The 128,453-nt window shown below is 41.8% G+C and overlaps 2 protein-coding genes across 3 annotated transcripts; both read left to right on the plus strand.

Annotated features, from left to right (window-relative positions):
- The first annotated feature begins 237 nt into the window (after positions 1 to 237).
- RETREG1 (reticulophagy regulator 1) lies at positions 238 to 66,102 on the plus strand. Of its 2 annotated transcripts, XM_071555033.1 has the most exons (9): positions 238 to 619; positions 15,818 to 15,924; positions 17,636 to 17,666; positions 52,568 to 52,694; positions 54,562 to 54,646; positions 55,770 to 55,907; positions 57,688 to 57,752; positions 58,893 to 59,019; positions 61,952 to 66,102. In XM_071555033.1, exons 1-9 carry the CDS (start codon positions 384 to 386, stop codon positions 62,461 to 62,463), a joined length of 1,428 nt encoding a protein of 475 aa, XP_071411134.1. In that variant the 5' UTR covers positions 238 to 383; the 3' UTR covers positions 62,464 to 66,102. The 2 variants fall into 2 exon arrangements, with proteins under 2 accessions (XP_071411134.1, XP_071411135.1); XM_071555034.1 differs by lacking the exons at positions 238 to 619; positions 15,818 to 15,924; positions 17,636 to 17,666 and adding an exon at positions 42,223 to 42,434.
- Positions 66,103 to 68,273: 2,171 nt separating this feature from the next.
- Positions 68,274 to 77,758, plus strand: ZNF622 (zinc finger protein 622). Its single transcript, XM_071555035.1, has 7 exons — positions 68,274 to 68,491; positions 70,758 to 71,366; positions 73,761 to 74,021; positions 74,741 to 74,903; positions 75,718 to 75,830; positions 76,726 to 76,869; positions 77,447 to 77,758. The coding sequence occupies exons 2-7, from the start codon at positions 70,760 to 70,762 to the stop codon at positions 77,572 to 77,574; spliced, it is 1,416 nt and encodes a 471-aa protein (XP_071411136.1). The 5' UTR covers positions 68,274 to 68,491; positions 70,758 to 70,759; the 3' UTR covers positions 77,575 to 77,758.
- The last annotated feature ends 50,695 nt before the right edge of the window (positions 77,759 to 128,453 follow it).

A 128,453-nucleotide genomic window follows, 5' to 3' on the forward strand; every position in this document is an offset into this window, starting at 1 on the left:
GGCACAGAGACAGCGCACAGGCACAGCACACAGGGACAGCACACAGGGACAGGGACAGCACACAGGGACAGGGACAGCACACAGGCACAGCACACAGGGACAGAGACAGCACACAGGCACAGCTCCCGCCGGGCACAGCGCTCGCCCCGCCGCGGCACCTGCGCGGGTCCCGCCCTCGGCCCCGCCCGGCCCCACTCCAGCCCCAGCTCCAGCTCCAGCCCAGGCCTCGGCCTCGGCTCCAGCTCCGCCGCGGCACCTGCGCACGTCCCGCCCCCGGCCCGCCCCCGCCTGCCCGGCCCGGCCCGGCCCCGCTCCAGCCCCAGCCTTGGCTCCGGCTCCAGCTCCGCCCGGCCGAGCCGCAGCCCGGCGGCCGTCCCCGAACCATGGCGAGCGCGGAGGTACCCGCGGAGCCCCGAGAGCCGGAGGGCTCGGAGCAGCGGGGCGCGGCGGCGGCCGAGGGGGATGCGGAGCCCTCGGATGTGTCAGGCGGGGCCGGGGCGGCGGCGGCGGTGCTGGGGGAGACGGGGCTGGCGCTGGGCTGCTGCATCGCGGCGGCGCTGAGCTGGGAGCGGCCCCTGCGCAGCCTGGGCGGCTTCGTCTGCGCCAACCTGTTCTTCTGGTGAGCCAGCCGGGGTGGGCCGGGGTGGGCGCCGGGACCGGGGTCTGGACCGCCACCGGGATGGGAAAGCTCCTGCCCGGCTGGGAGGAGCGCTGCCCCTCTGCCCCTGTCCGAGCGCCCTCCCCGGGGAGCTGCCCCTCTGCCCCTGTCCGAGCGCCCTCCCCGGGGAGCTGCCCCTCTGCCCCTGTCCCAGCGCCCTCCCCGGGGAGCTGCCCCTCTGCCCCTGTCCCAGCGCCCTCCCCGGGGAGCTGCCCCTCTGCCCCTGTCCCAGCGCCCTCCCCGGGGAGCTGCCCCTCTGCCCCTGTCCCAGCGCCCTCCCCGGGGAGCTGCCCCTCTGCCCCTGTCCCAGCGCCCTCCCCGGGGAGCTGCCCCTCTGCCCCTGTCCCAGCGCCCTCCCCGGGGAGCTGCCCCTCTGCCCCTGTCCCAGCGCCCTCCCCGGGGAGCTGCCCCTCTGCCCCTGTCCCAGCGCCCTCCCCGGGGAGCTGCCCCAGGCCCCGCTCCTCCACGGCAAGGAAGGTCCTGCTTTCCGCTTCACCTGCGCCACGGCATTCCCTGCCCCCGGCCCTCCGGGGCTGGCCATGGCCGTGGCTGGATGTATCTGCTTGGTCGGCTCTCGCCCTCGTGTCCGCCCCAGCCCCACGCTCAGCCCCTCTGCCCCCGTTTCCCACCGCGGGGTGTGTGATGGAGAGGAGGTGGCTCGGAGCGGAGCTGCACACCCCGCCCAGGACTTGCCTTCCCCGCAGCCCAGAGCAGTCGTGGGCCCGCATTTCTCTGCGGAGTTCCGAAGCCTCCTGAATTAGGCCCTGAGCCCATGGGTAGAGCTGCGCTGCTGACCGGGACCAGTCCCTCAGAGTTCGTGTTGGGCGTCCCTGCTTTTCCAAGGTGGTGGCCTAGTTAGTGGAGGCTTTGTGGAGTGGGGACAGCGGGAATGTTACTGCAGTGCACCAGTGCTCTTTCTTGCCCAAGCTTTTTCCAGTCAGATAGTTTTATTGAATAAACCCCAGAAATTAACACAGCGATGTGTTCATTGCTGTGTTTATCACGACTCTTCGATTTATTTCTGTAGGAAAAACCTTGTCTTTCTGTGTGAAACCTCTTCATGTCTTTCCTCTGATCTTAACTTTTATGGATGACTACATTTTTCGTTTTCTGATCTAAAATGTTGCTAGTGTAGAGAGATTTATGAATTAGGGCTCTAATAATACCCCAATAATTAGGGTCTAATAATACTGCAGAAACTCTTAAGACTGAATAGTGTTTCCTGTGGCCAGAACTGCCTCCTTTCGTCTTTAGTAAGAGGCAAACAAGGAAGGTGTATTGGCTGCAAACGCTACTCTAGTTCTCCATAACCCTAACAAGCATGATTTTTAAACATGAGATCGAAGTCATACGAGAACTTTCTGAAGGTTTGGGTTTCTGCCCAAGAAAACCCCTGTGCAAGTGTATGTGATGTCTAATTTAGATTGACTTTTAGTGTCCATCTTGCTCTTGGGTAACTGTGGTAAATCCTTTCATTGAGGAAGTTACATGGGTTTGCTCTCATTTTCTGTGTACTTGAGAGATCACCTTCCAGCAGTTTGGAGGAGTACTAATGCTTTCTGTTTCTTTGCAACTTGGCTCTGATAAAATTTTCAGGGACCATGCCTAGCAGAATACATTTCCACATCTCAAGGAATAGTAGCTGCTGGGCAACCCATTTGCTGTTCTTTTGTCCAACTTTGATCGTAACCAACGTATATAGTGCCTGCATTATGTAATGCCTATAGAAAGTTTCCTTTGGTAGTTTTACTGACAACTTTTGTGACCAGGATTTGAAGTTATTTTTATCGAAATTATCACTTTACTTTCTTAGTCTCAAGATGAGTCAGAATAGCAGAAGTCAGGGCAAGGATTGCTATCGTAGAGCCGAGGAGTTTTTCAGAGGTGCATACGAACTAGGAAATGCAGGAGCAGGAATGATGACCAGTAAACTTCTGTGGTCTCAGACTGGAGAACATCAGGAGAGATCTCTTAGCAAGCATATGAAATCTGACCCTTTGAAAGTGAAACAGGCATTTAAATCTGGTGTCACATTTCTCTGCTGTAGTGTTGGTGCCGTGAGTGTTTGCAGCACGGTGTGTTTGTAGCTTTCCCTTTCCTTGTTTGAGGTCCAGCTCCTCAGCCTGGTTTGTCATGACTCGGACAGTCGCTGCTGCATCTGGACTGGGAACAAGCTCTGTTGCTGCCGCCTGTGAAGTGTCTCCTGGCAGGGCTTTGTGGCCAGACCTTAGGTAGAAGGGACTTTTTCCTAGTTGCTGCTTCATGTGCCTCATCTTTTCTCAGCATGTGCCTGCAAGTATCCTTATCCCCATGCAGAAGGAGTTTCACTCCCAGTCTGTAGGGCCTCTAATCTCAGGATTTCTCAAAGCTGAGAAGTCTCTATTGCTGCTGGGAGACTTCTCGCACTGTAGCAGCAACAGTGTTGGTGAAAGAGGGAGGAGAGGGGGAGATTTGATTTTACTGTTTTTCTAAATGTTGGAAAAATAATGATAGTTCCTTCCCCTCCACACACTTAATTCTGTTGTGACTGTGTTATCCTCCCCGTTAGTTTAGTTCTTGTATGTAGGCCATTCAAAACACTTCATGTGTGAACTGTTGCAGTAGGAGCTGCTGAGAGTGAACTGTTTCTCTGCTGTCATAAAGTCTTTTTTAATTTATTTGATTTAACCTCTTTCATGATAGAAATCTCTTTATTTTTGATGTTTGCTACTAAAACAATGTTCTTACAAGTACAAGGAATTTACTAACGTAATTTCATTATGATTGCCTTATTTTTTTAATATTCCTAACAAATTATCATGGATTCCTTAAGAGAATCCTACTCTTAAGTCTCTCTTAAGAGAGTAGTGAAAGTAGAAACAAGTCTGGTTATTGAAAAAGCATTTTACAGTCGCCACTCCATTATTTGTTCACAATGAACAGCTTTAAGCCTCCTGCCCCAAATTAACCTGACTGAAAATCTTTCAAATGAACAAGGGTTAAATATATACTATTTTGCACGTAATCATCTGAAATTTAATATAGATTCTTCTACTGTGTATAGTTTGCAAACTGAAGTCAAAATAATGCAGGGAAATAGGGCTAGGTTTTTTCCCTTGTTTTAAACACATTATACTGGAAAAGTGAGTGATGGGCCTAAAAGCAGAGAAACTGCTGGTGCCAGAAGTTCAGTCCAGGTGCTCCAAGTGTTTGACTGGTGACTGGTAACTTTCAATCTTGGGTTTAATCTTAGGCAAATATTAACATTCAGTCCTATTTTTTAAGATCATATTCTAGCCTAAGTATTACTTTGTGTGTGCAAGGGATAGAGGGGATAGTGGCAGTTTTCTGTTCTCCCAACCTGTACTCTTAAATGTTTTCATGAGGTCCAGCACACAAGTTTGTTTATAGCAGTTCTGTGCAGGTCTATGTCTTTTGCAGTTTGCAGATATTTATTTCAAATATGTGTTCTCTGTTTGCAGATATATGTTTCAAATGTAGGACATTAATGTCTGCAAAGTCATCCTATCCCACCAGTTGCATCTGTTCACCAGCTGCCCAAATTACTGATTTCCATAGGGTTTCTTGGGAACAGAGGCAGCAGAAAGACTCAAGATGTAATAGATCTTGCATTACCCTGTTTGCTGTTCTCTTCATTAGTCCAAATCCAGTTTTGTCTTTGAGGATGTTTGTGTGCTTTCTGACACAGAAATTTGATGTGTTACTGCAGGTCAGTTTTTAGCAGTGTTACATGGTGTTATTGTACTGGGTGAACAAATCAACTGAATGGGTGTGTAAAGTACAAGTGTCATTCCTTGAATTAGACAGATATGCAAGCCAAATTTATCATTAAAAATAGTGTGTTTTCTCGGCATCTGTGCTCACATATTTTGTTGTTAACCTAATGAATATTGACAGGAGTCTGAACATGAGCCAGCAGTGTGCCCAGGTGGCCAAGAAGGCCAATGGGATCCTGTCCTGTATCAAAAAGTGGCCAGCAGGCCCAGGGCAGTGACCCTTCCCCTGTACTCTGCATTGGTGAGGCCACACCTTGAGTGTTGTGTTCAGTTCTGGGCCCCTCAGTTCAGAAAGGATATTGAGGTGCTGGAGCGGGTCCAGAGAAGAGCAACAAGGCTGGTGAAGGGACTGGAGCACAAGTGCTGTGGGGAGAGGCTGAGGGAGCTGGGGGTGTTCAGCCTGGAGAAGAGGAGGCTCAGAGGTGACCTCATCACTGTCTAGAACTACCTGAAGGGAAGTTCTGGCCAGGTGGGGGCTGGTCTCTTCTCCCAGGTGACCAGCAGTAGGACAAGGGGGCACAGGGTTAAGCTCTGCCAGGGGAGATTTAGGTTGGATATCAGAAAGAAATTCTTTACAGACACAGTGGTCAGGCATTGGAATGGGCTGCCCAGAGAGATGGTGGATTCCCCATCCCTGGAGGTTTTTAAGACGAGACTCGATGGGGCACTGAGTGCCATGATCAAAGTGAGGTTGGATCAAGGGTTGGACTCGATGATCTCAGAGGTCTCTTCCAACCCAGCTGATTCTATGATTCTATTGTATGAGAGAATCAATTAGTCAAGACAGCAAACAGTGTTTCATATATCTGAACTGACCATGTGCATTTCATCAGGTAAAGACAGGGGTAGGACGTTTTTTCCAGATAGAAAATCTAATTGTTATGGAAGTGTTAGTAACAAAAACACATTCAGAGTTTAGAGTCTTGGTGTGTTTTGTTTTTGTAAGAGGTGTTACTAAAGTGTTTTTGGTTTGGTTTGGTTTGGGTTTTTTTAAAGTATCTAGTTCACTTTAAGATTTGTTACTAAGTTGTTTCTTACTTGAAATCTCTGCTTGGCAATTACAATGTTAACCATGAAGAGATCTTAGAGTACTTTTTGTTCATTTCCTTACTCTTTCAGTGTAACAAAACAGTACTAAACTATCATTTCTTTCAGGCATTTGCACACAACCTGTAGATGCTGCGACTACTGTATCTTAATGGACAGCCTGCCTGTAAAAGTTTCTGCCCCTTTTGAGAGCAGTCTGCATACACAGCATATACTTGCATCTGGATTTTTATTCCTTGTTACAAGAAAGAATCTGACCTATAAGACATGCAGCAGCCATGTTTTATAGCTGCTCATAACTCTCTATGTATGTTGGTACAGTGATGTCACTGTGTTTTACTCTGAATGTTTGAGAAAGTGGACTGTAACTTACGCCCACTATTAGTGTTGACTGTGGGTACCAGTGGAAATGTGGTCCTTGGGGAACTGCTCACACAGGACATGTTGGTGACAAAATGTTACCTTGTTCTTGGTCTTACCTGTATTAGGTGGTCTTCTTATGCTAGAGATGTTATTCCTAGAAAACTGGTGTAGTGATTAGTGTTTTTCAGTACTGCTTGGGGGCTCTAAAGTTGATTGTGGGTTTCCTCCAGCAGTGTCTGTGGTTCCTTCCTTAGGGATGACTCACTTAGTCATACAAGGATCGTGTCTCTTTCATCCATCCAAGCCACTCTTCATTACCAGGATGCCACCAGGTGTCATTAGGCGGTCCCGGGGTGTAAAGGAGAGCACTCCGGACTCCCAATCCCAAGGACCTGAGTTCGAGTCTCAGTGGGGACCATCCCCTGGCAGTTCAAGCCTCCCTGCCATCCCATCCCGTCACATCTCGGATGCTCAGCAGGGTCAGCCCCGGTTAGTTCCGGGTGCTGTGACAGTCCCGAGGACTTCACTGGCACTGTCCAAGCTCGCTCGGCCATGGCAGATGAACCTCAGGACTGAAATGGTGGGGCCAGTTCTGTGCATGCTGAGCCTCACCTGAAATCCACTGTGCAGGCTGGAAGGGCACGTGGGGAGAGCCCTGCCCAAATCTGCATTCACTGTCTGGCCATACGTACCAGATGTCATTAGTAAGAAATTCACAGAGACTCTGTATAGATTGTATTGGCTGTCTACATTCAGTTTTTAATTTCACTTTTCTCCATGTTTTTGATGAGTCCAGTTACTGAAATTACAAGTTGCAAATAAGTGGTTTACTCCCTGTTGCTTTAATTCAGGCCCACAGTAATTCAACTGTTTCAAAATCCCATTTTGTTTCCCTCTCAGACATGCACTTTCCCCAAACCACACTCAAATCTGAGAACATACGAGCAAAATTAATACAGAAAGAATTCACTCTGCTGAAATTCAATTCCTTAAGAAGAAAATATATTGGTTCAAAATACTGGCTTCCACTTAGAATATATATGGGAAATTCATCAGTGGTGGTGGACAGGAAGGAGATCACCAAACTATATTAAGTGAGAATTGGAATAAAAGAAATCTGTGAAATCCAAACAGAAAGAAGAAGCAAACTGGAGTAAGATGGGGTATTGACATTTTAAGGTCAGTTTGTACTGTGCTAGTCTTCAGAGCACTGTATTAAGTTTGTAAGGTCTGCCAAGTCAGGAGAACACATACATGTTTCTGTGACAAAATGGTTCTTTCCTTATAGCAACCATGTGGTTTTTAATGTGGGAAATTTTGATCTTTGGCTCTTTCTTACAGGAAATCTTAGAGCTACATTTTTAGTTGTTTTGGGGTTACTTTCAAGAGTTTATATCTCTCATCCCTTGAGTGAGGGTAGTAGAATAGGTTTTGTATTGACAGATTTCTTTTGTAATGATAATACATTTGTTATCAGAAAAGAGAAGAAAAAAATTCTGGCACAGGCAGTTTTGAAATTTACTGTGCATTCACATGAGTGTGTTTCTCACTTGGTTGCAAGTTTTTTCTTCTAGTCTGATAGTCATAACTTGTTTTAATTTGCTGCCTTTTACCAAGGCTTTGTAACTTACTGGTATTAAGATTATTTTATTACATCCAGCTACAGTTCAGTAAATTGCTGATATTTCTTCAAGCTTAAAAAATGTTTGTGGTTTGTTGGGGTTTTTTCTTCCTAGAGGGTGATATTCCTAAATAGTCTTCCTCAGCTAAACCTAAAATTGCAGTGTGAGTTGCAATATAATTTTAGAGTCTACTTGTTTTAACTCAGGCAGTTTTAAGTTTATGTTCACTTTTCCAATACAAATTATTAAGACTTTTCAAGGCCTTGGAGGCAGGAAACTGGAATAAAAAGTTAAATTAATTTAATTTAGTTAGAAAAAAAATTAAAAGCCATTAAGAGCTTTTTAGTGACAGTTTGCATACTTTGGGCAGAGAGATTGGTTTACAGGAATGAAAATCAACATTGTTTAAGAGCCAGACGGTGTTACATAAAAACCTGGACAGTTTACAGCATTTTTTGACCAATAAGATGAAATCAGGATCACTCAGAAAAGAAATCAATTGGGGTAATTGAGGAACTGAAGGAAAGCAAGCACCACTGAACAATTTGGGTCGAAATCCAGGATTAGGACTTTGTGAAAGATGGAAATCTTCCAAACAAAGGAGAATAGATGAACTGCCAGCATGGCTTGGGTTTGTTCTGTCTTGCTTAAACTTATTATATGCTGCATCTACAGCAGTTGTTTTAAGAGTGAAATTATAATTTCTTCATGTGTTAATTAAAAGTAATGAGACCTTTCAAATGGTAAGTAGAATTCTGGAAGCAACAGATGTTTTAGGGGGTATGCTCTGCTCCCTAGTAGATGTTACAGGACTAATGAGAGCATTAAAGGAAAGGAGATTTAGGGCAGCATGGTAGAGGTGCTACTGCTCGAACTGCTGCTACTGTATGAGAAAATGGGATTAAGATTTCTTCTGTGCTTGCCAGAGTACAGGTTAATTAAGGTCATCTGGGCATGTGTCTGCAAAAAAAAGGGAAGCCAGGTTATTTCATGTTACATGTTTAAATCAAAATAATTTTAAATTCCATGGCAATACCGTCCTGTTTTCACTGATGTAACAGGAGGAGTCAATGTCATGATTAGACTCAGAAGGTAGGTGGTTTAGGTCATTTAAACTTTCTCCTTCACAGTTTTTTATTTTATATGCCTATCTGAATGCAACAGGTTGCAGCAAATCTGATCCACAAGCCAAGATGTTGACACATGATTCTAACAGTGGCATTTCCCAAGATGGGACATTTTATTACTAACTTAATCCAATTTGTGGGGCGGTCCCGTGGTGCAAAGGAGAGCACTCTGGACTCCCAATCCCAAGGACCTGAGTCCGAGTCTCAGTGGGGACCGTCCCCTGGCAGTTCAAGCCTCCCTGCCATCCCATCCCGTCACATCTCGGATGCTCAGCAGGGTCAGCCCCGGTCAGTACCGGGTGCTGTGACAGTCCTGAGGACTTCACTGTCACTGTCCAAGCTCGCTCGGCCGTGGCAGATGAACCTCAGGACTGAAATGGTGGGGCCAGTTCTGTGCACGCTGAGCCTCACCTGAAACATCCACTGTGCAGGCTGGAAGGGCACGTGGGGACAGCCCTGCCCAAATCTGCATTCACTGTCTGGCCATACGTACATACATTATCCAATTTGTCAAACCACCAATATACTTCCAAATTTGCAAGGTTATAAGCAAATGTATCTTTGGTGATTAAATGCAAAGCATTGCAAAGGTTTTTCTAATATTTTTCTCAGAGACTTTCACTATTTTTGTTTTATTTAGGCTTATTTTTAAGTTGTTTTTTTTTTTTGCATTTGGAGTAGAGAGAATAATGTATTTGGCATTGTCCTGCAGTCCTTGCCTTTTGCCCTGAAACCTGCTCACAGACCTCCCTGAGAACTACTCCTTCTTCAGGTGGCTGTCAAAGTAATAGGAGTTTGAATTTGTAGGACTCTGTTTCTTAGGACAAAAAATTTATCTATTTCTTAAAAATATTTTTTCCTAGTAAGTTGCAGAAGGTTTTCTAAAGAACAGCTGATCTGATCTGTGGTTCCTGGCTGAACAAATATGATCCTAATCTTCTGAATGAAACCTGATAAATAAGCTCTTTGAATAAAAGGTTGATGGCTGGGTTTTCTTTATCTTCACACAGAAAGAATTAAAGAAAATTATGCAAGTTTTAGAATAATAATCCTGCCTCTTCTGTTTATTTTCTGTTTTTTTTTTTTTATTTTTGTGTATTTAGTGATAGAATTTTTAGACATCTGGGCACTACCTAATGAAAAACTCGTTGGCACCCAGGTTACAGATCAACTGCTTTCCAGTACTTCATTTTATTTTGGTTGAAATATCTCAGATATCTCAATTCTTGGATGACATTTGTATTTAGAGAAAAAGCTGAAGTGAAAAAAAGGTGCTTCTTCCTAATTTATGTCTTTAACAGGAGCTTATGCTTTTATCCTCTAAATTAGATGTGGTTTAAGAACATTTTTAATGTAGCTATTTTTAAGAAGCATCCTATTAGAGCATTTACAGGTTTCCAGCTGAAGAGATACACAGCTACCTGAGTTCAGGCTGCCAGGCAGCCTGAGTGGTGGTGTGCATGTTTTAAATTTGAATTAACATGAGACGCAGAGGAAATGCATTTGAAATTATTTTATTCAACAGATTTTCTTCCTGGTGGGGTGAGGATGTTTTTTAGACAGCATTTATTACTGTTTGTTTCTTCATAAATGTTTGACAGCACATATGCAGATGTTGTTTTTTCACATGTCATTCCCTCTCTTCAACACAGAATCTGCTGCACCACAGGTTTTGTGTATTTTTCAGACATGCAGGTTGACAGTTAAATACCTTTTAAGTATATTAATATTGTACCAAATTCTATTCTGTAAATACATCCTATGAAAAAAAGTGTGCACAACTTACTCTTCCTTAATTGAGAATCTACATTTTTTTTTTCACAGACGGGGAAAGGATTTTTTGCACTTTAATTCTTGAACAGGTATCTAAATCCTTTTGCTCAGACCAATTGTCCTGGTTCTGGCTGGGATGGAATTAATTTTCTTCCTGGTACAGTGTTTCGGATTTCGTATGAGAAGAATGTTGATAACACACTGATGTTTTGGTTGTTGCTGAGCAGTGCTTACCCTAAGCCAAGGACTTCTCAGTGTTCTGTGCTCTGCCAGAGAACAGGTGCAGAAGTCAGGAGGGCTCATGGCCAGGACAGTTGGCCCAAACTGGCCAAAGGGATGTTCCACACCACAGTGCACCCAGTATACAAACTGGGTGGAGCTGACCAGAGGCTCCCCATTGCTGGACAGGTTGGGCTGGGCATTGGTCAGCAGGGGTTGAGCAGCACTGCTGTGTGTCACTGGTCTTCCCTGGGTTTTATTCCTGTCTCTCTTCTGTGGTATCACTTTTCATACGTAATTATTATTGTTGTTGTTGTTACTAACTTTACTTCAATTTTTAGCTGTTCTTAACCCACAGCTTTTACTTTTTTCCAATTTTTCCCATCTCACTGGTGTGGGAGAAAAGTGAGCAAGCAGCTTAGTTGCCAGCTCGTATTTTACTGCAACACCAAGAGCTGCTTAAATCAACAACAGGAAATATACTGGATTCCTGAGTTTTGCACTTCCAATGTGTTCAATACTTGAGGCTTGGATTTCAGTATTTGTAGATACTGCAGTTTGATATATACAGAAGCTTAGTATGAAAACCATTTATGTATAAAAGCAATTCATATAAAAGTTGTAAATTTAATAAATATAAAAAGCGAGATTTGCAAACTGCTTTGGGATGGTTTTTCACTTAGGAGAGTCAAAGTATCAAATTGCCTCTAAGTAAAATGTGGCCAAATATGTATTCTTCCTTCTTGATTCAGAAGAGGGCAACTAAAATGATTGTGCCAGTGATCAGTAAGGGCACAAGCTCTCTGAGAATATCTTTGCCATGTATTTCAAAATTCTTCCAGCAGTGCATTTCATGATGTATTTAGAGGAAAACTTTCTTCCTTCCTCTTCCCCAGACCTCTTGCTTGAGATAATTTCCAGAATTTGATTGTTCCAGCAGTAAGCATGGAAGAATACCCTACATTCAGCTCCAAGCTGGAAACAGTTATCACCAGCAAACAGTTGTGACCACATTTTTTCCTTACTAACCTGCCTTCACTGTAGATGTTTGTCTGAAATGGTGTTGAGTGGTCCTCTGTAAGAGCAGAAGTAGACATAAGAAAATGGCTGTACTATTTTTTAGGTAGGAAGAGATGAAGGTGATTGAAATGCTGAAGAGAAGGTAGGGTAGTTTGCAGTGTAATTTCATAAGGATTGTGGGGTTTGTTGTTTGTTTTTTAATTTTCACAGTAAGTATCAATATATGTATTTTAAAACCACACTAGAAAGAATCCACCACAGGTGAAGAATTTCCACTTTTAAATGTGGAAGTTGTCAGTGTTTTGACTCTTAACACTGCAGTTTAGAGTCATTTCAGTCCAGGTGCAGTATAACCAGGCCCAGAAACAGAAACTGTTATATCTTAAACGTCTGTGATCTTCCCATAAGGGATTTGCCAACCACTTGCAAGAGACAAGAATAGTCATAGAATGAAGATATTGTTCAGGTTGGTAGGGGCTTCAGGAGGTCTCTATTATGACTTCCAGCTCAAAGTAAGATCAGTATAATTGAGATCAGATTGCTCAGGGTTTTGTCTTGACAGCCTTCAAGGCTGAAACTTCCACAGACTCTGCTTGATTATCCTAACAGTCAATAGTTGATAGCTCTCCTGTTTACTTGCCCAAAAGTGGCTTCTCAGTCATCTGCAGTGGAGTTAAGTATCAGGCTTTGCTCCATCATGCTCACGTTCTTCCTACGTAGAAGAACAACAGGAAGGACAACGGGGGTCAGCTGGTCTGACTTGCTCCAGTGAGGTCCAGTTAGAACAGGTTGCTCAGGTTCTTACATCACTGAGTTTTTGAAAGTCGTGCTCCATAGTGGTCAGCAGCTCTTTTGCTCGACTGCTTTGTATGTGAACCAGAGGACACCCTTCACAGTGAGGTCAGTGTTGCCATCAGTCCCAGGGGAGAGGCTTTTCTTGCAGCCTCCAGGCCAGGTGTCTGTATCCCACCTCTGGAGCTGGGTCTGAGTGAAGGCCACTCCGATGTGGGGAGCGCCTCTTGCAGCCAGTGCTGGGAACTGAGTACTGTGGCACCTCAGGAACATTTTATCTGCAGTCCTGCACTGCCTTCAGCAGAGTTTCCTGCCCCCTTGCCATGGAAGCTGCCCAGTTAACTGCTGAAGTAATTATCTGAAATGTATCATTCAATGCATTGTTTTAAGATTTGCTTTCTTAAAATAAAGAAGAAAGCAACTCACAAAATACTGCAGAATTCCATGGGGGAACAAATCTTGGTCATATCTCTAGTAACAGCTTTTACTTCCACACCACTTGCAGAAGAAATGAAACAATTTGAACTTGAGTCTGTTTTGGTTATTGCTGAAAAAAAGAGAGCATGGTAAGTCAGCATAGCTATTGATTCTTCTACAAAACAGAAGTATTTTTGTGTAGTAAAAGAAATGTCATTCTGGAGCCTTTCAGTTTTGTGAGGTATTTGTGTATGTGTTGGAAATACTTATGAGTAAAGCCTGGGGTTTTTCCTTAAAAAAAGAAAAGGAAAAAAGTAAAATACCCTAAGTCTTAATAATAAGCAAAAGTACTGCTGAACCCTTTTGTTGGTGTGGTTGCTATGCATCATGTTGATAATTCCTGGAAGAATTTGGAATACTGGTAGCATAGTGTTTTTCAGATCCCAGAATGCGGGACTAACCTTTTGATAAGTTATGACAGGCATGTGCCAAACAAGTACAAGGGACCCTTATCAGCTTTTCACCAGAAAGGGCTTCAAGGACCTATGTCTGACAAAGGGCTTGCAAACAGTTTTCCTTGTCTGTATTGCTGTGGCACCCGAGGGCTGGCACGCGCTGTCTGTGAATGAATTCCTAGGAGATCATCTTTCCTGCAAACATCCCAGTCCAGGTGCAGAGTACTGCAGCAGGGGAGAAAGGAGGGTGACAGCTAATAATGAATGGCATGGGAAATCCAGTCAGAGCAATTCAAAGCTCTTCAAATAAGTGAAGAGCTCTTGTTTGATGACTACTCAATCACTCAGACTAGATGACAGGCCTTTTCCTCAAAAGCTGTGGAGCAGAGAGAGTGCAGTACCGAGGGGGTAGAATGGCATGACTCGGAAGCATCTTCCCGAGGGGATGCTACCTTGTTAATCCTTGTTTGCTAATCCTCCTCCGCATTAGTGCAAATGTTTGTAACAGCAGGTGGCAGCTGCGACTGCAGGGAAACCAGCAGTGTGTTTCACTGGGAGCAAAAAGTAGGTCAAACATGTTCTGTGCATTCTTTGAAAGATAGACTGAGCCTTCTCTGTAAGCATCTGATCTTACATGGAAAAGCTGATGAAGTGTGTGTGTACATACACACATGCACACACACATACATAAACTTTGGTATTGATGTGTTTCTTTGAGACCATCAAGGACTGGCCAGTGGTAATTGCTAAATCAGGACATGTTGTGTGATTCAGTAAAACATTCATGCATAAGCACCAAGAAAAACATATAGAATAGGAATGGTATTAAGCCCAAATAATTTAAAGATCTGCATTTGTTGTAAACTGCTACTGCCTAGAAGTTGGATGAAAAATTCTTCACTTGGTGTTTCTATACAACATCTCTTCCCCCAGCCCATTAAGTGAGTAGGCTAAACAAACTCTTCAATGTGCTTGAACTTAATCATTAAACAAAATCAAGGACTTTTCATGCTGATATTATTTCCAAGAAAAATAGTAGGACACATGATGCAGAGCTGTTAGGAGTTTTGATTTAATGGGCTATGATTGGGTGGCTTTGGAAGACCTTACGTTGTAATCATTTTTCTCTATACTTCTCTGTTGGTTGTCTTGAGCTGGCTGAAATTATATAGAGGTGCTGATTTTATACTGGGGTTTTTTGATAGAATAGTTATATAATTCATTTTCTCCACAGATGTAGAAACCCTTTATATTCAGATAAATCTTTAAGAGTGAGCTTATGTGTTTGTATTGGAAATCATATCCTGGTCTGCTCAGGGTGACTATGGGTTTGTGTTAAATGTGAAAATTAGTGGCATGAACTTTTTTTTATGCAACCTTTTTTTTTGAGGATTGCAAGGAATACTGGAACAGTTTTGTAAAACAGCAATGTATCCTGGGCTTGTTAGAAACATTGGGAAGTCAGTTTTCTTTTTAAAAGTGCTGGTGTGCTCAGTCTCTCTTGGCTTCCTCCAGCAGCCATGCTTGCTACTCCTTTTCACCCTCCTCCCTCTCTTCTTGCAGAAAAGTTCTGCAGTAACAACTCATTGGGTGGCCAGCTGCCCTGTCTTCAAATCTGAGAGGTTTCTTGGAAACATCCCAGCTCTGTATGATTTCATTTCTGTTGGTATTCTCATTTGATCCAGTGCCTTGGACAGTGGCTTCTGACTGGGTTTGGCTGTCCTCAGCTTTTTAAGTTAACTGCTTTTACTTTAGGAAAAATACTAATTTGTTCATTATTTGTATTCATATCTCTGATTCAAGGTGTTTGAAACAAGCTGTTAAAATACTTCACCTTTTCATTTATTTAATTGAATTTTAATTATTTTTATGTCACACCCTTTTTTTTGCAAGTTAAGATATTTGCCAGTAAAACAAATAGAAGAGTTAATCTCCAAACACACCTGGGCAGCAAAGTCAGCAGTGCATGAGATTGTAACTCATATGCTCTGTCTAGGTCTGTTTGACTTGACTTGACATGCTCTAAAAGATTATGTAATGAAAAATAAAATTCAGGAAAGCTTGTTATGAAGACAAGTTTGAGTATTATGCCATGACAGAGATTTACCTCATCTTTGTGTTTGAAAGATTGATTTACACAGAAATATTTTTTGTATATAGGACTCTGTAGGAAACATTAGAAAATGTTTAAACTTTTGTGTGCGTTGTGCCAAGACTATTTATGTTAATAAAGGCATAATTAATCTAAAAGTAATGTTTCCTATGCAGTAATTAATATATTTTTTCTATACTTTGTCCTTCAAAGTATCAACGAAAATCTACTACAAATTCAGTGCGTGTTTAATTATTGTATCTTTAAATGAGACTCTGTCATGCTTGGAGCTCTCCATGTTTGCTTCCTGTGGAAAGGTTGTGGAGAGAAATTAAATTAATGTAATCTCAGTCTATTTTTCTCTATTTATTTTCAGAATTAGTAGCAGCTGTCAGGTTTTTTGTGCTTCCAATAAGTTTGAAAGTCTTCAACATCTATTTCTTCTTGACGTTCTAGGTTTGTTGCACTGAGTTCTTGGAGAGTGTATCATCTGACTTCTCTTATAATACTTGGAGTGCTAATTCTTCAGATAATGAAGGATTTGGTGTTCTCAAGAATAAAAGGTAAGGCAGTGTAGAGTTCCATGCTTAAGCACCTGCAATGTGGAGTATGTTATTTCATTATTACTAGAGCCAGGTCAGTATTACAATTATTGTAAAAGTATCAGCTGGTTTTAGAGAGAGAGATGGTAGTTCTGTGATGGTCTATTATCATTTTCAATAAAGTTTTGCTGTATTTTATAGGAAGAGCATTAGATTTGTTTTAGCATTTTAATCAGTATAATTGGTATCACTTAACAATCATTCTTGTTTCTTAACTGCTAGATCTGAAAATGGATTCTTTTCTAAAATGCAAAATTTTCCTAAACATTCATGCTCCTTCTGGCATTACTCTAATTATATCATTGTTGGAAAGTTTGGGAGAACCAATATAAAATTGTCAAATTTGTACATATGTAGAGCAATTGCCTATTTTAGCACAGTTGAAATAAGTGAGCAGTATTTTTTTCCAGTTTCCAGTATGTGTAAAGTCTTACGTGAATATAACCAATTTTGAAAGGGATTTTGAGTTTGTTGTCTGGGCTGGTGTTTGTTTTTGTTGGTTTTTTTAATTCTTGTCCTATATTTCATTACCATCTTGAAAATTCTTTGACAAAATGCTTGTTGTTTGTCTGTAATTCCCATCGTTAGGAAGATTTTTTGCAAGTGTCTTGTTTTGCCTTTTGTTCGATGTTGAATCCCATGCAAAGTGTTTGAAAAACCATTGGAACATAGTACAAAACCAGGCAATAGGTGTCAGAGAAACAGGGTGTTCCTCTTTGATGTACTAACACATCCTTTCTGACTTCCCAAGCCTCCTGTTTCCTGCTAAGTTACAGCACTTACTTGCAACCTTTTCTGAAGCATGATTGGTTGCCATTGCCTTTTCTGAGAGTCTTGGTTACCATTCTGTTTCCTGCTTGAGCACTGCAAGTTCAGAGGCCAAACAGTAAAGCTTAGCAGGAGCTGTTGTATGAATCACCACAAATGTTGAATACCTCACTAGCTGGAAGGTGATGATTTAGGTCAATTCACTCTTACCTGTAATTTATATTTCTGTATTGACCCAATTCAAGATGCACCACTCTCATTTCTGTGTGATTATTTAACCCCTCTTTATGGAGATGAGGCTAGGAAGAGCTGTATTTTTGAGATTACAGAGTGATATTTACTGCAGTAATAATCTTTAGTAATAATCTTTATTTTACTCTTGTCTTTGATGCCACTGTACACAGAGTTAAAGAACAATCGGGTTCTTGAAGTAGTGCTGTGGAAGTCTTGTGGTAGTGACTGGAAATCAGTGAAGTGCCACTTCAAAAAGCAGAAGAAAGTTGTTCTCAGTGTAACACTTTTGTGTAACTGCTTCACACTTCAGCTAACCACTAGATGGCAAGACTAGAACAGATTCATAGGAGAGGCAGAAAGTGGTTGTCAGTGTGTGGATATAAAGCGTAAGTTACATTGATTTTCTTCTTCCTGACTTCCTTCCATGTGGGAATGTAGCCAAAGAACAGGCTGATTTTTCCAGTTACAATTTTAATTGGTATTGTTAGTTTACAGAAAGTAATTGATAGAACTGTTACTGTAAGTTAAGGTTCCCTTCTTGTTTGACTGATACAAAGACTTTCTTAGTAATCTTGTCTCAATTTTAAACATTTCTTATGAATAAAGAAAAAAATTAATATTTTTTCTCATTTAGTGCATGGTGTTTCATCTTATGTTCCTACAATTGCAGGTGCACAGCTGTGGAGGACCATTGCTGGCAAGTAGGTATATTATTTTTAATGTATTAGTTATTCACTATCTTATTTTTTACAGTTAGCCTGGAATAAAACAAACCAAAAAAAGCCGTTTTTCCTCAAAATTACAACTGAATTATTTTATCTTAGCATATTTTCTAAGTTTATTACTGCTTGTTTATAATTTTTAATATCTTCATTGTTTTTCCTGATTTGAGTCATATTAAAGTATAGAGTAATATATCAGAACACTTCTAGAGATGGTTTTCCTTACAGTGGCATTATCATGCTTTGCATTTTCTAGGAATTGGTGTTTCCTTTCAAATAGGGAAAAATACTGTGTTAGTCAAGGAGATAACTTTTAGAAGTTCATTATACTGGTGCTGTCTGGAAGTACATCAGCTTGCTGGGCTTTCCCTTTAAATCAACAAAAGTCTTTGATCATTGTAATTTCAAATAAATATTAGTTGATATCCATAGAAATAAAAATCAATAATTCTGGAGTCTGAACTTGACATTGACCTGTCTCAGCAAATGTTTCTGTCACGTTATTAGAGTATACAATTTGTTTAATTTGTTGGCAGTATAATCAGTGTGTCTACATGATTTACAGACGATCTGTTTGCAGAGCAAATGTCTGTATGTTTAAGGTATTATTCTTCTAAACAGACCACCAGGAACTATTCTATATGTGATGTCATCTGAAAGCATATCCATTAGTACACTGTTGCATTACACCCAGACACTGGAGACACAGTAATGCACAGCTGAAAAAGGGCAGGTGCAGGGTTTGTTCTCTGCCCAGGGACAGATACCAGTGGCATGGCAGTTACAGAAAGCAGTTCAGAGGTGCAGCTTTGTACATCTGAACTTCTGGAGGTATGAAATATTGTCAGACTTTCTTATAAACATGAAGTGGAGCTGTATGGAATTGATGACAGGTTAGCTCATGAACTGAGCAATGTAAAATGCTTCTTTTACCAAAGCTAGTGCTACTTCATGTATCTGTGTAGAGTGGCAGTTCTTCAAAAATTTTACTTGAGAAGTCAATGCTGTGGCACTGTAGATTGGTGTGATCTGTGTTTCATTTCCTCCTCCTGTTCTTTGTGAGAGAATTTTACATAAAATTTACTATCTTTTGTCATTTTGACATCTGACTTTGCCTGCCTGTTTACATCAAGTAGAGGAAGGCAAAGAAAATAAAATTTGCTTGTGGAATGGAAGGAAACACGTTTTTGACTGCTTTATGTTTCCATGAAAAATAATTCTGCAGTCTGAGACAATTTTTTCTCTTACTTCCCAGGTCAAACCAGAATAGTTGTTTTCATGAAAAGACTATAACTAGTACTTCAAATATCTTGGATTCAATTTTTCAGGTGTCCAGAATCTTGGACTTGATTTGCTGTTCTGTGGGAAGACAATGCAGAGAGGGTAAAAAGACTTTGGTGAGCTCACCATAGCTTATGCCATTAGGTAATATAATACAAGTGCTGTATATCTCTGTGTAAAGTAGTTTGCAATGGGGAGAACACAAGGTCAATCCATAAATCCATCTAGAGCAGTATCTGTTCTCTGAGGGCATCCAGCCAGGAGAAACATGACCTTGGGTAGTGTATAAAAGCAGGACAGGGTTGCAGGTACTCCTCCGATATACTCTCACAGCAGCTCTCAGTTGAATGGTCCTCCCCACCCCAGGATGTTCTAGGGGGACCTCCAATGAATTTGTCTCACTGCTTTTGTTTTTAAAGTTTCTGTTATTTACAACATCCTGTAGCACAGATATCCACAGCTGAGCCACGTCCTTTGCAAACAGTCTTCTACTTGTTTACTGCTTATGTAGATTTCTTAGGCTCTTCCTACATTTTTTCATTTTGGAAGAAGTACTGAGCAATTCTCTATTAATATTCTTCATCAGGCTGTGACTTTATGAACTTCTGCCCTGTCCTGTTCAGTTCATGACTATGTAATTGTTCCTAAAATAGAAGTTCTCTGCAGTTTTTATGTCTTCATTGGGCTTTTCTGCACTTCTCTTGCATATATGTTAACCTTTTTGTTGGGAGGACAGAACTATAAATAACATTCAGGAAGACCCTTGGATTATACATTAGCACAAGAATGCCTTTTCTTCTTTTCATGATAAATCCCAATGCATGATTGACTTTTTTCGCCTCTACTGAGCTATGAATTGATGTTTTCATGGATGTATAATAATGTCAAGATTATGTGCCTGAGTAGTAAAGATCAGCTTAAAGGCTGTGTGACTTTAAGATGGTTTTTTAAACTCTGTGAATCTCTTCATGTTTCATCTGCCTTTTTGCAAGCAAATCACATGATACCTGATTAAAGTTATGCAGTCCCTTGCAACTGGTCTCTGTGTTTACCAGAATAATTCCTCTCATATCCCACTACTTCTCAGACTCCATAAGAGCAATTGATAAGAGAGCTTGTTGAAAGCCTTCTCGGAAATCGAGAGGAGTTTTTGTGGAAATCAATGTTCACCTACAATCAGGGTGACTCTTTGCAAGGCCAGAAGGTTTGTGATGTGGTATACAGTATGCAGGCAGTGTGCCAGGCATGCATGTTCTTTATTAGCTTTCCTGACAATTTGCACAGAGTAGAAATGAGTCTTTAATGGTTTGCAGTTCTCTGGCTCTTGCACACCTTCTCTAAAAACAGATGTTGCTTTAGACATTTTACAGTCCTCTGGTGTTAAGGCAACTTTAAGAGAGGTTGTTTAACATAAATAAAATTTCAACTGTTGCACCCTAAGCTTTCATTTATAACTTTTATAAGTTCACATAAAGACTTTGCGTTTGTTTATACTGTGGGTGGGTGTTTGGATTTTTCTTTCTTTTTTTCTTTCTGAATGCTAACATAGATGTGCCTGTTGATTGTGTTGACATTGGAAGAACTGCTGTAAGATGTTGAGGCTGGGTGCATGGTTGCTTTTCATTTTTCCCAAGACTAGATATGATAAGCTGTCTTCAGGTAATCATATATAAGCAAGATGTGACAAATACCTCCTCATACTCTCTGTTTACAAAAAACACTACCTGCTCTAACATAACATACTGAGAAGAAATTTAGTAGCTCTGTGGTATGGGTTTAGGAGGGGCAGGTCCTGCCTTGCCTGCCTGATTTCCTTTTATGTTCAGGTGACCTGCCTGTGGATGAGGGGAAGGCTGTAGATTGGTCTATCTGGATTTCAGCAAAGACTTTGACACTGTCTCCCATAACATGCTCCGGGAAAAGCTGGTAGCCCCTGTCTTGGAGAGGGGCAAGGGTCACTCTGCTGGGTCAGGAGCTGGCTGGAGGGTCGGGCCCAGAGAGTGCTGGTGAGCGGAGCTGCATCCAGCTGGCGGCCAGTCACCAGTGGTGTTCCCCAGGGGTCTGTATTGGGTCCAGTCCTGTTTAACATCTTTAGTGATGATTTAGATGAGGGGATTGAGTCCATCAGCAGCAAATGTGCAGATTCCCCCCCCCCCCAAGTTGGGGGGAAGTCCTGATTTGCTGGAAGGCAGGCGGGCTCTGCAGAGGGACCTGGACAGGCTGGAGAGATGGGCTGATTCCAACAGGATGAGATTTAACAAGGCCATGTGCTGGGTCCTGCACTTTGGCCACAACAACCCCCTGCAGCGCTCCAGGCTGGGCACAGAGTGGCTGGAGAGCAGCCAGGCAGAGGGACCTGGGGGTACTAATGGACAGGAAGCTGAGGGACCTGCGGTTGTTCAGCCTGGAAAAGAGGAGGCTCAGGGGAGACTTTATTGCTCTCTACAACTCCCTGAAAGGAGGTTGTAGCCAGGCAGGAGTCTGTCTCTTCTCCCATTTGACCAGCAGTAGGACAAGAGGGCACAGTCTTAAGCTGTGCCAGGGGAGATTTAAGTTAGATATTAGGAAGAAATAAGAGAGAGTAATCAGGCATTGGAATAGGCTGCCCAGGGAGGTGGTTGATTCCTTGTCCCTGGAGGTTTTTCAGGCAAGACTGGATGTGGCACTTAGTGCCATAGTCTAGTAAGCACAGTGGTTGGATCAAAGGTTGGATTTGATGATCTCGGAGGTCTTTTCCAACCTGGTTAATTCCATGATTCTGTTCTCTGATTCTGTGATACTTTGAATGAGAAGCAGTGCCTATTCTAATAAAATAAGCGTGTTCATGATTTTTCTTGAGCATCATGGCCTCAGGCACAAAACATGTGCATCCATAGAATTTAACTGTCTTACAGTCCATGTGGAATGGCTCTGTGCAGGCAGGAAAGGATTCCTGGTCTGTGTCAACTTTGAAACTGCCTTAGCTTGTTTTGGAAGATGCCTAGTTGGCATGTGCCAAAACTGTGCTAAGAGCTGTTTTAATGATGGATTCTGGTGCCTCACAGCATTGCTGCACCGTTTGAGTTTTTTAAATAGATATAGTCAGAAAGTAACAAATGATCTGAACCAACCAGTTTCCAGCCTTGCCTTTGTTTTAGGTTATCTGGTTTTGAAAATTAGTATCAGTTAGTCACTACTGCACCATGATGCTTCATAAATGGTGGCACAGCTATCTGATGCATTTAATAGTGAAATTGTATCCTTTGTGCTGTTATTTTTGGAAGTAAGACCTGTTGATAGTTGGAAAATGAATGACTGATTATCACTGTTCTGAAACTTGTGTTTTTTGAACATTCATGTGCATTCTGCTGCACATACACTCCACGTACCAGAGATCAAAGTACTTCAATGAAGATGCTGTTGATTTGTGGCACTTGTTTTTGGTCCTCCTTGATCTTTGTTGAGCAGTGCTGACTAGTTAAAGCAAGTGTAGCCTCACTTCCATTTCAGTGCCAGAATTCAAATGCAGAATGCTGGCTGTCTACTGGGTAAAATGTGTCTGTGTAAGACCTGTGCTTGTATTTCTAATGGAGTCATTTAGTACTATTTTAAGTTTTAAATTTTAAAACTGAAGCAAGGTAAGATCTCATCCTGAACCTTCCTCAGCGAAGCAGGCTCCTGTAGCACTCTTTATTTTTCCCGTGAATCTGCTCTTGTTTCTGAGGAACTCATGTACTGATACCTTGTCTTTTAAAAAAATGCTAAAGGAACACTGGGAAAGATTACTTGTTAAATTACTCTTTTTCATTTTAAAACTGTTTTATTTCTTCCTATCTTAGTACGATTTATTTGAAATCTGATTCTTCTCTAGTCAGTAGATGTATTAGAATATGCACAAGACTTCTGGCACACCTTCATTTCTTGAGTGGTCATACTTAAGAAGGGCAAATTAACATTAATTCAAAATTATCCTTTTACAGCAAACCTAAACAAATCAGTGGCCCCTTGAGAAGAGAGTAAGTAACAGTCCTTTAAAATGACCATCAAAAAAGTGACTGAAGAGAGTAAGACAGAAGGAAAGGAGTTGATGCTCTGCATAGCTGGTTTTCAGTCTATTGCTATGTTTTATCATTTCCTTAAATTAAAGCCACTGACTTCTAGGAAGAGCCTTGCCTGGCCAGTCATGGTGTTAAGCTCCCTGCTGCTCTAATGGCTGCATCAGCTGCACAGACTACAGTAGGTGTGTAATACTTAGTACATTATTGTACATTGAATGTTTTGGATATCATTCTTCAGGCCATGAAAATAAGTCCTGAAATGGTTCTCCTGGCCTTGTAGTTGGTGTGTATGTATGACTGAATAACATCTCTCAAATAATTGTGCTTTAAAATACGATTCTCCCAAATCTTTTTAATGTCAAAGAAGTGCTTGCAGTCCTTCAGAAAGTGGATGCCTATTTGTGGAAAGCAAGTGGAAGTTGAGGGGGTTTTGCAGTTTAAACCTATATTATTTTTACAGTAGTCACTGCTCTGTTCACATACCAAATTGTAGTGTAATTCTTCTCCATTTTATATAATGCATTGTCACAACTCAGATAGCTAGCAGTGTGCATGGTGGGTTCTTTCCAAATCACAAAGGTACTTCATACATAAATGATCAAACCTTCTGCACATTGCAGAAAGAATTGTCTACATTGCAAAAACTTCTTGATGCTTCAAGTTTATTTTATTTTTTTAATATTGCGTGGCTTCAATCCTGCTTTCTGGTTAGTTATTTCCAAACTGTTAGGTCACTTCTCAAGTAGTGTGTTCTCCAGGGTTTGTGGTTTTATATTGATAAATGATAAATGGTAAAGTTTTGTGTCTTCCTTTTCTTACAGGAACAAAAAATAATAGTACTCAGTGGAAGTGCTGTAACTTTGGCAAAAGTATCACACCTAATCTCAAGACAGTTTAATACTTTTTCCTATACACTTACAGGAAAAGCTTGGTGGTTAATTGGCTCTTTTTCTTTAAGAGGAGGGGAAATGAAAGAGATGGCACAGCCTTTGTAGGTGTCATATATCTCACTGGTATAAATAGTTGGTTTGTTACACTTGTTATTTTTCTTAAATTTGTCAGAAATAATATGTAGGACATAGAACCAATTTCTTCTCACATTTGCAAACTTTTGAAGTAAAGCCTGATATCTGTGGTTCTCTACTAACTTGGTTATAGCATGACTGCCTTAGCCATCACAAGCATTTTCTGTCTTCCTTGTCCCCCAAAACCCAACTCACCTCTTTCAGTAGGAAGGATGCACAGAAGAGATGAGAAGTAAATGTTGGAATGGTCCGGCCTCCTTACAATCATCAAATGAATATTGCAAACCTCTTTCTGTAAGCCTTGTCTGCCTTCTGTCCCTGTTAGTTAAATATGAAGGTTAAATCCCATCTCAGCTGCAAGAAAAAAGTAAGGGCAGAAAGAAAGGACCAGCAGAATCATCCTGTGGCACTGCTTTAACTGGTTCTATACAAGGATATATCCCATCAACCCAGTCATGTTTTCAGAAACTGTCATCATTCATGTTTGATTGTCTGTATTTCTACAAGAATGATGCTCAAACTGAGGTCTTGTGAGTATCATGTAAAAGATTATTTGTGTTGTATATGATAAGTATCTTGTAAATGCATCCCAGGTGCAGATTTATTTGTTTTCTGAGGCTTGTGGATGACTCAAGTAGTTTATGTTCTGTTGGAAACACTCTCCATTTTCACTGCACTGTGTGTTTAATAAGTTGTTTCCCGTTCTGCATTCACGCACTGGGCTTGTCAAATACAGTATGTCCCTGGTGAATTGGGTAGTAGATTGTTTTGTGCCATTTTCCAGTCTGAGCTCTGCTTAGAACCCTTAGATTCTGTCCATTACAGTTTCTGCCACTCCTCCCAGGATATTGCCACTGACTCATCAGAAGGATTAGTGAATGAAAATGCTGCAGGACATATCAATCATATAACAGGACACTCATAATACCTTGCCCTTTGGTATAGCTTTTCAATTAAATGTGAAATTAAATTACAGGGATTGCTTATATATTGTAATTTTGCAGTCTGTGATTGAGTCATGCAGCAAAATTCCAAAAGCATTGCAACAGTTGAGATGGATGCTTCCATTTTTCCTTCAGGAGAGGCTGCCTACCTTTCTAAAAGAAATAGGCCTTCCTTTTTACTTTTGTGGATAATGAATAATCCTCCTGGACTGGTTTAACAGCTTCTCAGCCATGTTACTAATTTTCTCAGTACCTCTCCAAGTGAGAGCAGTTGACCTGAAATTGCTTAGACAGTACTATTTTTTCTGGTTTTAACTTTATACATCGTAATTCCTACAGAAATGTATTACTCTCTTAATTTGTCCCACAATCCTGTCCTTTCCTCTAACCCATTGGTTAGTGGTAATCAAAATTATCCAGAATTAATTTAAACTTATTTTATTTAGGGATCTCTGAAGCAATTCCATATTGTATATTTTGGGTTTACAGTACTGAGTTACTGGGCAGTCATTTAGAAGGTCACTGGTGTGTACCTCTCAGATTTTTTTTCTTCTGTTTTTCTGATAACAGAAGTGTTCTTAAAGAAATATTTAATTAAAATTTCAAGTTGCAGCAGAACAGCTCGCATTGTCTGATTTTAGCAATTGTTATTTGGTCTTGCTGGTCTCTCATAATAATTTCAGTATTCATTTCTATGCATAATGTTTGAAAGTTCGTGCGTGTGTGTGTTGTGTTTGCATCTTCTCAGGGATAAACGGATATTATTCCTTTATTTAAAGTCAGATGCAGTAATTTCATGAAACAAGGTGATTTCATGTGAAGGCTTCAAAAAATCCTTACACTTAGAATTAGGATTTGACACAAGGGTATCTTAAAATCCCTTTGCATCCGAAATGACTCCATGATTTCACCAGTTTGCCTCCATATTGGAAAAAAGATCACCTGGGCACTGTGAGACATACATTTTTACTATACTTAAATAAACTAGGTTTGAAATACTTTTTTTTAAATAACTTGTTCAAGTGAAGTCACTGCATCCATGATTAAATGTGTGAAATAAATACCTAATATAAGTACAGTCTTTGCAAACTGGGGGGTGTGTGGCATCCTGTGCAAAAGTGACTCAGTAATTAATTTCCTTTGTTACTCATTGGTAGAAATTAACTGCTACACTCAGACTGAAAATGCTGGGTCTGATGATGGGAGGATGGACATACAGCCTTTGTTCATTATTTTATGTTTAAACATAAGGCATTTTTCTTCAGCACTTTTCAACATATAAAGCCAGCTCTTTTCTGTGTTTGGTATTTTGAAGTGTGGTGCTGCAGTCATGGTTCAGTTACTCGTAATGTTTTGTTTCTAGATCCACTGTGGCAAAAATGCAGTTCAGTTAAAGGTGTCTGTGAGTGCAGGCAGGTGGATTTGTCCCTTGGGAACAACACAGGAACTAATTCTGAGCTGACCCAGTTCTGATAGCTCTGTGTCATGCTCACTGGCATGTCACATACTGACCATATTGACATCACTGGGGAAAAATACAACTCCCCACTGCTGCCTGCCATCATCTGAGCTGTCTCACCTATTGTTTTTATCACTATGTTTATTGTTTGATAAAATGTTTCCTTTGGTCACAGTACTAACATTCAGTACCAGCTACGTAGAATTGCAGGTATTTTGGGTTTTTTAGTTCAGCTTCTTTCCAACGCCAGGAGAGTAAAACAACTTCTAGAAGCTGGTGGAGTTGGAAGGAAAGTGATAAAGCAAATACAGAAAATTCCATGGAGGAGGTGAGTGGAGAAATGAACCAGGTTCACAATCAGAAAATTGCCAGAATTGTTAGTGTTACTCTGGAGCTCTCCCATGCCACCTGTCCCTTGCTCAGCTTTGCACTATCTCAATAGGCAGGGCTTGGATCAACATTTCCATCTTAGATAAGAGCAAATATGGCAGGTGCTGCATTTGAATTTGCTGATTTGTACAGTGTGGTTGCATGCTGTTTGCCAAGTTTTCCCAGCTTTCAGAAAGGGGGATGAAGGTGTCCTTTGCTTCTTAATGCTTTCATATTTCTTACTGTTACAGCAATATTGACACCAGTATTTTTCACCAACTGACATAAAGCTTTAAAAGTCTTAAATTACAGGGAAAACAAACCACACTCTCTTTTGTGTTGAGATGTGGGCTACATGTTGGTCATACAATGAAACCTACAGCTTCTCTTAAAGTACTCACCTATCCCATCTTCATGGATTGATTTCTGGAGTCTGTGAGCATCTCTGTAGAGAAAACCTATCTGAAAAACTGCAGAGGATTTTTGCTGGTACCATCCATCTCAGATTACTTTTCCTGTCTGTCTTAGGGACCTCTCTTGAATCAAACAATTAATCTTTGCTTGTTGTGGGGTGCAACACCCCCACAGAGAGTATCAGATGAATTAAAAGGGGCAATATTTGGTTACCTCCTGAATCTAATAAAATGTTGTTTTCTGCCTTTTTTTGAGCAGATCAGCTTTCTCCTGCTGCCCATAGTGTCTGTTATTCTTTCCCTATTTACTTTTCAGAGTTGCTTGGTAATTGTCAGACACTGGCAGGCACACTTACATATGGCTGTCAATTCTGAACATTGCTTCACTTTCAAGCATAAAGCCCTTTCTTTGTTTATTTTTTTGACTTGTTGCTATTTGCACATTGTTTATTATAAATAGCATGCTTCACAGGCAGGGTGTAGAAAGGTACACTCTTAATTTGGCTGCCAGCCTAAATACCATTACAAGTAAACCTGTCTAGAGATGTGATTGAAAGGCATTTTGTCAGCAAGAAAGTGAAACTTGGAATCAAGTGTATGTGGTAAAGTGACAAAAACCCCTCATATCTTAAACAAATACCTTTCTAGTTAAAGGATCCGAGAGGATTGGTCATAGTCTTGTAAAACATCAGGTAAAAAGGAATGCCATTTACATCAACTCATGTGTTGAACTTACTAGGTTCAAGTTATGAACTGCCTCTTGAAAGGCAGCAACAGCCTTCCCACCTGGCTCAGGGAGGGAAAGGAGGTGACTTGGATGCAGTCACATCTTTCTGAATGGAGCAACTGGTCACTGCCTGCCTCTGTCAGCTCTCACCCTGAATATTTATCCCTAATCCATGAAGACTTCTGAACAAATACTCAGTGTGTTGGAATTTTCTAATTTATGGTGGGAAGCCATATGTCTTGCACTCTGTAGTTGTGACTCTGCAGAATTAGCTGCATATCAGTCCAGCAGAACTGACATTAGGTTACTGGTTGAAGTGCAAACTTTAATTCCCTGTTTTCCAGTGGAGATACTGTATTCCAAGGCTTTTCAGACAGTGCTAACTGGAAAAAGTCAGTTCTTCTACAGCACATCTCGAGTTTTTTTCTCCTAGGGAAATCTCAGAATTATCAAGGCTGTCTTCTAGTTTAAGGACTTCAAAATACTTAGGCAGACTTAGTAAAATGTCTAGACAGACTTTAGCTGCATATTGTAATTTTGAATTGGTTGGAAAGCAATAGTACTTTTTTTAGAGGACCAAGGTACCCAGCCCTGTTAAAGAGAACAGAAGCCTGACATACAGTTGAAACCTCTTTTCTCTAACTCTTTATAGGGTTGTACCTTACAATAAGTGTACTGTCCAGTCCAGGAGCAGCCTGTCTGGTTGCCTCAGAGCTGTTGGAAATGTTTCCCTGCCTCACAGATTTGCTCAGCTTGCAAATGTAATGTTCATATTTTTCACCTTTTATATCTCTTAAAATGTTCATTATTATAGATTAGGTGGGTTATATTATTATTGATGTCTAAATTAGCAGAATGTCATTGTAATCTGTGCTAGACAGATCATGAGTAGAGGAAGATTGCCTTTCTTATCAGAGTGAAACCTTGAATGGAATGACAGACCTCAGATGGCTCATGGGGAGAGAAGTTCACAAAGCCGACCTTTCCAAAGGGTAGAGAGTAAATTCAAGTGAAAAGATTAATGCTAAAATGGTCGTGTCCTGTTCGCTGTGTTTGTTTGTTCCATTGCACGTGTAATGTTTTTGCCATGGGTATTTTTATTCTATTCTTACCACTTTCCATTTTAACAGTCGAACAACTGTGAGAGATAACTTACAATCCTGAAGTCATTTGACTTGTCATCTTAAAGGGTATTTATAAACTATAGCATTCAGGGAGCCCCCAGTGTTACTTTAAATAGAGAGACTGCTTTTAGGATTAAGAAGGAAACCAACTAATGATGGTTGATTAAAAACACCATAAAAATGGGTAGAAAGTCTAACCATATTCTGTATTGTTATATTATTGCTAAAGACTGCATGAAAAACAATTGGTCTGGCTTATGCTAAACATGGGAAAAAGAAGTTTCTCTCCTGCAAGGACACGGAGCTTTAATCCTCTTTTCATATTGGTCTATTAACTGTTCCCTGTGGGCAGAAATGCTGCTTCTGTTGTTTGATTGTATTGGGAAGAGTAGGGCTTGTTACACACACACACAGACACACAAAAAAAAGTGTGAGTCACCTTAACAGCCTTTTGTGTTAACTTCTGTCAGGTTTACAAATTCTGAATAATTTATAAAGGGTAATGGAAATCTGAGGGTAATGAGAAGGAGAAGAAACCAAACCATTTTGGTTAGTTTGAGAACTTGATAAAGGAAGCACGAAATACTTGTGATTAATGAAACAAGGTATTTAGAAACAGACTAGTTACAGACATGGAAGGAAAAGGACATCATTGCTTGCAATCTTTAAAATGGTGATAGATCAGAATAAGTAGATTTGAGTTTGCTAAATACAAGCAATACAAGCATTAGATTACAAAACACATGATGGAAATTATTTACAGGAGGCATAAGAACCTATAGTCATATTCTTTTTTTTTGTCTTTTTTTTTAATGTTGCAGACGTCTGGGTGGTTGTAACACGTGAGGGTGTGCTTCCCAGCACAGCATCTGATTAGTCACTAATTTAGTAAGGAATGTCCTGGCACGGTTCAGTTGAAGCATGTGAGCCTGTCAGCAGAATAACATATTATATTCTTTTAGGTGTTTCAACATACAGTTGAGTAAAACAGCTCAGCTGTTTTGGAACAAACATTGTGGTATTCCTTCCTTGAGTCTCCTTTTTTCCTCTTCTTTCTCACTGACAGAAGAGATGTTGCATGCTTACTTTCTAAGATATATTTCATGCCTTAATTATTTTTAATTAATATTTCAAATATTTTAGAGTCTAAATAATACTGAAGATTAGTTCTGTAAAGCTGTAAGTCTTCTCTTTTTACGCTGAGGAAAACAGAAGGTGACACGTGCTCATGTTCTGCAGGTTTCCACACTCCTTGAATACAGATGATCAGACATGTTTGCTGTAGCACAAAACCATGAAAGTGCTCTCAAAGTCACCTGCATTTTTATGACCACAGTGCCTTATGACCCACACTTCCTTTCTCTGGCTTAGATTTGATATAAAGAGAATGATAATCTTTCAGAAGTTCAGCCTTTTTTCTGAGTGCTTGCATTGGTAGGACAATTAATAGATCCCTTATGTAGTTGTGGCCACTGAGGTTACTGTAGGTCAGTTCATAGTGGGAAGTGGTGATTAAGAAAATTTCACAGTGAATATAAAAATATCCACTATTTGTGCTGGAACTATTCTGACAAATGTACTCATAAGTGACCTGAAAAGGCAGTGAATTTTCAATAAAATGAAGACAAAGACCAACTCTGAAGACTTGCAGAAGATCCTTACACTGTTCTTTCACAGTAAAACAGCATCTGAAATTCAGTGCAGGTACCTGTAAAGTTATGCAGCAATAACAGTACTAGATTCACATACAAAATAGTAGTGTGTGAAGGTGACTCTAACCACTCATGAATAGGATGTGCTATCAGAAAATCAGGGTGGATCAACAGACTGAATCTACTGTTATGTGTCAGTGATAAAGAAGTGCAGGGGGAAAGTATTCACAGCCACATGACACTCTTGTAAATCTGTTGCATGTCCAAATCCTGAATACTCTCTGTGGTTCTGATCAGCTACCTCTCAGAAGAAGATATGGGAGAAGAAAAGTCCAGAGGAAAGCAACAATATAGATCAAATAAGTGGAACTACTTCCCTATAAAGAACAAGTAAATGAGGTGGTTTTGTTCAAAAGATGAAAGTAATAATTAGGAGGAAATACGTTGGAGGTCTCCAAGATACAATAAGGAGCATGCCTTCTCTCTCCTAGTACTGGAATGAGGAGGCATCAAAATAGCAGGCAGCAAGCTGAGGAAAAATAAAAATATGTAATCAAGCCTTGGAAATCCTTCATACATAATAGTTGTGAATGTTAGAACTGTTTGTGGATTAAAAGTATAAATTGCAGGACAGTTTTTAAAGAAAATTGATTGAAGACTATTATATGAAAATCAGTACCTGTGGCTTTGAAAGTCCCTGAGTTGCACATTGTTGGAAGCTCTATTGTATTTTATGGAAGTATCACTGTGTATTTTCCTTTATTCCTATTCTGTTCCTTAGGTATCCCCAGGTATTAAATTTTGGTAACCAGCAGTGCACAACACTAGATGGACCTTTGGCTGACCCAGTGTGGCTGTTCTTGTAAAAAGTGTTACAAAAATTGATTTTATTCAGTTAAGTGATGAAGTAAAACTAAAAAAAAAGCATCTATTTATTCCTGCATTTGTATGAATTGTGTATCAGGGTTTAAGCCTGAGAAACTCCAGAAGGGCATGTGAGATAGTTATTGCCCAATTTTAGACTGAGTGTCTGTTCCTACCAACACATTCCACAGAAGTTGCAGGGACAGTGTGTACCACAAGATCTTGCTTTTTTTTCATTTAGGCATGGGATCAGAGTAATAAAATCAATCAGAGCAGTAATGGCTGAGGTTTACATCTGTGATCTTTAAAACAATACTCTTCTGAACATTTTTAATAGCTTTTGCTGAATACACGTGTAGCTTTGCATAGAACACAAACTGAGATGTGTCTGAGCAATAACTGTACAAAACTGTTCCCCTTATGAGTTCACCATAAACAAACCATTTCCCAAGGATGTGTACCTGGACAACTTCTTGTTAGCTGGACTTGGTATTTTTATTAAAGTCTCAAAACATGAAAATTCAGCTGAAATCTCAATATGATGATAAATAGAAAAAGAAGTTTCTGAAAAGGACACTAAGCAGAATTTTTTGTTAAAGTTTCAAACACTTTGCTCAAAATCCTTCTAGGTGTATGTTGGAAAATATTTCTTCAATCAGTAATAAAACTCAAAACATGCTGAAGAGGCACATTTTTTATAAAGAATAATTTTAGCAGATGGAAATTAATCTTCTGGGGCTCTCTTTGTCAGTCACTGAAATGAGGCAAAGAGAAATGCAGGTTACTTGCAACGCAATTGTTGAAAAATTATATATTTAAAGTGCTCTGAATGTTTCCCAAAGAAATTATTTTGGGGGTTGTGGATTTTGTTGTTGTTTTTGTTTGGAGGGGTTTTTTTGTGGTTGGTTTGAGGGTATTTTTATAAAAGAGACTCACTGGACTAAAGTAAAAATCTGTGTAGAGTGTTGCTTTTTTTCATCCTTCTACTTTCCTTCTCTACTGGAACATCTGGGGAGTTGGGCTCAATTATCCTTATTCAAGATTCTGAAGGAAACAGCAAAGCTGTGAAAAAATATTGTGCATTTTATAGATTTAATAGATACACATGTATTTGTATATGGGTAACTTCTAAATTAAAAGGTTAATTTTTCAGTTTTCTAGGAGAAAATTGTACTATTAAAATGTATTTTATACAACTTAACAAAAAGGATTCTTGAGAAATCTTTAGGCCTCTATAAAAATGAAGGAAAAGGGAAGTTCTAGTGGTGATAGGAGCTGCTGTTGTGTGATGCAAAACAACATGGTGTATACATGTGTTCTAAACATCCTTGCAAAATGGATTGAATTTAATTAAAAATGAATAGCGAAGGAATGGGAAAAGGAAAATGTCTTTTATACTTTGGGACAAAAGCGTAGCCAACTGAAGTTGGTGTGGCTTCCCAGCAGCTCTGTCAGCCCCTCAGCAAAATGTCAAGTGTGCTCTCCTCTCCTCGAGGCAGGGGGAAGGTTATCAGTGCTCAGCACTTCTGGCTGAGTGCTCTGGCAGCGCTCCCCCGACCAGCTCAGGGCTTTCCTCTGAATCACAGATCAACACGTGCCCTTGCTGACAAACAGGTTAAGCTGCAGGTCTTCACTGATCATCGTTCCTCTGAACCTTGTATTAGCCCAAGAGCCATTTGTAGGTTTTTTGGGGGGTAGGTGGGATTGTAGGAGGGGTCTGGCTTCTCTTTTGCAGTCCTGGCTGTCCCCTTGCCTTTTCTGTGGAGCTCTGTGATGTTTCACTGGCCTCCCATAGCTTTAAAATTTGCTGTTGTTTCTCAGAGGGCTGGATATGTAAAGAGCAGAATGGTTGTGGTTTGACAAGTACTCACTTTGGAGAAACTCTGTGAAGAAGTTGGTTTATCCAGTCACTCCAGGATAAAGTTGGTTTCGTTTTAATAGTGCACTCAGAATTAACCATCTTTCATAGCTTTCAGTTGTGTATGTGCATGAATTGCCAGTGTGAAGCATCCTGTTGCTTTGTGTAACATATTTCTTCCTGCTATTTCTCATTATTACCCATCTTACCCTTCTGTGTTGTTGCAAGTGATACTCTGTAGTACTTTCTTTGAGTTTGGATGTTAGCATTTAGCAAGTTTATATGTCCATTTTCTTTCTCAGGCTGGTAGAGCTATAATGTGAGATCAAAAGGTAATGTGAACTGTGGGTAGGAGTTCCTGTAATTTCTTAATATATTTTTTAAACAAGTTGGTTGACCAACATACACAAATATGTGCCTTCTAAAGGGCCATGCACTCTGACATTTCCCCCCGATTTTAGTTTTAAATACTTCAGACTTTGTTTATATAAATCTACATGTTACTATTTTCTTTTAATGTACCAGATTTGATAATGTGCTGTTACCAGTGTTGCAGTTGGAAAGTTCTGGCATGGAGGTCCAGATTAGCAGTTGCTCCATCAGATAAAAATATGGCCTTGAAACTGAGTCACATTAGTGACAATGTAATAATCTTTTGTTGCAGTTGCAGTTTTAGAAACTACCATGTTGAGACTGAATGAAGAAAATGATGTTGAAAAAAGCTCTTTTTAAAGGGAGAAGATATGATTGTAATTTTACCATCAGACATACTAAACACTGGATCCTTCATCTCTTGTTACATAGTAAATGATGCATAAGTAAATAAGAAGTTGGTGTTAATAGTTGATAAATTAACAGTGTTGTTTACTGTTTACATCTGTCTCACTTTTACTATGTGAGCATTGAAAAAGGCTGTGGATCCTAAGGAATCAAAATGAATAATACTTAGTATGAAAACATTTGGCTGGCAGTTCTGAATATATAGTCAAAACTTATGCTCTTTGTGCTGGGACATAAGAATAGGGTTGATGTCAGTGAAAATGGTGAATGATACATAACTGTGCTGTGCTTCCATTATAATGTACCTGAAGTCCTGCATTTATTCATCCTTAAGCTTCTAAGGTCTAATTCAGTGCTGGTGATCTGGACTTCAGCCTAGTTATGGCTTGTGATTGCACTAACCACTCTCTAGAAAGATTTTTTGACATGACCCCAAAGAATGAATTATGTGATTAGGTGGAAAACTGGCTCATGTTGTCCTGTCCCTAGGACAGTTTTAGCAGTGAAGTAATGGTGGGTCATCTTAGCAAACTGTGAGCATACCAGCAAAATCTTTTAGACATAGGTACCATCAGTATGTGGGCTGAATGTTCTAATTGTCTTAGAGATTCTAAGTAGCTGAGTGATTTCTTATGTTCTTAATTGAATTACATACAGGTTTATCTTCTAAATATTCTTATATTAGAAAACATTACAAAATTCTCTGATTTGTGCTTTAACTCTTTGTATCAATACTTTTGAAAACTATTTTCAAGTCCTCATGCATTTTTAAACCAATTTTTTCAAAGGAAAGTGATTTCATTGTGTGGTTCTCTTGCTGCTTGGTCTGCCTTTCATATAGTTTCTCTTATTTCAGTAGGAAAAGAAACCAATTGCTGAGAAAAAAACAGATTCCCATTGCTACAAACCAAAAGAGACAGGGCAGCTTTCAGAATCTTCTGTAGCATTTGTACTTGGGGGAAAAGCTTACATTTTAATCTGACTGGAGTGAATTACAGATCATGATTATGGATGAACTAATACATAAGTACCTTCATGGGTCTTAGGATAAATAATTTCTGAAAAAGTATGTAAAGAGGTTATTGACAATTTGGGGAAGATACTTAGTTATCTTTCAAAATTGCCCAGATCATTGCTAGTTGGGTTTGGATTTTTGTTTGGTTTTTTTTTCTCCAAATATTTGTTTCTTTTATAGCTTTTTAACAAGATCTCATGGCCAAAAAGTCCAAGAGCAGTTGAGATTTTCACCCTTAGTGGTAAGATCTTCTACCTTCCTGTATCCAGCTCTTCTCTGTTTGTCACACAAATCCAGCATGATCTGTCATATTTGTATACAGGAAGATTTGTTATCTTCATGTGGCTAAAATGTAACACCTTGCTTTTTAACCTGCAGCTGAAGTGTCTCTTACTCCCTTTAACTCCTCTTTCTGCTTGTGTTTGAAACTCAGAAATACTCTCATGCACCATGGAGCATTATTATGTGTGCTGTGTGACAAAACACTAAAACCTCATGGTGACAGTTCATTTTTGCTGATACAAATCAGGATTGGTGTCTGTTGGAAGTCAGTTTGCTTTCATACTCAATTTTTTATGATTCTTGAAAAATACATATTCTTGTGCTTTGTTCTCAGTATTTCTTGCATGTGATATCTTGTTTAGTTTATTGAATGTGGCATTACTTTTTTATGTCAAAACTGGATGCTGGGCTTTTTCTGTATTTTATCCCTGAATATGCAGCTCATGATTTAAAAAATGTTTTAACAATTGGTTATTTCATCCAGGTAAGAGTCTTGCATAATGTGCAGAATTCCATGAGGGGAGAAAAAAAGCACTTGTTTGTTTTTATTGGTCTTTGACTGTTGAAAGGTGGGTTGTTTTTTTTTTTCCTCAATCCTAATCCTAGATACAGCTAAAAACCAAACTGTGTTTTATGTGTAATATGTGTCTTCAGCCTTTTTAGTACAGTGCTACCAGGCTGTAATTATACCTGATGTAATACCACAGCAAACAACTGAGCGTGTTCAGCAGGTCCATTTTCATGATTTTTCATATATACTTGTATGAAAGGCTTCCTTTCTTCTAAACAAGCATCCTGTGTGAATCTCACAGTGTACAGAGAGATCCCAAAGTTAAATAAATACAATAAGCATTTGGAGTTTGTAGTCAGCTTTATATAGAAATAATTGGGACAGGTATCATTCAGCAAATCTGGATGTTGAAAATATGGAAAAATTGGTTGTGCCCTTCAAATTGATGAATCACAGAATCATAGAAGATGCTGAGTTGGAAGGGACTCACAAAAATCATCGAGTCCAACCCTTACCCCTGCACAGGACCATCCTCAAGAGTCACAACATGTGCCTGAGAAGTATCATCCAAACCTTTCTTGAACTCTGTCAGGCCTGGTGCTGTGACCACTTCCCTGGGCAGCCTGTTCCAGTGCCCAACCACCTTCTGGGGAATGAACCTTCTTCTGATATCCAACCTAAACCTCCCCTGACACAACTTGGCCATTGCCTTGGGTCCTGTCACTGGTCACCACAGAGAAGAGATCAGTGTCTGCCCCTCCTCTTCCCCTCGTAAGGAAGTTGTAACTGCAGTGAGATCTCCCCTCAGTCTCCTCTTCTCCAGGCTGAACACACCAAGTGCCCTCAGCCACTCTTCATGTACCTTCCCCTCAAGGCCCTTCACCATCTTTGTTGCCCTCCTTTGGATGCTCTTTAACAGCTTAATATCTTTCTTATATTGTGGTGCCCAAAACTGCACACAATATTCCAGGTGAGGCCCCCCCAGTGCAGAGGCACTGAACAGGACAATGCCCTCCCTCAACCGGCTGGTGATGCTGTGCCTGATGCCCCCCAGGGCACGGTTGGCCCTCCTGGCTGACAGGGCACTGCTGACTCATATTCAGCTTGCCACCAACCAGGACCTCCAGGTCCCTTTCCACAGCACTGCTTTGCAGCCTCTCATTCCCCAGTCTGTACATACATCCAGGGTTGCCCCATCCCAGGTGCAGAATCCGGCACTTTCCCTCGTTGAACTTCATATGGATGGTGATTGCCCAGACCTCTCATTTGTCCAGGTCTCTCTGCAGGGCCTCTCTGCCTTCAAGGGAGTCAATGGCTCCTCTCAGTTTTGTGTCCTCTGCAAACTTGCTTAGTGTCCTCTCCAGTCCCATGTCCAAGTCATTGATGAAGATGTTGAGGAGCACAGGGCCTAGGATGGAGCCCTGTGGAACCCCAGTAGTGACAGGTCACCAGTCTGATGTTACCCCAGTCACTATTACCCTCTGTGCTCAAACCTGAGCCAATTGCAGTAATGTGTGTGTGCTTTCAAGTACCTAAAAGTACACACACAAATGTGATCAGTATATTCAGTCCTATATTGAAAAAGTTGGGAATATCCTGTTTTGGGAGACTTCCTATACGTTATTAGTATGATTTTTGTCAGTAGTGTTAAAAGGCATTTCTAATTACTTTTCATCTTAAACATACGTTTGACAATGATGGAAAATAACATCAACATGAACCATCTAAAAAAGTAAAATTCTAGATTTTCCATTCCTTCTGGAAATATAAACTAAACTTGGTGTTCTTTTGGGAGTGTGATTCTTTTTTTTTTTCCCTTTCAATTGAGAATTTTTAGGATGTCTGTAAGTGTACCAGGAGGGTGTTTGTTATTTTTTCATCCACATTATTAGAAGTGAGACTCATTGATAGCTGAATAATTAGAACAGGATTATTCATTGAAAGCAAAATCTTACTTTCCTTCTAGATGAGGAGAGACATAAAAGGCAGCAGTGGTTGTGAGTAGTTCTGGAGCTGGTTCACCAGCTAAAGTGTGCCACAGGCTGACTAATCAAAGTCTTTGAAAGCTTGCAACGTGGGTGGGTCACATCATCTACCATGTAATGCCAGATGATCCTCCTTGCACTCCATGTGGACAACATGGTACCTTTCACCTACCTCCTGAAACCCTTGAGCATCTTCAGTGTCTGAGTATGTAAAACAGTGCATGTGACACTATTTCCAAAACTCTCAGCTATTCAGTAGGGCTGCTTCCTTGTCTCTGGCAAGAACATAGCTTTTATTTCCCTTCTTTGCTGAAGACTTCTGCAGTCTTTGGTGCCTGCCTGTAAAAGGAAGATTTCTCATAGATGACCATACTGTTTGAGGAAAAGGCCCTTTACTTGATAATTATGATACATGTTCAGTCCAAATCTGCACTCAGCTAGAGCAAAACTCGTAAGATTCCCTGATCAAGCAACATGTCAGGCTGGCATGTGATCTGCATGCCAGCACGTCTGTTGGGATGTCTTAATACCTGACAGTAAAGAGCTGTTACTCAGCAGCTCTCAAGCAAGTTTTCAGAAAGGTCTAGAAGAGGTCTGCTTAAGTGAAAACAGGGTCATGGAGATCAACAGAATGTTGGATTCTATAACATAAGGAAGACCAAGTACTCTGGAAAGCTTATTGTAAAAATAACAACAGCCAACAGAGCATGAGGAACAACTCACACAGAGGGTCAGAATGTGTAAAGAATAGTATGCCCTCACTGGTGGGAGTAACTACTTCCTTGTTTCTTCCACCTTAAATCAGTTACAGTAAATGCAGGAAGAGTTTGCAAAAGAATCAGGAGGTTTGAGGACATGGAAGAACTTACATGTATGAAGCAGATGAGCAAAATAGGGCTTGTAAAACTGAATGAGCTGACCAAGAGAAGGACATTGTCAATGGAATCTTTTTCCTCCTGATTGTAAAGCCAAGGGCTTCCAAATTACTTTTAGAAGTAATAGGGCTAAGGGAGGGAACTCACAGTAAGGTGAAAGAGGTTGTGCTTCCTGTTAAGGAACCAGTAGGGCCAAGGGGAGGGAAGATTTCACAAAATGTTACGTGTGAGAAGGGAGAGAGACATAGCAATCCTGGAAGATGGCAGCTGAGGCAAAGAGGTTGCTGAGAACAGCATAGATTAGTCATGTGAGTTGAGGCCTCAGAAGTAGGAACAAAGAACTTCGAAGGGACAGAGAGGACTCTGACCCAAGTCCACTGCAATTCAGAATGCAGTGCTTAGCTGCAGCTAAGCAATGCAGTAACAACCTCCTTGAAAAATAACATGGATAGGGACAGAACTTCTCCTTCCTCAGTTCCGTCATTTCTACTCACTTTTGAGTTTTCCGTATTGTAAAATTTAAAACTAATTTTTAGCAATGCTGAAATGGTGAACTCTTTTCTAAGTAGCTTCACCTTTCAATTTTGCAGTCCCATCAAAAAAGAACACAATAATGGCCTGCAAAAATGATAAATTGCTGTGAAAAGGTAAAGAGAGTTAACTGTCATCCATCTGTTCCAGTATAAGACTTCTTAGAAACGAGTTGAACTGGCTGCATAGAAGGAGACAAAATTGGGTGGGGTTTGGTTGAGATTTTTTTGTTTCCAAACACTATGCAGCGAAGCTGCAGATGTCCTTGCCACAAGATATTGTAGGTGTTATCACAGGATGGAAATCCACCCAGAGCTGAAAAATAGGCATCACTGCTGGTTAGAAACTCGGCAAGCTGGAGTCTGGAGGACTGTCTGTAGAAGGCAGCAGTGCATTTTCCTATGGCTGTGCTTTTGGGCACAGTAGGAGATGCCAGAAGCCCTTTGGCCTGATTCAGTACAGTACGTTTGTTCACCTGCTGCTGTTCCACCCAGGTATTCTTGGAGAGGTCATTCCATCTCGTGCAGCTGTGGAAAAGTCTGGAGCCCAGTCTGCTGGAAACCTCCACATGGGCCAATACAGGCTCTGATTCCCTGGAATGCAGAAGAATTCAGAATAATTAAAAAAACCCATGAATTTTCTAGATAGTCTTTGTGTTACTAAGCAAAATACTTCAGTGTGATTGGAGTTCTGCTAATTATGCATTCATGCTGTTCTGAAGTCCAGTTTGCAAAAGTGATAAGAAGTGATGCCAGTAGAAACTAGTCTTTGGGTATTGAAGTTCTATAAAGTATTTTATAAATGCTCTACTTCCATGCTGACAGGTCCTTGACATTTTAGATAGGTGCTCATTTAGTAGACAGTCTTGCTTGGGAATAAGCAAATAAGGTGATATTATGCTTCCTACCTCAGTGAGGGCTGGGAAGAGTTGTAAGGAATTGCAAACAGTGAACCATTTTTCTGCTGTGTACAGAGTGTGACAAAGAAATGAACAGGCTATAACTACTTGAAGAGCTTGGAGTGCGTCACATTCCGAGAGTTACGTGCAGGGGCAGACACGGTACCGAAAGCTTTTCATCTTCTGAGTGTGATCATCAAATGCATTAAAATGAAATATTTTGTAAAAGGCATCTTGCATAGTAATTTATGTGGTTGTATAAGAGTATATCACAATGCATATAAACAAAAGCAACCCAACTTGCACAAAGGGTTTAATTTTGTTTGCTTTCATTATTGATGCCACATTTACATTTTTAAATGATTCTTTTATACGTTTGCAGATTTCAGTTATTTCCTTTTGCTTTTCCTAAGTAGAAAACTTCAGAACTTTGATCTGAAGATGAAGCTGTCACACAAAATCTTTTTATTAATTAAGATTTTTGAATTTAGCAACTGTGTTGTTTCAGTGTAAGCTTGAAGAAAATCCAGCTTACTTATTTCCTCTATAAATATCACAATCAGAAAAGGAAAAGAAAAGAGGACTTTTAGAATATGCAGTTATTGGTGATCATGGAAAGTCTCATTTGTGGGGCAGGAATGAATACTTATTTATAAATTACATTGCGTAAATCAGACAGAGGATTTTACTCCTGTTTTTCTAGATCTTACTTTTGAAGAAATTTATATTAAAAAAGAAGAAAAAGTAGAATCCTTTATAGTTGTGAAAGTTAAGCAGTTTTCCAGAAATGATGTATTACTCACAATCACACCAGATACAGCTTACCAAATCAAAGATCCCTAGCATACCTTTTTTCCCAGCTTTGCTTATTTTTTTTAATTTATTTTTAACACGTGACATTCCCAGGACAATTCCTACTGTCTCAGGCAGGAGAGGCAGGTGTAAATCTTGCTGGGTTCCTTCCTAGAAATACAGATTTCTATACGAAGGTCTCTGGAGGTAATATTGATTTGATAATATATTAAGAACAACAGGTCATCCTGTGAAATGGAAGAAGGAAGCAGTGCTCAGCAATGTGCTGAACAATGGACATGCGGGATCCTCGGAGCCTTGAACTGTGTGGCAAAGCTTCACCAGCACAGAGGAGGTTGCAGGGCTGTTGAAAATCAGGAGATGTAGCTAGTGTGGCTGGAGTGACAGAATCCCTGTCGTGCACACAGCAAAAAGCCAGAGGAGGAAAGCCCTATGTCAGTTCCCCTTAGGTTGTTCAGAGAAGTAATCAAAGTATTTTGTCAGAAAACCTCCTCCTGTCAGCATACTTTCATTTTTGAGGACTCTTCCTGCACAGTTTGCTATGATAGCTAAGACTGGTTGTGGCAGTTGAGTTTGGAATCAGAATTTAAAAACAAAGCAATTAATCATTATTGAAAACTTATCTTCCTATTCCTTATTATTAAAAATTATGAAGTTTGTGTGGATTTTTCCTAAATCTTCTACTTTAGTCATTAGAGAATAATTTTGCTGCTTCTGACAGCTTGTGACTGACACTTCGTGGGGAGGAAAAATGGATTTTATAGTTAAGAGTAAGCTCTATGTTCTCATATTTTTAAGGCTGTCACTTTATTAAAAGTTTGTGTCATTTAGTTTCCTATCATTTTGGTTGCTTCTTACTTACACCTGGTAAAAGTGGGATGTGCTGAGGAACATTTCCAGTGGAAGCAGAAAAAGAAAATGTACTAACTGGGTGGTGATTCTCCCTCACATGACCAGAAGGAAAACAAACTGTTTGGCTTTTGACTGTGCTTGCTACTAACACCCTGTCATAGTGTGTGAGGTGAGTCACGACTTGTTTATTTATAGCTGTGGCCAATCAAAGCCGACCGCTCTGAACTTCATTCAAGACCAGCAGGCACTTAGGATGTCTTGTAAACATTTGCTCTCTGAGCAAGGAGTGCTCTTCCTGGCAGTGAACAGGACAAGTGCCAGAGTGGTGGCTCCTAAAACACTGAACAGACTACAAGATCGTGGCCTGGATTATCTAGATTGATAGAAAGAGGGAGAGAATTCCTTCTTACATCTGAAATGCCAGACAGTGAGGATCTGGGACAAGATGACAGGTACTGTACATTGCTTGTGATGTTCTCGTGCAGCACAGTAAGGGCTGAGGCTCCATGTAATGAATCTGTGTGCGCCCTGAGTGCTCAGCCTGAGATCAGTTTTCTCTGCCTGTAACACATCATCTGCTTCTCCAGGGTTTTGCCTCTAATGCTAACCTAAGGCTTCGTGGGAGAGAAATGTAAGGCTTGAAGTGTAGAGGTTAAATTGTACAGCTCTGAGGTATTTCTTAAACTGAAGCTGAAGGGGAAAAAATACTGTGTGGTTTCTACCTAGTCTCTTTTCCCAAAGATGGGGAAACTTACAATCCTCGAAATGTCAGGCACAGAAATAGTTTAGTTGGAGCCATAGTACTGACAGAACCGTAACTCGTTCCTTCGAGACAGGGCACTGTGTCCCTTTGGGGTATGCCTGCCTTTCTGAAGTTTAGTTTTTAAATTAGCTTATAAAACCCACACTCAGGACAACAAAAAAGTAGTTGGATCTAAAATTTGATAGCAATTTAACAAATACTATTCTGTCAAATATGATCCAGCACATTCCTATGAAATAAATACACTAAATAAATTTAGCCATATTGAATTTAAAATAGGTATTTTAAAAGTAGGTGGTGTTGATGTTTGTCTGTGACAGTTTATAATCTGTTTCCTGAAGTCCACATGGTCTTTCCACAGTGTTGATGCCAATCAAAATGTTGGCTCTAAAATAGTTAATGAAATATACTTAATATTGCAAAAAAGTATTTGTCATGTATGTAGAAAAATACTTTCTATAGAAATTAGTTAACAAGATGCCAGAATACAAAGGCAAATTTAAGAAATTACAAGCATCAGAAGTGGGCATTTCATTATGGCTTTGGATTTGATTTCTTCTAGTTCAGTTTAAACTTGAACATTTATGTTGATGTTTCCCAGTATGTATGTCAATGTGAGATGGAAGACAGGAGACACTCCTGCTTGTCTGTTGTGGAGCAGCATGTTCAGGCCAGGCCCCTAAGTGGGTGCGTGTGTGTGAATGGATGCCCAGGGTGTAGTTGTGTCTCTGCAGGGGTGGGGACACCCACACATTTCCGTTTGCAGGGGCTCTACATGGTGCCCTATATATGACGTGCATTAGCATTAACTGTAGTAGCAGGGAGCATTTTTTCTTGTCTTTGAAGGAATTGTTGACTCATTGCTGATAATCACCAAAGTGTTAATTGCTATTCCTTAAAAAATGTTTAGTGAGAGCTCCAGTTTGTTCAACTGTTTATTTTTCAATAAAGAGTAAAGGAATGTGTGTGACACATTAAAAAATGAGGTTACAACTTTATAATAATATCTAACTTACTCTATTCACAATTCTTTCTCTAGAAAGGCTTGTAGCAGGCTTTGGCAGTGAAACAGAAGTAAAACTAGTCTTAAAATTTAAAGATCTCTTTTTCTCTCAAAGCTGAGGGTTTGGTTTGGTTTTTGAAACAAAAAGGATGAACTTTTCTAGAGCAGTAACCTGAAAAAAAGCATGATAGCAGGGCCTGCTCTGCACACTTACCAGTTTTGAAACTACCATTTAATTAATTGACCCTGATCTTCTTTGCTCATCCTTTTGGGTCTTTTGCTATTGAGCAAAAAGATCTGAGAAAATAATTTAATCAGAAGGTTCCAATATTTTTCTGAAATTAATTTGCCTTTTTATCTTGGTCATAACAAATAAGATATAACTGGAAAACATTCCTGTAGGAGTGCTAATGAGATTTGGTGGAAGTCAGAATGTTTTGGTTGAAGTTCAACATGAGGTAATAGAAGGAGGAGCTGTGGGAACTCTATTGGAACAATATGGGAACTGTACTGGAGTGATCAATCTTAGAGTTACAAAAGAAGAAATAGTAATGTAAATGCATAGATAATGGGGTGATTTTAAGCACACCCTAAATCAAAGCTTCAGCTTTTATATTTTACAAAAGAGAGCAGTGGTATTTTTGTAGAAGGTGCAGAATGGGCTTTGTTCTCTGATTGGTTTCAGCCCACTGCACTCCTTTGTAGCTCCTTCTCAGATGCAAATACTTCTTACATTCTCTCTCCTCTGCAGTTCATGTCCTACTTCAGAAAATATATAGTATTGTGTCACAGGTGTATTTCATGAATGTTGTTACATCACAGTTAAATATGTGGCATTGGTCAATGGTCTGTTAGTCACACTGTGAATTTAAATAAATAATAAGGAGAGGAACAAGGGCACAAATACTTCCTAGTGAGGCTAGTAAAAAAGCTAAGGACTGTGAAGATTAGGAATCCACTCATATCTTCTGTATTGTTTTGCCAAATAACCCTGGGTGGTAACAGATGAAGAACAATGAGGAAATACATGGCCAAAGGTAGAAGACTGAAAACAATTTAGCATAAGGAGGCATTGTCACCCAGTAATTCTTTATCATCAGGTCCTCTAGTTTTGGTGTAAGATGGTAGAATTTATTTTTAAAAAAAAAAAAGAATTGACTATTTTAAAAAATTGACCATTGTGAGGAATGTACTGATGGCTGAGAATGTATGAAAGGTACTGTGAATAATCAGTGCTGAAGTGGTAGAAGCAATGGCTTTAGATGCTTCGTAGAGATACCGACGTGTAACTCCCTCTGTCATAACAGTGTCTGTTCTAAGCACTCTCACCTGCCTATTGGTGAAAAGGATGGGGCACCAAACTGTTAGTCAAAACCTTTTATGGCTTGAATTAAAATGGAAAAGAAAGGTACATTATTTTGGAAAAGTTGATTTTGAACTACAGTTTTATAGTACATGACCTTTCCCAGCATTTGCTTGAGCTTAGAAAAATTAAAATCCAGTTTAAAGTCAACTATGCATGTTATTTTATTACTCAAAGCATGATGCTTTGTAATTATAGAAAAAATTCGGTTCTTCTGCTGGTATTAGTTAATAAAATATAAAGTATTTTGTCTCCTTTTATGATTAAATTCTCTGCACAAATGGAGGGAACAAGTTGTTAGCTCATGCCAGAAACTCTCAATAATGCACTGATGCATCAGAGTGAGTGATAACCCACTCCTACAAAATACATTAAAGTCCTTTGAAAAGAGTCAAAATGAGATTTTGCACACAAAGAGTTAAAGCCATCTGGTGATGTTACACAGAAAGTAATTTTTATGGTTTTGCAGGTTAAAAGTATTCTTTGGCTCTCGAAAATCCAGTTTTCCTTTTTTGCATAGCTGCTCTGCAGCTCAGAGAATGCCCAGATCAGCTTTCCTTGCTGCTTGACTTTGAAAGGCCTTGAACTTGGAGTATCCCAGCTGAAGAATGTGGAGGCTGTGAAGGAGGAAATTAATTTATTTTGTGAAAAATGATTAAAAGAGTTGTCTTTGCAAGAGAAAGTAAATCCAAAAAAATTTCTTCCAACAGCTGGGCAGATCTTTTTAGTCCTGCAAATGGAACTTCATACTCCTGTTGTTTAGTAAGGTGTTTCTTTACATTTATGGACAAAAGTAGTGCAATAAAAATTTCTGTTCTGTATAACCAATTTATGTTACAAGTGGGAAGCTGACCTGGAAGATCCCAGTGTTTGCACTGTCTTGGTAAAAAGACAATAGCATTATAGTCTTTGTCAAAGAGAAACCAAGTCTGTAATAGCATTTCCATATCTCTGAAACACTCAGTTTTCATGCAGAGAGATGCTTTGAAACATTTACACTGACTGAGTCCTGGGTTTGGACTAAAACACTTGCCTATCAGATCACGGTTTGAATGACCTGGAATGGCAGCAGTAGCTGGTGTTCATTTCAGGGGAGCTGGACTGGAGTAGCACAGGTCAAGGGAAGGGCTTCTCGTGAGAGCTGCCTACCAGTGTGCTTACAGGAGTCTGTCTACAGGAGCAGGACAATGGAAAGCCCCAGATTTATTTAGAGTATATTTTGTTCATTTTAGCAGGACAGTCAGCAGAAAGTGACAATATTTCGTACTCTCGGCTGTGTTCGAGCAACTTACCTGCTGGAATTGCCTTTCAAAAAGCTGGAATTAACCAGTTTGTGTTTTGTCAGCTAAAGAAAAACAGTGCAGCTCCTTATTAAGACCTTATAAGATGACTGATGTTATACGGGAAGAGAAGGAATGAACACAAAATAAAATCATGGCAGTAATGTGTCGTTTTCTTTTTGTTAGCAGTATGTAGGAAAAGATGAGTTCCCCTTTCTCTTTGCAGAACACTTCAGTGTATTTTCATAACAATAGGATTGCTTTGATTTCGAGAAAAGTTTGTTCTTGGCTAGTAATATCAGCAGAAGAACACTGTCATTTATAGGATTGGTGATTGTTTAGCAGTACACCAATGGTAAAATGTTCCCATGTCAGTTGAAGAGAAGAAAATACCATTATGATTTTAGTTTAACACATTGTGCAAGAAGTGGATAGAGATGAAAGGTTGCTTATATTGTGTTTTATTGAAAGTCACGTGTCCTGACTAGTCTGCTGTGCAGTCCATTGGAAAAGGCATATCCAGCCTCATCAAATACTAATGATTTAAATACATTTCTTGTACCGTAATACTACCAAAAAAATCTTCTTGGTCAGGAAATAAAAGGGGCATGCATGTTACTGAAAACTTGGAAATAACATCTTTTTTCAACTTTTTATTCCACAGCTTCCCTTTAAAAAGAAACAGTAACAGCAAAGTGGACTGAGTCACTGTTAACAAAAAGCACAAAGTTGAAGTGTTGGATGAATATAGATGAGGTCAGGAAGAAAACATTTTAAAAGCTTGAGAAGCAACGTTGTATGGCATTAACAACTCAGTTCTTACAAATAATGCATTTGGACTACAGTGGGTATGATAATTGAGGGAGATTTTTGAATTGTGAAATGTCATTAGCTGCTCTTTAGGGTTGATAACTACATTCTCCAGATTCAATTTAAAAACCAGATCTGTCTGTATATTTTAGAGATTGCAAGTGTGCCCAAGCCTCAACATTGCAGGAACGGTCAAATGTGATCACTTAAGGATGTTTGCTGCAGTACTACACAATGGTGAGCCTAAACCTGTACAGCACCTATGGATTAGCAATGGGAAATAAAGTGCATATGGATGTCTATAAGCCAGAGAGATTTCTATTAGAAAAGCTTGGAAGAGTCTGTAGAAGAAAGGGTGTAGATGAAGATTCTGCCTGAAGTCTGAGAAGAGTGTGTTTGTGGATGCTTCCTGTATTACCTTTTCCTGACACAGCATCCTTTTGTGGAAGTCTTCGAAGCAAGCAGGACTTTACGTGGTGTCCCAGTGATTCATTTCAGTTGCAGGTCTTACTGCCTTGGTCATAGCCACATGACACAAATGTAATTATTTTAGTGTACTTAACGATTGCATAGGATCCAAAAGTGGCACAGGATAGAGCACAGGTCTACATAATCACCTTCAAAATTAGCCACGTAGATCATTAAGATGCTATGCTGTGAGGGCAGTGGTGCTGGTCATTCTGTCCTTCCACATAGGACACATAACAGCCACAAACTTGTTGCATGGTGTTTCAGTAAGGCCAATCAATAGTGCATTGTTTTCTACCACACAACTCAGTAGTAGATTCTGTAGGTTTTGCCACTGACACTTTAACACATTTAACTGTAAAATGTGCTTTTTACACGACTTTATATTTTGGAGAGAGAAAGGGATGATTATTTTAATTTTCAGTATGTGGCCACCTGAAATATTTTTAATCTAATCCCTTACCTCTGTACCAGAATAATTTAGAAGAAAAATTTCAAAACATATTTGGCCTGGATCTTCAGGTATAAAATGTTTGCTTTGAAGGAGGGTAACTACATCATTATGATCACTTCCTTTTGTGCTGAGGTGATTTTTTTCCTCCTAGCAGAGACCCATTAAAGCCCTGAAAAGGTGAACCTTCTTGGTTGGGTTTTGCTAACAGTTTACACTTTGGATTTCATGTGGTTGCATTTCATGCTGAACTCCTGGTTGCCTGTTTGTCCTTAGATATTCAGTTCACTTACAGTTACACTATTGTATAAGTTCTAGATACTACTTTTTAAAAAACTACAAAAAGCTGTATGACCTATATATAGACTTACATATCTTTGGGAATGTAACTTTTAGCTCTTCCACCTTGACTAATACATTCTAAGTTACCCTTAAAATTACAGAGTCTGCACAGGCTTCAAGCATGTGTGGTTACAGTTGGGAAATCAAGAGGGTTTAGAAGCTCTGTAATTACTAACTCTGTGTTTATGTAGGTGCAGTCCTTCAGCTCCACCACATCATGGTGTACTCTGCCACTGCTGCAGTTCTGAGTAGCATATCCACAGGAAGATACATATAAAACTGTGTACACATAATTAAAAACAATCCGGCACGTCACGAAAAGATCTTTAAACCAGTAACATGAGATCTGCTGACCTTTCTGAGAGAAATGTGATGGGACTTTGCTTGAACAGATGTCTAGATACAAAATGAGAGCATGACACCATCAGTCATTTTTAGAGAATGTAATGCCACTGACTCCTCTGGCCAGTTTGTGATTGGTGGAAGTGTCTCACCAGGAGGGTGTTTTCAGGAGGGTTTTTTGCAACTACCAGGCAACAGTTTATGTATTTGCTCAGTTTTAGAAATGAGGCAGTATGCCACATCCAGAAGGATGTGAGTAATTTATTTTCTTTCTGAACACCCTCAATCTTACTGTCAGTAGTTTTAGAATGAAAGTGTAGCACTTCATATCAAACTCAGGATAAGTGATGGAACATAAAACTTTCTTCTTTCTAAGTTGTGCTCAAACTCCTTTGAATGTATTCAGGGAGAGTTGGCTGCTTACCTCCCAAAAGGAGTACTTGGACAGAAGTCTCACAAGCTGTTTTGGCAGGAAGTATAGGGTTCACATTTGAGTCATTTGTTGGAGTACTGTATGTAATTCAACTAATAAATGAAGTGGTTTTTATGTTCTTGGTTGATGTAGTCAGGCACTCCTCAGTCATCATCTGCGCCACTTCACATATCTTCATTTTTCCTTTTTGTCTTTAAATGTGATCATTGAAAGAATTTGCCTGAGTAAGCATCACTGTGTGTCTGTTTCCTTTTGATCTCGTGCAGGCTCGGTGTTTGTCTCTGTTTCTACAGGGGCATGACATGACCTCTCCATCTTTGCATACACACCCCTGTATGTTGTGCATACAGTTATTTGATGGACCTCCTTTCTTTCTCACTCCCCTTCACCAGGATCTCTGTTGCTTTCCCCTTGTTCCAACCCTTTCAGCTCCAGGTAACACTGCACTTTGAGTGTGCTCTGGGAATGACATCACCAGGGCTGGGAGTTGTTGAGAGATGGGAGCTAGAAGAGGCAGCATGTGCATCTGATTGTCACTCTGAAGATCAGCAAGTGGACTTTCTTATACCACTAGTTGCTTGAAGAGCAGAATAAGGCTTCAAAATAGTCCCTGGCATTCCCTGCAAATTAGAAAACTGATAGTAGAACTGACAAAGATGTCTTAGGATGTCTTGTGATGCACAAGAAACTGCCAAGTGTTCTTCTGTGGAGCTCAGTAGTGGATGTGTGATATTTTTAAGCAAAATTCACCTGTACCATCCACTCTTCTTGTCTTCTTGTCAATGCACCACATGTGAACTATGGAACCAAAGCATGTAGAGTTTAAATTTAATCTGAATTTCAGTTCATACTTTCAACAACTTGGCTAAAGAAAGCATTGCTAACAACCAAGCAAAGCAACTTCAGAGAACTTTCCATACAAATGAGCCATTTTTCTGCATAATTTGTGGTTTTGTTTTGCATTGTTGCTGGGTATCCCACTATGCCTTATGACATCTTCTCTCTAATCTATATTGTCTTTATATTAGTGATTAGCATGTATGGAAGTAGTTTGCATTATTATTGTATTTTATGCTTTCCCCCCCCTTTCTTTTTGCTATTAACTTAAAATTATTAAGGTGACTATCTACAAATGTCCTAAATATTTCAGAGCTCTGATTTGATATTAGGCATCAGGCTTATCTGGTTTTGCACTTGGTGCTTCCACAAAGCTCTACTTTGTCAACAAATTTCAATAATGGGTAGAAGTAAAAATCTGTAAATGGATTGTGTAGTTCAGAACACTGCCATAATAGTAGTTTTCAACACTGGGATAAACAGGCAACTCTTAAAATACTTATTAATGCTGCAGAATGGTTTACAGAAGCTGGGAGCAGTGTTTAGGGAGAATAGCCTGTCCATAAATGTTGCAGTTCCTGTAAGACAAAACCCCTTGGATACTACTTTTCTCCAGCCCCTAATTATCAGAGGTGATGCAAATTGAAATCTCCATTGTGGATGGGTCGCAGATAGAAAGTTCTGGGTCACTTGCTGATCCCTCCAGCTGAGTTCCTGCCGTGGGTTACTTTATAGTTTTATTTACATCCTCTGTCAGGAGCAAATACCTGCATGCAGTGCCATGCATGGCTGGGAAATGCAAAAGTCACCTAGTCCAAGACATGGGGATGTCACCCTGTGCATTTCAGGTACACAGTTTTAAGAGATGAGCTCAGCTGGTTAAAACTTGGTTATAATAATGCCAAGGTCATGGGTTCAATCCCCTGTGTGGGCCATTGACTGAAGAGCTGGACTCGATGATCCTTGTGGGTCCTTCCAACTCAGAATAGTCTGGGATTGTTTATTCTCGAAGTAGGGGAAAACTCACCCTGAATGTTTTGTAATATAAGAAGAAATCACATCACTGCAGTGCAATAAATACCAGAATAAAGTCGGGAATAAGACAGTGATTTGCGTTTGGAGTTCAGCGAGTTTTTGCCATGCCTGCAGTAGCAGTTTCTCTGTCGGTGGCGGTGCCCTGGGCTGTGACCCCCCGTGTGCCGGGGCTCCCCGCGCCGGTCTCGGCGCTGCTGTGTCACCACCTCGTGGCCAACCGAGTACAGCCACGAGAGAAAGGGAAGGGACACCGTGGGTGTGGGACGAGGCATTTCTGACTGGAATTGTGATGTTTTACGAAAATGAGTCTGGAGAGACTGATCTGACAGTCTGTGTGTGTGCCCTTATTGCTGCACCGACCTTTGCAAAGGCATTGTTTCCATGATTTAGATTTTGATTTATCCCCCCATCACAAAATGTTTGCCATTAATGCAGTGATGCTTTGGAATGTAATGGGTTATGTGTCCCAGTAAAATGACTGGGGTTGTTCATGGCTGGGTGGCATTCACTGGGATCGAAGCTGTGTGTACTCAGCAGTACGTCATGCAAATGATAACTTAGTAAAGCTGGTGTAGAATTTACTTCAGAGTCTCAGTATTTGCACAGTGGTTCATCCATACTTTGTACCAGTTTGATTTGACATTGACTGGCCTGTCTGTGTTTTTCTTTGGATTTCTTGTTTCATAAAACATCTTTGTTGTAGACGTTCTGTCTACTCCACAAAGGTGTACGATGTGACCATTTAAACTGGGCGTTGTCTAAACACGTCAGCCCCAAACAAGAGAGATCCATCTGCTTTCACATGGTTTTCAGCAAGCTCTTCACTAGAGTCTTTTTTGGGGGGGTTACTATTTTATTAAAAGTATTGAACAGTCATAAGATAAGCTTTAGAAATAGTCCTTTCAATGAAATAGAAAAAAGAAAATTCAGTAAGAAAATTAATCAAGACTTCAAGAATTTTTTTCCTGTGTTGGACAATTTCATCATCATAGTTTGCAGAACAAGGTAAAAAGTAGAGAAGAAAAAGTACAAGGATTATATGCATGAAATTTAATGTGTTAATATGTATGGCCATCCTATGGCAATGAAAAGTACTGTGGTGTATTTTTTTAAAGAAAAAATAATATTGAAAACCAAGTTTGGGGTTCATTTGCTTAATTCAGATGACAGCCCCTTGAACTCAGTGTTTTTGTATGGCCAGAGTGAATAAGCAACAATTTCTTTGGTAATTGCTCATATGGACAGAATTGCTACTACTGAACAGATTAAATTTTTTTTAGCCTAAAAAGATCAAATTAACCCTATATAAGACATGTGGAATCAGGTGCAGGTGTTTCTAGCAGAGCAGCAGCTGTGAGACTGCCAGAGGCTACGGCTGTAGAACAGGGTGTTTTCAACCAGCTTCAGCTTTCATATGAGCTGTAAACAAAGTGGGGTATTTTTCTCTGTTTTACTCAGCTGGAACATCATCGATTCCAGGCAAGACTACAGACCCAGAATAAATCAGTGTGTTTCAGAAACACTGGTGAATTTATTTGTATTTCTTCAAGAAATGTCCCACTTTAAGGAACAAAACCCTGGCAAGGTAAGCACTTCTAAATAAGATTAACAGTTCTATATGGCTTAATATAAAGGTGAGATAAGATTTAAAAAACCAAACAAGTGAGCAAGCAAAAAAATGGAAAATAAAATGCACATTCTGATGCATCCAGTCATGAGTGTCTGCTACCTCTTTTTTTTGCTGTGGGGAACGTAGGCAGGTAGTCAAGCAGAAAAGATGTTCACAGTAATCCTTGTTAGCAGTACAGTCCTTCCCTGTACAGCTGTTAGAACTTCACTGGTTATTCCATGGACTTTTTAAAGGAAATTTAAACATTACAATTTAATGAAAACTTGAAAAATAAAAAAGTAACATAGGCATGTTCTTGAACATAAACATGTTTGGGTTTTTTCTCAGAGAACTTTAGTCTTCAGGAATAGATGCACAAGTACTTAATGTAAGAAGAGAGTTCCTCATGTATTATTGTGATAATTTTTCTTCCACACACTTAGAGTTGGTGGGGTTTTTTACTGGAAAGACTGAGCTGGAGAACCCAGTTCATGAAGAGACAAGCAGGAATGAGGTTTTTTCCTTCCAGCTAGGAAGAATATCATTATTTAGCTCTAGTCAGAGGTGAAGCAGGGTTTTTTTTTCTCAAAGAAAAGTATAAACAATGTAGAAGTATATTATGTCAATAGCAGATTTCATTTTTATATTTGTATTGCTAAATACAAGTTGAAAGGAGATAAGGAGACTTTTTCTCTCTCATTTCATTTTTAATTAATTACTACAAAATCTTCCCAGAAAACAGGCCATTCAGAATTAGCAGCAAAGATCTATGGAGTACCATGCTCAAATATTAGTTTAGACTAAAATCAGTTTAGACTGAAAATAGAGATACCTTTCAAATAAGAAGAAGTTATACAAAGAGGAGTTACATGTTTGGTCAACAAGTTATACTTAAATATAACTTAAATTAGATAAATTTTACTTAATAGAAGTAAGTGTATAATGAAGTAAGGAAATGCAGTATCATTATACACAATCCCATCATTCTGTCAAGTGCTGACACGATACAGTAAGATATATCTACTACATATGTTAAGATATATCTAATACTGATTTGGGAAAGCTAATTTTGGCAGGATGTTATCCCTTCTTTTTCCTGACCTTATTCTCTAAGTCATGTCATTATTTTACTGCTATAATTAGAAGCAAATTAGGCAGTGATGCTGTGTGCAAAATTTCTTTGAATCAGCCATTTTATTGCAATTCATCCCCAAAAGCGAATGGATTATTTCTGTAAACTTTCAACAGATCAATTCTGTAATGGGCATTGTGCAGTTGTGAAAGAGGCACTGTATGTTGCACTCACCAGAGGCCAAATCTCAAATTATGTATTGAAAATTAAGCTCAGTCTTGTTATTAACAGGGATACTAGAACAGCCAACAAGCATCAAGAGAATGCTTGCCAGCCTATGAGAAGAAACAGTTTCACAAAGCAACACAACAGGGGAGAGAAGTGTAGCTATAGGAGGGATGTTTTGCTTTTGTAAGAATGCAGTAAGTGTGTATTGTCATCTGGCAATTAATGAGTTGGGGGTTTTCCCTGCATATAAACTGTTCAGTAATGAGAGTGAAGCAATTTCTAGTTATTTTAGCCATGACTGTGAGCTTGTTAAACCTTTACAGTAAATGAGTAAAAATAGCATGTTTTTATAATAGAAGAGGACATGCATCCTACTTAGCTAAAATGGAATGTCTGGTGCTTATTTTCTTCAGAATTGTTAGAAGTGTTTCCCAGTTTCAAAAGAGCAAGCTTCAATTTTGCACTGTGTTATAGATTTCATTTAGCATGCAACAGTTTTCTTGTGCAAAAAGTGTTAATGGTCAATTTTAATGTTTTTGCCAGTTTTGCCTACTAGTCTGCAGCATATGTACATTTTTCACTGTCTTGGGAAGTTACATTCCTGGAGTTGTCCTCTCATATGTCTTGTGTAAGTATAGTCTCTTTCTCAGTGATGATCTGTGTATGTGGTTTCTTTGTTATTTGGTCTCTGTATAGGAACCATTTATTTATTCATACCTATTCACACACTCGTGCAAGTTTCCAGAAGACACCAATCTCTCTGTGAGACAGGATGCAGAGGGACCTGGACAGGCTTGAGAACTGGGCCCAAGAGAACCTCATGAGGTTCAACAAGACCAAGTGCAAGGCTGGGGGATGAAGAGATTGAGAGCAGCCCTGCCCAGAAGGACTTGGGGTGCTGCTGGATGAGAGGCTGGACGTGACCCAGAAATGTTTGTTTGCAGCCCAGAAAGCCACTTGTATCCTGGGCTCACCAAGAGCAGGGTGGCCAGCAGGGTGAGGGGGTGATGTAGGCTGCTCTGTTCTGCCCCGCTCTGGTGACCCCCTGCCTGGGGTGCTGCATCCAGCCCAGGACAAGAAAGACAGGGACATGTTGGAGCGAGGCCAGGAGGCCGCCAGGCTGGTCAGAGGGCTGGCACACTCTCCTGTGAGGACAGGCTGAGTGAGTTGGGGTTGTTCAGCCCGGAAAAGAGAAGGTTCCAGGCAGCCCTTCTTGTGGCCTTTCAGTTCTTAAAGGGAACTTATAAGAAAGGTGGGAACAAACATTTTAGCAGGGCCTGTTGCATTAGCACAAGAGGTGATGATTTTAAACTGAAGGGGGTCAATTTAGATTAGATATAAGGAAGACTTTTCTACAATTTTTGGTCACACAGGAGTCAGCTTTTCATCGTGTTGATTTTGGCACAATGTTGCATAGTCATGTTTCTCAGGTTGGGGTATGAAAATTAGGTTAAGTCAAGATGATGATAAATGTTATAATGATCATAACTTGTGCCTTACTGAAAGTTAAAAACGTGAATTTATATGAATTCAATAGTATTTTCCATGCTGAGTAGGAGTGGCTCCTGAAAACTGAATTTGACATGACTAGTTTCTCTGAAATGGGCCCTTCACAGTGCACTTTTATGTAAAACTAATTATATTATGTAAAATTAGTACTTATCATATGCAGAGGCATTGTTTGAGCTTTATTAATTTCTTATACAGCAATATTTCAATACCATTTTTCTCTGTCTTCATTTTTATCACAGTATTGTGTGCCTTTTTGTGTCCCTTCCTTAAGTGCAATGAATTTGGACAGAAAGTGTGCAGCAAAATTAGGGGTGTTCTGATGAAACTAGATTTTGGAATAGTGGAATATATCAACCAGAAGAAAAAAGAGAGATCTGGTGAGTAATTAATTATAGTCCTAATCATGTATTTCTGTACGCAGAGAAAATTTTATTCACCTTGCAGACAGTTTGGTTTGTCCTGAGAAGCCAATTGTAAAGATATGTCTTGCTTTGAACCTGGCTACTGTTACGAGCTTTCTAAGGAGTGATAGGGTATGTCAGATGTCTGGGTTTGATAACAAAAATTAGCACTTCATGGTAAAAAAACCAAGGCAAACTCTTCATACTTTATTAGATTTACTGCTTTTAAGTTTTCAGAAGAAACTACTTGCTGTAAGCATGCAATGCTTACAACTGTTAGATAAGGCAAACTTACTCTGGGTCACTCAAGGATCTCAAAATAAGTATGTAATAGAACTTCCAGTAGGAGACAAAACTCTATTCCAGTATCTAAATCCTCCTCAGTTTCGCTCCCAGCAGAAGAAGGAATTTGTTTTCTTCCCCAAATACTCAGAAAGGATTTAAGAATTGCCATAGGACAGTAGCTACAGTTAATCAAAATTTTTAGTTGGAAAGGACAGAATTCAATTTGAAACAAAATCTGACCTGTCTCACCTGAAATCTTCCTAAAATTACGAACTTTTAGATTTTAATCAATAAAGCTATTTACAGAAATATATATATAAATAGTGTTATGCTTAGTTTGTTTTTTATGCATGTTGCAGTTTTGGTAATTAAACCTTTGTAGTGTAGTCACATTACTTGCAGGTAGCCTGCCCTTTTTGGTTAGTGAGACATCAGCAGACTTCATACCTGCTTTAAAACATGCATTTCTTGTGTACCGTTCACCGTGCAGTGTGCTGCTCCTAAACCCAGTGAGAACCACCCTCTGTCTTTTCCCCTTCTCTTACATGGAATGCAGTAGTTGTTGGAAATAAGGAGTAATGCATTGAAAATTCTCCTTCATGTATTATTCTACCGTGTTCAGTTCTTAAGTGAAACTGTCAGAGAAGGAGATCAGACCATCGTTTCATGAATTTCATGAGCCAGCACTGGCAAAAGGTTGAGGTTAGATGCATTCTCTCCTGCATGTTGCCCTCCAGTTTAAAATTTAACCCAATCAAGTTCCCTACCTTGCTTTGCCACTCAGTTCACCACATTGGTTCACAAACCCTTGTGCTGGCACAACAGAAGAAAGAGCAAGTTGCAGAAGGAAGCAGCCAAGAATACTCTGTGGTTTTCATTTCATATTGGTTTAAAAGATTCTGAGACAGAGGACCTGAAATTTGTGTCTGTTCATCTGCAAAGAGCAGCATTCTGCCAGACTTCAGAGGGTGCTCTGTATGTGTATTTGCATATGACTATGAATGCAGGGTAGCTGGCTGCAAAGAAGGGGTTTGTGAATGAAAATTACATGTAATTATCCAGAGAATCACATGGTCTCACGTAGAAGTAATGTGGTGGATAACTAGCAATCTATGAAGCTGTCCATTGTACCAGCAGTGTAGTAGCATAGATAGATATTGCCAGGACAGATAACATTATGGTGAGCAACAGACACTCCTGAAGAAAGTGCAGTGCAGGTAAATAAAGCTGCTGGAATGCATTTCAGAGCAATATTATCTCTCCTGCTTTGGCTGCTGTGCAGTGTGTTTGACCAGCATCCAGCCTCTCAGCCAGCCTTCTTGCCCTCACCTTAGCAGCATATGACAGAGATGATGCACTGTGTCAGCAGGTGGAAGGTTACTGTGCTACACAGGCTGTGTGACAGAACACACACTCAACCTGGAAATCCATTGTCACGAGTAGGATAAAAAATTTATCTTTTTTCTTTCAGAAACAGCAAAAACAAAACCCAGAGAAGATGACAGTGAATTAGACATATCAGCTCTGTGTCCTAAGGTGACTTTTTTTCAGTCATCCCTGTCTTGCTTTTAAAATCTCTGTTGATAATGGGAGAGTATCTAGATTACTGTCTGTTCTTCTGTGGAGGACTTTACCCTGCCCAGGAGACAGTGTTCCTGAACTAAGCAGTATGTTTAGACATGATTCATGGTCTCCACCTTTAGGCTTATACTGATTAACTTACTGCTTTTGTGACTTCTGGCCTTCAAGGTAATGGTTTCTTTGGTCTACTGAACTAAGAATGTGTTTATTTTGTGTTGGCTGTAGAATTATTAAGGTGAATTTAATAGAAAAGCTGGTTATTTTCATTTGAAACAGTGAAATTGCAGTTAATGTTTATCAAATTAAAATGTAAAAGGGAAGCATTCATAGAAACCCTACATAACTTGTCAGATAGTTTTGTAATCAGTTGTCTAATAATTGTCAATGATAGTGTAAATAGGTATATTATCTAGAAATATCTTTCTACATAAGTATTAGAACACTCAAATATCTCATTTTTCTCTTAGTACTCTAAATAGCTGTATGGCAAAGGTTTTTCTCTTATAGTCAGAACACTGGTTCATGTAAAAAATTCAACTTAATAGAAATTATTGTGCAGTATTTGATGAGTAGTGTATGAAGCCTGACTTCAACAGTGATCACTTTGAAGGAGGTTTTGTACTCTGAAAAAAAATATATCCTTTGTGATAAAAGTTTGTAGTTGACATAACTGAATATTGTTGAATAAAGTGGTAAAGGATAGTAATTTTTTATTAAACTTATTTTTGATGATCTTACAGATAATTGGCTAGTTTTTTTGATCCAAGTTTACTCATTTCTTTACATTTATGCATCTTTTGTATTTGCAGGCTCATTCTGCTTTCCTTACAGTAGGATGTTACTTTCAGAATGAATAACTGGAATTTTCTAAGCTTCTTTAGTATAATAGTTTCAGTTATTACAAAGAGGGATGCTTCACTTCTAAACATTGCATGCCATTGTTTTCATGTTTTTACAATTCAAGATTAAATAGGAGGTGATTCATATTGCTGTGACATAAAAGAGGGGCTTTTTTCAGTATCTTAAGCATTGGCTTCCTGTAGTGTGAATTTTCTGAGTGTAAGAATACCACATATGGGACTTTTTTCCATGTAGGTTAGTCCTGCAGTGGTGGCCAAAGAGCTGTCAGTGTCTGACACAGATGTATCAGAAGTATCTTGGACTGATAATGGGACCTTTAACTTATCCGAGGGGTATTCTCCACAGACAGACACATCTGATGGTATGTAATAACTTCATCTGTCTCCTTGTGAATTCCAGTCATGCAAGTTACTTGAAAAGTAGAGAATTTGAGGACAGAAGTTTTCTGGCTTGTTACTTTTCCCCTGAAATGAATTTAAGATTAAGTTTAGTGTTTTACATATTTTTGATACGTTTTCTGTAAGAACTGTCCTCATCTTAAAATAATAAGGTACATCAGCAAGTGTCTAAATAAATAAGTAGTGCTGTGTAAAACCAGCCCTCTTGGTAACTGCCAGATGTAGCACTCCCTTCCACTAAACCTTGTAAGCAAGTAAACCTATTAAGTTAGTACCAATGCTTTTGTGGGTGAGCTAAAAAATAAAGGCTGAGGAAGAAACAGTGAATACTTTGACTTGTTGAACACCCAACTAAGGAAAGTATTATTGGATTTTTATACTAGAATGCAAATGAAGACAACCAGCAATAAGCCTAAATTAGATATGAAGACTAAGACTAGGAAAATACTCTCAAGCACTTGTCTTGATCTTGATCAGATCAAAGTTCTAACTTTTTACAGTCCAAGCTATCAGTTAGCACTTTGCCTGAATGAAGGTTCCAGACAACATCAGTTTGGTGTCCTCTCACCTGTGGATCTGTTGCTCTGCTCACCCTGCATTTCTCCTAGGAAAAGTTTAGTGTAATGACAAGAAGGGTGACACTACTTTATGGCATGAAACAGGCCAAACTAGTCATTTCATTTTCTTATATCTCAAGTTGTAAATAGACAGCATTGTACAATCACAGTATTGTAAGTTGTAAAGAGCAATTGTTCATCTCATCTAATGTCCTATTCAAAGCAGGTTCAAAGCTCCTATTCAAAGCTTTGTGAAGTTTCTTGGGGCTGTGACCATTTGAAATGTCAGCATCTTCAGTGGTAGAGATTCAACAACCTCCCTGGACTCTGTTTTTCAGTATTTGCTCATCCTCATGATGAAAAAGTATTTTCTTACAGTGAGTCTCACCCTCACGATAAAAAAGTATCTTCTTAGAGTGAGTCAAAATTTTCCATGTTCCAGCTTGTGTCAGTTTACTCTCATCCTTTCACTGGGGGCTTTCTAGAAGATTCAAACCCACCTTCTCTATACTGTCCCATTCAGAAGTCAAACTATCTGATTTTCCCTTTGCCACCTTCTCTTAGAGCCAAACAAGGCCCATTCTCTCAGCATTTACTCACACGTCCTGTTCTCCAGCTCCCTAAATAACCATGCTGGGCCTCCAGGGCACTCAGTACTGTCTATCATTGTCAAAACTGGACAAAGGACTTCAAAATGTTTTCTCAGTTACTGACAGCAGGGGGAAAATCCCTTCCATTGACTCTCTGCCTTCAGTTTTGCTACTATAGCCCAGTGTGTAGTTGGCCTTCCTTGCTGGAAGGACTTGCTGTCCACAGCTCTTTTTCTGAGAAGCTGCTGTCTTGTTGCCCCCAGCCAGGTTACTCCATCCAGGATGCAGGACTTCGCATTCGCTTTTGTTGAATGTCGTGCTTTTCAGCCTCTTCCATTCTCCAGCTTGTGGAGGTGCCTCTGAAGGCACCCTGACCTCCAGAATATCAAATACACCTGCCCCACAGCCATTCCTTTCTACCTGTGAACTTCAGAAGAGTGCAATCCATCCTGTCTTCCAAGTCATTAGAAAAACATTGAACAGTGTTTGTTTCAGGACCACTGAGAGGCACCAAGAACCAGCCTCCAGCTGGACCCTGTGTCACTGATCCCAGCCCTTTGACCCATGCACTCCAGGCTGTTCCACCCACCTTACAGTTCTCTTACCCCGTTCACTCACCAGTTTGCTGTAAGGAACATGTGGCCAAACTGTGTTCAAGGCCCAGCTAAGTGAAAAATAAACAGCATCCACTCTTCTCCCCTACGGAGTATTTCAGAAAATGGGACACAGGCAGAAGTGCAGGACCAAATGGGTTGCATCTGAGGACTGGCTCATCTCCTGTCAAAGCTCTGTGCAACTGAGCTGCCACTCTGCATACAGCACAACCTTTCCTACTCACCTTCACAGCCTGTCTTTCCTAAAGAACATGGAGAAAATGACATAGGAGACACTTTAGGATTTATTTCCTTAGCCCTAGGAATGGTCCTACAACAACTGCCCATTGCTTGTTTTCGTAGAAAGTAAGTTCAAACTGGTTATTTTTTACCTTCTCATACAAATATAATCAAAGTATGCCCCTGTGCTCACTTAGGCCTCTTCCACGGGCCATGTACCCCACAGTATATTTTAGACATTTCTAATAACAAATACTTGTCATTAGTGCAGCCATTAAAATGTAATGTTTTATTTGTTTACATTCAGCTTTTTCTTTTCTTGAAAGCCTGGAACAGTCCTGATCATGTGTACAGTTTCCATTTTCTGTTTCCTATTAATATAAGTATTGGAAAGGAAAAATTTAGAAATGAAGTCTTTACATTGGTTTTATATCTTCATTTAAACACATAAACATTCTTTTTTATTATTCTACATGAATATTAAAAGCTGGTAACAGATCCATACATGCTTAAATATTTGTAATTTACAGATATTGTGAAGAAAAATAGTTTAGAGACCTGTTGTCACATAATAAACTTTGCAGCTTCCTCTGGTTGGTATATTTAGAAATAGCTTTGCTAAAAATTTTCATGGGTTGTTTCATTACAGCCAGATACCGCTTTGAAAAGGTATTTTATTCAAATAGTTAGGTTGATACCAGGTTATTTCTGATCCTAGATTTATGACCTCAAAACCATTTTATTTTAGATGTCACACAAAGCTCCTTTGTATTGAGACTGTAGAAAACTGCTAGAGTAGAGATTAGTAAATACATTGAAAGGAACACCTACTAACTGCATTTTTACATGTGGCTGCTTTTTTGGGAAACTTTTTGTGAGTGCTAACACTATTTCCTTCTATTAACCCTGTAACAGATTTTGACCGACCTAGTGATCAGGAAGAAGCTTTTGCTAGAGATCTTTTAGAATTTCCTTCCTTAGAAAACGGTGCCGGAACAAACGATGATGACGACTCAAGCATCGGAATGCCCAGCCATCAGAAACAAAGAAAAGAGCAAACAGATTTCAAGGTGGATTATGCTTCCAGACAGAGTAGAGAGAGACCACCCACTGCAGGCTTGTCCTTGCCTTTGACCAGTGACCAAACGTTTAATGTGATGAGTGGCATTGCTGGCGATGTCATCGCGGCTGCGGTGTCTGCTGCCGTCAGAGACCAGCTGCAGGCTGCACTGCAGGCTCCCTCTCACACAGCGCCCAGTCTGAGCGAGGACACAGACACGGAGGAAGCCGATGATTTTGAACTGCTTGACCAGTCTGAGTTAGAGCAGATTGAGAAAGAACTGGGACTTTCACAAGGCCAAGAAGCTGAATCCCAGGAAAAGAAAAAGTCTTCAGGCTTCCTTTCAAATCTGCTTGGAAGTCATTAACCTGGAAATTGCAGCTGGTAACATAGAAGAAATTAAACATAAAACACAAAAAACCCCATCAAATGCAAAAAAAAAAAAGAGGAAAATTCTGAGCTGTAAGCTTTCTGTAAGCTTTAATTATCCCTTTAGATGTGTTGTTATAATTTCCCTTATGCAGAGTGAATTAACTGCATAAATATCTACTGATAGTTTAATGTTTCTGGTAGCTATACCTCAATGTAATAGCATGGAAATGAATTATCAGTCCACTGTTTGGTTGGAGATGAGTGTTGGGGGTCAATTGTTCAAAAAATTGGGGGAGAGTTTTCTTTTATCTTTTTGCCAATCATTTATTTTGGGGTCCTGAGCCAAATTTTCAACATCAGCAGTTTATGCACTTGTTTGCCAATCATATAATACAACTAATGACTCACATACTGAGGACAGATTATCCGAGGACTGCAATGAGATTAACTGTATCTCACCTACTTCAATCATACCAAAAAAGTATGGATCCCTGCATTAGCATTATGTGTAGTGTATCTACTATGTATGAAACACATTAACCAGCAGAACTCTAGTTTAAATATGTGTGCAACAACACTAGAAAAACCCCTTGATTTCATACTTAAAACCTTTGAATTATTTTGGATATGGTGATGCATTTCCAAGTTTTTTGCTGTTATAGGCTTGTAGAGTTGTAAAGTGGCATGTTATTTGACTGATCACCTGCTGTGTTCCTTGATGGAGTCTGGTCCTTGGCACTATTGCCCGTGTGAAGTCAGCCAATGAATTTTTATATTTAAAAGTTAATATTGTGCAAACTGAACAACCTTTTTAGGAGCAGGTGAGGGTAGTTACTGTTCGGAGTAGAGATCAGAGGTCAAAAAAAGCATAAAGGCTTTTTTTTTTTTTAGGTGGCACCTCCTTAATTGGAGATTCCGTATGTTTTGGTTTGGATTTTTTGCCCAAGATAGCTGCTGCCACTTGCAACAAAAGTTGTGTTGCAAATTGAGTATTTTAAGATACTTGAATGTATTTGGTGAGGTCATTTGCTAAAGAAGACACTCAGAATCTTCTTGGCATGTAATTTAAAAAAAACAAAAAATAATTTGTTTAAATGATTTGCCAGTTTAAAGTCCACACAAGCTGAGTAAGTGGCATGGGGTCTTAGGGAGATAACTGATTTTTCTAGGGCTTTTTTGTTCACCTGTAACAACACTGAGTTGCAATACCAAGCAATAGCAAATCAAGAAACAGAAAGAAGTAAAGCTAGGGGTTTTTTAATGTGATGTAAGCCATTAGTGAAGTTGAGGGACCATGTCAGCTGCTACTTCTGCTCAAGTAAATTTCCATTTGCTGACATTTGAAGAGGTGAATACTGTTATCTAGGACCCTCAAAAAGTACAGCAACAGATTATAAAAATCTTCCACTAACATGTATGTGTAGGTAAACCTGTGTTTAAAGTTAACTTCATTTTGTATTTTTTTTTCCTTTTGGGATGAAAAAATAGGCAGAAGGCCAAAAAGAGTATAGTGAAAAGAAAGATGTTGGGAATTTTTGACACTAGCTTTGTCGTTGCTTGTGCTTTTCTGTCAGTAATGCACATTGACCACGTTTGCTGTCCTTTACCAGTAAAAAGGTAAGCCTGTGCCTTCATTATCAAATACATCATGAAATAAGTGGATGCTGGATATAGATCCCATGCAGCTTTCAAAATTGCAGTATCTTAACATCTGGGTTAACACAGCATTATCTTAATATCTGAGTTTCTGGAAATCATTGAAAACCATGGCCCACATCACTTCCACAGCATTGGTTGTGAGTCCTTTTTAACTTTCCCCAGCCTATCCTTCTCATTTGAAAAAACAAACAAAAACCCCCAGCCAAAATTAAAAGAAGCTTCTGCTGAAAAATCATTGAATTTACAGACCATTTAAATTTCTCAGATGACTTAAAAGCCTCATTTCCTTGCTGCATGTTTTGGACACTCTTAAACAGTTAGAAGAGTACAAATCCAAATTGCTGATGGAACTTTGGAGGACACCTGAACAACTGTGTCCTTCCTTGTCCAGGAGTCCTGGTGCCAGAAGGGGAAACAGGCTGTGGGACAGAGAGAGGCGAGAGTGCATTGATGGGACAGTCGAGCTGGCTGTCGATGGCAGGGCTGTAACAGCAGGCACTTTATTGTTGTTTTATGAAGAATATTTGTGGTCATAAAAGTAACATAGGGGCACTCTTCTAGCATAATAGATTAGATCAGAGGGAAAAGCAGTTGGAGGATTTTCTTGGACTTTTTGTAAATTATCCATTTTCTGGTTTCAAGATAGTTAAATTGATGAATTTTTCTCTGATATGAGTCTCATTCCTTTTTTTTCAGAAAGAAAAAACAAAGCAACACTTGAAAAGTAAATCACTGAAGTTAGGGACATATTTTACTTATTTGAGTGTCTTTCAGATGGTATTTTTCTCCTCTCATGGTAGTTGATTACATTCAAGCCCCTAAATACTGTGCAATGGGAAGGAGGTAATTCTGTAGCATCTAATATTCTTCCTCAGGTAGTGAAAAGATGCCTAATTTTCTGCAGGAAATTTATCTCTTCCCTCTCAAAAGCATAAGAAACCCTTTGTTTGGACACAATACATTCCACTGCCACCAGTTTGACAACAAAACACAATGTTTCTCTCCTTTGTGGATCCCTCCTCCACTGCCTCCTTTGGAAAGCCCTTGAGGAACCTTCATTTTGCTGTATTCTAGCGGCAGCCATGAAATAGCAGTTCCTTAAAAATTCCTGTCACAATGGTCCACAGCATCTTTCCTACCGAGGACTGTTGTCACCTTCCCATCTTCCAAACTGAATGCATGGGCAGAAAGACAGGCCAGTGAGTGTGAGGTAGTACCTGGCTTTGAAGCACAGACTTTCCCTGGAAAGCCTGCTTGCATCTCACGTCCAGTCAAAAGGCCGTGGGGTAACGCAGTGCATCATCTTGCCATGGGATCAGAGTCAGTGCTGTGCTCTTACCTGGCAGCAAAGTGCTCACCTTCCCTTGCACTGCAGTGGCTTCTTCATGCATCCTGACTGGCAGAAAACAGCCCATGTCAGGGCAGGGTAAGTGGGATGCGGTTCAGCCTTTCTGTTTGGAAAATCCCCCTTGCTGCCTGTAGGTGTGAGTGACAGGCGGAGGCATCACCATCTGAGCAATGGCCATGGGTGTGTCAAATGCGGTGCAAAAGCGCCTGTTTGCAGCACGGCGCTGTCCATGTGTAGGTACCACACACAGACTGACCCTTCTTCCATTTCTTTCGGGTAAAAATACTATTCTATGCAGAGGAGAGCAAATAATTGCAACCTAAAGTGACAGGAGTTGAAGAGAGTATCGTTCTACTTGTTCTGTGTTCGTTCTGGACTTTTTCCAGGCTGTCCCAGCCTTCTGAACAATGTCCCTGTGGTCTCCACATCTGTTCTCAGCACACGAGCAGCGTCGCAGTCTGTGAGTAGTAACCCCACCCGGGCAACCAGAAACCGGAGAATTACAAAATGTCTTTATTTTAAGTATCTGCAGCACTTTACCTGCCCGATCACTGTTTTGTAAACATGGAACTATTATACTGATCGTTTGTAAAACCATTTAATAAATATGTGTTAGTTTTTATCTTGCATCATCTCATCGTGTGTTTGTTCTCTAACAACAGAGGGTGACCTTACCGCTCTGTAAAGTACCTGCGGGAGGCTGCGGCCAGAGGACACAGTTTTAAGCTGCATCAGGGGAGGTTTAGGTTGGACAGGAGGAAGAATCTGTTCACTGATAGTGAGAGAAACAAAGTCTCAATCTGGTAGGTTTTCAATTAAAGTTTATTATGAAAGCAATTTCAGCATGCCGGGTGCGAGGGATGCAAGCCTTGCTCGCCCTCGCACCCCGAACACAGTGTTACTCTAACATTTATTTAGTGTCTACATACGTATTCATTAGACTTAGGCATAAACACTTTAAGTACATTGTTAATCAGTTTAACATATACTACTATAGCTAAGTTAGTTTACAACCCTAGTGATAACCCCACCATAAATTCTGCTCCCCTTAGATGTGGGAAAGTTTAACTCTTCAACTTCTGTGTTACAATTCATGTGTCTTTGACAAAGTTATTGGAGATAGAGTGCTTTAACACTATCCTGTTTATCTCTCCATGTGGGTGTAAGTTGGAACTTTTGTTTAATTGGCTGCCATATATTTCTTCTCATGTCACTATGGGAGCTCCAATAACTCATTCGTTTTACTGGCACGAATCACATTCATACTTCTCACAAAAGGGTAATTAAACATTGGAATGGGCTGCCCAGGGAGGTGGTGGAGTCACCGTCCCTGAAGGTGTTTAAGCCAAGACTGGGCGTGGCACTCAGTGCTATGGTCAGCTTGACCAGGTGGTGCTCGGTCACAGGTCGGACTCGATGATCTCAGAGGTCTTTTCCAGCCCTAACAAAACCCTCCAGCGGAGCTCCCGGCGCCGCTCTGTGTGTTCCCCGGCTCTGCTCTGTGTGTTGCCCGCCCCTGCCGTGTGTGTTACCGGGCTCTGCTCTGTGTGTTCCCCGCCCCTGCCCTGTGTGTTCCCCGGCTCTGCCCTGTGTGTTCCCCGGCTCTGCCCTGTGTGTTCCCCGCCCCTGCCCTGTGTGTTCCCCGCCCCTGCCCTGTGTGTTCCCCGGCTCTGCCCTGTGTGTTCCCCGCCCCTGCCCTGTGTGTTCCCCGCCCCTGCCCTGTGTGTTCCCCGGCTCTGCTCTGTGTGTTCCCCGCCCCTGCCCTGTGTGTTCCCCGGCGCTGCCGTGTGTGTTACCGGGCTCTGCTCTGTGTGTTCCCCAGCTCTGCCCTGTGTGTTCCCCGCCCCTGCCCTGTGTGTTCCCCGCCCCTGCCCTGTGTGTTCCCCAGCTCTGCTCTGTGTGTTCCCCACCCCTGCCCTGTGTGTTCCCCGCCCCTGCTCTGTGTGTTCCCCACCCCTGCCCTGTGTGTTCCCCGCCCCTGCCCTGTGTGTTCCCCGCCCCTGCCCTGTGTGTGTTCCCCGGCGCTGCCCTGTGTGTGTTCCCCGGCTCTGCCCTGTGTGTTCCCCGCCCCTGCCCTGTGTGTTCCCCGGCTCTGCCCTGTGTGTTCCCCGCCCCTGCCCTGTGTGTTCCCCGGCTCTGCCCTGTGTGTTCCCCGCCCCTGCCCTGTGTGTTCCCCGGCTCTGCTCTGTGTGTTCCCCGGCTCTGCCGTGTGTGTTACCGGGCTCTGCCCTGTGTGTTCCCCGGCTCTGCCCTGTGTGTTCCCCGCCCCTGCCCTGTGTGTTCCCCGGCTCTGCTCTGTGTGTTCCCCGCCCCTGCCCTGTGTGTTCCCCGGCGCTGCTCTGTGTGTTCCCCGGCGCTGCCCTGTGTGTTCCCCGGCTCTGCTCTGTGTGTTCCCCGGCGCTGCCCTGTGTGTTCCCCGGCTCTGCCCTGTGTGTTCCCCGGCGCTGCCCTGCCGTGTGTTCCCCGCCCCTGCCGTGTGTGTTCCCCGCCCCTGCCGTGTGTGTTCCCCGCCCCTGCCCTGTGTGTTCCCCGCCCCTGCCCTGTGTGTTCCCCGGCGCTGCCCTGTGTGTCCCCGCCCCTGCTCTGTGTGTTCCCCGGCTCTGCCCTGTGTGTTCCCCGCCCCTGCCCTGTGTGTTCCCCGGCTCTGCCCTGTGTGTTCCCCAGCTCTGCCCTGTGTGTTCCCCACCCCTGCCCTGTGTGTTACCGGCTCTGCTCTGTGTGTTCCCCGGCTCTGCCCTGTGTGTTCCCCGCCCCTGCCCTGTGTGTTCCCCGGCTCTGCCCTGTGTGTTCCCCGGCTCTGCCCTGTGTGTTCCCCGCCCCTGCCCTGTGTGTTCCCCGCCCCTGCTCTGTGTGTTACCGGCTCTGCCCTGTGTGTTCCCCGGCTCTGCCGCTGCTGCGCGGCCTCCGCCCGCCAGGGGGCAGGAGCGGGGCCCGCCCGGCCCCTCGCTGGTTGCTGCGCGGCCCCTTCCTGCTCGGTCGTCTCCCCGCGGCATCGGGAGCGCTGTGCTCGCCACAGGTGTGTGTGCCGGGAACGGCCGGGGCGCGGCTTCCATGGGATAGGGTGGGATGGGTTGCGATGGGATAGGGTGGGATGGGTTGCGATGGGTCACGAGGGGTCGCGGCGGCCCGGTCGAGTCCGGCGGGGGAGGTGGCGTGGCCGATCCGGGCTGGGCTGGGCCAACCGCGCTCTCTTGGGGTGGAGGCTCCTTCTGAGCACGGCCTGGGGCCTGCGTGCCTTGGAGGCGGCCGCCTGCACGACCTGGAGCCTACCGACTGCGCCTCGTCTTTTGTTTTATGTAAAATATTTATTTATTTTGGAGTTTTACCTGGGCTTCTGGTGCCCATGTAATAAACACCTCCCTGTCGGTGAGGCCTTTTCTGCCTTGTGTCAGCCCACCTCAGGGACACGGTCTCCATCTAAATGCGGCTGAAAGCAGCGGAAAATCAGCCGTAATGGAGACCCTGGCGGGAGATCCCGGTCTGTCCGCAGGGCTGTGAGTGCCGCGGGTTCCTTTCCTGAAACGGGCGGCGAGTCATGGGCAGTGGTTGTGTAACCGCAGGGGGCTCTGCACGGGCTTTTTCTGCTTTATGCAGCTTGAGCTGTAAGCACTTCTCTGCTTAGTAGCCAGAGGTGAAGGTTTCTGGCTGCAGATTCTCTCAATTTCATATTTCATGATCTGCTTTTTGGCTTTTTCAGGGTGTTTTTAAATACACCCCCACACACACCGTGGCACTCCGGTGTGTCGGTGCTGCCCGTGAGTCGGACCGGATCAGACTGTTCTGCCCCTGGGGCTCCCGTGAGGAGCTGGTGACTGGCAGCCAGTGGCTCTGCGTCAGTGGTTGGTGGCAGCAGGATTGGTGCCTGGGCTGGGAAAGGGGCCGGGAGCTCTGCAGGGGAGAGGGAAGTGCTCCTGGAACCAATCGGGGTCCCTCGGGAGAGGATACGTTTTTCTCTGAAATACAAAAAGCATCTGTTACACTGAATGGATGCTTATAGTATTTCAAATAAAGTAGTATGGCCTTATTTTCTGTGTCCCACCTGTCACTGTAGCATTACAGATGGCACGAACAGTAAGCCAAAAGTCCAGTTATTCCAGGGAATGAGCATTTCATAATTTGTCTTTTGACTCTGCATTATTACTTTTGCCACTGCTTCTCCCTGTTGGTTTCTTCTGGGATGGGCTGCTCTTCCTCTACCTGCTTTCTGACCCCCTCATCCAGAAGTATTATTTCTTTTTTTCCCCAATCAAGTGATAGTTTTCTAAATCAGTTAAAAGATGAGGGTGGTTCTCCAGTTAGAACATGCTTTATTGGCCTTCACTTTTGGAGCATTCAAGAGATTCCAGGAGCTTTGTTTTTAAAAGAAGTTGAGTTTCCTTAAGCACTAAGAAGAAAGGAAATGTCTGGCTTTGGAAGGGGCAGCATCAGTGACAGGTCACTGCTCTCCATCTGTCAGGTCACAGCCCCAGTAACAGCTCAGGGGATGGTGGGAGGTGGAGGAAGACCAGAGTTAACAGTGGTTTCAGGTGCAAGTTGTAGGCATGACTGGCTGCATCTCCGGGTGAACAGCCCTGCAGGGTAAAGTGTTTTCAGCTCTTCATGCACTGGTCCAAAGTAGCAAGGCTGTCTTTATTTTTAAATGCAGTAGGGTTTTTTTCCCTTTTGGTAAAGCAGTGAAAAATAGAAAATAGGCCTGAAAGCAGGTTTTCCATTTTTACCCTTATTTTGGAGCAATCACCAGTCTCCTCAAAATCTTAGAGTTGGCACAACACAGGCTTGTTAAGGACCTTACTCTGTGATCTTCAGTGAAAACTGTAGAGCTTTTGCAACACCGTGGCTGTGATGGGAGCCCTCTCCTGTGTCCGAATCCTTACAGGCACAGTGAGTTCTTCTGCATCCAGGGCTTGGATGCTCAGATGCTGCTGTGGGATGAGTAACCTCAGGTAAATACATCAGAGTTTTTTATTTATAGGTTTCTTCTTTTGTGTGTGCATAACACACTCTGCTAAATCACTCACACAGAATCACACAGACTATGCTGAGCTGGAAGGGACCCACAAGGATCGAGTCCAACTCAAGTCAGTGGCCCACACAGGGGATTGAACCCGTGACCTTGGCATTATTGCTAAAGCTGGTGTTTAATAAATGTAATTCTGTACAAGAATTAAATGTGCTTGTGTTGCACTGCCTTACCTGAAGGCTGTCAGGGTGTTGTGTTGGGGCTTTTTTTGTGGCTGTTACTTAATCTTTTTTATCATGGTTTTATTTTTTCCACTTTCTAGTAATGGCAACCTACACTTGCATCACTTGCCGTGTGGCTTTCAAGGATGGTGACATTCAGCGTGCCCATTACAAGACTGACTGGCACAGGTACAACCTGAAGCGTAAAGTGGCTGACATGCCTCCTGTCACTGCTGAGAATTTCCAAGAGAGAGTCCTAGCACAGAGAGCAGTAGCAGAGGAGCAAAACAAAGTCACTGCCACTTACTGCACAGTTTGCAGCAAGAGATTCTCTACCTTCAATGCCTATGAGAATCACCTGAAGTCCAAGAAGCACCTGGAGTTGGAGAAAAAAGCTGTTCAAGCTGTCAGCAAGAAGGTGAAAATATTAAATGAGAAGAACCTGGAAAAGGGGCTGGCCCCAGAGGGTGTAAACAAAGATGAAATGAACACTGCTATTCAGCAAGCCATCAGAGCTCAGCCATCTTCATCTCCAAAGAAAACACCTGTACCTCCTACTGATGCAAGTAGCTCTCCAGTTTCTAAGGAAAGCTCCAGCTTATCCCAGAGCAGAGAACGACCAGAAATACCTCCACGACTGCAGTGGTTTGAACAGCAGGCAAAGAAGCTGTCCAAGCAAGAAGCAGAGGAGGAAGAGGATGATGAAGAAGGTAAGACAAGTGATGACTTGGGGTAAGCTGTGGTTTGTGCAAAAACCACTTCTTACTTCTGTAGCAGTGCAGCATTTTCTATCACAAAAGGTCTGATTAAATTTTCAGTTTATCAAAGAAATTAAGGTTGACCCATGTCTGCAGTCAAGGGACTCTGTTAGTTCTAAACTGCCAGTTGTTGAGCTTACAGGATACTAATGCATGTAAAGGTTGACCATAAATAGTTACTAATATATGAGCATTATTTCCCACTTAAATCTTATGGGGAAGTTTCCTTTAAAGAAAGCCAATAATGCCAAAAATCTACTGGAAAATAAATGAACGAAAATGCAGTAATGATCATTTGCTGCTGTCCCATCAGTCACTTTCCTGGTTTGTTAAAGGGAGGTGGGTGTGTGGTTGTTGTTACCTCTGCCTAGGAAGACCAGAGGAGGGAGTTTGCTCTTTAGCCTGACTCTGGCATGGCTTCTCAGCATGTGGACATGTGTGTTAAAACTGGTTTAAGAGTTGCTACCCCAGCTGCCTGTTCCTGTGGATACTGCTCTTTATTGGAGGTCAGCCTGGAAAGCAGAGAACTGAAAAGATGAGAGCTTCAGAATTTCCAGAAAAGGTTTATTTTTAACCTGGGTGCTTTCAGTGCTGTAGTTGACAGTGCAGCTCCAAATGCATCTATTGGAACAGTTGAATGGAATGATGAAATGTAGCAAGGGGACAGGTATGAATGAGGTGGAACCTCATGCCAGCTTCGTTACTGAAACCATTGTGTTGTGTTGTGTTACTGCAGCTGTTACAGCAGGTTCGTGCTGCTGAAATTTCAGTTGCAATTCAGGGAATCTGTTCTGCAGGAGAAGAAACACCTCTGAACATGCATCTTAACACCTAAAGAAGGAATCAACTTGCAGCTGTCTTGTATTAATGTATTAGTTGTAAATAGTAATGTTAAAATCTCCATAGGTTTCTGAATGTTAATTTTCCTTTTAAGTGTTTGTTCAGGAATGTTTCTTACAAGTCTTACAAGTTCTTACTCTGTTCTATATCAAAATAGTGTGGCCAGCAGGCCCAGGGCAGTGACCCTTCCCCTGTACTCTGCATTGGTGAGGCCACACCTTGAGTGTTGTGTTCAGTTCTGGGCCCCTCAGTTCAGAAAGGATATTGAGGTGCTGGAGCGAGTCCAGAGAAGAGCAACAAGGCTGGTGAAGGGACTGGAGCACAAGTGCTGTGGGGAGAGGCTGAGGGAGCTGGGGGTGTTCAGCCTGGAGAAGAGGAGGCTCAGAGGTGACCTCAGCACTGTCTGGAACTGCCTGAAGGGAAGTTCTGGCCAGGTGGGGGCTGGTCTCTTCTCCCAGGCACTCAGCAATAGGACAAGGGGGCACGATGGGCTCAAGCTCTGCCAGGGGAAATTTAAGCTGGACATCACAAAAAAATTCTTTGCAGAGAGAGTGCTCAGGCATTGGAATGGGCTGCCCAGAGAGGGGGTGGATTCCCCATCCCTGGAGGTTTTTAACCTGAACTTGGCCGTGGCACTGAGTGTCATGATCTGGTAAAGGGACTGGAGTTGGACCAAGGGTTGGACTCGATGATCTTGGAGATCTTTTCCAACCCAATTGATTCTGTGATTCTAAGTCCTGTCAGTTCAGTGCAGGCTTTTAAAATGATTGAACTGCATCCTGTAGCAAAGGTGTCCAGTTAGCAGCCTGCCACACTGGGGGACACTTTGTTACTTGTTCTCAAACACTTCGTGGGCATGACATTCGTTAGGGGACCAGTAGGAAAAGAGTACTGGGAAATGCTCACTGCCTCAGAGCCAAATTCCTTTAAAAAGATTTCTGTGGCCCTCTGGCAGTATGATCAGATGGCTTATCCATTAACAAGGTCTGCAGTAATCCTGCAAATGTGCAAAATTGTTAGCATAGCCTGGTATATACCAACGTGTGACACGGTGTGTCTGTCACAGCTGTCGTTGTTCTCTGTTGTTAAAGATTTGCATGTGAACAAGACTTTTCCCCCACTGTGGAGTCACTGCTGGAAAGGAGTATTTTCCTGATGCTGACAAGGGTTGTGTTGTTTTTAATGCACCGTGCTTGGGTTCTTGTGCTGTGGTGAATTAAATGTGAGGCCTGGAAACAGCAAAAAAGTATTAATAACTGAGAAAGTGGAGGGGGGAAGTATCAGATCTGCCAACGTTTTTATGAGCAACCTTCTGGTTTGCTGTGCATCTTAAACATGTTTTTGCTGGCAATGGTATGTTCTTGCACCTGGAGGTGACTATGTGGCACTTAGCTGTAAGAACTGAAAAAGTAATATTTTCTATGGTGACTTTTTCTGACTTAACTGGGACTTATTTTGCTTGGGGAAAGTAATCTCTTTTTTTTTTTTTTAAACTTCCTTTAAAAGACTGGGAAGATATGGATTCTGATGAAGACTTCAGCTCTGAAGAAGAGATGGAAAGTGTGGGAGAAGAACAGAAGGACCTGAAAGAGGGAGAAGTTGAGAGCACTCCTTCTGCTGGGGCCATACCAGTCACAGACTGCTTATTCTGTCCCCATCATTCAAGATCTCTCACAAAAAATGTGGCCCATATGACAAAAGTTCACAGCTTTTTTATTCCAGACATAGAGTATCTTGTGGACCTCAGAGGACTAATCAAGTACCTGGGTATGCCTGTAAATTTTCTCTGATTTTTGGTCAGGATAATTATACACTGATACTGCTTAATTTCATTTGGCTGTGACACCAGGTGTTTTGTGGGTTTTTTGGTGTTTGATTTTTTTAAAAATAACATTTGAGTGCTGTCTAGTTCAGTATTTTGATAATGAGCAGGGCCACAGGCTTTTCAGGGGGAGTGAGGGAAAACCCTGCTGAGCAAACATAATCATGTACCTCTCACAGGTCTCACAGTTTGCTAATGTTGAGAAAGTTACTCAGATAGCATGAAATTTGGGACAAAATTCTCTTGCTGAAGTGTGCATATGAACTATGTTATCCCGAGTTGCAAGTGTTTGCCTCATTGGTTTGCAATATTTGTGAGAGAGCTGAAAGCTTGGAAAAAACTGTATCTTCCTTGAAGTCTACAAATGATGAGAACAAAATAATTTTGGAATATTAGATAGAAAAATGCATTAAAAGTATGATATTTGTTACTGATTATACTTACAGATCCATACTTTTCACAGGAAACCTTTAAATGCAGAGACTATCCCTGATGGAGCCATGTGGTCAAGGCATAGGAACAGCAGGGCTTTTCTGGAAATCAATGGCTTGAGGCTCTCCTCAGTCTCTCTGCCTTTGAGCTGGGGAGCCTTCATTACAGAAATGTTAATTACTGACTAGGGAGGTTCTGTTCAGACCAGTAGAAATACCATTGTTTTTTTCAGGAGAGAAGGTTGGCATTGGGAAAATCTGCATCTGGTGCAATGAAAAGGGGAAATCCTTCTACTCTACGGAGGCAGTGCAGGCTCACATGAATGATAAAAGCCACTGCAAACTGTTCACAGATGGAGATGCTGCCCTGGAATTTGCAGACTTCTATGATTTTAGGTGAGGACACTTTTCTTTAAAAGGGGCACAGATGGGGACAGACAAGAGGACAGTTAAATATTACATCAGTAACAATTATTCATTCTTAAAATTTAGTCCTGGTTCTGATCCTTACTTGGCGTTGTTGGTTCACCACTTGTCTAGGTAGCATAACAACATGGTTAGTTCTCCTCTGCTGTAACCACTAATACCAATCCTACATGAACATGTGTTTTGAATTCTGTTTTATATGTTTGTTGTTCCTGAATTTAGATTTCAGTGCACCAGCAAAGACCATAAGAGGGTGTAACTGTCTCTTCTATTACCTTTTAGGGGGATTGTGGACTTAATATCTACTGAGGGTTTGGTTTCTTACAAATTTTTTGTTACATAGCTGGAGTTTAGCAGGACTGCTGTAATTTAGTGACCTCTTTTTGAACTTTCTACAACTTACACAAAGGTGTATTCATTTTGGTCAGAAATACCTTGTATTATGGTGACAAGTAGGTTTAGTGAAGGTTCTGGGCACACTCTTTCAGTAGCTGTGCAGAGCTGGTGGCCTGCACTGTGATGGCTTTTTACCCTAAGTCATAGGAAGTGTGTAACAGCAGAACCATGTTGAGGACAGGGTGAAGGAAGGGTCTGACAAGATTCCTTGTCTCCAGGCTCTATTCAGGGCAAGGTGCTACTGGGAAGAGCTCTCAAACCAAGGTAGGTAAAATGTGGCAGTGTTTGTGGCTTGCTGTAGCTGCCCATGGTGGTTCTTTTGTATAATGGATCTGTGTAGCTGTGGCTGCTCTCTGTGTATAAACTGTGTAGTACTGCTCTTCCACAGGAGCAGTTACCCTGATCATGAGGATGGAGAAGATGTGGAGGTGCCTGGAAAGCGTCCAGCAGAGAGGGAGTTGGATTATGATGATGACACTATGGAGCTAATCCTGCCTTCAGGTAGGTTTGTGTTATACTGTATTTCTCTACACTTGTCTTAGCTGCAGCTGTTCCCTGCAGCACAGGCCATCCTTGTGTTTTCCTTTGGGAAGAGAGAAGGTAATTTTGCATCTAAGTGTCTTTGGGGTTATGTCCTCACCTTTCATTATTTTCACTGCCAAGTAGTTCAACTTCTTCAGCACTGATGTGTGTGTGGACTGGGGCAGTGGGTTCCTTTACCTGTTTTCCATCTTCATTAATATATGATTCTTATGGCATACTCCAGAATTTCCATGTCTTGTTTTAGTGCAGCTTGGAGAGGCTGTAACTTAGGTTATCTTATGTAGGGTTTTGGGTTTGGTCTGGGTTTTTTTGGTTTTTTTGGTTTGGTTTGGTTTGGCTTTTTTTTTTTTTGCAGAGAGCCAGCTGCTAACTAATTTAGTAAACTAGTTCTGTGGATTTATTTATTTATTTAAACATTCTCTTGTTTACCATTGACACTCTTGCTTACTTTTTGTGTTTGTTTGATGGTTTTGTATGAGGGGACCTCAGCCCTTTCATTCTGAAAAGTGCTGCCAACTATGCAGTTACACATGATTTCCTGAATGTCAGCAAGTTACTTTCCTGGTTACTTCAAACAGCATTGCCTTTCTGCTCATTCCACTAATTAAAATTTTGTTTTATGATAACTGCCTGTTTGTTCCCTGAGCTAAGGCTCCCTTGAAGAGGAGCATTTTTGTGTTTTTCCTTCCAGCAGCTCTTACAGTAATCACATTGTGTTCCTGATAGTCCTAAAAATTTTTAAGGTTCTGGACCCTTTGAAAGCATTTCTCAGCATAGGGGTTTCACAATGTGCTTGAATACTGCATTGCAGAAGCTGCTTTATGATCCATAACATGTCCCCTCCTCTGCACAGGTGCAAGGGTGGGTCATCGTTCTTTACTGAGGTACTACAGGCAGCGGTTTGGTCTGTCAAGAGCAGTGGCTGTTGCGACAAACAGGAAGGCAGTGGGCCGGGTGTTGCAGCAGTACAGAGCGCTGGGCTGGGCGGGCCACACAGGTGAGTGACAACCTGAGGGCTTTGCAGAGGGGGAGGTTCTGCAAATGAACAGGCCAACTTTATTTTACATGTGGGGTTTGTGCAGTAATTTGGCTTCCATTTGGCTCCTTTTCATTCCTGACATCCAAGCAGAACAAATAACAGGAAGTTGCTCATGTCTAAAATCAGTGCAGCCTCTGTGCAGCTTTTCATTCCATTAGCATACATGTTTGTGATATTTGGTGACTTCCTGAGATTTATTGGTTTCTGCCTGTCCAGACCACTACTTTTGTTGTTTAATAATGGAATATAAATCATGCTTTGACAGATTACTTTTTCAGTTGGGGAACAGTGGTGTGTTCTATATCCACTTTTGAAACAAATCACACTTGGAATGCAAAACAGCCTTTTCCCTTAATCATAGTCATGAGTATTCCTGAAGGGAACTGGCCTTTGCCCAGAGGAAAGTGAAAAGAGGTTGTGCTAGTATGGAAAGGAAAATGTATAGCTAGCTGCTGCTGGGTGTGGACAGATGAGGTGGGTTGCATTAAGTAGTAGGTAAGCTCACAGACACTGATGGCTCTTTCTCTCCCTGCAGGGGCCGTCACCGCTCAGCAGCGCGATATGCAGTACCTGCAGAGGATGAAATCGAAGTGGATGCTCAAGACAGGAATGAGGAACAATGCTACAAAGCAGATGCATTTCCGGATGCAAGTCAGATTCTGAGTTCCCAGGAGAGCTGCATGCAACTGGTTATGGGAAGGGGGATTTCACAGTTTCTGTGTTGCAGATTCTGTTATTAAAATGGACCTGGTACCTATCCAGTGCTGATGTGCTTTCCTGTCGAAGAAGAGGAGGTGCAATGAAATGATGGTTGGCCTAACTTAAAAATAAAATATCTTCTGTGAAATACGTGGCAAAGAACTCATGGCTATGAATGAAAATCCATGCAAAGTCTTGCTACCCATCTTTGTGCAGTCCATTTCTGCGGGGTAGGTGACGTTGTCCTTTGTCTGAATAGCTTTAATTTCCAATACTACAAACTGCTTGAGGTCAAGAGACAATTCCAGATCGTAGAGCCTCAGATGGAGTGTATGGAATGTTTTCAGTTGTGGTGCCAGACGTATGTTAGTGAGTGTTTTGGACTTCTAGCTGGCACTACTGAGGTGAAAATTTCAGAGTAGAGATTCATGGAAGGTTAAGTGATAATTGTTTGAAGAAATGCACTGATGGAAAATATTAACTCCAGGATTAATACTGTCCTTGGAAGTTGGCTGTACTTCCCTAGTGCGCCAGCTCAGGGCTGGATTAGTGATTTACAGTGCAGTTGTTTTACAGTGAATTGAATGAATTCTCATTTTCTAACAACTCAAAATTATCATAACATTTAGATGGATTTCAGTCAAAGATTCAGATGATTTCCTGATTAAAACTCTGAAGTCATACCGCTCGTGACAGTTTCTGCTCCCACTGAGTGCTGGTGTTTGGTATCATGTTGAAGTGATCCAAGACACTTGTTGGCTAGAATGGAGGCCAGCTCTCCCCCTTAAGTAGGTCAGCTGTTGCAGACAGGTGTAGAGAAAACCTGCTTGTTAAAGAGCTGAGGCAGCAACACTGGTTGTTGGTCCTGATGGTGTAGATGTTAAAAGTTTCCATGACTTTTCCAGTTCTTCTGAGCTTCCTAAGGAAGTGGGCACTTAGACCCAGAAGTGTGAGCTAACTCATGAAGCTCTGAGCTGTAGTGCTGGACACTTGAGTGTATGCCACAGGAAAATGGCTGTGTGCTTGCCTGTCTGTTCGTGATGAAGGCAGCTGCAGCCTAGCTACAGAAATTGCACTTCTGCATTTTATGATTGCTCTGGATTCACAAGCACTGGCATGATGTTAATAAAAGGTTTTTTCTCTCCTGTGAATAGCGTGTGTGGTATCACTGAGAATAGTAGGGAAAGACTGTCCATTAACACCTCTTAAAGTAGTTCTCTAAAGTCTCTAAGAGGTAGTTTAAGAAAAAGCAGTACCATTGGTATATCAGCACTTCTGAGAGAGCAGTGTATTTATGGAACTCTGAGGAAAGTGGTAATTTCACAATGGATGTGCATGCTGTATGGGCTTTTTGTTGTTCTGTGGATTTCTCTGTGATGTTTTGCATGTTGGTGCTTTCTGGGTTTTTCAGTGAGTTCTGCTGCCTTGGAGGTTTTTCTTGCTGTTTCTGCTTTTAAGGAGAAGAAAGAGCTTGAGCAGTAATGCAGGCTACAAGTTTGACACTGCATTTAGTAAGTCACTAATCAATTGAAAAAGGTAGAGATTTGAGTAAAGGGAAAACTGAAGCAGAGAGGATTTTCAGGAAAGGCTGTATTCACATCCAAAATCTCAAACTAAAGTTGGGTTGATTAATGAGTACCTCATTCTCTCGGGACCGGGATGGGGACGGCTCCCGAGGTAATTCAGACACACAGTTTGGTGACCATGTCGGAAGCACTTTATCCCCGGCTGGGGTCTGGATTATAAGGGTTCTGGTAGGGGTGGGGTTTGGAGGGGATTGAACAGCACATCTGGGGCAGGGTTAGGAAGGCAGGGATGAGAGAGGCTGCAGCAGGGCAGGAAAGGGGTGTAGAACTCTCTCAAACACAGGGAAACCATCAAGGTACCTTCACGGCATGGAAAAACCTCAGGGAAAAAGCACACAGAGAGGGTGAAGGAACATGGGGGTGTGAGCCCAGGGGGCTGAGTCTGACATCCTTCCTCCTGGCAAGGTACAGTTCCTGCCACTGAGTATCCCTAGCTGCATCTAGAGCACATTCAAATTTATTCTGGGTTTGTGCTGGGTTTTTGGGCTTCACTCTCAGAAGTAAGACACCTGCTCTCAGCTATGTGACTCATGCTGTGTCAGTCTTTAGACACCATGTCCTTCAGTAGAGTCATAACCTGGCCCAGCTTACAATTGAATTTATAGAACTGAGGGTATATTCTTACTTGTATTTGTCAAGGCTTAACACTGGCCATCTGGAACTGCTCGTATCTTTGAAGTCAGAGATTACTATCAAAAGGTCTTATGTTTATGAACAAGTTAGATTGTTTTACACATAGGGAAATTAAAATGCCACAAATGCAGAAATAGATGGGTTAGACTTCTTAACCTGAATCTTGAAACCCACAGAACTGGCTTTGAATACCAGTATAAGTCATCAGTGAGCATTAGAGCAATGTTCAGTCTGGAGCTTTTGGGAAGTACTTGTGGAATATACAAAACTTACATCAAGGACAAAATTATTCTGGAGGAGTCTTGGCCATAACGTAGTACAATTGCTAAGATCTTAGTGGTAAGCATTAAAGGAGTCTTGTCAGTGAAGGCAGAAACACAAGGAGATAATTGATCCAGTGACAAATTACTTTGGGGCCATGAGGTTCAAGCTGAAGGTGCAGGGAGTTTGCTGCTCTCCTTAACATGAAAGAGCACCAAAGGAAACTCCTCATCTCTGTGGAGTCTTGCTCAAAGAAGTCTGCTACTTATGAAAAGATGAGGATTGCCTGAATTTCCTGAACAGTCTAGTTAAAAAGATAGCAATTAAGTAAAAATTAAAATTGGTAGTCCTTTTGGAGGTCACAGGGAAGCAGAAGGAGGTAATCGGTCTAATATGCACCTGGGATCCTGTCCTGTATGTCTTGCTGCAGTTTAGTCAGAAAATGGTGGAGAGGTGTTGGAACCTTATTGGTATTTTACATTTTACACTTGGCTGAAAGTGGGTGCCTTGGAAAACCAGCAGAGGGCATAGGAAAGCTTTTCCCAGAATTGTGTTTACTATGAAAATAAATCAAGCCTAGTGAGAATACATTGATGCAGAACCAGCAGCAGGGTGAGAAGGCAAAGCTCACCACTACCACAGGGTGAGATTAGCACTAGGCTTCTGTGAGATGAACTGCTATTAATATCTTTATACAGGTCCTGGGGGAGCATGGCTGGCACAGAGTGCCTGGAACAAGTATGCAGATTGCCAGCAGTGTTCAGTGACAGTGCTACACTAGTACAGTCTGCACAGGTTGTAGGTAAGTCCCTGTACAAAGGATAGCTGAAGGCAGTTTTTTATTTCCTAAAGAAATTCCAAATATTGGTTCCCATCATGAGCTACCTTTCCAGTCATGATCTAGCCTTGCACTTGTGTTTCCCTGCTCTAACCTTGCATTTTCTGGCTCTTGTGATGGGAATGAGAACAAAGTAAAATTTAGAGGCAAGCAAGTAGGTTTGAGACTGTCTTTGGATATAGTGGGTACTGGGGGCAAGAATTTCCTGGTATGATTGTAATTCACTGGGCATTTCCTCCCAGAGGAGATGATCCCTTCTCAAGCTGGGAAGAAGCATAGAAAAGGTACCTCATTTTGGACAAGGTTTCTTGGGATTCTGCCTGCCTGTCATTAACAGCTGAGAATTGCAGTGATCCCAGTGCTGCATCAGGCACTGCAAAATGAAGCAGCAGACTGAGAACTGGTGAAGCTGAGTACATGTGTGCATCTGCTGTCTGCTTTTGGAAGTAGTTCTGTTTTGGACATTTCAGTTATCTAAAATCAACTCTTGCTACTAAAGGGGAAAATCTGTCCTTGTCATCTGGAAGCGAGGGGCTGGAAATGAGAAAGAAGCATAAAGGATACGGAACAGAAGAGACACAGGAGACTCAGATATGTAAAACAAATTAACAACTAATTATGCTGAAGCTGCAAGTCAACAACCTATTTAAAGTAAGCAGCCCTTTTAAGAGTGCATTATTGATCCCTAATCAGTTTCCAGAAGGCAAAGGGCCTGAAATGTAAAGGAGTTGGACTGTTGCCCAGCTAACAACGGATGCTTGAGGGGCATCTCAGTGAGATCCTCCGCTGCAACTTTTAAGTTATTTTTGATCTATTAAAACTGAGGCATTGCTAATGGGCTTCATCTGCTCAGGGGTTTGGGCATCTTACTCCATATTATGGGCATAATGCTGCTGCTGGGAAACTGCTCTGCAGAGATGCAAGTGGGTTCATATTGTGACCTATACTAGATGAGAGGTTATAGACAAGCTTTAGGGCACGTCTGGCTGAAAACTAAAAATACATCTTAAACTTTGAATCTTCATGTTCAACTGCTTTAGTCTGACACACTACCATGCTGCAGCTGCAGAGCAGCAGCCACCAGACTGTCGTCAAATCCTGAATCCTCAGCAGCTGGCGGAGCCTGGATCGTTAAGACAACCATATAATGGCACTTCACATGTCTTAAGAGCAAGTCAAACCATATCTTTTTGAAAATCTGACCCAGAGGAAAATGTTTCTCCCACTGCATCTCAAACTGTGTAAGATGCACCAGCCAGGCACTTCAGAAGTGATAGAGGCGGTTTTGTCTTGAGGATTTCTGCATGTCTAGTGTACCAGAGTAAAAGCAGAGTAGTAAATCCTGGCTGAGCCAAGAAAGGAATCCCTCTCACTCTCCTCTGAAAGTACTTCCCAGCGTGAAGTTATGTGACTCTTCCCAAAAGCTAAAAGCAATCCTTAAGCAGGCTTTTAAATAACATTACCAAATATCTAAGTCTTAATGCATTTCTCTTATGCAAGGAAAAGGTTCATCTAATATTTTCTGTCATTCATTACACTTGCTGTGTTGGAGTCTTACTTGGTTTTCACTTTATTGTATTCACATCTTCACTTTTGTATTTGCCAGGAATTTGCAGTGATAAATTCTATAACATTTCATATGGAAGTCAGAGGCTTGCTCCTCCTGCATCTTGTTGATGTTAATAGGCAAAAGTGAATGTTTACCAGGACTCAGAATTGCATATTCACATCATCAGATAACTTCATATCTTAACATCCTTTCTGGAAGGATCTTCAGAAAATGGGTCTGGCTAGGAATGACTGGCAGTCAATAACCTGAGTAACAGAATTAGCAGCAGCAAATGCTGTTGATTAAAGAAGGGGAAAAGAAAATCTTTATAGTTTGTATGAGGTCTAGAGGCCACAAAAACCCACAAACCAACAAACTGATGTTTTACAAAATGAAATTTGTTGCACGATACACCTCCTTGGAACTCTTATTTCTTTATTCTGCTAGCTCAATGAGAACTTTATTTAATAATTGAAGCATGCCAGGAAGACCCAGCTAGAAGTTTACAAAACTAAGTGGCTCAGTAAATAGTCATCAAACCAACAGAAGTTGAATTTTTACAACAAATGGGTCAATCATTTGTCACCTCAGATGTGTAAGAGCAGTGCTGCAGGAGAGGCTGTTACTGTGCTCTGGGGACGTTTTCCAGCAAGCTGGGGCAGAAGAAGGAGTCTTCCTGAGCGTACACCCTGTGGTATGTGAGCTGCAGTGCTCCAGAGAGGCTTTTGTCCTCTGCAGCAGCCAAATGTCAGGCTCTGCAATGCATGGAAATGCAGCCCTAAATGCCATCTGAAGCCCGAGTGTGGTGTCCATGCCTTGGCTTCCTCTGTTATTTGTGGTTCTTTTAAGCTAGAAAAGAGGGTATGCTTGTAGACCTTGGGGCCAATTTGCCTTGCATTGCTCCACCTCAACCAAATCCCACCATGCAAAAGCAATTTCACATTTCCTGCTTCTGCCAACACCTGTTAGTGGTTGGCAAGGTCATCTAGAGATAGTTGGCTTCTTTTTTTTCTGACTTGGGTAGCTTTCCATGTTTAAATTTCTCCTCTTTACAGACATGAAAGCAAACTCTGTTTCCTAGGCAAGATCTGTGTTTGGTCTCTCACTGTTCTGCTACACTAACTGCTTAACAGGTAGGGCAGCCATGTGTTTGCTCACATTCCATACATTGAAAATCGTGGTAAAATATTTGCTGAAGTGTTCCAAAATCCCGATATTTTCTGACATCCTTCATAAGTACTGTCAGACCTGGTTTACTTAATACCTTGCAGTCATGGTATTTCAATAAATCCTGCCATTCAGGTTGCCATATTTTAACTAAACTATACCATGCAGGCTTTCAAAATATAGCATTTCAAAATGAAGAATTGTTTCAAGCATTCCCATTAAATGCTAAGCAATACCAACTGATATTACCTTAAACTGGCCTGAGACCAACATGTTACTTTTATTCAAATAATGTATGTTCAGTTGATCCCACATCCAAGTGCCTGGTAATTGGCATCATCCTTTTTCATCTTAAATACAGGACACATGGCAGCTGCATCAACTTTCCTGCCAGTAGAAGGTTCATAGTTCCACAGAGAAGGGAAAAGAGACCTGTAAGGTGCAGAGCTCTGTCCATCATCTTGGAATACCTAGAGGCTGCCAGCCAGTGTTGGTAGGAGCCCCATAATTCATTGTGTAGTCTGTTTTTGTTTGCTTACTTGTCTGCTTAACTCAGCCATGCCTGATGTAGCTGCATTAGAGAGCACATTACACTTAGATTTGTCCTTGACTCTTCCAAAACCCAAGTCATTGTGATTCTTCCTGCAGCACAGTTCCTGGCATTTTATAGGAGGGGGGAGGAGTAGTACAATCATGGCATAGTCCCATAGCTATTTGCAGAGCACAAAGAGAGGATTAGGTGGCTCTGCTGTGGCCACACAATTCTCTAGCAAGGAGCCACCAAGAATTAATCAGCAGGATCTAATGCAACATCTCACCTTTCCCCAGGGTCTGGGCACTTGTCTTGAGTTGTAATCTGAAACAGAGAGTCCTCTCTGGAGAGCAGATGTTTTTCAGATAGCTGACCAGAACTGACTTGAAGGTTTAAGTGCTTGCAGGAGGGTGCCCACCTCTTAATTAATAGGCCAGCTGTTTCAATTCTTGTCACTAAGCAGCTAAATATAGAAATCAGCCAGATGCCTTTGAAGTTTTATTTTAAAATGATTTGGTCTTTTGGCCCCATGAATCATCCATTTTTTTTCTGTACCGTGGCATAGCTCCAGTAAGCGATCCCAGCACAGCCATTAAGAATAGCTGAGGTACTTTGGGTGGGATTACAGCCAAAGATGTATGTGCATACCCAAGTTACTCAGGGTCATGAATACAGGAAATCAGTGCCAGAAACTGCAGTCAGCCCACCTTGAGCATTTATCATGGCAATGGCAAGAACACCCTGACAGGAGGTTACCAAACACTGAATCATTTGGAAATCCACCTGTTCTTTCTAATGGTTAGATACCCTTGCACTATGTCCTTGTTTTCCTGCTCTTCACCTTGTTTCTTGGACATCTCAAGCTGGTTAGCATCTCTCAGCTCAGCAGAGTAGCCTCAAATCTATGCGTTGTTCCTTGACCCAGCCCTGTAAGGAGACTGAGCTCTGAGTAAAGAAAGAATACTCTTGAGAACTCTAGCAAACAACCAAAGAAACTCTAATAGCACAAAACTTTTTATGTTTTCCTGCCTGCAGTTTGTGTCAGCAAGAGAGGATCACAGCCTGTGGGCTCGCTTAAGTGAGGCATTCCAGCATGAAGGCCACTGAGCTTCAAGCCCATTTATATGCCTATCTGTGACAGCTGCAGCTACTGACAGCAAATCATTCAGGCAAAGAGAATAAGTAAATCCTCTGTTATTCTGTATAATATTTTACTGGCTTATTGATTGTGGGGAAAAAAATCCCATTTCAGCTGCTTCAGTTGTTTGATGTCCAGTGGCAAGTGCAAGAAATCACCGTGCCTAAGACTGAAGGTCATACTAATGAATTCCATCATATGGCAGGAGCACCCAGATTAACTGGGCCCCACCTGCCCACATGGTCAGTAGCTCTTATGGACAGTTTTCCTATTGAGCTTTCAAGCCTTCACACACACAAAAAATATAAAAGGCAGTGGTTGCCTTGATATACTTGATCAGATCCCACTCAGTGTTTTTGTGTAAAAACATCATTATGAGAGCAGTTTATGGGCTTTCCTCCCTTAACATTCCACTCCTGCTAAGACCTTGCACCTTAAATAAATCTTTGCTGCTCAGGGTTTTATTGTGTACCAGTCACATCTGAGATGTTTGCAAGCTGTGTGACCAAGGCATTCATTCCTCTTAGATACTATCTTGAAGTCTCTTGAGAATACCCAACACACATCTTTATCTTCCCTGTTTTAATTCATTAGTGTCCTAGTTCAGCTGGAGGGACCAGCTAACCCTGTGTGGTGGTGATCAAACCTGTGTATTCCACCCCCTCTATTCATTCCCCAAGGACAATGGGCCATTAGCAGCAGCTGCCCAGGGAGCCATTATCACTTCACACCCAGCCTGAGGGGGGCGGAGCTGCTAATGGGCCATCAACAGCTCAACAACCCCTGGCTCCCAGAGTTAATCACCCATTGTGTGAGTCCCCGCCCAGGGGGAGGGACTGAGTGCTCCCTGAGGGTACATGAGTGGTGGGTAAGAAGACCTCGGGAACCTTCTCGTCGGATCCAGAGCAGCAGCAGGACCTCGACAGCAGGAGATCACCACTCTCGCCCAGACCACAGCCCTCGCCTGCACCAACAGGTTTTTTTTCTTTTCCTTTTGCTCTGGACTTGGGGGAGCCACAGGGGTCTCAGCACAAGGGCAAACAAACCCCCCTTGGGTTTGTGCCCCAGGACACTGGGTTATACTGCTGGGGTATTGTGAGTTGAAAGCAATTTCCCTTGTGTATCAGTGTTGTTATTGTAATATTATTATTAAATTTTAGCTCTGACTTATAATCTCTCTCGTGGTGAGTTCATTTTCCCTTGCTGGTTCACCTTCAAACCAGCACATCTTTTGGCGCCCAACGTGGGGCACGAGAGAGAAGTCAGAACTACAATTTCATTTTGTGTATTTGGGTACAGAAACTCCCTGACTACCATGTTGCTTGATGTATTCATGTGGATGGTGTATCTGGGCCTGTTCATATTTCGACACATGGGGAACCATGTGCCTGTTTTGATGCTCTCTTTAATACCAGGGAGAAGGATCAAAATTGCTTTATTAATATACTATGTTTATGTTGTCATAACATCAGAAGCAATGAATTTCATTGTGAATGTATATTCAGTCTGGTCTGCCTGTCCTGGTTTGGGTTGTTACCTCTGGGGTCTCATTAAAAATAGCACCCAGACTGTGGGGAAAACAGGCGGAGATGGTTACTTCCACCTTTTCACCTCTGCTACAACAATCATTGAAAATATTGAGCTTCCTTTTGATGTTAGGGACAGCATAATCTTGCTGTTAGTGTTGCTTTGTCTCCTCTGTACTGTATACACCATGTTTAGGGTCAGAACTGGGCTCTCTAAGGAGACTTGCTGGAGGCCTGCCCTGGGAGCGGATGATGTTGAGTGGCACGGGAAGTGGGAAGATATGGGCCAGTATTTGGAGACCTTCTCTCCTCAAATGATCTGGAAATTCACCCCGGAACAACTGCAGGACCCTGCCAAAATGCTAAGCTATGTGAAAGGAAGATGCTCTGGTAGTCCCAGAGATGTGCAGCTCACAGCAACCTGCTGGGCCCTGGCCACTGCCTACCGCACACTGCTTGGTGTGGTACAGCATCATCAGGAGGAGGAGAAAAGGAGCAAATCCACAGGCACCATGTCCACCCAGACCATGACTGAGCCAGAGAGGAAGAGAGATACATCAACTAGCGCCATGTCCACCCAGACCATGACTGAGCCAGAGAGGAAGAGAGATACATCAACTAGCGCCATGTCCACCCAGACCATGACTGAGCCAGAGAGGAAGAGAGATACATCAACTAGCGCCATGTCCACCCAGACCATGACTGAGCCAGAGAGGAAGAGAGATACATCAACTAGCGCCATGTCCACCCAGACCATGACTGAGCCAGAGAGGAAGAGGGATACATCAACCAGCGCCATGTCCACACAAACCATGGAGGAGCCAGAAGGACAACAGAAACCGATAGCAGTTGCCCCTGTCCAGAAAAGAAAATCAAAGACCAAATCAGTTCGTATAGTGCATGACGAGGAAGAGTCAGGACCTTCATCTCAAGCAGAAGAAATGGAGCCAGAAATAATCACCCGGTCCCTATCCCTGGGAGAGCTGCGTGAGCTCCGGAGAGAGTTCACACGACAGGCAAATGAGTCCATCTTGACCTGGCTACTTCGAATCTGGGATGCTGCAGCCAATGATACAATTCTAGATGGGAGTGAGGCGAGGCAGCTGGGATCCCTGTCTCGAGATGTTGTCATTGATCAGGGCATTGGAAAGAGACAGGAAACTCTCAGCCTCTGGCGGCGACTGTTGTCAAGCGTGAGGGAGAGATATCTTTGTAAGGAGGACCTCCACGTACAGCAAGGACAGTGGAACACGATGGAACAAGGTATCCGGTGCTTAAGGGAATTAGCCGTACTGGAGATAATCTTTTCAGAGGATGAGAGATTCCCTAAAAGTCCAGATGGTGTCCAGTGCACATCCCAGATGTGGTTAAAATTTGCACGACTTGGGCCAGAAATGTATTCTCGCTACCTTGCAACATTGCAGTGGAGAGAGGGAGAAGACAAGGTGGGTGCACTGGTCAGCAAACTCAGGATTTATGAAGACACTGTCACTGCTCCATTACGAGCCCATGTCTCAGCTGTGGAAACAAAACTGGCTGAACTGGAAGAGAAGATTAAGGAAGGACTCTTCCATATCTCTCCAGAACAAACAAGAGTCTCCGCCATCAGAAGCAGGCGTCTTCCAGCTAAGGAGAAAGGGTACACTCCACGCGGCAATCTGTGGTTTTACCTCCATGAGCATGGAGAAGATATGAGGAAGTGGGATGGGAAACCCACCTCTTCCTTAGCAGCTCGGGTACGTGAATTGCAAAGAGGCACAACTAACACAGGGAATTCTTCAAGGTTGAAGGCTGCTCCGGTCTCTCGTGGGCAAGGCTCCAGACAGTATAGGAATGATGATGTTATGCCCGATCCTCTTGAAGGAACCTCCCGGTCATATTCACAGGGAGAGCGCAGTGAATACCATGACCAGAACTAGGGGGGCCCTGCCTCTAGCCAGGTAGAGGAGAGGGACAATCGGGTTTATTGGACTGTGTGGATTCGGTGGCCTGGCTCATCAGACCCACAGAAATACAAAGCTTTAGTGGACACTGGCGCACAATGCACGTTGATGCCATCAGGATACGTCGGGGCAGAATCCATCTCTATTTCTGGGGTGACAGGGGGATCCCAACAGCTGACTGTACTGGAAGCTGAAGTCAGCTTGACTGGCAAGGAATGGCATAGACACCCCATTGTGACTGGTCCAGAAGCCCCATGTATCCTTGGCATAGACTACCTGAGGAATGGATATTTCAAAGACCCAAAGGGACTGCGTTGGGCCTTTGGCATAGCTGCTGTGGAGACAGAGGAAATCAGACAGCTGAGCACCTTGCCTGGCCTCTCAGAGGACCCTTCTGCTGTAGGACTGCTGAAAGTTGAAGAACAATTGGTACCGCTGGCCACAGCCACAGTGCACCGTCGGCAATACCGCACTGACCGAGACTCTGTGACCCCCATACACAAGATGATTCGTGAGCTGGAGAGCCAAGGGGTGGTCAGCAAGACTCACTCACCCTTTAATAGCCCCATATGGCCAGTACGAAAGTCCAGTGGAGAGTGGAGGCTGACGGTGGATTACCGTGGTCTCAATGAGGTCACACCCCCCCTGAGTGCCGCTGTGCCGGACATGCTGGAGCTTCAGTATGAGCTGGAGTCCAAGGCAGCCAAGTGGTATGCCACCATCGACATTGCCAATGCCTTTTTCTCCATTCCGTTGGCAGCAGAGTGCAGGCCGCAGTTTGCTTTCACCTGGAAGGGGGTGCAGTACACCTGGAATCGACTGCCCCAGGGGTGGAAACACAGTCCCACCATTTGCCATGGACTGATCCAGACTGCACTGGAAAAGGGTGAGGCTCCAGAACATCTACAGTACATCGATGACATCATTGTATGGGGGAACACAGCAGGGGAGGTTTTTGAGAAAGGAAAGAAGATAATCCAGATTCTCCTAAGAGCTGGTTTTGCCATTAAACGAAGTAAGGTCAAGGGACCTGCTCAGGAAATTCAGTTCCTAGGAGTGAAGTGGCAAGACGGGCGTCGTCAGATTCCAACAGAGGTGATCAACAAAATAGCAGCTATGTCCCCACCGACCAGCAAGAAGGAAACTCAGGCTTTCCTAGGCGCCGTGGGCTTTTGGAGGATGCATATCCCAGAGTACAGTCAGATTGTAAGCCCTCTCTACCTTGTGACACGGAAGAAAAATGATTTCCAGTGGGGCCCTGAACAACAACAAGCCTTTGAGCAGATTAAACAGGAGATTACCCATGCAGTAGCCCTTGGGCCAGTCAGGACAGGACAGGATGTGAAGAATGTGCTCTACACTGCAGCCGGGGAGAATGGCCCATCCTGGAGCCTCTGGCAGAAAGTACCTGGGGAGACTCGAGGACGACCGCTGGGATTCTGGAGCCGGGGATACAAAGGATCTGAGGCCAGCTACACCCCAACTGAGAAAGAGATCCTGGCAGCTTATGAAGGAGTTCGAGCCGCCTCAGAAGTGATTGGCACTGAGGCACAGCTCATCCTGGCACCCCGACTACCAGTGTTGGGCTGGATGTTCAAAGGAAAAGCTCCTTCTACCCATCACGCCACTGATGCCACATGGAGTAAGTGGATTGCTCTGATCACACAGCGAACCCGGATAGGGAATCCTAATCGCCCTGGGATTTTGGAAATCATCACCAACTGGCCGGAAGGTGAGAGTTTTGGATTGTCCTCTGAAGAAGAAGAGGAGCAGGTGACACGAGCTGAGGAGGCCCCACCATATAACCAGCTACCAGAAGAGGAGAAGCGATATGCTCTCTTCACAGATGGCTCCTGCCGCATTGTAGGGACAAGCCGGAAATGGAAAGCAGCTGTATGGAGTCCTACACGTCGAGTTGCAGAAGCGACTGAAGGACAAGGTGGATCAAGTCAGGTTGCAGAGCTGAAAGCTGTTCAGCTGGCTTTGGATATCGCCGAACGAGAGAAGTGGCCAAGACTCTACCTTTACACTGACTCGTGGATGGTGGCCAATGCTCTGTGGGGATGGCTGGAGCGCTGGAGAAAGGCCGGCTGGCAGCGCAAAGGGAAACCCATCTGGGCGGCTGAGATGTGGCAGGACATCGCTGCCCGGGTAGAGAAGCTGAGTGTGAAGGTCCGTCACGTAGACGCTCATGTACCCAAGAGCCGGGCTAATGAGGAGCATCGTAACAACGAGCAGGTGGATCGAGCTGCCAAGATTGAAGTCTCTCAGGTAGATCTGGATTGGCAGCATAAAGGTGAATTGTTTCTAGCCCGATGGGCCCATGATGCCTCTGGTCATCAAGGCAGAGATGCAACATACAGATGGGCTCGTGACCGAGGGGTGGATCTAACCATGGACAGTGTCTCACAGGTTATCCATGACTGTGACACATGTGCTGCCATCAAGCAGGCCAAGCGGGTGAAGCCTCTATGGTATGGTGGACGGTGGTCGAAATACAGGTATGGGGAAGCCTGGCAAGTTGACTACATCACACTTCCCCAAACACGCCAAGGCAAGCGCTACGTGCTGACCATGGTAGAGGCAACCACTGGATGGCTGGAGACATACCCCGTATCTCACGCCACTGCCCGGAATACCATCCTGGGCCTTGAAAAACAAGTTCTGTGGAGACACGGCACCCCAGAGAGAATAGAGTCTGACAACGGCACCCACTTCAAGAACAGCCTCATAGACACCTGGGCCAGAGAGCACGGCATTGAGTGGGTGTATCATATCCCCTACCATGCTCCAGCTGCCGGGAAAGTTGAGCGATGTAATGGACTGCTGAAAACAACCTTGAAGGCGTTGGGTGGGGGAACTTTCAAACACTGGGAGCTGCATTTGGCAAAGGCCACCTGGTTGGTCAACACCCGGGGCTCCATCAATCGAGCTGGCCCTGCCCAATCAGAACTCTTGAATACTGTAGATGGAGATAAAGTCCCTGTGGTCCATATGAGAGGTATGTTAGGAAAGACTGTTTGGGTTAGTCCCACCTCAAACAAAGGCAAACCCATCCGAGGGATTGTCTTTGCTCAAGGACCTGGTTGCACTTGGTGGGTAATGCAAAAAGATGGAGAAACACGTTGTGTACCACAAGGGGACCTAATTTTGAGCGAGAAGAGTTTGTAATGTTTCATTGTATATATGTGTATATATATGTATAGGTAAAGAGGGGGTTAATTTGGGAATGACTAGATGGAGTGGAATAAGGGGTGGATAATGTCCTAGTTCAGCTGGAGGGACCAGCTAACCCTGTGTGGTGGTGATCAAACCTGTGTATTCCACCCCCTCTATTCATTCCCCAAGGACAATGGGCCATTAGCAGCAGCTGCCCAGGGAGCCATTATCACTTCACACCCAGCCTGAGGGGGGCGGAGCTGCTAATGGGCCATCAACAGCTCAACAACCCCTGGCTCCCAGAGTTAATCACCCATTGTGTGAGTCCCCGCCCAGGGGGAGGGACTGAGTGCTCCCTGAGGGTACATGAGTGGTGGGTAAGAAGACCTCGGGAACCTTCTCGTCGGATCCAGAGCAGCAGCAGGACCTCGACAGCAGGAGATCACCACTCTCGCCCAGACCACAGCCCTCGCCTGCACCAACAGGTTTTTTTTCTTTTCCTTTTGCTCTGGACTTGGGGGAGCCACAGGGGTCTCAGCACAAGGGCAAACAAACCCCCCTTGGGTTTGTGCCCCAGGACACTGGGTTATACTGCTGGGGTATTGTGAGTTGAAAGCAATTTCCCTTGTGTATCAGTGTTGTTATTGTAATATTATTATTAAATTTTAGCTCTGACTTATAATCTCTCTCGTGGTGAGTTCATTTTCCCTTGCTGGTTCACCTTCAAACCAGCACAATTAGTCACCTAACAGCACCTCTCAAGGTCACCAGAGCAAAAAATGAAATCTACAGCAGAGCTTAAAGAGTAAAAAAGGAGTATGAGAAGGGGAAGAGGTTTTGTGCAGTCCAAGACCTCTGCATACTGAATGTGTAAAAGTCTGCAGCCTGTAATAAAAGAATCCCAATGGATTTTTAGAGAATAATATTTACTAGTTGCTTAATGTTTTAAAAGTCAACTGAAGAAGGAGGTGAGCTGTTCTCATAAACTAGCCATGTGCTCCAGAAATATATGAAATGTAGCTACTTCAGCATTTTCCAGCTATGAAATTGGTGAGTGGTTCTCAAGAAGATGTAATTTATTTGATCTAATTCCTTTTTAACTATTTTGATTCTTTTATGTTTTAGTCATGTACACAGGGCTTTTGCTTTTTTTCTCTGTACTGTCCTGCAATTAATGATTTTATGGAGCCATTGAAGACTAAACTGGAATTCCTTCATTGATATAACAGCATCAATTTATGAATGAGTACCCAGCAGGTTTTGAAGAGGCTGTCTTCCTCCTTGGCCAAGGTGATGATATTGCAAAAATCCTCAGCTTTCTTACACATCTGTTCATCTTCCTCTCTGTCATGCCCTATCTGGAGTACAGATACAGATCAAGGTTACTGCAAGAAGGAGGCAAATGTATCCAGACAGAAGGAAAAAGAAATCTTCCAGTAGGGACCCAGGTCTCTTCTACAGCTTGGAGAGCCACACAACATTGGGGATGTTCTCCCCAAAGCTTGTTTTTTCATAAGGACTCTGTTTCTAGCTGATGTTTCAGGTTGGCATAACATAATTTGCATTATTTACAAACAGGATTTTAGTTGTTAGCTTCCTTTGATTAACATGGGATGTGTTATCACCTGATTGCTTTCCTCTTCCTGCTCCCTGATGTCTGCATTATTTTGAGAATTAAACACAGAGCAACCCTGCTGATTCAGTCATTGGATCAGTCCCTTGGGCAGCAATCTCTGAGCTTACTTTCAACAATGTCTCCTATCCATTCATTTGCAGAAGATACTCATCTTTACAAGGACCCAGTACATGTAGAATGGCTTCAAATGGGACAAACCATTACTTGTGGGTTTTTCTGTAGCTGAATTCAACACCTCATTTGGAGACAGTACTTGCATTCTTACATCCAAAAGTTTGTTACAGTTTTTACCAGAGCTGTAAAACTTTATAGATAGTATACCAGCCTGACAGGAAATGCAAACTACAGTCCATATCCAACAGCAATAACACAAATTGCCTTGAAGTCAAATATGGCCCACTGTAGCAAGAAGAGGACAGGGCAGGCAGCTACTTTTTGTGATACAATTGTTGTAGTTCAGCTATTAAAAAGCAAACCCATTTCTGTTGCAGGGATAAGTTGCCTCTGGAAGGCAACCACCTCAATGTGAACCTCTGCCAGCTGACTGGAAGCAGCTCACTCCAGCTATCAGAAATGTAAGAGCTTCTGTGCTGTAACCTGACAGCTTTCACCACAATCCAGCTTTCATCACAGCCCACTGGTGCTGCAGTGTCTGCTTGAGAGGGGAAATACTTTCTCCTGTAGCCCTGGGGAAAACCTGATTCATCCTGCGGAGTTAAGGGGCTTGCATAAGAGATCCCACCTCTGCTTCCAACCTGGCATGTGCAGTGACAGTCCAGTGCTGGATCTGTTTGGTCTCAGTTCTTTGTGCTGAAAGGAGAAAAATAAAAGATCTGCCTTTCCTAAACTTGTGTTTGAAAACAGCACAGCATCACGAGCAAATGTTTGGATAAGGGAAGTTTTCCCCAAGAGCCCTGAGGTAAGAAGGTTAAAAAAATGGAATGGGGCAAAAAATGCAAGGAAAGACCCATGACTGGAAAAACACAAGTCTGTCTCCTGTGGTAAAAACCACCTCACATTTATTCATCCAAGGCAATTGCATTTCTGTATAGCAGAGAGATACAGCCAAGACTTCTGCCTGATTTAGCTGACATGTTAACTCTGGGCACAGGAGTGTCCAACTTACAGACCAAACTGTTTCCACCATAGCAGAAAATCAGTCTTTGATAAATAGTATTACAGTGGGTGTTTCAGAGAACATGGACACCAACCTGGCTGGTGACAGGCTTTCTGATGACAGCCTGGCAAACGACACCAGCAGGACTCCTGAAGACACAGTCTCCATTCTGCGCTCTCTGCTTTCAGTAAGCAATATATTTACCCTGGAACTACTTCCAGCTTCCCCTTGCACGGATGTCGAACCGGGCAGATGGCATATGGGGGCATGTGGATGAAGAGTTCCACATTTGTTAGGAGCAGCCTTGTTGCCTTTCTGAGCTGGTACTTCATGCAAGCTGAAGGCTTCTAATGTTAGCTCAGGCACCATATGGGTGGGAAGAGTTGAGGCTTCCTGCAGGGGCACAGAGGAACGTGCCTTAGGTGGCTCACGTGTTCCCTCTGGCACCTGCTCTGTGGGACCCTTCACAGCCATGAAGCTGCGTTCCCAACTGCTGTCCCCGCACTGTCCTCCTGGTTTCACGCATAGCATCTCCATCTGCCCCACTCCAGTTCAGCTGCTACAGCCCTTCCACAACCACACTTAGGCTCTAGCTGAGTGGCAAGCCCCTAGGATGTTCAACTAAGAGAAAATAAGGGCTAACTTTTGCATTCCAAGCAGAGCTGTGTGCAAGGTCAGTGAAATAACAAGGTGGACCTCATGGTTCAAATTCAATACTCATAAACTCTCTGTAATCTTAAAGGAAATGGCAGCTTCTCTCTTGTGGTTTTCCAGCCTTCCAGATGAAATACAACAGCTTCTAGGTTTGATGCCAGCACACATCTGCCCTTTCTTTTTTTTGCCTCCTTTCAATACTGTCATCTTCTGTGATTAAATAGAAGTCAATAGTGTTGCTGTGTGAGATGTAGATCAGTAGTACAGCATATGCTAATTCTCCTAGGCCTGTGTTTTATTTGGCTTCTAAAGGCCAAAATCCAGCTCATCAGCATGCAGAGTTTTATTTACTGTATTCACGAGGTGAAGTTTTTATCTCACTTGAGCCACAAGCGAGATAAAAATCATGAACTTTAAAATGTATATATTGAGAAGATAGGCCTGTAAATCAAAACCTGTTTTGCTTATTAGCATGGTTAAACAGGCTTAAAGAAGTTAATGACTGAATGGAGGAAGAACATAAGCAGTGAGGCAGATCCAGCTGATTAGCATGAATTATCTGTAAAGGAGTTGTGCTAAATGCCTTGTCATGGTAGGCAGAAGGCTGGGAACTGAGTGCCTACGTGTTCCTTTAGACAGTGCCATTTCATTTGTACTGCCCTTGCAGTCCTTGACAGTATCTTCCATCACCTGGGCAGATAAGCAGGCTCCATACTTAGATGTAGGGCTTTGTCTACTACATAAACTTTTCGTCTGCATTGTTTCTAGAGATGTAAGACCAGATGGGGACTTTTTTGGAAGGAGAAACAAGATGTACTGGGGTAATTATCCTATCCAGCTTAAATCTCGATTATCCATAGGATCTACAGAAAATCCACTCAAATCCAACTGAAGAGTTTCCTCTTCTGAAATCTGGGCTGAAGTCAGGAACAAAAGCCCAAAACATTTTGCAGCACTTTAGTAGTATTTTGCTTATTGATAGGTGCTTTGACAAGTAAACATCCCTGGGAGAGTAACAGATAATGTGGAATGGCAACAGGCATGATCACTGATCAATGAGGCTAAAATTAATATGTTAATCAGAAGAATCAGCCTCACATACTGAATGTGATATGTATTTATGGGGAAAGTCTGTTTTTTACACACCCACCATCTTCACAGGTGTGTGAAGGCCAGGGAGAAGAATATTAGTTTTCTTGTTAGTCTGCTTTAAAGTGCATTGGTATTGAATGATGAGTCCAAACTTCAGGGTTTGATTGTTTTCCTTTTTAATGGGAAGGACTCCATGCTCCTGTCTTAATGGACTAATCCATCCATCCCATTGAACTTTGTATGTTTGGAAAAACATGACTGGAGCACTGTAAGAGATTCAATCCTTTCAAAAGAGAGACTACAAAAGATTGCTTTCATCTTTCTCACATTACTGTAGAGACTAATCATAAAGTTGATATTGCACAGATCAATGGTGCACCTGCAGCAGTTCCCTCAGTGGTGCTGGGTTCTAGGTGTGTGTTGGCAATAGCAGCTCTTACCATCATCTCAACTCTCTAAATTATATTTTTTAAATTGGGAAAGAAGAGGAAAATGCAAAAAAGTTGCAAGAACCCTTTGAAGTATTCTCATGCATAGCTGGATTAATTTCTTTCCTTTTACAGGACACTGAAAAAAAAAGCCATGAATAATAGAGAATGCCACAGTGTCACAGAAGCAATTTTTCACAGGAATCATCAATCTTTTCTCAGTCCCTGCTGTCTGGAATAACAAACTTTACCATACAGAAAAAGGAGGCAAATCCAACTCTCATTTCCTTCCTCCAGGAGGGACTTCTAGGGTGCATATGTATAGTACTTTTGAGCTTCTCTGCAGGGAAGGGAGCAAGAGCTTTTATTAACTGACCCTCACTTACTGCTGCCCCAAAGATATTAATTTTCTTATGACAGTCTACTTGAACATACCGTGATATTGAAGCTTGAATGATGTATCCAAACTTCATGTTTTGGTTGTTTTCCTTTTTAATGGGAACTCCATGCTCTTGTCTTAATGGACTAATCCATCTGCACACATAACTGCACTGCTGGACTTGCAGGTTACCCAAATAACTTGCTCTGTCGCTGTGGGGTGAGTGGTGGACATTGTCTATGTGGATTTCCCCAAGGCTTTTCAGTACAGTTTCCCACAGCCTCCTCCTGGGGTGGTCCATGTGGTGGGTGGGAAACTGGCTGGTGGATTGGACACAGCATGGGATGGTGAATATCTCCTTTTGAAACTGGCAGCCTGTCTCATATGGGGTACCCCAGGGATCCATATGGGGCCCAACACTGTTTAACATCTTCGTTAGTGATCTGAAACATACCCTGATGAATTTGACAATGAAATCAAACTGAGAGGGGAAGTGGACACTTCGGAACAGCCACACTGCAGGAAGACCTGAATAGGCTGAAAGACTGGGCTAACAAGAACCTTATGAAATTTAACAAGGACAAGTGTAAGGTCTTGCACCTGGGAGAACATAATCCAGGAGTGCAGCTCAAGCTGGGACCTACACGACTAGGGAGCAACTCCATGGAAAGGGCTTGGTGGTCCTGGTGAACAACAAGCTCAGCATGAGTGAGGACTGGGCTCCTGCTCCAAAGCAAGCCAATGGGAAGCTGGGTTGCATCAACAAGGACACCACCCGCAGAGATAAAGAACTCATTGTCCTAGTCCACTTAGTGCTTGTCAGGCCACACTTGGAATACTGTGTTTAGTTTTGATCCTTGTTATGCAAATAAGACATGGACAGGATGGAGAGATTGCAGAAAAGGGCCACATGTGCCACAAAAGGAGAGGCTGAGAGAGTTGGGTTTGTTCAGGCTTGAGGAAAGAAGGCTTAGGGGAGACTTTAGCACCATGTTCCAGTATTTAAAGGGTGGCTACAAAGAAGATGGAGACTCTCTTTTTTACTAGGAGTCATATGGAAAACACAAGGGGAAAAGGGTGCAAGTCACTCCTGGGGAGATTCCAATCGGACACAGGGGGAAAGTTTTTCACAATGAGAACAATCAGTCAATGGAATAATACCCCCAGAGAAGTGGTGGATTCCCCAACCCTGGACACTTTTAAGATCCAGCTGGATTGGATGCTGGACTGTCTTGTCTAGACCGTGCTTTGGCCAAGAAAGATTGGACAAGATCCTTGAGGCCACTTTCCAACCTAGAATTCTATGAAGATACTGATATTTTCTTGGAGCCCATCAATCTTCAGCTTTAAGGAACAGATAAGGAGCAGCCCCCACTCTCTTCCCTCTCCACTCCTCTACCCTCCCAAAGCTCTAACATCTGACTGCACTGGTTTTGCCATCTTTCCTCCTCAGTCCTGCAGTTTATAACTGGAAATGGGTAGCATTTCTAAGGCAAGACCAGAGTCCACAAGATACTGAATGAGAGAACAGAATTAATGGAAAACCTTTTAAAAGCCTCAAGGCTTTAAAATTTGTCAGCCCTGCTCTGTCAGTACCACAAGAAGCCCAAGGAGTTGTTTGTATAAGCAACGTGCAATCTTTGTATATAATTTTGAATCCTTTTCCCTCCTAGGTTTCCTACTTATATTCTTACCCTACTCTCAAATTAGTATCTCATGCTCCTCATCTGCATCTAAACTCACAGAATTGCTCTACTGCTGCAGTTTTACTTATGATCAATTCCTTTTCTGCAACAGCTACATGGTTGTCCTTCACATCTATTCTTCCTGCAATCTACTTGGTAACTGCAAAGTGAGCAAATAAAATTCTTGAGGGTACAGTTTTGATTAAGCAGGACAGTAAATTTATCTTCTTCCAAGCATACCCAACATGCCAAATTACACATTGCTGTTATGTTGTCAATACCCATCATAAAGATGGAAAGATGGTGGTTAAATGCCTGTATTAGAATACTAAAATATAAGTAGCTTACTATAAATAATGTTTGGTTTCCCTTTTGGTGATTCCATTTCATGTCGAAACTGACTATTCAGCTGATGTTGACTATCACTGACCCTCCTTTCCTAGTGTTCTGCAAGCCTTGCATATCACTAGACTCCAGTCATTTTTGACTTCTGTTTCTGAAGTGTACTTCCTTCATACATTTTCTTGTTTTCTTTTCAAGGAAGTGGCTTCCCCTGTGGCTGCTCAGCACAGATTTCCCTTCCCCCAGCCCAGTGGTTTAGACTGTATCATATAACCACTTTCAATTCAGATCTCCAAGGATGTAAGACCATGACAATAGGTCAATTTTTTTCAAGGTTTCTAAGGCTAGTTTTTAAGGACAAGTGCCTATGCTAGACTACAGGCACTGCAGGCATCCTGTTGCATCCTGCTTACTAAAACAAGGATAGTCATTTATTTCACACCCTGTAATAAAGGTCTGAGGCCTGTAAGTCTGGTTCCTTCTTCCCTTTTTCAGTACTTTACCTCAGTAACCAATGTCCATATTAGAAGGCACTGAATAGTGATTATTGCCTTACAGTCAGGGGACTCAGGTATTATATCCTCCCTTGTCTGACTGTGGTCAAGTTGAGTTTGACTCTTCACGGGGTTAAGTTTGGGTAATTGTTTTCACCCACTGCTTTGTTTTTGACTCAGCCCTCCAACCTGGCCTTACTTGATGCAGCTGGCTGTAGGATTAGATTCTCACAAACATGGTGCACATTCCCCTCTGCTGAGCTTATTTTCAGCTGCCTGTCTTGTCAGAGCAGCAAGTCTCAGCGTTTCTTTCTGGTAGTACCCAGAAAGAAATAGTTGGATTCGTTCAGATCTGTCTTACCTGGACAAGGGCTTTTATGTGTGTTTTCTTGTTTTTCTCCATCTGTCCAGGAACACAAGAATGTCTGTACTGGGTAATACCAAGAGGCACTTAGTCTAGTGACCTGTTTCCAGTAGCAGCCGCAATGCAGTGGAAGGTCTGCTTGGACCACTTGCCCACAGAGCCCTGTACTCTGGGCAGCAAAGGCAAGAGTTTGGGAGCCTGGCCCTTTGCAATTATCCCTTCTCCTTGTATTTCCTCAGCAGTCATCCTTCTCTTAACAGCAGCTTTGAAGATCCATTCCTGCTTATTTTGTTTAGCATCTCTTCATGGCCCATGGCTTTGTTTTTGAACCTACTGATGCAGTGCACCTCCAACAGCTGTCTGTGGTAAGTTTCAGAGGTTACCTATGAATAACCTCCCCATCTCCAAGCGGAAGGCTCAGTCCCTGTTAGTGTTTCCTTACAGGGGCAGATGTTTATTTACTTGATTTTTGCTAAATCTCCAGCTCTACTATTTCCTTTCTTGAGTTACAGTGAACAGGACTGTAGACAGTACATAAGATGGCTGTGGTTCAGCAAAGTCTTTATTAGGGCCTAAAGACCTTTCCCTTCATGATGATTTTCCATAATTTTGTTGGCTAAATATGCAGCAGCCAGTGGAAAACAGTCTCAGTGAACTGTCAGTGATGAATCCAAAACCTCCTTTGAGTTATAACTGCAGGTTCCAAGGTCAGCATCATGTGCATGTGGATTATTTTTCCCTCCTAAATACATAATCAGAAGCTCATCTGTCCACTCTCTCACCACACAGACATACAATTCTAAGGCCCTTGACATCAGATTAGCATTTTGTTCCTGGAAAGATTCCAGTTATGTCCACCTTTTTGAAGTTTGCAGTGTTCCTTTTTCAAGGAATTGATGAAGGCATTGAAAACAACTGATCTCACACTGGTTCTTGGTGAGCTCTTCAGTAGTCCCCATCCTAAGTAGTCACCAATAAGCCAACTCTTTCCTTTCTACCCTCTAACTCCACAGAAACTTTCCTTCAAGACACCTTTAAACAGCTTCAATGTGGAACCTTGTAAAACAGTTTTTGAAAATCCAAGTGAATGACACTGACTTCATCCACATGCTTATTGACACCCCCACACTGAGGCCCAGCAGGATGGACCAGAGGTTTTCCCATTACAGAAGCTTTGCTGGCTCTTTCCCAGATGGTTGTGTTCATCTCATGCTCTGAGAACCTATTTTCTAAATGAAAGTTCCTCCTGTCAGGGGATGCTCAATAATCTGTGGTTCCAGGAACCTCTTCTGGGCCGTACTTGTAGATGAGACTAACCCTGGCAGACAGTAAGGTCTTCATGCCAGTGCAGCATTACTGGCCAAGGTACAGGACATGCTGGACAGCCACATTTCTGCTAGGCTGGGAGCAGGCATCTCCTTACCACTTTTATCAGCAAAAAGAAAGGCAATGACTTAATTGAGCTTCTCTGCCATGAGCTTTTCAGTCCTGAATGTCCTTTTTACACCTTGGTCATCCAATCATCTCATGATTTGTACTGCTTCCTGACTCTGAGTATTTACATAACATTCTTGCTTTCAGCATAAGCATCCATTCCAAAGCACTCCTCAAGTTTTATCTTAATTTTCTGTTTACATTTGAACTGAATTGCTTTATGGCCATTCTTGTTCTCATTTGAGCATTCCCATTTTTAAGTATTGACTTGCCCCCCCTCCAGTGGTAACCTACTAGATTTTCTACTGAGTCTTCTCTATTTCCTATTTTCTTCTATTTTTACTTCTTTCCAGGGTTTTTATTGTTCTCTTTTTTACTTATGCTATACTACTTACTTGAGTTTCTGATATAGTATCTCTGAACAGTCATCAGGCTCCTGCAAAACACTGGAATTGGTCTTTATAATTTGATCAATTCCCTTATTTCTACATAGCTCTCCTATTTGCCATTGAAGAACTGCAGCCTGACTATATTTGGCTTGTTCCTTCCCACTGTAGTGTTAACCCAGTAGCATTATGGGTACTATTTCAGAGCAGCCCTTTAGGTAGTATGTCATGAACTAGGCCACACACCCCTTTGGTGAGTCTGGGAAAAAGTTCTTAAAGTGCCTCCTGAATCTTTTTTTATGTGTCTCAGCCTGATGATGCATTTTTTCATTCTTTGTAGAGGTAGCTTTAGACCTATACAGTCACCAGTGATAAATTCTCAGGTTCTAAGATCTGAGATTGCATTTCCTAAATGTTGTCACCAGCCTAATCATGTTGTTAGTACGTCACAGCATTTCAGCCCAGAATCATTCTACAATGAGTCTCTTTATCACCTCTATTACAGTTCATATAGTCCTTCGTGTACAGTGTCACTCCCCCATCTGTATGTCCCACCCTTTCACTCCTGTAAAGTGGGTATCATGGAGAGCCACCATGGATTATTTTCCTCCCACTGCATCCCTGAGTTAGTTTGATCAGGATTGCCATTTGGATGCACTTGCAAGCACTGCCCTTGCTCTGTCACTCAGTATTGGCATTGTAGGCAGTTTGATTTTTTCTGTTCATTGTGATTGTGCTATTTATTTCCTTTCTTGGGTTTTCAGAGCCCAAGTGAGTATTGCCCACATCCCTTCTGAGGAGTGTGCCATGCCTGTCAACTCTCTCAGCCCTGGTTTCCTGCACCAGCAAACTGGTTTTGCTTTTGTTAAGATAAAGCCCATCCATTCTTTACAAGTTATTCTTGTCTCCTGGTCTTAGCAAGCATAAATCCCTCTTTTCCACTCCAAGACTCATCCACGCACTGGCACTCAGGAGCACTACCTGTCCTCTTGGTCTCCCATGGGAAACTAGTAGTATTCAGAAAAAGTCAGGATAGAGGTTTTGATCTCACTTAACAGCAGACCTCATCCTACAGTTCACCATCCTACCCTTCCCTGCCATGTGGTGCCAGCATACCTACACTCCTCGGGGCTCATTCTTCCCTTAAGTGCCCTGCCAAGGCATCAAGCTTTACTACCTTGGTGCCCAGCAAACAAGTGTCCATGGTGTCCTCTCTGTCACCACAAACCCAGCTGTTTGTTTCCAGTAGTAAATCCACTACCACAACCACCTCCTTTCTTGTTCTTGAAGGTCCCCTTTACCAGTTCTGTAACTGGTGTTGGTATTTGGTGCAGGAGGACATGAGCTGGAAGGCAAATCTAATCAGAGACAGTGAAGCTTTCCTTCTACCAGGATGCCTGTGTTCCTGGAAAAATTGCTGAAAACCCTGACCAGACAAAAGGTGCACAGGGGACCAGAGACAGAGCATCTTTATCCATCCTACAATTAATAACCACTATGGACAGACCACCCATGGACCACAGAGGTGATTCCCTTAAAATAGCTGTTTCTGTGTAGGCTTTTTTGTTCTGATCGATACTCAGTGGTGGTTCTCTCCAGGGCTCAGTGTTCCTAATGTGCACTTGTTACATCCTGGTCACAAGGCCTCGGGCTTTGCCGGATGTACATTGTGATTTTAGGCCCCAAGAGATTTTGCACACACGAACCCTTTTAAACCTGTTGGTTCTCTGGTGCACACTCACACTCACTCACAGACACACACACACACACAGACACACACACACACTCACTCACACTCACACTCACACATAGACACACACACACAGACACACACACTCTCTCTCTCACACACACACACAGACACACACACAGACACACACAGACACACAGACACACACACACACAGACACACTCACAGACACACAGACACACACAGGCACACACACACACTCACTCACACTCACACTCACACATAGACACACACACACAGACACACACTCTCACACACACACACAGACACACACACACACATTCACACTCACACACGCACACACAGACACACATTCACACACACACAGACACACACACACACACAGACACACACACACACACAGACACACACACATTCACACTCACACACACACACAGACACACACACACACACACATTCACACTCACACACACAGACACACACACACAGACACACACAGACACACACACACACACACATTCACACTCACACACACACAGACACACACACATTCACACTCACACACACACACACAGACACACACACACACACACAGACACACACACAGACACACACACACAGACACACACACACACACACTCACACACTCACAGAGACACACGCACACACAGACACACACACACACTCTCACACACACACTCACACAGACACACTCTCACGCACACACACACCCCTTCACACACACACACACTCACACACACACACAGACACACAGACACAGACACACACACACACACACAGAGACACACACACACACACACAGACACACACACACAGACACACACACACACACAGACACACACACACACTCACACACACACACACACACACACACACTCTCACACACACACACAGACACACACACACCCCCTTTCACACACACACATTCACATACTCTCACACACACACACACCCCGCTGCACTTACACACACTCATACTCACAACACACACACCCCCCAGCCCCACTCAGGAGGTGGTTCTGACCCAGTAAGGACTGACCTGGTGTGTAACAGCACTGCCCTACAGCACATGTGGTCTGCCCCAGAGGAGGCTGCATTTCACTGGCACAGGACATACAAAGTGCTGTTTGACTGATACTTTACTAAAGGTGATCATTGTCCTTGGTATACTGGTTTTGCAGAGCAGTCTGCAGGAGGTTTTTTCCTTTCTTTAAACAAAACTCTAGATTTTATGGAAGTTAATCTGGCAAATAAAACAAGGAATAATAGTAAAAAGGCTTCACACTCAGACTGTTTGTTGCCCTTTTTAAGTGTTTTAATAGTATGGACTTGGTTTTTTTCTTGCTTGAAAGGATTCTGATTTCTTGTCTGATAAGAAAGCAGTGCTTGCTCCTCTCTGTGCTTTCACCACCATGGTACAAAAGTGACTTACAAAGAAATAAAGCAGAGGGTTGGCAGTTTTTTCCTTGAAACTTCCAATACAAGTGGCCCTGGAAAAATTGTGACAACCTGCCCATGTCAGCCTATTAGTGTTGTTAGTATTGCATTGGCATATTTAATCTATGAAACAATCCCAAGGATTTCTGAGCTGCTTGGATACCATTGTAACAGATGGTTAGGAATAGGAAAAGAGTCCAGAAAGAGTTTCTGTGTGCAGTAATACTGCTGGTTGAAGGCAACCTGAAAGTGTTTGTTCACCCTGAAAACATTTTCAGATGCTTTAAAGGATGAAACTGCCATGTGGCCAATTTAGTGAAGTACTAAATTTCTGGCAATTTCAGAGATAGGTTTCAAATGCCTTGGGCTGAACTTTTTACTTACTGAAGAAATTAACACAGATATACTGCAGTCTCCATGAGAGGCTACTCTCCACCCATCATCCTCAAGGGAACAAGTTCCTTTGGACTGGTAGACAGGACACTCTTTCAGCAACATGTGAAAGTACACATTTGCTTTTATGAAAGTCAATAGCAGGCCAAAAATGTAACCTCCAACAACAGAGAGGAAGACTTTTTAGTCAAAATTAACTTTTTTAGTTCCTCTTCTCTTCTACCACACCTCCCCACCTTCTGCCCCAGCCCCTGCCAACTTTTCCACTGGCTTCTGGTATGCTGTGCAAACAGGGCACAGAATTTATGTTACTCTTCCCATTTTGCTAATTCCAGTGGGCTGCAGATACATGTAAGAACTGCATTCATGCCATTTTGTAACCAAAGAGAGGGTGCTGTAATGTATTTCCTGAAAGAAGAACTCTTATTTTCAGCTTTGAGCTCATCTGGCTGAAGATGGACACTGAGCTTTTAAGTGCTCATTTATGATTGTCCTTCTCTTTCCATCCTACAGCAATTTCTTTCTTTCTGGAAGCCGCAGTGTAGATAAAGTGCCACAAAATCAAATCTAATGACAATTCAGTTTCCAGAAGGTAGAAACAGTTCCATTTCCAGCATAAAGTAGATATGCAGGTGGAATACTCAGAAAGTGCAAACAACAGCAAGAGGAGAAATATGCTTATGTTCATCTGCAAGGTACCTTTTCTTTAGTTAGTTGACATCAACACAGATGTCAGCAGATGTAAGGGAGCAAATACCTGTGGATAAAAGAAGAGATCTGACATGAAGTTACCCTTACAAGTGAAAATACCAAATAATCAGATGTTTGAAGCAGGTTATATTACTCCCTCATCACTAATATGAATTAACATGGTAGGAAACCATTTTTATCTGATCTGCTATTGGTGAGAAAAGGATTAGAAAAAAAGAAAAGCATCATCTTAAATTTTCAGAGGATTCTCTTAAATCTTGGAATCATGTCAGGCAGTGTGTAGGATATATTACAGATGGATCAGCTGAATCTCACGAACATATCTTAAGGTTTCATTTTTCCACATACCATTTCACAACAGCTGGCATGTTTGGTTTTTTCCTGGTTTTGTCCCTTACTAATACAAAATTCTTTACTGAGTTGGCTGTGAACTCCCATCTTTCCAAGCAGTTAAGACCAAATTCTCATTTTTTCCCCACATTTTGAAGAGCTAGACTTGAGATTCAGTGGAGACTGAGTTGAGAAAATTAATTTCTGCATCTGATGGGGATCTGAGTCCTACTGAATCTGGGGTGGTGCTGTGCAGAGATGAACATCAACAGTATCTCTTCATTCAGAGATGCTTCTCCTTTTGTGAAAGGAAAGAAAACCTTCGATTTGTGGACACAAAAGTCACTGTTAGATCTCAAGACACACAATCAGGCATTTCCATTCTCCCCATGTCCATTAACAAGAAGGGTGACCCCAGAGCTGGGCAGAATGAACAGTGGGAAAGAAGGCAGGTTTCTAGCAGAACTCCTGAAAAATTCCAGTGAAATCATGTCCTGTACAGAAATTGCTTCTATCTGAAAGAATAGACAAATATGGTGAAAACATGTCTATCTTTGAGCAGATGGACTAGTTTATAGTCTATCAGCTCTTAACTGTCTCCCATCACTGCAACTGTCTTGCACATATCAACGTATCTTCTCCTTTTATTAATTTGTCATTAATTTTGTTTTTCTTATTTTAGCTCTCTGGACACTGTGCAAATGATGGAAATCAGGCTGGATATTGGGCCTTTCCCGGCCTTAGCTGAGATACAGACCTACAGGGGAAAATGAAGACCATAAATTAGCTTCAGTGAGGACACCCAAACTGAGCACCAGTTCTGGTAGAGAAATGGTAAAAAACAGCATTATAGATCCTGATGAAGAAGTCAACAAGTAGATTAACTGCTCCAAAATACCAAGGAATGAAACTAGTGTTGAAAACCATGGAATGTGGAGAAGGGAGCCTGCTCCAGTACCCAAGCTAGGCGGCAATCTAGTGAGTAGAAGACACAATTGTAAGTATATTTCTAAAGAAGAATTCTGAAAGGTTGACAAACATCACAGAAATGTGAGCTTCTTGGTTACTTAGAAACAGAGCTCAGTGATTCAGAGACATTTCTTAAATATATCTGTGATTGATACTGTCCTTCCACTACATGTGTCAGATAGACTGATTCAGTCTATCTGACACAGACTATCAAGGTCTGCACTTACTCCTGTTCCTTCCCATCTCCTTAATATCCTTCTCTGAACCAACATAGTTGTGAATCTTGGATTGGATCCCAGCCAGGAATATCTGAAAATGCAGTCTCATTTTGCCTGAATCCATAAAGAGGAAACTATTCAGACAACTGATGCAGCTTAAGGGCAGAACATTAAATTGATCCTTTGGCAAGGAACACCATGTGTAACTTTACACAGCAGTTCCCATAAATACTAATAAGATTATCAGCCAAAGCATAGATTATCTCGAGCTGTGGTTGTGTTTCAGGAGCAGCTATGGGAACAGTTTGTACCATGTGCAAGCTCTTGTACAGTCTGTATGTTCCCCACTCCCCACCCTCCAAAGTCTGTGCCTTGAGAAGATCTCATGACAGTGCACCATCGTGTATTTTCAAGGTGACCACATTACTGAAGTGTGGCAAATTACCCAGTGGAAACAGCACTATTAGAAAATCAGGAGCCAATGCCTCAGATATTCTCTTGCTGTAGGTGAGAGGAAGGGAAGTAACTGCTGCTTCCTACGTCATCCCCTTAATTTTTCCTAAATGCTGGAAGACCTCAGGGTAAGTTGTGTGGGGTCTTTCTGGGGCAGCCTGAGTCATGATATCTTTCCTGCATTTTCTCAGCCTCCTCTGCAACACTCTTTGTTCCAGCTCCCCCCTTTTCAGTCTCTAGACACTTTCAGTCAACTTGCATTTCTGGATCAGCACTGAAGGGTGTAATATATGCAGCTGTGTGTACACGTAGGCTTGCATATATATTCACATATGCATTGCAGATCTGAGTTACAGTTTGAACTACAGACCCAACTAGGCCATTTCTTGAGTTGCCTGCATCATTCTGCAGGAAGTTACTGTTCCCAAAACCATTTTGTCAGAATTTAAATACAGTATATACAACATTTGAAAAGAGCATTTTCTATATTTTTAAGAGAGTCTTTAAAAATCAGTGTATATTATTAGTACCTTTTCCTGGAAACCCTTCTGGCTGCTACTGTGCATGCTTTCATGGAATAACAGTTTTCCTCTCTGAGAAACATAAACACAACTTTTCAGGATTTTGAACATAGTATTTGTGACTCTGTATTCTAATGCACATTTTTACATCTTGGCTCCTCTTTAGAAACTGGTTACCCATTAAGTCACAAAGTAACCTTAAGAAATTTACCCTGATGAAACATTCTTCATGATCAGGAGTAATTAAGTGTTTGTTTTAGCCGTGGATGGAGGGTACATTTTTGTACATACCTGGCTACTTTTTCACTTGTTTTTAAATACTTTACTGGGTAACAATGGCACACAATGTCATCATCTGTGACATTTGCAGATACTCAAATGGTCCTCTCAGCAAATGCTTCCAAACTGGTATATGGTGGCACAGCTCCAGTGAAGTTCCAAGGATTCAATGACGTGAGAAGGGAGTTAAAGAGGTTTCCTCAGTTCATGCATATCTCTCTAGGGATGTAGAGATATGGATCAACTTCAGTGTAGCAATTGAAGTTCTGGTGATCAGCTGGTGCATTAAGAAATAGGCTGTCAGTTTTGAGTAGGCTGGTGATAGCTGCATTTTTAAATTGCTGCTTGCATTTGACATTAGGAATAACATCGCTGTGAAATTCCATCAGGGAGCTACCAGATTTCTCCATATGTGCAGTGGAAAGGATGAGGATGCCTTTCCTATTCAGACTGATTCATCCTTCCTTAACATAGGGCTCTGAAGGAGTTAAAATCTCAGTCTAGCAAAGATTGAGGTCTTGCCAATCTTTTTTTTTTTTTTTTTGAAGTGCCAGACATGAAAATAAAGAAGATATATCAGCATACTCCCTTATAAGCTGAGCTTCCTGATTAAGAATAAATGCAGGATATACAATGAGCTTCATGCTGAAATATATTCCCTGCTAGAATTTCATGAATACAATTAGCCATTAGCAACATCTTCACACACAGAGGACTCAGATCAGGAAATAATAGAAATGGCCACATACTGTTAAAATGTGGAGAGAGAGAAAACCACAAAACAAGAGCCCACAGCTGAGTTAGTATTGTCTTGCTACTGCTCCATGTCTGCCTCTAGCCAGGTTCAGTGAATGAGCAATCATGTAAAATGCCCAGCAGGAGCTACGATGCAATGGGTTTGTGCTTGTTATTGCTGTGCAGTGGTGATGGTTGATGCTGGAATGCTGCATTTCACCAGTTTAGTCCAGGATACTGGTGTGTCCCTGCTTTGGGGCAGTACCTCAAACACACATGAATTCGAATGATTTCAGTGACAGGAAATTCTTTCTTTTTTTTGATGTCCAAGTATTACAAACACCAGTGAAAAGCCTAAACCCTCAGTTATGAACTTTAGTTTGGAGGTTCCCTACATTTGGTGCTGCTTGGGCTCATCACAGTGTACCTATAGAAACCTGTTCTATATCTTTATTTTTTGTGATTTCTTTTCCCTTGCAACCTTTTCCTTGCTGGGTGTAGGAAAGACCTCTGTTGGACTGGCAAGTTAAGCATGTACACGAGTGCTTGGTTCTGAGCTCTCTTACCTGTTTCCTGCAGTGCAATAGGAAATGCTTTCTCTCTTTGCATCATTACATCTCTGGTGTAGAGAGAACCTGCCTCCTACCAGGTTTAACACACAGGCTTGGGCAACTGAGTGCACTTTAGCTTTCTTCAGTGCTTGAGGTTAGCTTGGGGTTACCTGAATCTGTTGCTTTGAGTGAAGTCTTTTCTGTGTTCTTTCTACATTCTATTGAGTGAATGTTTTCCATTTTAATGTATAATGCAAATGATCATTGCATCTTCCAAAAGTACTTGGAGATATTTCTCACATCCTGGTGAGGAGCCAGGTTCTATGATGTTAGCACTAAAATGAGTAGAAACACATTGGATTTGTGTCTCTGGGGTCTGGAGGTAGCATCATAGCTTGGACTGAGTATTGTAAAAGAAAAGATAGGAAGATTGATGCCCAGAAGATGATGTGAAGCATCCACTCTGCTTATTTCAGGTTCAAAGGGGATAGTTTCAGAGGACTTCCTGATGTACAAATAACTATCTACATATCAACAACTCTCCTTTCCTGAGCTACAAGAAATATCTGCCCCCATAGTTCAGATTTTTTTATCTGTGTTTTTGGTTCTTATGGCTGAGGATTTTTTCTGCTCCCACCAAGTCTAATTTCCTCAGTACTGAAATGAATCATGTAATTCTCTCCATGACCATGCTGCAACAATGTTGTCAGATTTATTTTTATCTTCTCTTGTACAAGCCATATTAAATAGTTACTATTGTAAAGTTATTTAATTTAGACTTAAATGGCTATCTGAAACCTACCAATTTTTTTGTCATTTGTCAAAATTGCTTTAAGGTGTACTTTGTCTAAATTCTCCTCTAGTAAATAAGGAAGGAAATACAGCTAAGGAGGAAAGTAAAAGGCCTAGGTAGAGCCTGCTTGAGACCCAGCCATGTTCCTGTGGTGAAGCAAGGCTGGGAAGCTTGTAATAAATTGTAATGTTCAGTTCTAAAAAAATCTCTGGTGGACAGATGAGCTGAACAGACCTTGTAAATGTTTGGGAGAGCTGGTGGCATGTATTGAGAACAGACACGAAACGTGACACTGAGCAGGACCTTAAGGTAACCATACATCTTTAATGTGTCTTTTCTTTCTTCTTTCCTTGATGAATGAGATTATCTGTTTTTATAACTTAGTTACACTCAGGAGAGAATATTTATGCCAACTGAGTTAGGAAGGCTTTATACAGGCTAGTAGTGCCATACCAATCCTCACCAGAAAAAAACATCAAACAGGATACAAATTAGTCTTTGGAAAATCTCTGTTTCTGAACTGTGCTTGAGCTCTTTTTTTCCCCAGAATTGCCCCTTTCTTGCTTTTCTGACTGTGGGAGAATACTAAAGCCTATAATCAATGGAAGTCCTATTAAAGAAAATTAGTTTGTAGTAGTGATGCTGAGCTTGAGGATCCTGCACCAGAGGACAACAAAGATGACAACGCTATGCTGTTTGAGAACTCTTACAGTTGTGGTGCAGTTTAATAAAAACCATTATGGAGTCCCCATTGTATTTTCCCTTAGTCATCCCCTATCCAAGTTTTTTCTTCCCATAATCCCCTAAGATCTCTTTCCCACCATTTCTTCCTATTGGCTGAAGTTATGTATCCTTATTGGTTGTTATCCCAGTTCACTGATTGGTTCTTATCCCTGTTCCCCCATTGGCTGTTGTAATACACCACCCCCTTACCCTATTGGTCTTTTTTCAATCCCCTATTTGCATGCCCCCTGACCAATAGGAGGCTTTGTACGGCCCACCCTTCCAGAACCTTCTCTGCCTAAGGTTATATAAATGAGGCACTCCAACAAAACTTTCTCCTTCTGCCACCAAACCTCCTGGTCTCCGGATGAACTTCCTCCACAGGCTCAAGCGTGTTTGGCTCAGGGGGAGCCTTTCCCAGCTCTGGGGAGAAATCCTCAGAGCATTTCCATCCACCAGGATCTGACCACTCACCAGAGCTGAATGCTGAGCTTCCCATGCCAGTTCCTACTTGGATCAGAAGTCTTTGACTGCTGAGTTTTCATTCTGATGCTCTCTCTATAAAATTAAATGCAGAGCTCAAGGCCACTGTGTAGATCAATCAGGCTTGCATCTTGAAAGGCACATTTTCTTTAAATGTTCAAGTCATTGTATAAACATGCATAGCCTGAAATATATATATATATATATATGTAATTTTTAAAATGTTTTACTATTTGACCTCGAGGCTCATGCCCTTATTTACGGACAATTTATTGACCTCTTTCAGCAAGCAGATTTTGCATTAGTTTGCTCAAAACCCAAAGGCAGCATCAGGGGCTAAAGAAATCTGAAATTCATCATCTACAGCTCCTCAAGTGTGAATTTAATACGAGAGAAGGCTGACAGTATTATTGTTGCCAGGGTGTATAGCTCTGAAACCATTCAGCAGGGCCAAAATGAATTAGGTTTCTATCTGAAAAGGATGTCTAGTGACAAAAATGCATCAGCCCATTTCTCAAGGGAAAATCAAAACCATTCTTTTCCAGGATTCACATACAGAGCTTTGGAAAGCATTTCTTTTACAAACAAAATGAGGCATACTGCTTCCTCTCTGTGCTGCACTGATCAGCTCAGTATCTTAATAGATTTAACAAGAAGCACTAGTAAAAACCGTGGTTTGAGCTGAGAAATTTATTTATAATGAATACTGACAAACTAGATTAATTTAGTCTCATTCCTCTTAAAGCAACTGACTTTCCTATGGGATTGTTTCACCCTAACATGTTAGCAGTCTTGCTGCTAACCACTAGAAACTACCTTTGGTGAAGGTTGTGAGTGACTTGTTCCATCAGAGTCGCATTCAGACAGAGCTGTTCCTCACACTGCTCCCTCCTTCCTCCTGTTGCTGTTGGAGTAGCTGCTGTAAAGTGCTTGAGATTTTATTAGCTGAACTATGGGATCAGTTATAATTAATGTGAAATTGTTTCCTGGCAGGATGATGCCACGTCTGGGGATGTGGGTAAACTGATCATGATGACTGTTTCTCCCTTTGGATAATGAAAATTTGGAGGAAAAGCTGAGGAAGTCACACATGCTTTTATTTCCTCAGTAAATTATGGCAATTTAAAGCAGGTACCAGAGAGCATTTCAGATCTTAAACTACACTCTGAGAAAATATATTAGGCATCTGTCCCTGTAGCTGTGCTTAGCACAAGTATTCATGTTACTCTTAGACTGAATTGAGCAGGATGACGTAGAAAAGTACATATGAATAATCATATGGTTTACTGAATTTCACCATAACTACAGTGATTATTCTAATTTTACACATACTGAAATTACAAAGGTTTAGCAGAGGCTCTAGTACTATCTCTTAAGCTTTCAGAAGCTATTCTTGTGAGTCTCAGAGTGTTTGCTTACACTGTGTTTTTATATGTGGTTTTGTATATGTTCCTGTACATATTTTTGTAGATGGAAAATGTAAAAGCAGATATAATTTCTTTCTGTATCTGAGGGAACATTGTCAGGATCTACTGAGCTGTAGTTTGTGGAAGATTAACTATTAATCAAAGCAGCTGCAAAATTGCATGTAAGCCAGAGAACACAGTTTCAAGATCTGTGATGTTTTTCAACCCCTTTATCGTCTCTGGATAATCTCAGGAGTACCCAGAAGAGCATGTTATCAGAGTATACCCTCACCCAGTTTGATGATGACACAAACTGGGAAGAGTGGCTGCCCCACCAGAGGGTCCAGAGGGATCTGGACAGGCTGGAGAAATGGGCTGACAGGAAGTTCAACAAGGGGAAGTGTAAAATCCTGTACCTGGGGAGGATCAAGCCCAGGCACCAATATATGCTGGAGGATGACCACTTGAAAAGCAGTTTTGAAGAACAGGACCTGGACTGAACACAAACCAGCAGTGTGCCCTGGCCACTAAGTCAGCTGATCGTATCCTGGGCTGCATTAGGCCAAGTGTTGTCAGCAAGTCTAGGGAGAGGATCCTTCCCCTCTGCTTAGCACTGGTGAGGCCATGCCTTGAGTGCTGTGTCCAGGTCTGGGGATCCTCAGTACAAGAGCTCCTTAGACACACTGGAAAGAATCTAATGAAGGGCTACAAATGCGATGAAAGGACTGGACTATCTCTCCTATAAGGAAGAGCTGCATGAGCTGGGATTATTCAGCCTGGAAAAGTGAAGGCTTTGCTGGATTTTATCAATGTTGTAAGTGAATAGAGAGTGCAAAGAGAACAGAGCCAGACCATCTCTTCCGTGGTGGTCTGTGACAGAAACAGAGGCAAGAGGCATGTGTTGAAACACAGGATGTTCCCTCTGAACAGCAGGAAACACCTTTTCACTGTGAGGGTGACCAAGTACTGGCAGAGATTGTCCAGGGGGTTGTGGAGTCTCCATCCTTGGAGATACTCAAAAGCCATCTGGAAATAGTCTGAAACAACTGGGTGTCCCTGCTGGAGCAGCAGGAGTTGGACTAAATGACCTCCAGAAGACAGTTCCAACCTCAGCCACTCAGTAATTCTGTGAGGATCACAGACCAGACCTAGTTAGGATGCCAAAATAGCCCCTTGGCTACCATCTCATTTGAGCAGGTGACTTCTGCTTCAGGGCCTATTAGTGGACTCAGAAGGGGAGGGAGGAGATCTAAGACTGCATGAACATCTTTGTGTTCAAGGCACTAAGGGACCTGCTCTTGGAGTGAGAATGAAAATCATAGGAACTGGGAAGAGATCACAATTACTGCCAGCAACTCAAAAGAGCAGACAAATAGAACTGAGTGGAGCCTGCCCACAAGGTCTATTGCAAAATCATATTTTCCCATGTTGGTGGTTCCTTGAGATCAGACCCCACTTTCTCTACACCTTCCCAAACAGCATTGTCTGAATGCATGAGAGATTGATCTCCTGGAGCTCACTGCCTTTAGACTGGTCATTTCTTCACTCTATTAACTATGAAAGCATTAATAAAGAGAGCAGCAAGTGCCAAAGAAAATACAGACTTGTGGGTTATGCTGTAAAAGCAGTACCTAAAGGAGAAGGTGGCAGCAACTCAAAGCCCTTGAGCACATGATGTGGGATATACAACATTTTCTTTTGATTAAAAAACACCCATTGTTGGCCCAGGCAAACCCCTTGTGCTGATCTGAAACCACATTTAACAACAGATTTCGAAGGTTTGGTGATACATGGGTTTCATGAAAAAGGTTCTGCAAACATATGAAAAGATCTGTTTCAGTGGGATGATTAAGAGGAGTAAAATGAGAGAAGAAAAACAAAGTCTTTTAATTTTGTCAGGAATATGGAAATAAATTTTACTGCAGACTTTCACTGCTTTGCACATTTTTCTGCTCAGGTTAGGCTTAGATGGCTGGTAAAAGCATTTGATTTTCATTTTCATACTAATATACAGTTATCCTGCAATTGGGAGAAAACTTCTCTAGTGAAAGAGTTATGAGTTCAGAGTACAGACCAAGCTTATCTCAGTCCTTATTGCTTGTGTAAAACGCTGCCATGTCAGAATGGTAGATTTTATATTCAATTCTTTTGATATGAATGTGCCAAATAGGAACAATTCATCCTTGAATCTTGACATACCAAAATCCATATTTCAGTTACGATGTAATTTGACAGTAGAACATTCTTCTAGCATTAATAATTGTTATACCTTTGGTGTTACATGAGATGATACTGCTAGTCACAACATGAAGGTTCTGCAAGTCTTTCTCTAATGGGCAGAAGAGAAAACATGCCAAGTTTTACAGCCTGTGACTTTTGGGACAGAAGTGAAGGGAACTGGAGAGGGTCTGTGAAGTGCCTTTGCCAATTATAAGATTAAATAGAGACATATGTCTCAGTTCTGTATAGATTTTATCAGGGTACAGAATAGCCCATCAGACTGCATTTTCCACATTTTCAACGATCTTACACATCTTTTTGCAATTAACACATGGTTCAAAGACCAGAATAAAAATCATTGATACTTCATGTTTATGTCATCTGGCATTCATCCATTTTTTTCTCACTGAATTATATCATGTTGTCTGGGAACAGCATTTGACAGCAGCTCTCTTCAAAGGGTTAGTACTGCAGGAGCTGTGTAAAGGACATTCTGCAAACTTTTACATAGATAGTCCTGTTTTAGTCAGATGATGATTAACAAGGAGAGCTGGTCCAAAACAATTAAAATAATGTGATGTCTTTTAATAATTTCAGGCTGCTAGGCTGAAACACATGATGTTGTGAAACTCTGTAATGCCTGAGTTAAGTGTCCATCCAGCATCACAGATTCTACAGCACTACAAGCAGCCCAGTTACATGTGGACAGAAAAAACTCCTCTACCTATAAGGGACCCTTCCCAAGAGCTACAGTGTCTAAGAATACAGGAACAATGAAAGTTGCAATTTCTATTAATGTCAGTCTATACAGGGTCTGGCTGAGGCAGAGCTCATTTCCCCACAGCAGCCCTCACAGTGCTGTGCTTTGCATTGGTGGCTTTCTAGGTGTTGGCAGCACACCAGTGTTGTGGCCATGGCTGAGCAGTACCCAAACAGCATCCTCCCCCACCCACCCTGCTCCTCCCCAACCAACTGAGGGCAAGAGTCTGGGACCGCACACAACCAGGCCAGCTGACCCAAACTGACCAAAGGGATATTCCAGACCGTATGACATCAGCTCAGACAGAAAAGCTTTGTAAAGGGGGAGGAAGGGGAGGCATTTGTTGTTTCCAATGGCTGCCTGCTGAGAAACTGTCCCATGTGCTGAAGCCCTGTCTGGAGATCACTGCTGTTGGGAAGTAGAGAATGAACATTGCTAGTTTGCTCTTTGCTTTAGCATGTGCAAGATTTTGTTTTTGTTTTAGTAACCTGCCTTATCCCAACCTATAAGTCGTTTTCCATCTTATTCTCTCTCCCTGTCTGGCTGGGAAGGGAAGTGATAGAGCAGCTTGGTGGGCACCTGACATCAGCCAGGGTTCACCCACCACACAGTCACATTTAGATTTTCAGTGGATATTAGTTGTAGAGAAATTCTATATTGATACCAAATCTTAGTTTATATTTTTTTTCTAGTGAATTTAGGTTTCTTACCAACTATAGTGATCTGAGTTCTGATATTCCTAAGCTTGTTGAGTCATGTTTTTTCTGTCAGTATTACCAAAAAATAATGAAAATAAAACCAAAGGAGACCATTCTTGAGGAAACACCTACTCATTGAAGTAGCGGCAAAATTTTGCTCTTGAAAAAGCAGTAAAGATTATTTATGTATTATTGAATGTTGTTACAATTATTATAACTGTATTATTATAAGCAGGAAGGAAATTCTGGAATGTAAAATTTAAGTATTATGATGGTGGTTAGTTAGTAATTTAGCTAAAATCTATGGCAAAAATAAACAGGATCAGTTCTACATCTGCCACATACACTCACACCTCAAAGTTTATGAAAGTCCATTGATTGATATCAGCCTCTGGCAGAACATTCCTGATGTCAGTGGCTGTCTCACATACCCTGGCACAGCAGCAAAACACTGGGCTAAGACCTGGCCCAAAGTCCATTGTACAACTCTGCTGAAACTGTGTGCTAGAAATGATAGTATGAATCAGTACAGTGGGTTTCTTTGTATGCCAGCTTGGAATTTCAAGACAGTGTATTTGCAGAGGAAGCACAGAGGGATTTGTGTAATTGCACAATATGTTGCTTATGTTTAATCTAAATGGACAATGAAGCCAAGAGAGAAAAAATGCAAAGACACCCTCCCAGATGTGGCAAACCTCTGTGTTACAAGCAAAAACTACGGCTGTGTCTGTACTGCAGGATACTTGCACTCTGCAGTGTGTGGAAGAGTTCTAACCAGCCAGTCCATGCTGTCCTGTGTGGTTACATCACCTCACAAAGCCTGGTGGAGTGAGTATCCAAGGTGAACTTCTCAGGATAGCCTGAGTCCCTATCAGGATGAGCCATGGGGCACATCTTTCCCATCCTGCATGTCTGGTTTCCTTTGCAAAGGCCCAGGAGTGCAGGCAGGAAGGCAGATGCCACAACACCTGAGTCTGAATAAACACTTGACCAAGAGCTGCGAATCACAAGAGTAAGAAATGCAAACAATGAGGCTGAAAAATTAGGGACGATTTTAGCTGATACTGTGACATTTTCCATCAGATGTTCACTTATGTTTCTTGAAAGGTCGAACAAACACAACACAAAAGATGTTCCCTCCTTGCCAGTCTGGGGTAAAGGAACAGTAACTCCAGCACACCTGTCCCAGGTAAGTCATGCCTCTGTTACTCACTGAGCATGAGGTTGAAATTACTTCAGTGAAAGTATTGGGCAGAAGGTTTTAAATTAAACAAAAATAAATACTTTTTTATACATGACTACACTGCAGATTTCAGCAATGCTGCTTGATGTCAGCTCCAAATGATAAGCAGGTAGATGAGAGCCTTGGAAAATCTATGACTGAATTAGAAGTTGTCAGGTCTAGGTGTAACCTCCAGCGTGAAAAACCCTTAACCAGGCCATAAATGCTTCCAGAAACTGGGAAATTGCAACAGAGGCATATACAGGGACTATTCACTAGTTTATATTTGCCTTGTTTCTGAAGGTTAGAGTCAGAGCACTGACCTAAATGAACCTTTAAGACAGTCTGAGATGTGTTTTCCCTCATATCCCTGAGTATCAAAGCAGTCAGTTAAAAAGGATGTCGTGAGATTACAATACTCAGCTAGTTACCTGTGGGGCTTTTTCAGCATGCTTTTTTCCTAGTTTCTGATTTAAAAACTCAGTTAATGAAAACATCACTGCCCTAAGACACATTTAGTATCTTTATTCTTACCCTTAGCAAGAAAGATTTCCCAAGGAATTGATTTGCAGTGTCTTGTTGCAGAATATCACTTGAAAACCCTCATGGAACCATTCAAACAAACATCCACATTAACTGTGCCCCTCAGTAACCTCTGTCTCTGAGAACTGGTTTTTCAATGTGGGTTGTGACTGTTCTCTTCTAGGCTCATCTACATCATGTTTTCTGATTTGCTAAGAAGAATGTCATGAACAACAGCACCAAAACCCTTTCTAAAGTCAAAAAATGCAATAGCAATTGTGCTTCCTTTGTCTGCAGCATCTGTTATCCATCATAGAATAAAGGTGGATTATTGTGATAAAATCTATTTTCACAAAAAAAACCCCAAACAACATTGGTTTTACTCTCTCATTGTTATCCTCCAGGAAGCCCAATAGTTACTTGTTCCATTATTTCTGTTCCCAGAAACAGAAATTTTGCTGACTGATCACATTTTCTTCCTGTCTTTTTAAAGCTCTCAACATGTGGACTCTTCCCATTAGCTGCAATGCCACCCATTCTCTGTAAATTCTCAAAAGGAATTTTTAACAGCTCTGAAGTGTTTTCAGCCAGTTCAATATGTGTCCTAGGACACAATGTGCTATCCTTGTCATGACACTGACCACTCCACTAACCAAGTTAATTAATAGTAGTAAGTCAGTCAGTTGTCTAATGAAGGAGAAGGCCTGTGGAGCTACACTGAGGTTCATCTGCTCACAGACTGGGGCACACCAAGCCGAGGGTACTTGGGGAACTCCACCATTGCACCTTTAACTTCAAAATGTGCAGCCCACTGTTATGATCATCTGTGCAACATCTGTAGTTATAAGTGAGTCTTTCCATATGGTGAAAGTCCTGGAAACTGGCAGGCTAATTTGTACAACCAGAAAGTACTCAGATATATAAATAATATTATGCTAGGATCCTGGGGGCAAAGGAAATTTGCAATGCAATGAGTTAATTTCTGTGCCAGGTACAATGATTTTAATGAATAATCCACTCCAATTGTATGTGCTTTGCCCAGGAAAATGACACTCTTGATATCTTATTCTTTCTGCCACATTTCTGATTTTCTCAGACAATAAGAATGCTAATCTATACTTGAATAAAATCTCATCTATTATGTTAGTCTCCATGCTCGCTTGACTGATTACTTAGCATGCCACAAAATCAACTCTTGTAGTGTTTGCTCTTTACCAACATCTCCCAAAGAGGATGACACCAATTTAATAATATGAGGGAGATTTTTGGTATAGTTTTTGGTGGAAGACAATCGGAGCTTTGTGTATCTTGAATAATTTCTGAAAGGAAAGGAAAAGAACAAGGCAGACAAACCAGCTGGCTGCAAACAGTAATGAGATGTGCTTTTCACATAAAAAATGCAATCTGTAAAACCTATCAAAAACAAAAGACAAGGAAAAGAAGTGGTGCAATGCCCTTCTTAATTTCATTTCATACTTGTTTCTTCTACTGGAGAGTGGGAACTGTTTGGTAGCTAAAGTCTGTGTCTGCCTACCAGCTGCTGGGGAATGTGTCTCTCCTGCAGATGTTCCAGACTCTGACCAGGCTACACAAGTGGTAGCTGAGCAGTCAGCTGCTAAGTTTGTCAGTGTCAGCTAGAGACTTACAGAGAGGTTTGTAGTGAAAAGGTCCTCTTGCTTGCATAGGGATCTTCATCAAAGCTGATATCCAGAACTGTGGTACAGCTGAGTGTCAGCACTCATTTGGAACCATTGCTAATAGGTGTGAAGAAAATCTCACTCCCTCTCCACAGCCAACATAGCTCCCATTCTTTACATTCTTGCCTCATTCTTTCTTAAGTCAGTGTCATTCTCTGGCACCTCCACCAGTCTTATGTTTTCATCTCACTGTCTGGATGATGCACCACGAGGTAGAATGTCTGGAATCCTGGATTGCAAAATGCCTATGTGGACAAAGAAATGGTCACAGTTCTTCCTCAGAAAACACAAAAACATAAGAAAGTGCCAACCAAGAATACTTTAACTCTTTTAGCTAAATAAATACAAAACAAATAACAGAAACTTAAAAAACCTCCAATCAATCAATCAATCAATCAATCAAACAAACAAACCCAAACACAACCCTTACCCATCTCAAAGGATAACTCTAGTGGGAATAGAAGTTCTATGTTGAAATTCCAGTCAATTTCCAGCCCAGGCACTTTCCCACATCCATTTGTCATGTATGAAATGCAAATACAAGAGGCATTAGTGTGGCCATGTATAGTTTATACAACAAAGACTTTGTTTGTTTCTTATAATAATGAATTGTGAAGGCACAGGCAAGGTACTGTGAGAGCTGTTTGGACTGAGCATGTTGGATATAGAAGGACAATTCTTTGATTCCATGAAGTTCTCACTGTAAGGCCCCCCTGAGAGCTGGGCATATGTGCAAGATAAAGGTTTGACAAGAAAAGGAATGCAGGCTGACTGCTGTGCTCTACAAGTACCGAGTACAACACAATTTGGGACACTGTCAGTGCTCCTGTTAAAAAATTTGAAAGTATTGTTGAAGTCAAAGTAGGATTTGTGATTCATTTTCCATCAAACACACAGATGAAGAAGTCTTCACAAAGTTCATTTTGACAGTGAGTGTAAAAGCATCTGAAGTGAAGATTGTCAGGATGACTGAGGCTCCCTGTAAATCATTGTTTTAGACACCTTCCTCTCCAGCTGGACACCTTCAGAAATTCCTCAGCTTGAATGAATTATTTGATCAACTTTTTTCCAGATTTGATTTATTTTTTTTCACCGTAGCCACAAATACAATAAATTCAAGTAGAGTGAAGTGAACTGGCACTTGAGATTAATGTCAACATCTGTGTGAAAATACTTCCCGTCTTTAGTTGCACTATTAGCTATATCTAGTTTATTTATATAGCTGTGTTTAGTGGTGCAGACTCCTCTACATTGCAGCTGTAGGCTGTTAACCTAGAACATGACCTCTTTTCATTATTACTTAAGGCAGTAATAGTAGTGATACAGATTACAATTAAGATCCCTTGAGGAAAAAGTACAGTAATTAAACTCTATGTCACTAGAATTAGAAGTTACTATAATGAAGCCAGTGTATTAATGAAAAATAAACAAACAAATAAATAAATAAATACAAGAAAATCATGAGGAAACACTTACCTGAAGGAATTTCTTTTTTTTTTAATTGACTTTCCTCTTAAATATCAAAGATGAGATTAAAGAAGTGGTGGTCGAGAGCAATAAGAAGAGCAAACTCATACTAGAATGACTTAGAAAAGCAAATCTAACATTTTAGGGTGCAAGCTGACCACCCCGTGACTAACATTTGAACAGATATTTCAGAGAGGCTTGACCCAGTATGGAAATACACTATGTCATCTTTCTTTGAAATACAACTAAAGGCAGGACATTTCATCATTTAGACTCATGATATTTTCTAGCTTGTTGAAACCTGTGTGCCTGTGAATATCTGAAGTTACCACTGGCTTCTGTTAATGTACATGCCTTGGATTCCCCCAGAGATTTTTATGCTGCAGTTTCATGTTTATTCAGAATGCAATGTCAAATTTGGTAAAGGTTTAACAATGGCATGCAATTGGTTAAGAATGTATATGTGATGTCCTTTTGTTTGATATCAAAGTTAGTAATGAGTGTATATGAGCATGAGAAGATAAAGTACATAAACAGTCAGAAAGATCAGTTAGCTGGACCACTGAACATTGTTCCTGGGATCTACAGCTTTAAAGGGCTAATTAAGGTTAGCTGGTGACTTCTCAAAGCTTCCTCAGCTGTGTAACTGACAATCACTGCAAATTGGGTGTACATTGCAATGGAACAGTTCCTATTAAAGATGCTAAAAGTCCTTTTCCCTCTGATTCAGATGAACATGACCCAGACATAAAAGGATAAAAATTGCTGGGTGTTACTATTTGCTCTGGATGAAAGCACCCAACTCACTCTGTTCCTTGAATGAGTCATTGTAATATTATCAAGAGAGAGCTGGGAATGTTTATTTCAAATCAGCAAGGACAGACCAGTTTCAAAAGAGGTGATACTATCAGGGAAGCATCTATGAAAAGAAAATAGATGCAGGGATGAAATTTAAGGTAACATATTCAAATGCCTTTCTTCAGATTTTAATTAAACACTCAGGCTTATCTTTCAAGTAGTGCTATGCTTCCAGCACTTGGCTAAAAAGTTGTAGGAGGTTCTGGTACGTGCAGAAGTTGAAAAGCTCACAGCCAGTCATGGAATCTCTGTAAAGGCTGCCCTATTTCACCTGAAGACAGACACAACCACCCATGCACATTCATACATTTTAATTCAATAAGAAATAGCAATTAGTTTATAGTATGCACAATTTAAGGATGCTTCCCTTCTTGTCTTGAGTTTATAAGGTACATCCTTACTGTAAATGATGAAAAACCCCTTTTGGTTAAACCTAAGACATCCTGCAGATGGATTGCTTCATCAGTATCCCTAATCTGTTACAGCAGCTGTAGAAAACCAGGCAGCAATACATGGCAGGCTACGTCCATGCTGTCTCATGCTTCCATTAATATGTAACTCAGCTAGGGCAGCCTGTGGCTGCTTTTCAAACTAGTAAGAGAGGATACTGATTTCATTAGTGCATGTTGGCCAAAAGCCACTTTCTTTCCTGCAATGGGAAAAGTTGGAAGAAGACTTTTCTAGTTAATTCTGCACCTTTCTTATCACAACATGATTTGCTGCTTTCCAAACAGTGAAGATGGTTCCCTGAGAACAGCTGCCCTGCAGGGTCCTTTTACCCTTGGCAGCACAGCTCTTAAAGACGCTGTGCTGCTATTTGTGGCTTCCTACTGCAGCTGCACATCAGATACACAGCCAGGCATGCTTTGGCAGCAGAAATGAAATTATAATGCAAGGACTGGAAGAGAAGTGACTTGGTTTTTATTGTTCTGATAAGAAATTAGTAATCAAATGTACAGAAGAAGGTAATTGCTTGCTGTTCTAAGCAATTGTTCTAGAAAGAAGTGTTTGTTACCAGGAGAACAAAGGTCCCGTTCACTAATTATATATTCATGATTAGCAATAGGCTTAATCTAGGAACATTTTGAAGTTATATCCAGGATCCAGTTTAACATTCCTCACATATCTCTTTCTCCACCATTGCCACCCCAAATGACAGAGCGAGAAGAGGAATTGTGACAAAACAAGTGGGAGTGGTAGTGCTTTAGTTCTTAAAATTCTAGAGGTATAATGAGAGGCTGAGATGTGCTTAAATGCAGTTTGACTTTGCCCCATTCCTGTTTCTGTAGAGGTCATTGACTCAGCTTTTATATAGCACTGTGCACACAGGTGTTTGGTGCCATTCTGAATGCTCTTAGGCATCCTGCTCGGTCTGCAAACCTCCAGATACTGCCCCAGAAGGGCACAGATTTCTTACAGGTCCTGTGGCATATCTGCAAGCTTGGTGTGAATGTCTTGGAGGAATGCAAGGATAGCTTGCTTCCAGAGGACACAGATTTTGGATGAGCAAACTGGAAATTTTTTGCTAAAGTGTCTGCCACTGACTCTGAAGCCACTCCTGTCCCTGTGCCTCCACGATGTCCAGTACAACTCAGGCAAGTTCCACTTTGCAGTTTTAGCAGTCAGAGAATGTTCAAACTGGTTGTAGGAAAAACCCACAGTCTATCCTTTTCCTGCAGCCGTTCTTCAAAAGGGTCACATGTAATCAGCACATGTCTGCAGGAGGTTTCATTCAGTTCAGTGTTCAGGTTCAGGTTTGCAGTAGGCTCAGTGATGTTACCGCACTGTAGGCATGTCCATGGTTCCCTTTTCTATCCTTGAGCTGTCCTACCTTGCTTTCAGAGTATCACAGAGTCATAACTACAGAATCTTTCCTAAAAACTACCATTTGCTTCTTTGTATAAACCCCTACTCAATACTCACCTCCAGGACTGATCAACAAGACATAGCAAATCCTACTTTTCCTTTGCAATAGATTTCAGACCTTGATTAAATGATAATGAGCTTCCAACAACCCAACCATTTCCTGTTCCTTTCCCACACCAGGTGACACGCTCCGGCATTGTCTTGCAGATTCTGTAAGGGTTGTCAGAGGAGGAAAACAAACTAAAATCCCCTAAAATAACAGTACTTTCTTTTTCTTTTTAAAATTCTTTTCAGAAGGGCTAGTGGACAGCAAGATAAAGAGGGTAAGAGATTATTTCACAGAAAAGCACTCAAGCTGCAACCTTGAAATTATGACTTCTATCTTCAGCTCTTGTATTGACTCACATTAATGTTTTGGAACCCCTTAGGAGGGACAGTTTCATACCTGCAGGAGCTGCTCTCTTTTCAGCAGCTATGAACAGATAACTATCTTCCACAGATCACTTCTGGCAGAGCCGCAAAACTCTGTGTCCAACCAGAGGCAAACCTGGCAGCTTGTGGTTTTTTGCCACAGTTTCTCAGAAAACACTTACTAGATTAGGTAATTCTTTAAGTTACACTGATTCATCTTAGCTGTGACGAGTTTTGTGGATTAGACCACACAGACAGGTTTATAACTGCTGCTGCATCAAGGATGGAAGGTGGGGTCTTTAGTTCAAATAACAAGAAAAACACAGTTTTATTCAATGGGTATCTGACGAGTTTTGACACCATGATACAAGAATGGCGAGCTCCAGTTCCCACCATCACAAACTCTCTGTCATGAAGTTCTCTCCCCTGTCCTATGTGTACAGAAGAGCTGACCACACCAGGGTTCAGATCATGGTGGTATCCCCCAGATGTTTCTGTAGAAAAAGCCACATTTCACTGCCCTGGTACAAATGTTTGCAGCTTTAAAAAAAAAAAAAAAAAAAGAAAAACCGATTATTTTTCTTTTCTCTGTTAACATACAAAAAAGGATCTGTACAGCTGATGAGAAACTAAATTCACTTTGGCCCTGTACAGTAGCTTTTGTTCATATAACATGTAATGGAAAATGCAATTGACATTCTGTCATTTCTGTTTCAATAAACTGAACTCACCAATGCCACCCTCTAGAATCTGTGACAGCTGATCTATTTCCAAAATAAACCAAGGAACTAAATTTATTTGCAAACAAAGATTACCTCATTCTGGAATCCATGCTAAGCCATTTTTCCCTCTCATCAACTTGTACAAGGAGAAATGTTAAGAAAGTACTTTCAAATAGTTGAAGATCAAAAGGGAGACTATATTTCACAAAAAGATCACAGTGGAGAAAAATTAATCACAGGTGGTTTCAAATGTTTTAAAACTTAATCAGCAGCTCTGAAGAAAAACAATATAAGACAGGAACTTAATCAGCAAAATAGGGTAATTATTTCAAGAAGAAAAAACTATATTAAAATAAAAATTTGGAACTTTTGTATCATCATCCATGTAAGCATCTGAAAGCACACTGAAATAATTAGTGGATGCATGTGTTGTGCATCTCCTGTACAAGGAAAAGAACACCAATCACCATTTCTTGGACAATGCAAAAGAAAAGGCCCTACAGAGATCTGTCAGGGGACCACAGGTTCCTGTGTCCTGAGTGCTGGGAATCCCCAGGTGGGTGATGGCAGGACCTGGCAGACAGGCCATCATGGAACACTTGGGCAGCCACAGCCCCGGGGTGAGGCCAGGACTGGATGTGATCCCGTGGGTGGGCCCAGGCTGGAGTGGTCATGGCCAGATGGCAGGAGCTGTAGCTCTGGTTGGGGGCCAAACAGCTGCTTAAAAGCAGTTCCCACAGGCAGTGGGTGTCCCTGGTTGTGGCTTCCTCGGCATGTCAGCACCCCCAGGCACAGAGGGAAGGGGCTGTTTTCATGTTCCCAAAAATGTCTGTGTTTCCTTCGTGAGGGGGGAATGCACTCAGGGCCCCAGCAAGTATGGGAAATCCCTGTGAAAGCGTGAGAAGGAAACATCAGTAGCTGCTGAGACTGGACACTTCTGCCTGTGTAGAGACGTATCAGTGCTGAGAAATACTGAGTTAGATAGGAAACCAGGTATGCATTTCCAAAAAGACCAGAGGACAGTGGGAAAATAGAGATTTTCATTAGACAAGAGATTTTGGTCTACGTGGGATTTTGATGGGTTGACATAACAGTAAAAGCTTCCACTGCAGGATGAGTGTGTATGTTCATAACAAAACTCAGGCACAATCAGTGAACCAGCAAATAAGACACTGTCACTAGCACAGCTATGAACCATCTGCGTGGATCTTTTAGTATAATAAAGCTGAACATGGGAATTTGACAAATGGCTTTGTTACTCAGAAGGGTGTTTTATTTTGCATTAAACATGTAAAATGCATTTCCAATTAAACTGAAACATTTACTTACAGCCAAATTGCCTTATTTTTGTTAACAGGTAAACTCCAACCTGAATTTTATTGTGAAAGGGACATATACATGGTATTCAGTAAATAGAATGATGTGCCTGTATTATAATTTAAATAGATTTAACTTTCTAGTATCTCATTAGTGTTTTGTTCTGAATTTATTATATTGGCAATTACTACCTTTACTCCCTTATTAATATTTAGATCGTATAATTTTGTTTTCCTCAGAGGTACAGGAAGCAGCAAAAAGGAAGAAGCCCATCACTGAGCTGTTCCTCTGTTTATGGGGTTTTGAGATAAAAAAAAGAAGAGCAGTGATTGGTTTTGCAATGTGCAGTAACACAGTGCATCCAGTCCTACAACATCCCCTGAGTAGCTTGTTACCTTCATACCTTATTCCTGTGCAATCTCTTCTGTACCTAAAGATTTACTTAAAGTGTTTATCATGATAGATAATTAAAAAAAACCACAATCAAACAAAACCCCTGTTCTGTCCACTCCCTGAACGTTTTCTCTCCATTCATTCAAATATCTTCCTCTGTTTTTCTTTATTCCTATTCTGCTTACAACTGATCCTTCTCAGCTAAAATATTGGTATGAGTTTCCATTATTTTATTGGGGGGAAATTATTGCACAGATGCTGAGCTGGCATAGTGGAGAAAAGAATGTACCTGGAGCAGAACTAAGAGGAAAATAGAGGAGCACCAACTTCCATTCCCTCAGGGGTTGTAATTCTCCTACCTTTTCTATTGCTTGCTGAAAATGCAATTCATCTCACTGTCCCCTGGTCTAATTACCTGAGTGTTATTTTAACTGTATCACTGTTCCTTATTACTTGTCTTGTTACAATGCCTAGGTACCTCTGCCAAGATCAGGACCGTACAAATGTGACCCGAATCTGCCAGTAAAAGATGGCACATTCTAATGCAAGAGGTGGAGATAAAAAGAGAAAATATTATTGGTTTAGTTTTACATAGGGGATAAGACATGCTAAG

The sequence above is a fragment of the Pithys albifrons genome, chromosome 4 (assembly GCF_047495875.1).
Source record: "Pithys albifrons albifrons isolate INPA30051 chromosome 4, PitAlb_v1, whole genome shotgun sequence".
NCBI lineage: Eukaryota > Metazoa > Chordata > Aves > Passeriformes > Thamnophilidae > Pithys > Pithys albifrons.

Coding starts and splice junctions, on each gene's coding strand:
- RETREG1 (XM_071555033.1), top strand. CDS start 384: ATGGCGAGCGCGGAGGTACCCGCGGAGCCCCGAGAGCCGGAGGGCTCG. Junction 620..15,817: donor TGCGCCAACCTGTTCTTCTG/GTGAGCCAGCCG, acceptor TTGACGTTCTAG/GTTTGTTGCACTGAGTTCTT. Junction 17,667..52,567: donor TGGAGGACCATTGCTGGCAA/GTAGGTATATTA, acceptor TGTTTTACTCAG/CTGGAACATCATCGATTCCA.
- ZNF622 (XM_071555035.1), top strand. CDS start 70,760: ATGGCAACCTACACTTGCATCACTTGCCGTGTGGCTTTCAAGGATGGT. Junction 71,367..73,760: donor GGAAGAGGATGATGAAGAAG/GTAAGACAAGTG, acceptor TTCCTTTAAAAG/ACTGGGAAGATATGGATTCT. Junction 74,904..75,717: donor GCAGACTTCTATGATTTTAG/GTGAGGACACTT, acceptor GCTCTTCCACAG/GAGCAGTTACCCTGATCATG.